Source organism: Triticum aestivum, chromosome 7D (genome assembly GCF_018294505.1).
Source record: "Triticum aestivum cultivar Chinese Spring chromosome 7D, IWGSC CS RefSeq v2.1, whole genome shotgun sequence".
In the NCBI taxonomy this organism is placed as follows: domain Eukaryota; kingdom Viridiplantae; phylum Streptophyta; class Magnoliopsida; order Poales; family Poaceae; genus Triticum; species Triticum aestivum.
In genome coordinates, this window is record NC_057814.1 from 39,203,354 (window position 1) to 39,346,364 (window position 143,011).

The window sequence follows — 143,011 nt, forward strand, 5'->3', positions numbered from 1 at the left end:
TCAACTAAATTTAACCTCTTGACAATAGGGTCGGTTAGAATTTCCGGTTCAACCACCTCCTAGATAAATAAAATCTATGTCACGTTGGTCGGTATATTTGTCATAAACAATAAATGAACCAAATAGTTATAAAAAGATAATATATACCACATCCGAATCATAGACAGGACGAGGGCCGACGGGGGCGGATACCAAAACCATCGCACTATGTAATAAGAAGGAATAATAAAAGTAACAAAATTAGACAAGTAACTATCTAAAGTAAGAATTTTTTCCTTTCAGAAAGAAGATAAGAACAAGAGGCTCACCACGGTGGTGCTGGCGACGAGATCGGCGCGGGCAATCGACGGCGGTGAAGACGGGGACGGGACGTGACGGACCGCTAAACCTAGACAAATCTCGGGGGAAATGGAGCTCGGAGGTCAAGTTTCGAGAGGAGAAAGATTAACTAGTGTGGCTCAGACATTTCATCGAACACCTCATGTGCATAGGAGGTGAGCTAGAGCACCCAAATGCCCTCCCCTCGCCGGCCAGAAAAAACAGAGCACTGTGGAGTGATCTGCTGTGGCGATGGGGTATATATAGGGAACTCTTTGGTCCCGGTTCGTGGCACCAACCGGGACTAAAGGCCTTTGGTCCCGGTTGGTGCCACGAACCGGGACCAATGCCCCCTTTAGTCCCGGTTGGTGGCACCAACCGGGACCAAAGGCCTTGTGCTGCCCCGCGTCAAAAGTTTAGTCCCACCTCGCTAGTTGAGAGGGCTCGAGAGTGGTTTATAAGCGCTGCTGCGCCCACCCTCTCGAGCTCCTCTCAACTGCAGGCTTTCGGGCCTAACCGTTCTCTTTGCCTGTGGGGCCTACTGGGCCTTCTGCGGGCCTGAACCTGGCCCACGGATGGGTTTCAAGTCGTATTCAGGCCGTGGTGGCCCAGTAGGTGGCATAATTTTTTCCCTCTGTTTTTTGTTTTCTCTTTTGCTTTATTTGTTTTGTTTTGTTTCTACTTACAACAAAAAACTTATTTATTTTATTTCTAATTACTTATGTATTTTACTTTAATTATTTTATTTTTATTTATTTTACTGCTGCTATTTTTATTTATTTTACTACTGCTATTTTTATTTAATTTATTAAGGTTTATTTATTTTAGTTACTATAGTTTATTTTATTTTATTTTATTAAGGTTTATTTATTTTTATTTATTTTATTTACTATAAAAAATGAACATAGATGCGCTTATAGAGGAAATTCAACCTAAATTCATAATAAATTTCTATGAAATTTACTGTGAATTTAGGTCAAATTCCCTGTATAAGGGCATCTATTTTCACTTTAAGAGGAGCTCAACAAGGCAGAGAGGGACGGGCTTATAAACTGGTGTGAGCGCCCTTCGGTTGGCGAGGTGGGACTAAACACTGGTCGCAACTAGGACCAGCCCTTTAGTCCCGGTTTGTGGTATGAACCGGGACTAAAGGGTGGTGGGCCAGGAGCGTGGCCCATTTGTCCTGGTTTGTCCCACCAACCGGGACCAAAGGGTCCGAACGAACCGGGACCAATGCCCCCACGAGGCCCGGCAGGCCCCTGGCCGCACGAACCGGGACCAATGCTCACATTAGTCCCGGTTCGTGACTGAACCGGGACTAATGTGAATATTTCCCTGTGACCAAAGCCCAGTTTTCTACTAGTGTTACGTGGCCATGTTAACGTGGTTGTGTAAAAAAAATGTCACTTCCTGCTCGTGATTTGCGTTATATAATTACAAGCAAGATGCTCGTGCATTGCACGGAACATCAATATGCATTTTTTTTACAAAACACATGTTGTGATTTACCCATGCAGGAGTAATCCCATGTGTAAAAACTAATGATATTTCAAGAATTTTATCGGAAAACCGGTATCTCGAGAATGTCATCGAAAAAATGAAAGATGAGAGATAAGGTGAGGAGGAGTGGAGCGTGGTGGTGACTGGTGGTCGGAATGGGCGGAGGCATGGGGATGGACGGCACCGGCAGGCGGCAGCGGCCACCATGCTTGATTGTTCCGGAGACTTTCTTTTTTAATTGCTCAGCAATGAGGTGTGGGAGATAAGGATGTGGACAGAGGTGCAGCTATCTTTTGTAAAATTATCATAGTTTGCTTTCTATCCGTCAGATATAGATCAGACGGTCTATATTACAGGATGGCAGGCACACCATCATCGCCAACTCGGTTTTTTATAAGGGTACAAATGATAAGTTTGCTAACTACTAAAGTAAAGTGGAATTTTTCCATGTTATAAAGTAAATTAAGGTGATTGTTTATCATACGGGTAAGGGTGGATGAAGGGTGGTAGGAACAAATGCTCCGCCTAGAGCATGTGTGTGTGAGATGGAGTCTCAGTGTGTGTGTGGGGGGGGAGAGAGAGAGAGATGGAGTCTTAGTGTGTGTGTGCGTGTGTGTGTGATGGAGTCTTACTGTGTGTGTGTGTGTGGGTGGGTGGGTGGGTGTGTGCGTGCGTGTGTGTGTGTGTGTTTGTTTGTTTGTGTGTGTGTGTCGCGGGGTCCTCGGTGGCGGATGTAATTTAAGTGTGCTTGGCTTCATCATAGAGAGGTGATGTGTATGGCAGAGGCCACCAACGATGGGGTGCGAGAGAGAAAATGCCCGTAGAGAGGGAAGAGAAGGTGTGTGCGCGTGAGAGTAGTCGACATCGAGAGAACGTGTTTGTTCGAGAGACACCAAGGAAGACTACTATATATCGATGGTGCATGTAGGCGGGAATTAAATGAAGGGATGGTCTTATTGGTTTCGGGAATATAGGAGAAGAGTGAGAGGGGGGTAGCTACAAGGAGATTGTTAAGTGTGAGTGTGTGTTTTACCCATCCAGGCGGAAGTTATGTGCACACAAGAAGAGAACGATTCGATGTGGCGTTAGGGTTGAGGGTAATTAACTACGTATGGAGACATAGAGACCTTCAACGTGCATGTGTGAGAGGTATACATGTATACGTGGGATGTGTATGTGTGTGCGCGCGCGCATGATCGAGATAAAAGAAAGAAGGCATAAGTCATAAGCTAAGATCAACGACATGGGAGAGACGGATCGGTATGACAATATGCATGCATGCGAGAATGCAGGGAAGAAGGCCCGACAATTGAGCATGTGTTTTTGTCTTTAAGAGATAGTGGCGTGGGCTGGAGCATGCATCTATGGCGAGCAGAGGGAGTGAGGCACAACGATTGTGCAAAAGAGATCAACCTATAAATGAAAGAAGGTTGATGGAGAAACAGATAAATAGAAAGATAAAGATGCTAGCTAGTGTGCGTTAGAGATAGGAGTCGAGTGGATCAGAAGGCTGAGTTATGGGTGTGGGTGTGAGAGAGATGAAGAAAGGGTGCATGTGACTCACATACAAACAAATATCGGAGAGAAATGAGATCCCGAGAGACGGAGTTTTGTGTCTGCGAGAGAGAAAGATATTTCAAACGAGAGTGATAGCTAGAGAAACATATGAGGGAACGCAAGATATCTCTAGGGAGAGACAGTGTGTGTGAGCGACATACAAGAGAACAGTGGAGAAATATGAGACCCTGGGGGACAGAGTTTGTGTTTGTGTGTGAGAAAGAGATATTTAAGAGGAAGAGTTGTAGGTTCTCATACCTAAGGAGCGAAATACATCTCTGTATGAGGGGTGTGCGAGTGGCACACAGGGGAATAGTAGAGAGAAATGAACCCCGGAAGACAAAGTTTTGTGTTTGCGTGAGAGAAAGAGATTCCACATGGAGAATCATAGTTACAGACACATAGCAGGGAGCGAGATATACTTAGAGAGAGATAGAGTGATGAAGGTCGAGGGAGAGAGTACAGTCAGTGTGTTACGAAGATAAAAGATCATTGTCGACATACAGGTAGCACGAGAGATACCCGAGAGACGATGAACTCGTATAGGTCTAGAGAGATAGTCCTATATAAGCATGAGTGATAGTTATATGAGACGAATATCTGGATTAAATGGGATTCAAATATTTAAACTGGAGATCACGACATCAATAATATCATAACGCAAATTGGTGTATCAAACATGCATATTCATTTGAATTAGGGGACATGTGTAATGTTATCTAGTTTATCAATATTGGTGATCCATAGATTCTTTAATTAGAAACAATGCATGGTTTATATGCAATTAATGTCTAAACGGGATTACACTATATGTTGCGTGTGTGAAACACATTATACATGTTTGAGAAGTAAAAAAACCCGCATGAAACACACATTAATTGGAGACAGTTAGCGAGGAATGCATACATTGGATTTCAACATAAAGTGGTTTCAAATATTTGAAAATCCAAATTGATGGATACAACCTTATGAATCTGAGATCATGCCATTTGTAAACCATATTTATGTATAAAGGGTGTTGTGCTTTTGAAAGTATATATAAAAAATGATGTATATAGAATTTTATTCCAATCGAAAATGGATCCCGCCCGAAAAAATAGAATACAAACGGGATTCGAATTGAGTTGGCACGGTAAACGTGCACTCTGCAAAATTTGAACGAAGCGGGGAAAGTCGCAGTAACCGCCCGAAACCAAAATCTGCGAGATGGAAATTACTACTGCCTATCCCTGCCACGCAAAGCCTATCTGCTCGATTTCTATAGGTTTCGATAGGGGTAGGTTTGTAATTTCACTCAAACGTGACATAACCGCCTCTCACCCGGATTCATACACGGTGGGCGCCAAAACACAGTGTGTCCTCGGCCGAAATCGACTCCCTCCCGATTCATACACGGTGGGCGCCAAAAACAAACTCTCGTCGGCAAATATTCGGTGTATGCGAGATTACCGTCCTATCCCCAACCGACTAATATTGCTGTGATGTAGGAAATTTGAAACGGGGGCTAAGTTTGTAAATTTCCTCGCATTTGAGACAAGCGCGCCCTGAAGACATGGTTCCCCCTTCCTCTCCACCTCCATTTCCCCATTCGTACTCCGTGGGCGCCAAAACACCCTCTCCACCCCAGCCTCCTCCGTCCGCCACCCCATCCACCGCCGTCCTCCTCCACCATGCCGGAGCTGATACCCCGACGCCGCCGTCCATTACAAGAGATCGACCTCTCTCATCCACGGCTTCGGACCGGGATCCTTGCATCCCGTCCTCTCGCTTCATCCCCGCCGTCGTCCACCTTGCCGGCGCCGCTCCTACGACCGTCTCGTCCACCGCGCCCTGCCGCCACCGTCTACCCTCCTAGATCTGCTTCCACGCCGCCGACAGCCATCGCTACCGCAGCACCGTCAAATTCTCAGCAGATGCATACACGACGCCGCACCAGAGGCGGTACTCTTTCGTATCTGCTCAACTTATTTATCGCAGCAAGAAAATAGATCGCCACTGCTTTACTCTGATTTCTTGTCCATCACTTACTTGCTAGTTGAGAGCAAACATTGGTTGAGAAGTTGCCTTTGTCCGGTTTGCACCTTCAGATCCGCCATGGCACGCTCAACACTATACTCCCAATGCTTATGGTTTTCCCCTTTTATATTCCACACTAGTTAAATCATAGTAGACTAAATTTCAAAATTGGGTCAGTCGATTTTCAGAGCTCGCCGGAGTTCGCCGGTGCTAACGAAGGGGCTCGGGTGGGGACTTTGGTTGTGGGGGCGGTGGTGGGGCCTCTCGAACGAAGAAAACTCGACGCGGGTGGGGGCGGGGGTGGGGGTGGGGTGGCGGAGGAACACAGGCGGTGGGGGCCGGTGGTCCGGCCGGCGGCCCGTGCGGTGTTCTGTATGGGAAGAATCAGAGACGAGGAAGAAGAAGGGTTAGGAGACGTAGGATCTTCATCCAACCGCCTGAAATGGTCGACTGACCCAAAAATGCAGACATGCCTTTATATTCAGTACCATCATCGTACCTGCTTAGCACTGCTCCTGAATCCATCAAGCTAAACAACGTGCCACTCATAATTCCAAACTTGTTGCTCAAGTACGAATCTGATATGATGCTGATATTACTAAAACAGATAACATTTAATTGGTCAGCTAATGTTCCTACTTTACTTTCGAAAAAGCACGTGCACCACATATAGAGAGACAGCAGGGAGTTGCTTTCTTAATGCGCTCTGGTTCATCATGTGTGGGCACTGCGCAACGAACATTTTATTATCCAAAATCTGCTTGCTCTTCTTTAGCATGTTCCTCTTCCGTTCTTCTTTAATAAGTACTCTCTCCGTTCCTAAATACAAGTCTTTGTATAGATTCCACCATGGACTACATATGGAGCAAAATGAGTGAATCTACACTCTAAAATGTATCTGGATACATCTGTATGTGATCCATAGTGGAAATCTCTACCAAGACTTATATTTTGGAACGGAGGGAGTATGATAGTAGTACAGTATGTTCCTTGTAGTGAAGATGAGCAGGGACATTTGCAGTGTAGAGGTCTATACGGTCGGTTGTGATGGACACTTTGAACTCTTCGGGCCTCTTTGATTCGTAGGATTTTGTAAACATGGGAATAGGATTTGTAGTGGCCTGCCCACTTGAATCCTATAAGAATAGCAAGGAAATGCGGGGAGCTGTGTCGCCTTTGAGAGTTACACTGATATTAACAGTACCGCACCTTCAGTTGAAGAGAGCTGGTATCCGAAGCCTTTCTAGCCGTACCGGCAATACTAGCACATATATTCCAGCAAGTTCCACTTTGCTGATTTTACTCTGATGCTTACGGTTTTCCCGTTATATCTACACTATGATCTGTGTAGCTGCTTTGTGTCGCACTAGCAGCAGTCCACTCTTGAAGCTAAACACTGCAATGACTTACAAAATTGGCACCAAGGCATTGAGTGCCATTCTGTATGCAATGAAACTCATACGCTCCCCACCTGTTGATTCTTGTTCAGAATATGATCCTAATGACTATTCTAACCTCGAGGAGTCAAAGGCAGATGGCATGTCCTGTTCACCCATCAAGGTGCCTGTTCTAATTTGGCAAGGTTTTATTGATTGCGCGTATCTTGCATATGTTGTCTTGCATTTCTTCTACTTTGTTGCACCGCCATCTGCTTAGTTTACTCATCATATATGTCGAGATGCCATGCCCATCCATTATCAATACATATTCCATCTGTCATCATACCATGTTTTTCCACTCAAATGATGTTCTTGTGCATCAGACATCAAAAAGGAAGAGGGTGATTGCCGAACCTGAAGGAGCACCAGCAAAGTCCTTGAAAAACGTGGTTGTGCCGGAGAAATCAGACAGCACCCCACTTATATTGGCTGTACAACCAGTGACACAAAACGTAGGACCGACTCCAGCAGACTGTACCCATACTTCACTGGCCACACCACTAGCCCCACCACACAGGACCTGCACTCCAGCAAAAGGTATGCCGATTTCAGTTGCCATAGCACCAGCCGTACCACAGAAAAATCCCACTCCAGCAAAAAGTACAGCAAGTCCACCGGCCGAAGACCTATCCCAACTGCAGAGACGGCCAATTCCTGCAGATTGGAACCCCATTCCAGTTATTCCCAGTTTAAAAGACAATGCTTTCAATGTTGTTAGGGACTACGTGCATATATTCCCATCATGGGAAGATTATAGTGAAGACAAACACCATTTTCACATCTTCCTGTCCCACTTACGTGTAAGTGCTATTATTCATGGTGATTATTTTCCTGTTTTCTGCTGATTGAACACATCAATGATTTACATTACATTGTTGTAAGTAGGCGAGGGTCAATCTGGATAGTCATGACGAGCAAAGCTTGCTTGCGCTTTTCAAGGAAGCATTGCAGCAGTATTCGGTGTTACCTGAGGAAATCACACTTTGATGGCAAGTCTATAAACGAATTTCTGGTGAAGTCTCCTGTGCTAAATTTAGAAGACATTGAATGGAAAAACCTTGTTATGCACTGGTCTCGTTCCGAGGATGAGGTACTGTCTATGATATCGCATGACAATTTGAACTTCTACTTTTCCGCATGTGCCTTACGGATCTTTTTTGCAGGAAATCTGCTCGAAAAAGAATTCCGGTTTGAAAAGAACGACAGGATATCGCAAATATGCTGCCCGCTGCTTTGCTCTTGTTAGTACCTGTTGTCCTGTATCACTGTACTTGCATACATACCTGGTTCATTATGTGACAGCAGTATGCATGATAGCTTGCTTATCAATTGTTCGCTCCAAATTATCTGATCTGTATGAATGGTTACATTAGTGTAGAATATATCCAATGCCAATGAATTTTTTAGCTCTGCATTGTTCTTGTAAGTACCTGCTGTCCTTTATCAGTGTACTTATATTGACAGGTAGTTGTTCATGTACCATCACTCTGCAGCTTATTTTCCTTTGCCCTCCATTTTCTACACATCAGATCTATATTTACTCTTACCATAAGGTTGGATAACACCGATGGTACTGAAGAAGTTTAGCTCTGCATTGCTCTTGGCTGTACCTTTTGCCTGTATCGCTGTACTTACATTTATAGCTACTTGGTTATGTAGCATCACTCTTCATCTTATCTTAAATATTCTCCATTTTTTCTTATATTGTCACATCTATATTTACTCTTAACAAAATGTAGAATAAAGGCAATGCTTATGAAGAAGATTCTGTGGTAAACTTCTTGAATTGCCCCCCCCCCATCAGCATGGACAAGGGCTTTATAGAGCCTGCCTTCACCAATAATGTAAGTTTGTCCTTCTCAAGCCTTCAAACTTTGTTGTGTATATTTGGTTAGGCATGACTGCAACAGCTGTTTATTTTTGGTGTTTGCATCAAATTGCATGTTTAAAGTTTATTATGTAGTTCATAAACAAAAGTTTGTCCTTCTCAATTTAAGTTTTCAGTTGTACAACCAAGTTCCTTCTTCATACCATGTAAATTAAACTATACAGAGCAAGTGATCTTCTTTTGCACTGCATGTATGCTTCTGTTCTTGATCCGTAATCCAGTGGTGTGGTGAACCTACCCACTACAGCACAATGTCATATTCTGCAATGTCTTAACTATGAACAATGTCATATCATTCTACTATTATTTAAACCGTCTCTTTATTTGCCAATCTGAAATGGGATAAATTGACAGCACACTAACCATTGATACTTATGAGTTCTTGATCTGTAATCGAGTGGTGTCGTGAAGCTGCCAACTCCTTCACAATGTCATTTCCTGCCATGTCTTGACCTGAACAATACCATATTGTGTTAATGCAATTTTAAACTGTGTCACTTTATTCGTCAGTAAGAAATGTGATGAATTGTCAGCACTGATACTTTTATGTGCAAAACCTGTCATCTGTCTGCTTGTTTATCTTTCAGAGTGAGGAGGATATAAGTGTTAAACAAGCGCAGTCTCATCAGCTTGCTCAGCTGCTTGCGCTGCAGCTCCCCAGCAGGGCTAACCTTTCTTGAACTCTATTGAAGTGTTGTCGGTTTTGTATATTATTTTGTCGGCGTGTTTAGTTGCACCGGTGGCGAACTTTGATGCCCCGTGTATGTAATCTGCTGTCTGCTTGTGCTTTATTATCATAGTGGCAAACTTTGATGCCCAGTGGATGTAATATGCCGTAATTTCTTTATTGTATAGTCTAGGTTTTTTCTTATTCATGATGCTGCAGTTATTTTACTGTATATATATCCTGTCTTCGTAGTAAACCGGCCAAACCGTAAAATTACGGTACATAATCGGGCCGTCATGCAATCACGATGTATGATCCGCATCATGTACCCCGTCATCTTGGTCTTTTAGAAGGCCTAAATGTAAACTGGCCCACTAGTAGAGTCGGGCCTTTAATAGGCCGAGTAAACCGCCGGCCCTCTTTTCGCAAGAAAACCCAATGGGCTTTTAGGAGGCTGAGAAGTAGGTTGGGCCTGAAACATGCCGAACAGCTCACGGGCCGGCAGAAGCCCGAAATGGACCCCGGTCCATGATTGTGCCAATCAAATCACGGGCTTTTAACAGGCCAAAATTGTTCGGTCCTTGTTTGGCCCAATCAGATTATCGGCTGCGAGCAGGCCGGACGATGCAAACCGGGCCGTAGTTAGGCCCAACTATATGACGGGCTTTTAACCAGCCGAAATTAATATAGGGCCGAAATGTTAAACGGGCCCTTAACAGGCCAAACTAATATCAGGCCGAACTACTAAATGGGCCTTTAGCAAGTGGGCCCAAAAGCATAGCGTCCAGTTGACGGGCCGAATCTGATATGGGCCATAATTTAGCCCAAAGCCTCTTAAAGGGCCGGACCTGATCTGGGTCGTAATTTGGCCCAGAACGTGGTAGGCTTTTAACGGGCCGGATCTCATATGGGCCATTGTTAGGCCCGGAACGTGGCAGGCCATTAATGGACCAGATTAAATATGGGCCGGCATTTGGCCCAAAACATGGCAGCCAGTTAATGGGCCGGCCTACTAGGGTCCTCAAAATCTTGTGGGCCTACAGCTGGGCCGGCCCATTAATGTCGGCGAAGTCTCATGGGCCTTTAGCTGGGCCGGCCCATTATGGTCCACAAAATCCTTATGGGCCTTCACCTGGGCCCGCCCATTATGGCCCGCAAAAAATTTTGTGGGCCTTTACCTGGGCCGGCCCATTATGGCCCGCAAAATCTTGTGGGCCTTTAGCTGGGCCGGCCCATTATGGTCCGCAAAATCTTGCGGGTCTTTAGTTGGGCCGGCCCATTTAAACTTTATGGGCCACTTTTGGGCCGGTCCACGTGTCAACATATCATAGGCGCATCTCGCCCATTGGATGAGTGACACTTGTGCCAACGCGGAGCTAACACGTGTTTCCGTCAGCCAATCAGAATTTTACACGTGGAAAATCCCCATTGGTCTGGGCTGTTAATGGGTTATCGGATCCAAAACCGGACCCGATAGCTTAACGGCGTTCCGTTACGGTGGATGCCACGTGTCGGTCACCCTTGACGAAAGAACTTTTGTGACGCGCGATTTATCGTCATGGAAGTGGACACTTCCGTGATGATAATTTTGGTAATGTCATGGAACACTTCTACGACAGCACAGGTATGACTATGTTGATTCTGTCATAAAATTGTCATGGATGTACATGCATGACAAAAAACGCGACCTACTATGACAAACACGTATCATCATGGAAGTGTATTTTTTTTGTAGTGTATTGCCACAAATCCTACACATAGAGTTCAATGAAGACCAACTGGTTGTGATAGTTTGGGAAGCACCATATTTAAGGTGGTAAAAATTCTGTTCACAGAGCGAGGTGGGACTAAACTTTGGTCATAGGAGGGGGCTAAATTTAGCAGTAGCGCTGGTCAGAGGAAAGCGCTATTGCTACGTACAATAGCAGTAGCGCTTTTTGCACACGAGCGCTACTAGTATGCCTGGCCTGCTGGCAACGGTTTGGCAATTATAGTAGTAGCGTGCTTTATAACTACAGCGCTACTGGTAAGTGCATAGTAGCAGCGCTTTCTGCGGCCAAGCGGCCAAGCGCTACTAATAATTAGTAGCAGTGTTGCCTTTTAAAAAGCGCTACTAGTAAGCTCCTGTGTATAAGGTTTTCCCTAGTAGTGTTTGTATTCTTTTTTGGTAGAAAGGCCCATATTGATTAGCATATATGTAATTAAAGGAAAAGAAGAGATAAACAGATGAATTAAATGATTTTGAATTCCCATTGTGATGCCATTTTAGATCCATACAATTTGAATTGGCGTGTTGTTGGTAAGATAGCATGGAACTTGAGTTCCAACGATTCAAGGGATGTACCAATGTTTTGACAACCAAAATTCCCTTTCCCTTCACACAAGAGGAGAGCGGTGGGAAATCTTGACTGAAAAAACTTCGTGAAGTGCCAAATGTTCATCCTATCTATATGGTGCAAGCTAGCACAAAAGGTTAGGGTTTTTATTACATATATATTATTAGATGTACTATGAATTCAGTTTCTCTCTCAGTTTCTAAGATGATTTCTGCATTTGCATTTTGCAGGAAAGGTTATGTATGCGCTGCATGTGAATATAGCTGATAACATAATAATGGAAGACCAGCTAGAGCGAAAGGTAATAATTTGATTGCAAATTTAGTGAATTAAGAGCAAAAGTTTTGTTACTTATAACTTTGTCCTTGTCAATCAAACACATGCAAAAATTTGTGTGGGGCAGTTGCTCAAGTGAAAGACATATATCTTCCAATCTCTTCAAAACTAAATTGTTTTGTCAGAACAGGAAGCATCATATTGCAGCCTTAAACAAGCATCGATCATGAAGTTGGAGCACTGACTTGCAACTGAAAAACCACTGGAAAAACTTTGCAATTGCATGTTTGATTTTCCTTTGCACCGTTACCAAGCATCCACTCATTCAATTGCAAGTAGAGTACAATTATCATGTCATGTGAATTGAAGCTGGTAGGAAGGTGTTTAGCTCACGGTGAGATCATGATATTGATTGTGATGATGTTGTATCCTTGCATATGCATGTCAGAAATGATGCACGTCTGCTTGCCCCTGCTACACCTTCCACACACAAAGAGCTATTTTATAAGTACATTAAATTTGTTTGGTCTGGCCAGTGAGAAGCAAAAATAATAATATTGTGTACATGAAGGGAGAACAATATTCTTTTGGCTTGGTACTTTGCTACATGTCGCTTTTATATATATGCTTCTTTGTCAGTTTACGTTCTTCTGAACATGGCACAGTTGTCTACAGGGCAGTCATTAGAACTTGCAAGCTGCAGTTTGTTCTGACTTCTGATGCTGATTTCTGGAGCGAACAAATTCAAAATTGTGAACTATACTTTTTCAGTTTTGTGGGCTTCAAGAGCATGCAGCAGCTTGACTATGAGACTAAAATATTCGTTTTTCTATTTTGTGTCAACAATGAACTATCATATCAAGTCTTTGAGATTCTTTATATCCACTACATATATTTTGCCTGTTTAGGTTGTAGAGTAAAAAGGAAAAACATAGCAAAATTCGGAGGGTGTCAAGCTCTTGACGTGGCCTTTTCTATTGCTATAAATCCAAAATAACAGTATAGTCGATTGTATACCGGACAAAAATCTGGTAGGACATACTACTGGTATTACATTTGGTTTCTGGCCGGGCATAATGGAAAATTGGATACGGATAGTCCTGGTGAGATCAGTTCCCAAAAAAGCAAAGTTGGCTTGACGAGCGCAGATGAGGAAGCGGGAGCAATAAAACCAAGAATCTCTTTCTTTTCTTTCCAAATACTTTATGAAGTTAAGGGGCAAAGAGAAGCGCTTTCGCTACTGAGAAAGCGAATGGCGAATCTTGGAAGAAAATGAAGGGAGCTCAAAGTTAACGGTGTGAAGAAAAAGACACTAACTCGCAGTTTTCAGTCCAAATAATGTTAAAATTTTGATACGAGGCTGGGCTAAATAGTAGTATTTTTTTTTCAATTTTTGGAGTGGGGGTGGGGGGCACAAAGTTCCCGGGCTTAAATTCACCACTGGGTGAGATGATGCATGCTCGGACAGTTAATTCATTTTAACCACGACAATTCTGAATATTTATATCTACGTCACTTGAAAAAAAAGAGGACCTCTTGACGCTTCCTTGATTCTTTCATACATACATGAAAATAATAATGTACTACTTACTCCATAAACTAATATAAGATGTTTAAATCTTTTAGTGATCTAAAACGTCTTATATATTGGTTTAGAGAGTAGTATACTACTCAGGATATAAAAGCATGGAAGAAATATTCGTGCCGTTAATTCTAGGTAAGGTCACTAGAAGGAAATCGTCATGTCCAAATCCCCTGCGCGGTGGTAGCCAGGATCATGTGCATATGCACAAGATAGGTTATCTACAAGTCTCACTAAACTTAAGAGTAAAATAGGGCATGTATCGTAGGTAATACCTCTCTGATTGCTTTTCAGTTTTCCAACGATCGGCCACCTTTTCCGATTCTGATCCAACAATTCATATCAATCTCTTAGACCGGCCGACGTTGCCCCCAAGTCAGACCGCCACCACCTACTGTCACCAACTTAGCCTTGTTGACCCGAGGGCGATACCGATGATTCCCTTCTGGCGGGCCTTTTTTTCCGCCTTTTCATCGTCCTCAAATCACTGAATCGCCCATCGACACTTAGTACTTTACTGTCCGTGTCTCCTCAAATCACTTCAATTGTTGCCTCCACCACCACCACCACCTCGGCACCGGCACACGTAGATGGCTAGCCCGCTCCACCGTGGCTCACCATCGTTATTCGCCCTCCACCGTCGGGCACAAGGAAGAAGGGCCTCGAAAACGCAACCTTCAATTTTTTATGGGCGTGGCGATGCAAATCCTTGGTTTAGTCATATTGATCCAGCGCGTGCTGCGTGCCCCATTAGTTTACTAACTGCCTATGATCCTGCGACATGCTGATAATATATACAAATGCAAATACTAGTATATATACTAGTACTGTACGAAGAGTATATGTCTACACGCCAGGGTTCCTAAAAAGCTGCGTATATATCCGGCCAGCGAATTGTAGTTAAGCAAGCATTTCCCCTGACCAGGCAGGCTGGCACACAGCTAACCAGTTCCGTTGCAATAATAATAATATACAGCTTGCTTATAGTAGTGCGTTTACTTGATTCATCTCTTGATCCGTCCAGCTAACTAATTATAATTAAGTAAGCAAGTACTCCCACCGTTCCAAAATAGATGACTCAACTTTGTACTAACTTTAAATATAAAGTTAGTACAAAGTTGAGTCATCTATTTTGGAACTGAGGGAGTAGTAACATGTACTCTGAAAAGTGATCTATAAAACGGACTCCAGACGCAAGCAAACTGATCCAGCACACGGCCTCGAAGCAGCATCTCCTCCGCAGCTAGGGGTCTATCTACTAATGGCCGTTGCGACCACGAAGCTGGCGACGGTGACCGGCGCAGCTAAGGCGGTCATGGTGGTGGCAGCGGTGCTGGCGGCAGCGGTGGTCTCAGTGGACGGCCAGACGGACGGCTGCCGCTACATTGACCCGACGGCGGGGAGGACCTGCGAGCTCGCGGCGGGCGGCGCCATCCCGGGGCTCCTAGCGCACTGCTGCGCCATCTTGTCCGCCGACCGGGGCAACTGCCTGCAGTGCCGGCTGCGGGAGCTGCTCGCCGGGAGGGAGCAGCCCCTCGCGGAGATCTTCCCGTGCATCGTCGAGGAGGCCGCCTGCCCGCTCGCGGGTCCAACCGATGATCGACCACCGTTGTTGTCAGCTGGCATTTGATTTCCGCTTGAGGATCAATCTCTCCAGCTCCATACGCTTCATACAGGCGACTCTTGAACTATCGCCCCTGTAAATATACTCTCATGTAAAATTCTCGGTACCGTAAAAAGAGCTATTTAAACCCTTTTTTTTTAAGATCAGATCTATTATAAAGATTCACCCGAAGTACAAAACACCTCAAGCATAATAAAAATTCCATCGAGGTCCATGGACCACCGAACGACCATTGCCGCCACCAGAACGAGCTGCCGACACGCCGCTATCGCCGCTCCCATATTGGAGCCGGTCTGACCTTGTCGATGACAGTCGGAAAGTCTTCGTACACGTGCCCCTAAGGAACCAGCGTCCAGGAGCCGCATTCGTCGCCGTTGAATTTTTGAATCGTTCTGAAGAATTTGACATCAAGTATCGCCATTGCTATGCACGATGAGAAAACCCTAATCTCGCCGTCCCAAAGAGCTGACAGGAATCTATGCCGGAGCTCCGTATAATCCGTCCCAGCGGATGAACTTGAGGATGATCGGAGCCCGGAAGACTGACCCGAAAAAGAAGCGCCGCCCTCCCTCCAAACGCCGCCCTTGCGAGAACTCAACCCCTACTTATCTGCTAGCCGGAGACGGGGCACCAGAAATCCCCTCACCGCCACCGGCCGTCGGAGCGGCAGGCCGGTGTGTGTGGGGGGGGGGGGGGGGGAATCGACAGGCTCGCCATTGGAGATCGAAGAGAGAAAGGCTTTCCATAGTCGCCTTGTGAGAGGGGAAAGAAAAGCAATCTGTAGCTCAAAATTTACCCAGTAGGATATTTTCAAATGTTCCCGTTTAAAAGAAAAAGGAAAACTAGAAATTAGGAAAAGATTGAAAAATATATGAGGAATATTTATCATGAGCTACAGTTGCACATATTGCTGAAACACATATAAGTTCTTTTTCCTCCAAAAAGAAAAAAACGACATATAAGTTTTGCATTGACGGTGACCATTGTGGTGCAGTGGTCGTAGATGATGGGCATCGCGTGGATGTGGCTATATACTGTGACTTTGATTCTTCGAAGATGTTAACCTAGTTGTGTTCGGATGTTTAGTAGTACTAGATAGTTTATTATCACATTCGCAAAAAAGAAAGATACTCCCTCTGTCCACTTTCATAAGGTGTTGTAGACACTTCAGACAGCGTATAAAACAGCTCAATTTTAGTTGTCTGAAACGACTTATAAAAGTGAAGGGAGGAAGTAGTATATTATTGAGTTTGTCGAGATTTTTGTTTATCAAAGCCATGACTAGAGGGCGGCTGGCTTGCTTCGGGAGCAGGGTTTCGTTCCATGTATGGTAGATATGTTGGATAGTGGCAAGTAATCCACATGTGGATTTAGGGCTCTGACAACTGTGGAGATGTTGTAACAAAACCCTGGTCTTTCTTGGTCCTCTTTCTATCTATGATCCCGATACGTTGACCTTTGATGTATCCCTTGAAAAAAAAGCCATAGCGTGTGAGTCACTGACTTGTAAACCGGAATGCGGTGTTTGTATCAAATTATTGTGTTGGGCAAGTCTCCGTGCGTTGGTAGTAGCTCCTAGTATATAAACCAAGGAGAGCGATGAAGAGGTGCAAGGGTTGTGCACCACCAAAATTTCTTGTGGAAACCTCAAGGAAGTTGAGATCATGGAGAAAATTTTCCATTCGAAGATTGACAATTCACGTATATCATCAGCACGCTCGAGCAACTTACCAATACATCAAGAATATATGACCATAACAAAGGTAACTACTCACCTGCAACACCAACATGGGAGGATGAGGCGACCAACTCTTGTACTCGTGTGTTACCTGAGAGACCCCAAGTAGCAAAGGAAGGTGCGACGGTAACGAAAGCTCTAATTAGACGAAGCGCGGTGAATACACTGGCCGCAAGTCGTGGTAAGGACGGTTAATCTAATGCACGAAAATCTCATAACTTTGATCTATCCAAGGTAAAGTGCTTCATCAGATGTGTTACTTTCTGAAGGAATGTTTGTAGCCTAACAAGCCTGAGATCAAGGAAAATTTGGCGAATCAGGAAGACGACGATGATACGTCTCCAACGTATCTATAATTTTTAATTGTTCCATGCTATTATATTATCCATCTAGGATGTTTTATATGCTATTTTATATGATTTTTGGGACTAACCTATTAACCTAGAGCCCAGTACCAGTTTCTGTTTTTTCCTTATTTTTGAGTATCGCAGAAAAGGAAAACCAAATGGAGTCCAATTGACCTGAAAATTGACGGAGATTATTTTTGGACCAGAAGAAGCCCACGGAGCATCGGAGATGAGCCAGAAGAGTCCCGAGGCACCCACGAGGGTGGGGGGTGCGCCCTACCCCCTGGGCGCGCCCCCCTACCTCGTGGCCGCCTCGGAGACCCCCCCTGACTTGTTCCCGACGCCAAAACCTCTTATATATACCCAAACTTCCAGAACATAACCTAGATCGGGAGTTCCGCCGCCGCAAGCCTCTGTAGCCACCGAAAACCAATCTAGACCTGTTCCGGCACCCTGCCGGAGGGGGGGGATCCCTCACTGGTGGCCATCTTCATCATCCCGGCGCTCTCCATGACGAGGAGGGAGTAGTTCACCCTCGGGGCCGAGGGTATGTACCAGTAGCTATGTGTTTGATCTCTCTCTCTCTCTCTCTCTCTCTCTCTCTCTCTCTCTCTCTCTCGTGTTCTTGATTTGGCACGATCTTGATGTATCGCGAGCTTTGCTATTATAGTTGGATCTTATGATGTTTCTCCCCCTCTACTCTCTTGTAATGGATTGAGTTTTTCCTTTGAAGTTATCTTATCGGATTGAGTCTTTAAGGATTTGAGAACACTTGATGTATGTCTTGCATGTGCTTATCTGTGGTGACAATGGGATATTCACGCGATCTACTTGATATATGTTTTGGTGATTAACTTGCGGGTTCCTTAACATTGTGAACTTATGCATAGGGGTTGGCACACGTTTCCGTCTTGACTCTCCGGTAGAAACTTTGGGGCACTCTTTGAAGTTCTTTGTGTTGGTTGAATAGATGAATCTGAGATTGTGTGATGCATATCATATAATCATACCCACGGATACTTGAGGTGACATTGGAGTATCTAGGTGACATTAGGGTTTTGGTTGATTTGTGTCTTAAGGTGTTATTCTAGTACGAACTCTAGGATAGATCGAACGGAAAGAATAGCTTCGTGTTATTTTACTACGGACTCTTAAATAGATCGATCAGAAAGGATAACTTTGAGGTGGTTTTTGTACCCTACAATAATCTCTTCGTTTGTTCTCCGCTATTAGTGACGTTGGAGTGACTCTTTTTGTTGCATGTTGAGGGATAGTTATACGATCCAATTATATTATTATTGTTGAGAGAACTTGCACTAGTGAAAGTATGAACCCTAGGCCTTGTTTCAACATATTGCAATACCGTTTGTGCTCACTTTTATCATTAGTTACCTTGCTGTTTTTATATTTTCAGATTACAAAAACCTATATCTACCATCCATATTGCACTTGTATCACCATCTCTTCGCCGAACTAGTGCACCTATACAATTTACCATTGTATTGGATGTGTTGGGGACACAAGAGACTCTTTGTTATTTGGTTGCAGGGTTGCTTGAGAGAGACCATCTTCATCCTACGCCTCCCACGGATTGATAAACCTTAGGTCATCCACTTGAGGGAAATTTGCTACTGTCCTACAAACCTCTGCACTTGGAGGCCCAATAACGTCTACAAGAAGAAGGTTGTGTAGTAGACATCAGACGACCCAACTCTTCTTATGGTGGAAGGTGCTACTTCACACAAAAAAGGTAAAATCGAAGTTATCCGGGAAACATAACGTGTCATGGTATCTACACACTGTCACACATGTGCATGTAACCACATGAGGGGTGCATGAAGAAATTTCTCGAGCTAGAGCTCTATGTTCAAGATTCGACAATATTTGGTAACAATTCAACAATTGATATTTGCGAGCAAGGGGCCATGTTGTTTGAGTGCTTTACATGCAATATACTCACCAGATCAGAGTATGCTATATTTCACGGCTTTATAACAACAACATCTGTATGGAGCAAATTGACATCATCTACACCATTTGATAACGGTTCAACCGTTGAGATGTTGTTGGAGACGGAGACATGGGTTGGTGTTGTGGACGGAATTGGTGATGATGAAGTGGATGAATATACTCCCAATCAGTCTTTAAGTTCGCGACAATGGCTTTGAACTCCATCGGCCACAGGCAGCATACCCGTAGGATCAACCCCTCTAAGGATGAAAAGTATGGTTCTTTGTTCCGCCCAAGTGGTGAAAAAATACGGGAAAGCCAGGTGTTGTTTTTAGGGCAGTTGATATGATGGTGGCATGTAAAAGGAGGCAACCAGGGGAGCTATGTGGGCATTGCACATCCTACACACGAATCATGGGCCGAGGGAGCATGGGCCCCACATGCCACCATATTGGCCCATCTTGTCTCCGGTGATCTTTTCCTTCAAAAAAGACTGTTGTATTTTATGCTTTATTATTTCTCTCTTCAAAAAATGTTTTTCATGAAACCTTCATTTTTCGGCTTTGATACCTTGCAATAAGAGAGAAAGTAGAGATGAAATTGTAGAATTATAGTTGAGTATGCATATTGAGCAATTTATCTTTATGAAGTTGTCATGCAAAATGCACATATCATGCTTTGACGAAGCTAGTGACCGGCAAGAACTCGGTATGAAGTAATATATGTATGCAAGCCGAATGTGTTACATCGACAGACGTTTGTGTGCGGCTCGTGTAAGGACCATAGAGCCACACTTCTCGAAGCTCCGACGCACCACCAAGATGGTGCTCATGGGATGTGAGAGGAATTTTGGCACCAAGGCATGCTACTTTTATGACACAAACTGGCAATAGGCCAGATTCAGCTCGGGTTGAACGTTATCAAATCCATGAAGACATTCTCTGCCCGCCCAAGGAAAAACTTACGGGCTAAAATTTATGTCCATGACCAAACCCAATGAATGTCCATATCAGGTCCTCTCGACAATGCCACAGGAAAAAAATATAGACTATTTTGAGACTAACAATCCAAACAATATCCAATAATCACAAGTGCACAACACATATTTCACAGTCTAAGAGCAACTCCGACAGCTCACTTATAAGAAACTTATAAATTTAGTGAAAGTTGTCTGAGAGCTACTTTTGCCAGTTCCCGTAAACTTCTTCCCCTAAGTTCATTTTTTAATTAAACGAAAAAAATAAATAATGGCATAGGACCCGCCAATCAGTGGCACATGTGACGCCGCCAGCGAGGCGGTGCGGTGGCCGTTAGAGAGGTTTATATGATCCCCTAAAATAGTTGTAGATGGTTTACGGAACTGTTAGAGAGGTTTGCTCCAACTTCTCGTAAACATCAGTTTTTCTATGGATAGGGGAGCTATTGGAGTTGCTCACAAAATAAGATTGCAAAATATATTAAGTAAGCTCTTAGATCCTCAGAAAATCTCATAGTAGCACGAGTGCACCTTATCAAAGAAGCCTTCGGGTTCTTACAAAATGACAAGCGCAAGTTGTTTCTCATTGAGCGCACATAATTCACTTTTACTTGAAATGCCTATGGTTGTTTGGTTTAAAAGAAAAGATCAACATACAACCCGGATAGTATAGCAAGTTGTTTCTCATCGAGCGCACACAATTCAACATTATGTTTTCTCGTTCATCTAAAAATATATTTTGTGGAGGCAAGAAAAAACCGATGTCCGGCCTAGAAATTGATGCCTAAGCTAACATATTTTCTTTTTCATCCGCAAACAAAAATATTTTTTCTTGTTAGCCTGAAAAATTATTTTGCTCTAAAGAGAGGGGGTGCGCAGGTTATGATTCCAATTATTTCAAAAATGCCCCTAGACTCGAGAGTAAATTACGGAAAGTCTGCCACTGAGCGTATATTCGCACTTTCCTCCCTCGATTTTCCTCTCCTCTCCCGGCTCGTCTCCATCCGCGACGGAGCGGCGGCCTAGGGTTTGCGCCGCGCCGCCTCCCCGCCGACCAGCCCTGCGCGACGCCAACTGCCTCTCCGACCCCCCGAAGAGCGCTGCGCCTCCCGAGGACCAACGGAGCCGGTCCCATCCGTGCCCCCCCTCCCCGGCGAAGCCTAAAGGTGATTTCTTTTTCTGGTCGTGCTGGTATCTCCTGAAAGATCAGAAGTAATTGCGCCCCTCTGTTGGTCCCGTGTCAGAAATTCTATGCCAATTTGTCATACGATTGATGAATTGTCTGAAATTTCATCTTCAACCGAACCTCTGTTCTAGAGTTCGTGTTCTTCTGAACCAGAAATCCTTGGAGCCTCTTGTTTGCATAATTATTCGATGAAGTAAAAAGGACAAATAAACTTTATGGTATATATACTTTCCAGTACCAGAATGTAATTTTTTCTTCTTCTTCTAAAATGCAGTGTCATTGCGGAACAACAGAGGAAGCATGACAGAGGGTGGTATTGTGGTGGCCATCTGCCAGCACGGCGGGGAGTTCACTCCTGGCCCCAATGGGAATCTGGTCTACAAAGGGGGAGAAGCGCACGCCGTTGACGTCTCTCGGGAGATGCCACTGGACAGCTTCAAGGATGAGGTGTCCAAGGTGTTCCATGTCGATGTCACTGACATGTCGTTCAAATACTTCCTGCCAAACAACAACAGAACGCTCATCACAATCTCATGTGATCGGGATTTGCAACGGATGGTTGATTTTACTGCCAGTGCCGCGCAAGTAGACGTTTTTGTCATTAGTACAGGGGAGAACAGGTTTGTCTTGTTCTACTGTTTTGTGTAGCCTTTTTATAGTTCATCTAGAAGAGCTGATATCAAGCATCTCTGATGCGACTGACATTTTTGTTATACTGGGTAACTAGGAGTGTTGTAACTTACACTGGAGCTTCCACTGTTAAAGCTGGATCTAATGCACAGGGTGACAAAAGGAAAAGGCCAGCTTCCAAAAACAAGTAGGTGCTACTGTTCTGATTCTGTTTTTCTAGTGTTATTAGTTATTACTCTTTCACATTATACTCAATGGTCTGTGTGTGTGTGTGTGTGTGTGTCTTCAGGGCATCCAAAAGTAACAAGAAGACCCCAAATGCTACCGGTGCTGCAGTTGAAGCTAATACCCATGATTTCAATCAGCCAAGACCGGTGGAGACTTTAAATGATTACAATGAGTACATTTCTATTGCTACATCTTTGCATTTCTGTTGTGCCTTTGTTGCTACCTTATGACATGTACCTTGGTTACAATCTATTGTGCCCTTCAAAACAGAAACAGGAAATTCAGAATCCCTATTTTTAATGCAGCCTATCTTCAGTCAATTAAATATATGCCTACTTAAAGAGGCGCAGATTGTCAAGTTGTGGTTATCATAGAAAATTAAACCCTACATTATTTGCTGGAGTATTTAGTTCTGCCACCGATACCATCATTTTCATTTATTCATGTTTGGTGAAATCTCTAGTTAAATCTCGCCAGCACCTTGGTTTATAGCATCATTTTGTCTATGAAACAGATCATATCTTCACTAATTTCTGTCTGCCCTCCCTTTCAATTATGGCAACTGTTAATGCATACCTACTAGTATCCCTATAGCCGTTTCTTTTACCTAGTTTCCCGTATGACACTTTCTGTAGTTCACATTGTTATTTGAATGGTTTCATGTTCTGATTGCGTGCCTTAGGTGATTTATTTTGCAGTCTCTGTATTTTGCTGTTACTGCTACTTTTGTTGTTCCTCATTCATTTGAAGGAGTACAGATTTGTTTTTATGAACCCTACTTAGTGTGATCAGTTAATGCTTAGTGAACTGTTAGTTCTTCATAGATAGATGCCCCTCTTGCAGCCACATGATTACGTGTATGTTATCCATTGGTTGGACTGTTATGCACAATTACTTTACTTGTAGATTGTAAGGATCAATCATTTTACTTGTGATATGATGCTGTTTGAAACAAATAATTTGTTTTCCTTGATAAAACTAGGGATTTTCAACTAGAATTTGGACGTGATGTTGCCTTTGCCACCACAGCTGAGGCTGTTTCCTCTGCTCCAGACGTTATGAATCAGGAGAAGCTTGCTCTCGTTGATACCACACAAAGGTAATTATCTAGTCAAGTTATGTCTTGTGCTTTACAAAGTTAGTAAAAATGTAATTTCCAAAGATGCTTGCATGGCTTTTGCAGGGAACTAATTGGGCCTTTTGATGATTCAATCAATGCATATGATGGTTCGGAGATCATAATAGATCCTCCCCAGGAACTTACCAGTAACCCCACTATGTTCTGGGATGACATTATTAAAGGTGTTGGTCAAGAATTTGATAACGTGAAGGATTTCCGAGCTCAGTTGTGCAAGTATTCCATCGCGAAAGGATTTGCGTACCGGTTCATAAAAAATGAAACCACCAGAGTCACTGTGAAGTGTGTTGGGGATGGCTGCACCTGGAGATTGCATGCATCCGAGTCATCTCGTAGCAAGAAGTTTGTTATCAAGAAAATGACTGATGTGCACACATGTGGAGGAGAAGGTGGAGAGGGTCAGCGGCGAGCAACAAGGCAGTGGCTGACTACCATCATTAAGGAGAAACTGCGTGTGAACGCATCACTCAAGCCGAAGGACCTTGTCAAAGAAATATATGAAGAATATGGAGTTCTGCTGACCTATTCACAGGTTTGGCGAGGTAGAGAAGTGGCACAGAAGGAGATGTTTCATGTTATGAGGGAGACATTTGGCCATTTGCCCTGGTACCGTGACAGACTTTTTCAGACTAACCCAGGGAGCTCACTTGAATTGTCTCAGACAGTGGATACACGCCGTGTTTTTATCGCATTCCATGCTTCTTTGCACGGATTTGCAAATGGGTGCAGGCCCCTCCTTTTTCTTGACAAGGTTCCGCTCAAGGCGACAAATGAGTACAAGTTGCTGGTTGCGGCTGCAGTTGATGCAGATGATGGTGTCTTTCCAGTGGCATTTAATGTGGTTGAAGATGAAAGTTATGACAGCTGGGTTTGGTTCTTGATGCAGCTGAGGATTGCTCTCCAATATCACAGCTACCCATTCAATGCTATGGCATTCTTGTCCAATGGACAAAAGGGTCTGGATGCTGCTGTTCCACATGTGTTTGAAGATAGCCACCATGCCTTCTGTTTACATCATATCATGGAGGAATTCAGAGGAGAACTGAGGAAGGGACCATGGTCGCAACAGATAAGAGATGCGATGGTCGAGGATTTTACTCGTGCGGCCGAAGCATGCAGCGTTGATGAGTTTAATGCATCAATTGAGAGCATAAGGAATATATCCACTGAAGCCGCCGACTGGATCATTGCGAGTAAGCCAGAGCATTGGTCAGATGCTGTCTTCACAGGCTGCCGGTATGACCATTTCTCATCAAACATTGTTGATGCATTTAATAACTGGATACCAACAAAGAAGGAGGGGTCCATGGTGCTGATGATAGACTCTCTGAGAATAAAAATAGCGGAGATAATGGAAGCAAGGCGTGAGGCCTGCAAGTCATGGGAAGGGCCTTTAACACCTTCCATGGATTTCAAAGCGCAGGGTGAGATGTCGAAGGCTAGTAAGCTGACCGTGCTGTGCTCTTCCGAGACTGTTTGAAGTGCGGGGCAGCGGTATTTTTGTTGTTAATCTTGCAAATTGGGAATGCACATGTCGGAGGTGGCAACTTTCTGGCCTCCCTTGTATGCATGCTGTTGCTGTGTTTAACAGGATTGGACGATCTTTCTACAACTACTGTTCCAAGTTTTTTAAAATAGAGAGCTACCATATGGCATACTCAGGAACAATCCTCCCAATTCCTGACATGGATACCTTTGATTTTAGTGCTGGGGCAACGATCCCACCTCCCAAGCCACGCACATCAGATAAACCGAGAAGAAAGAGGTTTAATCCCAACAAGGTAACCACTCTTATACGGCTCTGTAGCAGGTGCAAGCAGGCAGGCCACAACAAGGCAACATGTGAAGCCCTTCTGTAGACAAAGCAAAATCTTCATCTGCAGTATGTATAGCAGGTATCTTGTCTTTTGCCGCACATTTTCTCCAATAAAATAACCACTTCCCTTGATCTATCCAGTTAGAAACGTCCTGTTCAAATTGGTCATTTTTTCTTGAAAAGTGACATCTTAAATAGTGGATGGAATTCTTCAGTGATGTTCAGAGTGATTATTGTAATGAAACAAGCCCCACACTGACTCAAACATCAATGTGGATAGTTGAGGGTGTGCACAATTAAATGGTATTGGAGTTCAGGATATGATTTGACTCCGAGAAGCAATATTCCTAGGATTTAAGAGGGGGAACATTGCATGGCGTTTGTCAATTGCACAATCTGTTTTTATTGATATAAAATCGATCTGGTTTTCTTGAATTTTGAGTACTTGCCAACGACCATTGTATCATTGCCTTGCATATTCTCTTTGCTTTCCACTGGTAGCACAGAGGATCACACTGATGACTGGAATTCGGACTGCTGTTGTTTGTCCAATCTGCTTGGCTAACCAAACAATGTTTTTACGGCTGCAGGTTCACTTGGAAGTCTGATGTGGTGAAAGAGAGTTCATGGTAGTCTGTTCACTTGGAAGTCTGATGTGGTGAAAGAGAGTTCATGGTAGTCTGTTCACTTGGAAGTCTGATGTGGTGAAAGATAGTTCATTGTAGTGGCTTCTGTTTTTAGAGGGAAGGGTGGAGATAACACGACATCATTCGATATGATTTTGTTTATATGAAGGGTGTAACTTAAAGTTCTGTAGCGATGGACTACAGATGATGATCCGGTGCTAGCTTCTGGACAGTGTCAACTGAAAACAGAGTAGTCGATGGTTAGCTGTTTAGCTATAGCTGTAGGTTCAGTTATTTTATCCTAGTGTCATAGTATTATTCTCAAATTCTTGTGAATGTCATAGTTCTTGTAGTCAGTTATTGCTCTGCATAGCAGCTGTCTATTCTGGTCAGGATCACTTCTCCTTTGTAGTCCATCAAGCTTTGCTCTCTGTTCTGTTGGGATCATGTATAGTAGATAATAATGATTTTGTGAGCACTTGGGAAGTATATACATTCTCACGATTTGTGTGCAAAGACTAACTGAATCCTAAAACATAGTTTTGCATTGGATTAAGCATTCCATTTTTGTTAAATGACTAAAGGCTCCATGTACTGTTAAGTACTCCATATGTAAAATAGCGATCTAAAAGATCTTATATTTCTTTACAGAGGGAGTATTCAATACTACAAGGAACTCAAGCTCCATGATTTTTGTATGTATGACAGTATAAATCTGTTTTGCGGTAACATAAGAGCGATTCGTTGGATTTGAAGACTGCACCGATTCCCTTCATCAGTGTCTGGAGCAAGCAATCTGAAATGCTTTGCTTCTCTTGCTTTTCAGCATCTCTTGCTTTTCGTTAGTTGTGTGCGAGCTTTAACACTAGCATGAGACAATAGAGAGTGGCACTGTTGTTGTTGGAGATGGTATTGGTGTGGACATCCAATGAGATTAGAGATGAGAAAAGGGATAAAAGGTTCATGGGGACATGAACTGTGTACGCAAAATCATCAAAGGCGATGATTTCCTCCACTGAGTAATAACATTTTTTTATAAGGATCTCTTCCTGCTAATTCTTCTTCGCCTTCTTAATAGGGCATCCACCAAAGGCGATGGCTCCCCTCCGAATTGAACCATGAAGTTCATTCAACCCTCTAGAACATTTCTTTGAACCAAGTTCTGTAGCGCTGGAGATGGTGTCTGGAAACTTTGCTGTAGAACTACTCCCTCGTTACATCATCGGGCAAACGTACTTACTGAAATCTCATGGGCTATTCTTTATTAAGCCCAATGACATCTCTATCAGTACATGGCACCTCTAATGCCTGTGAGTACTTGAGGAGCAAAGCCAATGATGACAAGATATGGCACATTATTGAGGTAGGAAGGAGAGCAAAACGGTAGTTCAATGGCAAGGGTATATGTAAGGATCTCAAATTGTACCATCTCTATTACTAGGCAGTATATAAATATAGGCATTTGGTAGGTATGTCATGACTTCATTGCGAATAACTGTGCCTACTTTCGATATATGTTTATTGAGTTTAATACAATAACACCTAGTTCACACAAGAGTCTACGAAATAGATAGAGAAATCTTAAACTGTATTTCCGGTCTTCTCCTTGCATTTTCTCCAATAAAATAACAACTCTTCTTGATCTATCCAGTTAGAAATATCATGTTCAAATCGTTCAATTTTGCTGGTAAAGTGACATCTTAAATAGTGGACGAAATTCCTCAGTGATGTGTAGAGTGGTTACTGTATATATAACGGGCTCCACATTGACTCAGACATCAATGTCGAATGTCACTGCCTTCCACTAAAAAATTTACTGGAGGACCTCTACTTTTGATAGCTGAGCGTTTTCTCAGTTTAATTTTCACTGCAACTCTAATGCCGTTCAACTTGCGCCTTGAAGAACTAGAATCAGGGCAATGTACCCCCTAGCCCCAACTCGAAGTTGTATTTTCCTACGTGTCATCTTAGATGGCTTCCTCTCCTCCCCCGTCCTTTGTTTTTGTTCCCTCCCATACCGACCCCAAATGTACCCAGAAACATTTTGCTACTCAATACCCCCCGTTGCTTTCAAGCTAGGCACATACTTCAACGTCTGTGGACGAGTATCCGCTGGCCACATCTGTTTCTATTAGTGGGCGGAAGTGCTAGATTTTGACACTCCTTTTATCTTTCAAGTTCACCAAAAGTCTATATTTGGTCCCTTAAGAATTCTGGGGCTTTGTCTTGGAGCTGACTCAGTCACCGGTGCCAGAGGTAGCTTGTTCAGCGTTGCTCCAGAGTGAGATCTATGGACGGCGGCTTGAGGCAGAGGGTACGGATGTGCAGCGGCGACCGTGGATTTATGGCTGGGATGGTAGTCTATGGTACTGTGATGCAGATGACAAATATTCCATTTGCAGGTACGCGTGCGACAGTGTCAGCCTGCTACATCCTGCTACGGCGGATCTCTTCTCGGGCGCGTAGGCAAAGGCTTGGTTCTGCACTGCTTGCGGAATGCCGAGATGGGACTGGGATTGGAATCTTCACATCTGGTGGCGATGACGTGTTTGTTTTGCTGTCTGATTCAGACACCACAGACGAGAACGACCAAACATGTGGACGGTGCCGGAGCGTTCCAAATTGGGATTTGACGGTGTCAGTGAGCTTCCTCCGTCTATCTCGGTTGCAAAGTGCGACGGCGACCTTCACCATTCGGTGTGCTTGTTGGCGACCGGCCTTTTTCGTAGCTTGAGTGTCCGCTTGCGCAAGCATGGTCTTCATTTGCGTGGCACCTCATATCAAGACCATGCTATGTATGTAGCCGCTGGGATCGCGGAAAGTGATGATGACATCACATCTGATGTCAAAAGATGGTTGGTGCTGATATGATTGATGTCATAGCTTGTTGATCATTGTTTTGATCGCTTCAGAGCTTATTTTTCTTTTTACTTCATCAAGGCATAGCTTCGGTCTTGTTTGACTTTGCTAGTTGTCAGTTTGATTTGTGTGTGTGTGTGTGTGTGTTGTTGTTGTTGTTGTTGCATGTGTGCATCTTAGAGCAACTCCACTCGTTCGGCCCCCCAGCGCAGCGGCCGGCGCTATTTCGGACCTTCGTCCGGCGCTTTTTAGGCCCCGGGGGCGATCTAGGTCCCAGCCACGCTCCCAGGCGCCGCCCCTAAGGCGTCGTAAATTCAAACTTGTCCATTTCCGCTACCAAAAAAGCGCCACAAGTCCGGCGATCAGTGCCACAAGTCCGGCGATCAGTTCGGCGATGACCTTACCACAGTTCGGCGATCAATAAAAAGTTCGGCGTTCAAAAGAAAGGACGCGTAGGCAATGCATCAAACGGTGGCGTCGACCTCCGGCATCGGACTGGCGGGAGTCGGCGTGCGCGGGCTGGTCGGCGTCGGCGCGACTTCTGTGCTGGGCGTCGTGGAGGCGTCGCTCGGGCTTGGCGGCGGCGTTGGTGTCGGCGTGGGAGTTGCCGCCGTCGATGACATCTGGTTCAGGATGAGGCCACGCTCCGCCAGGTACCGCTCCTTGACCTGCTCGTCCATCATCGCCATGTCCGCCCCCCCATCAGGAAAGCCAGGTCGTTGTTCCTCTTCTTCGCGGCGATGTTGGTTCGGAGCAGGTCGAGCTTTACGGCGCTGTTCATCATCAACGCCGACCATCGCGCCTCGGTTTTCTCCTCCCTCTGGGCGGCGTGGGTCTTGGCGTCGTCGATGCAATGCTCGATGGACTTTTGCAGACGCGTGGTAGCCGGCGCGACGTCCTTCGCCGACATGGCTCGCTTGTTGCCGTCCGGGCGTCCAACGGTCGCGCCCAGCGTCCGGCTTGTACGTCTCCTTGGCCTTGGCGAGGGTGCGCCGGGGTTTCGCCCACTTCTCACACTTCTCGATCCGGGAGAACACGTGGAGGTACTTGAAATCTTGGTCGGTGCTGCTGTCCTGGCTATACATAGTGAACATCCGGACCATCTGCTCCGAGGAACAATTGTCAGCGACGCACCACGGTGAAAAAAATGAGCGAGAGACCGGCATCATACCTGACCCTCGATGTTGGCGCCGCTCTCCGGGCGAGCCGCGATCTCCTCGACGATCCCATGCCATTTGTTGCATGCCGTTAGGATGAGCGCCCAATGATTCGCCATGGCCTTCGAGCCACGCTGCATGTGGACGCCAGCGAAGTAGGGGTCGACCAGCTTGCATTCGTCGAACTCCGCCTTGATGCGCTCCCAATACGTGTCGACGTTCTGGTTCGTGCCGGTGATCGGGTCGAGGCAGACGATCTTCCATGCTTCGGCGAGGCACTCGTCTTCTTTGGACGCCCACTTGACGCGCGGCTCGTCGGTCCTGGCCGCCCACTTCTTCTTTTTCCTTTTCCTCGCCGGAGCAGGCGCCGGCTCCTCCTCCTCCTCTGGCTCCTCCTCGCCGTAGTCGAGCTCGCCGTCCATGTCGCCGTTGAGGTCCATTGTATCTTCTTGGGCATCGAACCCGGGGAAGGCTGCGGCAGCGGCCGAGCCGGTCGTGATGATGTCGTCCATGTCGGCCTCCATTGCGTCGGGGTTGCCGAGATGCGACGACGAGGCTTGTGAGAAGAGCAGCGCGCCACGACGGAGAGGTGGCGTCGGGGAGGATGCGTAAGCCGGCGGCGAGTAGGTGTACGGGGGGTACTGGACGCCGGCGAATGCGGGTGAGGGTGTGCGCTGGGCGGGGTGGCCATGTGGAAAGGTGATGTTGGGGTTGAACCCGCCGTGCGCGTCACCGTCGGCGTAGCCAGGCGAGGGCGTGCACCCCCAGGGGTGTGGCGACGGCGAGAAGCCGGCCGGCGACCCGATGCTCTGCTGGCTCCAGGGAGCGTGCGGGCCGTGGCCGCCGGGCGGATTCATCATCCCTGCGCGAGACGGCTCTGCTTGTTCCGCCGCGCTGTCTGCCTACTCCGCCGCCGCCCTGTCCCGGGCCTTCTTGGCGTTGGCCCTGTTCCGCCGGTCGGCGGTGACAGCCTCCCGGCGCTGAACCTCCGTCTTCCAGTCGGCGTTTGACATGCCTGGGGGCTTGGACGGCGGCGCCCTCTGCTTCCTCTGGGTGGTGTTGGCATCGGTAGCGGCGCGAGGGGCCTGGTACTTCTCTGGCGGCATGGCGGCCGGATGGAGGGGAGAGGGAGGAGAATGACAGGTGAAACGGGAAATGGAGGGAAACGGAGGGGGAAAAGCAGGGGGATCGGCGGGAAAAGGGCCTTCTCTCGCCGACAGAGTGGACCTACGTGCCTTTTCGCTTCGGCCGGCTACCCCCGGGGGCTTGGGTTTGGCTCGGGTTCGCCGGCTATTATTTCGGCCCAAACCGGCGATAAACGAGATCCTAGGGGCGCGACTGGGGCGATTTTTGGGCGCCGGCGCTAAAAAGTGACCTGAGGGGGGGGGGGGCTGTTGGGGGCGCGGCTGGAGTTGCTCTTAGCTATGTAGAGGCCGAGCGTGTTTTCAATGTGTTTGCATCCCCTTGATGCTTCATTTTGAGATAATAAAATCCACCCCCTGTCGAAAAAAAGAATTTTTAGGCGACATTTGGCCCCTCAAGTCTTAAAACTGGGTATGTTTCATCTAAAACCAGATTTTACCGAAAACCATGAATGGCATGGCGTGGTTTTGACACAAGAACACATGTTGCACTCCACCTTGTCATCTTATTTTTCTTCTCCTCTCTATCGGGAGGCATTTCATCAAACACACAACGTGCAACAGTTGCATCCGTCCTTTCTGTCACATCGCCACGGCCTCACTGCCCAGCTGATCCCCGTCAGCCTGTTCCGCAATGAGCAACCGTTGTCACACTCACTTGGTCTGCATCGAGGAGTGGCTACCGCACGCACCTGCTCGTGTAACGTGACCTGGCAAATGTAACGTCAACACCCTCATGTAACGTGACCTGGCAAATGTACTTGATGAAATCCCATGGGTTCTTCAGTACCAAAATCGACAACATCTCTATGGCTACTTGTCAACGTGCAATTGAGAGTTTCCCAATACCTCCAATTCATGCGAGTAGTCAAGGAGCAAAGCAAATGATGAAACATTGTTTAGGTGGGAACGAGAGTAAACCACTTGTTCAGCTGCACGGCTAAGAGTAAGGATTCAGCTGCATGGCTAAGAGTAAGGATGGTATATATGGAGCTCGGAACTGTACCATCTCCATTACTAGACAATAGTAGGTGAGTCATGATTTCATCAAAAGTAGTTGTGTCCAGTTTCGATATGTGTTTATCAATTTTAATACGACAATTAGTTCACCGAATAGTACTCGTATACAGTTGGTGCCAGCCCATAATTGCTAATTGTACATATGTTAAGCTACCATTATTAGAGCATCTACAGCTGGACTTTACAAATCCGCCCCCTCAAACGCCATGGACGCGACCGGGCGCGTCTGCGGACAGTGACCTGTCACGTCTCAAATTAGCCACTCTGCATCTGAGTCTCTCATATTTCAACCCCCAGATCCATACAAAGAATGCAAAAGAAATCCTATGTACTATATACTATGTACTACCCAAGCTAATCTTCATCTTCGGAGATGTCCACGACGACGGTGCCGGGCGCCGGCTGGACGGACGGGTAGGAGGGCTCCGGCTCATCCTCCTCCTGCTCGACCTCATCCATGTAGGCGAGCATCTCTGCCTCCTTCACGGCCTGCTACGCCTCAATCTCTTGCCGGCGATGGCGTCTGGCCTCCGCAGCCGAGTCTGACCAAAGGGAGTCGAGGATGGCCTGCTGCTCCGCCTGCAGATCCGCTTCGCCAGCGTCCCCCACATCCTCCTCCTCATTCGGATCATCCTCCTCCTCCCCAACCTCCTCCTCCTCGTCCTCGATCTCCTCCACCTCCTCCACATCCTCCTCCGGATCCACTGCATCCGGAGGTATAACGGCGATCCGGGCTTCGTGCCTTGCACGGATCTGCTCAAGGAGCTCGAGCCGGCACTCCGGCGTTAGAAATGGCTTGCTCCTCACCCGGCGGCGTGGGGTCATGGCTACTAGGCGGACGGGGGGAGTGGAAAGTGGCGGCGACGGTGGACTGACGGAGGAAAATGTGGATGGTAGGGTTTCGGTGCCGCTGATCGACTTAAATAGCCGGGCTAGGCACTACGCGGCCCGACGGAGCGGTGCCACGCGGCGACATCGGTCTGACGGAGGAGACGAGCTTTGGACCGCCGGGTTTCCGGGATAATCCGCGTGGGACTCCCTCGTCAGTCCGACGTGGCGGGCGTGTCCGGGCGTGCCCAGGCGCCCACATATCCGCCTCATATTTGGGCTGGATATGAGGGGTGCCGGTCAACCCGGGCGTTTGAGGCCCGTTTGAGGCGCCCTTCTGGGTCAGATTTTCATGACCGGTCAGTGACTGAGCGGGCTGCCCGGGCGTATGAGGAGGGTTTGGGGCGCAGATACGCCTCCAACGTATCTATAATTTTTTATTGTTCCATGCTATATATTATCAATCTTAGATGTTGTATATGCAATCATATATCATTTTTTGGGACTAATCTATTAACTTAGTGCCAAGTGACAGTTGCTGTTTTTTGCTTTCCGGAAATTCTGTACCAAACAAAGTCCAAATGCCATGAAAAATTTTGACGATTTTTTTCTGGACAAGAGAGACCCTAGAAGCTTCAGGGGGAGACCAGACGTGCAACGAGAAGGCCACAGGGCACTATGGCGCGCGGGGGGGGGGGGGGGGGGGGGGTAGGCGCGCCCTTGTACCTTGTGGGCCTCCGTGACTCCGTTTGACCTAATTCCAACTCAATAAATTCTCTAAAATCGGGAAACCAACAAAGAGTAAGCCAAAATACTTTTTCTGCCGCCGCAAGTTTTTGTTCTCGGATATCCCATCTGGAGGCCTTTTCGGGTACTCTGTTGGAGGGGGGGATCGATCATGGAGGGTTTCTACATCAACCTTGCCGCCCTTTCGATGATGTGTGAGAAGTTTACCACAGAACTACGGGTCCATAGCTAGTAGCTAGATGGCTTCTTTTCTCTCTCTCTGATCTTCAATACAATGTTCTCCTCGATGTTCTTGGAGATCTATTCGATGTAATCTTCTTTGCGGTGTGTTTTTTGGGATCCGATGAATTGTGGGTTTATAATCAGATTATCCATGAATATTATTTGAGTATTTTCTAATTATATGCATGATTATTATAGCTTTGTATTTCTCTCCGATCTATCCGTTTGGTTTGGCCAACTAGATTGATTTACTTGCAACGGGAGAGGTGCTTTGTAACGGGTTCAACCTTGCACTACTCTATATCCCAATGACAGAAAGGGACAAGAAACGTATTTGTATTGTTGCCATTAAGGGTAAAACGACAGGGTTTATTCATATGTTGATTGGATTTACTTTGTCTACATCATGTCATCTTGCTTATAAGGCATTACTTCGTTCTTTAAGAACTTAATACTCTAGATGCATGAAAGATAGCGGTTGATGTGTGGAGTAATAGTAGTAGATACAGGCAGGAGTCGGTCTACTTGTCTCGGACGTGATGCCTGTATACATGATCATTACATTCGATATCGTCATAACTATGCGCTTTTCTATCAATTGCCCAACATTAATTTGTTTACCCACCGTATGCTTTTTGTTCGAGAGAGAAGCCTCTAGTGAAAACTATGCCCCGGGTCTATATTTATTATATATAAAATCTAAAAATACCTTGCTGCAATTTATTTACCGTTCTTTTATTTTGAGTTTTTGTTATGTATCTACCATTATCAGACTTGACCCTTGCAATTAACCGTCGAGGGGATTGGCAACCCCTTGACCGCGTTGGGTGCAAGTATTTGTTCTTTTGTGTGTAGGTGCTGTTCACGAGGTCTTGCATGGTTCTCCTACTCGATTGATAACCTTAATTCTTACCTGAGGGAAATACTTATTTCTACTGTACGCATCATCCTCTCCTCTTTGAGAAAATCCCAACGCAACTCACAAGTAGCAAGAAGAATTTATGGCGCCGTTGCAGGGGAGACATCACCAAAACCTATCAAGTACCTTCGCCTAAACTATCATCTACTTGTATTTACTTTTATTTCTCATTTGCCTCTCGTTTTCATCTCCCCCACTTCCAAAATGTTTTCACAAAAAAATATTTTTGTTTGCTTTTCGTGTGTTTGCTTGATTGCTTGCCTTTTGCCTTCATGTGCACACTTGAAAACAGAAAATGAAAGCAAAAAATTAAGATGACTATGGATCCACTTAAAGTTTTCTACTTAGATCATCTTTGATCCATTTGTGCTCGTGCTGAAACCCCAACTAGTTTAGTTGAGGGAAAATCACTAGACGAGTATGCTCATTTTGTGCGCTACCGTTTGTTTCAAAAGGGGAGACTCTTATGGAATCAAATAAATTGTTTGCTATGCTATGCTTGGAATCTATGTGAAACTTATGATTTTACTTGTTGCTCTAAGAACCCTAAAAAACACATTCCCTATCTATGTGAGTTTAATGTTAATGAAATCTTATCTTCTTATGCCAAGGGTGTTTATAGTTACTGTGATCTCAAACAAATTGAAGAATTTGTTGCTTTTAAGGGTGCTTATAAAGTTGCTTCTTTGATTGAAAAGTGTGATGCTACTGTCTACAAATCTAATTTTTTTTGACGTACTTAAATACTGCTATGTAAACTATGCTCCTAATGCCTATGTTAATGAATTTATTGAGAGAATGTCTTATACTTTGGAAGAGAATAATGATATGCATGAATCTATACGTAATTATGATTCCGTTGATTTGTTTGAAATATCCCCTCTCGATGAACATGATGCTTGCTATTCTTATGGACATGATGTCAATATTAATGATGCTTATAGAGATGAACTTGCTACAGTTCCTTATGTTAAAAATGAAATCATTGCCATTGCACCCACACTTAATAGCTCCTTGAATGAAAAACATGTTGCAATGATGTTATTATAAATTCTATGAATGTCAATTATGGTAATGAGATTATGTTACCACAAGCATCTCTCTCCTTGTTAACTCCATCCCACATAAGCAAATTTGTCTTGGGATGTGTTATGTTACTACTTAAGTTACTCCCATTATGACTAGCCTAAATGTGTTTTTCTTGGTTGGGAAACACAATCACGTAGTATCACATAGTTGTTTGAGCCAAAGTCATTTGCAGAGGGTATGTACAAGGCCGATTTCTGGACTGTTATGAGAACTGATATCCACAAGCCATCTATATCTAGGCGGACAACGTTGATCAAACCTTCTAATCATCTATATTAAACCATCACACAACCATCACACCTGGAACAACAGAATACTTGCAGATAGTCATTATCTTGTGAAAATACATAAACAGTACGTGATGCTCCAAAATATGTCGCTCCAAAATAGAGATAGAATAACAATATTCCCAACTTTTTTTTGTAAGGTTTAAGTAGATGAGCTGCAGGAAAGAGCCAATTTTAGATCTACCTTCTGATAAAGTGACCAGTTAAATGTACTCACAGAAATCTCATGGGATCTTGTGTATCAAACTCAATGACGTCTCTGTCACTGCTTGAAAGCATGATGTTGAGAGCTTCCCACCACCTTCGATGCCTATTAGTACTTGCAGAGCAATGCAAAAGATGACAAACATGAAACGTTATCTAGGTGGGAAGGAGAGCAAACCGCTAGTTGAGTGACACAGGTAAGAGCAAGGATGGCATATAAGGAGCTTAGAATTGTACCGTCTTCATTACTAGGTAATATGTTGGTTAGGTATAGTAGGCGAGTCATTGCTTCATTTGAAGTAGTTATGTAAAGTTTTGATATATGTTTATTGATTTTAATGGAATAACTAGTTCACGGTTATTTGTACGTATCTTAAGCTATAATTATTATTTTTATAACACAGCAACAACCATGCTGCCTTGTATTGATAATTATAATAGATCAAGGAGTATGTGTGCTCACCCTACAAAAACAAATTCAGCAAAAGTCATTAGTGTCCTATTAATACAAAGGGAAACCTTTTCCCATTCTTTACTTAGTACTATCTCTGTCCCATATTAAGTGTTGTTCAAACGGATGTATCTAGCACTGAAATACAGCTACATACATCCGTTTGGGCAACAGTTAATATGAGACGAGGGGAGTACCAAACATGACATATGTATATGAATTATTTGGATTATGACCGCCAATACTTGTTCATCAGTTTCATGTGATCATTTAATAGTGAAACCATGAACAATTAATTAATCAGAGAACCCAGCACCATTATTTTTTCAGTGAGGTGACTTGGAGAGACAAACCTTAGAGTTTTTTTTTTGAGAATCAACCTTAGAATTAATGGATCAGCGTCCTAGGAAACCAAGGTCCAATTTATCATTGTCATGCATCTTTGTTTTCTTGCAGTAGAATTCTACTACTGAAATAACTGCTTCCCATTGGTAGCATCGAAAGGAATTCAGACTGATGGTTAAACACGTTTTTACCATTGCAGGTTCAAAAGTATGATGTGCTGAAGAGGGTTTATGGTGGTGGCTGCTGTATGTGGACGGAAGGGCGGAGATAATTAGACATCAATCAAATACCATTTTGTTTATATGAAGGGTGTAACTTGAAAATCTTTAGCAGTGGATTAGAGATGATAATAAGGTGCTAGCTTTTGGATACTGTCAGCTGTTAACAGAGTAGGAGATGGTTAGCTGTTTATCCATAGTTGTAGGTACATTTATTTTATTGTAGTGTCATGGTAATATTCTCAAATTGCTATGTATGTCATAGCTATTGTAGTTCGTTGTCGGTCCTCATTGTATTTGATATATTAGAGTACACAAGTTCTGCTTCCTTGTATGCTCTTGTTTCGCCCTGCGATCTTTGCGTTATATTTTTTATCGCGCAGAAATTTCTCTTCGTCAGTGTCTTGAAGAAGTGTTGACTCTCTTAGTTGTAGTTGGAGAAGGTGAACACTGTCAACATCCAACGAGACAATTGTTAGATCTACAGTGAGCAGAAACTACTTAATCAGAGAACCAATCACAGTAAAAGGATAGGGGGTACAAGGTTCATGGGAGAAATATGAACTATGTATTACTAAACCATCAAGGCAATGGTCTCGTTCACAAGTACTAACATTTACCGAGCACTGGTTTCACATTCCAGTTTGCGAAAAGAGAAGGGTTCTTGAGTTTAGTATAATGTCGAAAACTGAGATTATATTGTATACAAGTGATGCATGGGTATTCATGGTGGCCATAACCTTTTTATTCAAGGCAAATAAGTATCAAGTCTCTTTGGTTGGGAAACACAATCAAATACTACCTCTGTCCCAAAATATAAGACGTTTTTGTAAGGTAGTATTACATAGTTGTTTGAAATAATGTTTTTTGCAAATGGTACATATGTATGCTTCGCTCATGCCTGAGAAGAGCGGGCTCGGGATCTCCTCCCATGGTCTGAGGTCCTCTGCATTATTTCTAGCTTTCTATGAGACTTAGTTGGCTACTTGCCCCCCGCTTGCTTCTTAAGAGTGGGCATAGCCACCCCTACGGATCGAGCCAAGAAGTTGGTTCAGTACAATGAATCTTTTCCTTGAGTTCAACTTCTCCAGTGTGTGGAATTGCATCAAACCTTGGTTAGAAGCGCTTTTGTACAACACTAGAAATGTGCCTGAGAGGCTTACCGTAGAATGACCCCCAAACTACATGATCGGGCACATGGACTTAACGAATTCTCATGGGTTCTTATGTATTAGGCCTAGTGACTTCTCTATCACTAGTTGACAAAGAGTTGCTCATTGTCTCCCGACACCTCCAATGCCTATGAGTACATGAGGAGAAGAGGAAATTATGTCAAGATATGACACTCATTAGGTGGGAATGAGAGTAAACCGCTAGTTCAGTGGCACAGGTAACAACAAGCATGATATATGGAGCACAAATTGTACCATCTCCATTACTAGGCAATATATAAGGTTGTTATGGTAGATGTCACGACTTCATCGAAAATAGTTGTGCATATATTTGTTAAGTTTAATAAAGCAACTAGTTCACCCAAGAGTGTACAATTGGTGCATATGATCATTAATTGCACATATACTATGCGACAGTTCTTCTTCTTATAAATGTCGTGACCAGGTTGCCTAGTTTCATTATTTACAATAGATCATGTCCCAAGTTGTATGTGCTTTCATCCTGGAATAATCTTTCTCCAGAGGTCAACAGTGTCCTATTCATAACACCTAGGGCAGCGTTTTCATATTTTCTTTACGTCATAACAAACATGACTTATATACTCTCTCCGGTCAAATATTCCACCACTGTAAGTTTTCAGTGAGGTGAGTTTGAGGGACAAACCTTAGAAACTAACTAGCATAACCCGCGTGGCGACACGCCGCGCCTATTGATACGTTATGCGAAAAACAATATTGAACTTTATATATAATTATTTGATTAATTATTCACTTTTTGCTTGCTCATTTTATTTTTTTCATGTTAAGGTGTATGTATAAAATCATATTGATATGAATCCTGGAATCTTTATTGAATGAAAAGAGTTGACAAAGGGCAGATTCTTTGGTAGGTCATAGCATCCTTGTTCAACTGCTCGCTGGATGCATGTGTGCTGGTGATGGAATGATACAGAGCTCTATCAATAATTGTTGTTGGAATTACATACGTGGTGAAGACTCGCGGTTTGTTACTTTTACTGTTTGATTGATTGCTAGGTTGGGCATCCTTTCTTTGCTCGGACGTTCGAGGATCATTGATGTATAATTGGGTTGGTCATTTATATGAAATCATAGCTTTGTGTTTCCATTTCTTTTTAACTCCGATGTATTAGTGTTTTGCGGTTGCCAAATGGCACAGAATTGAATTGCTTGTGTATGGACTTCCTAGTTGGCACATTGGTGAATATGGGTCGAATGTTTCGAAAGTGGTGGCACTCCTTCCGGATGTCGTTGCGATTAGGGAGCATGTATTTAGTGGTGACCATTTTTCAATGAGTGCATGTAGTGTTCTTATTTCTAGTTTTATTTGGAAAGGTAAGTACGACGGTTGTATCCAAGCATGTGCTTAAAATTTACAAATGTATATCTACAATGTTCCACATAGAACCATTAATACTCAATAATTTTTATTAATATGATTATTTTTTTTTGACAGCAAATATGATTAGTTAGTTGATCAGAAGTTATGATTGGAGCCGTAATCGAATTAAATAAGTGCCATTGGACTGCGACACTAACTCACGACATGTCAGTATTACTAATATTCTATATTTGTGTAAAATGAATGAAGGGAAAAATCTTTAGCATCACGTGCATAAAAAAATGTGCAAGCTAATCAACCAAAAAATAAAGCTTGGAAAATCTCCGTGCTGCCACATGGCCGTTTTACATGAAGTTTCACGAATGTAGTCACATCGTTTATTAATCCCATACATACAGTTGCACCTACGTGGGGGTCTGGGACCAACCAATGATCTACTATCCGCATCCAATACGTGTACACGCAGTTTTTAAGAGGGCTAAATTTTGAAAATAAATGTGATTTCGGTGGTTTTTTCATGAGAATACTTATTTCTTTCCTCAATAAAAGATGATGGCAAAATTGAGTGGGCTAATTTGCACATCTAGAGTGCAGTCTAATTCCCATTGAAGGAAAAGATAGTACCAAAATGAAAATGACAGAGCCAGGTCGTACCAATGAATAGCACAACTGTACACGCTTGAAATATATATATAGTCTAGATTCTCATTTTGATAGCCAAGGGCCAAAACTTGATCCTTCATCTTGGTATTTACTGAAACATCTTTTTACCTTACCTTTCCCTGACCTTAGATTTCCCTTCCTGGGCAGAAGTTTGTCTTCGTTTGTTGCTTCGGTCAGCAGGATAACTTGTAAGAAAACATGTGAACTTTTATCTCTGAAAAAATGTATTATATTTCTAGGTGTCCACTCGTGTGAATAGGTCTTCTATTGGCATATAGGAGTGCCAACGTTGAAAGAGCTGGAATCATCGCTTGTCGATGGTAGCAGTTCTGCGTTGCAGCAAACCACGGCGCCCGGGCACGCACATATAATTAAGCTGTTGATTTCATCCACCAGCCCGCCAAGAAAAACAACGCGCAACCGCGCTGCTGATACTCGTTACGCGATGCACTCCACATTCGGTGTGCTGTATATACATGCGCTGTATATGCACAGGATACTCTAACACCGCTGCCGCAGGACGCAGCCGCCTGCGATCGCTCGCCGACGCGGACGACTCGTCCGAGCTCGAGCGGAGTGCCGCCGAGCTGCGGGCCGGCGTCCGGCTTGGGGAAAGACCATGGTCCTCGGCTCCCCGCGTTGCTCCTGGCACGCAGGCACGCCTCGAGAGTCGAGACACGCTATGCTGGTCGGAAGGACGGGCGAGGGCCTGCGCCACCGCAACATCGTCAGCAGCAGCCGAACCAGCTGCTGCTCCAATCGCTCCTGCGCCCGGGCCCGTCGCAAGCAAATTAAGATAGATGGATGGGTTGATATTCACAACCGTGAGCATGCCGGCGGCAGAGGAAGCCGTCTACCACGACGACGAAGATGACGACTACTACGACGACCTGGGCCCGGAGGAGCTCCGCCTGCTGGGGCGTCGAATGTCCTGCGACGGCGCCCACCGTTGCCAGCAACCTTCACCATGGCCGGCCTGGTGTTGAGCTGCGTGGGCGTCCTCGGAGTCACGTCCGGCGCCTTCGTCGTCAGCTGGGTCGGCTAGGCCGTGTTGATCGCCAGCGCTGTCACTCTGGCAAGAAGCAGCCGCCGACGCCTCCTCGTCGTGCTCTTCATGCCCAGGCAAAAGCAGGAGCAACCATCGCCGGGCCAAGAGATGGCAGCACTAGTTGGAAAGGAAAGAGCAGAAATGGGAGCAGCTGGAATGGAAGACGGACGCACAGCGCAGCCGGTATTTATAGCAAGCAGCAGAGAGGCAAAGCACAAATTGAAAGCAAATACCGCACATGCTGCAGAAACACCGAGAAGACTGTAAAAAAGCGGCAGCCGACAGTGTAGAAGAACCAGAAGGTGCGGGCGGCAGCCGACTCCAGCACGGCGGACGTGGCGCCAACAAGGAAAGAGTTGGCAGGAAAAAGCAAGCAGCCATGCAGAATCAGCCAAAAGAGAGAATGGCAGTCGTGGCCAACTCAATCTCTCCACATGCAACCAATCGGGAACTGAAGAGAAACCAGGACATGCAACCAATGGAGAATGGAGCCCTCAATTTATTATGTTTTTCCGCACCAATCGCTATGCGCACCCGGACGTGTACCTGGCCACATCCCCCACTAAAGCACGTGTCACCCACCCCCACCTATTGGTCCGATTTTGAATGATAAGAAAAGTAAAAAAAAATATTGGCCAGGTTTAGTATATTTAGAATGGACCAACGTGCTAAGAAACAAAGGTCAAAACAAGAAGATTTCTTTGAACTTGCTCGGAACAAAAATAATTTGACTAGGAAGAAAGTGCATCTTGCCACCTCCTTCAGGTTCTTCATGTCTTCTCCATGGGTATCAACATCTATAGCCTGCCAAATTTCATACAACATCTGCAAGTAAATACATAGATTATCTTCCTCCAACTGATCTAAAGAACCAACCAATCAATATTTTAGAAGTATGCATTTTTTAGAGAAAAGGCAGAGTCCCGACTTTATGAATAAAGCCATAAAAGCAATGTACAACAAGTCCACAACCACATATGCGTAAGTTTAGTAACCACTATAACAATAGAAAACAACAATGAAATAAAATATGTCCAGAGAGGCATGCAGGCTGGCGCAAATTGCGCAAACAAGAGTAAAACACTTCACAAACAAAAACTTGGTTACGACAAGGTCCGGGCGGCATCGGTTTAGATGAAAGAAATGAAATGGCGGTGGCGTGAACCTTGGCGATCATCTAATCAACAACATCAATGTCGCGGGCCTTAATGAGAGGCTTCTGGCTCTATAATAGGGCGATCATTTTAAATGAGCAACCCGAAGGTTTGTCAGGAAAAACATCCTCAACGGTAAACTTCTTACTATCTAAAGATCCCAGATTGAGCAATGAAAGCAAACTAAAAAAACGCGATGGACTTGGTCCGAGAGATCAACAATATTACCAAAAAGGTCAGACAAGCTATTCGGGTTCAAGTTGACGTTCAACCATGATCAACACAACTCCAATTTTTTTGGCAAACACACATTGAAAAGAATATGTCTCGTATCCACGTTCTCCCCACAAAAGGAACACACCACAATTGCAATACCATGCCTTTTAATTATTTGGTTGCTATCCGGAAGACGAGCACATATAGCTCACCACATAAAACTTATTATCTTAAGGGGAATACGAGCTTGCCACACACCCTTAAACCACCTTTAACAAAGGCACCAACCCTAGGCCCTCCATTCGATTTCCCTTTGAGTAAATAACACACAAAGCAAAATGCTGCCTCGTATTTGACACTATATTCTAGCCATCTGTAGTTCTCAAACCAAACAAAAGTTGAAGTGTCAATTTTTACCGTAGATTTTCTCGACTTCGAAGTTGTGTGCAGATGGTTGAATTGCAGACTTTGCAATGCATCGTCTTCGAACTACATCTTGATCATCGACACCGTACGTACTCTGAAATAGGAATCCTTTCCCGTGGATTAGGTGGTTGCCTTTGAATATTATATGACGTTGCACGTGTATATTGGGGTGATGGCAACCGTGTTGCTTCATATTCAATATCAACTTCAATCTCTGCATCAGAATGGACAGGAGGTGGGGAATCAGAACAATGTATTCTAGTATCTTCAGGTTTAGGTTGCTCTTTGGTTGCAACCTCCCTTGTTTTAGCCTCACAATTCTGAAAAAAAATGAGTTAATATCACCATTCCTCTTCATCTTCAGTTCCACAATTACAAAACAAAAATAAGCATGAATACACAATAGTTGAGGAAGCATAAATGGATCAACTATATAGAGGTAGCTAGGCAAGCAAGCAACAAATCATTAAAAAAAACTAGTCGAATGCCCGTGCGTTGCCACGGAGTGACAAAAATAATGTACTAACACATTGATTAAAATTTTGTTTTATTATTGTGTATCAAACATGGCAAGTTGTGGTTTTCCATTCACGCAGCGATAAATAGCAATTCTCTCTCACACTATTTTACTCGTAAGTCATTGTGTCTCCATAACCAACCTCTCCTTGCATAAAACAAAACAAAACAAAGTGGCGTCTTTCTCCCCGCCCCCTCTACTCCCATGCTATTCGTCTGCACATAATCCCTCTGTAGAGCGAGTATTTACGTATAAAGAAGATATGTATTAGCATCTATGTACAAGTAGCATGCGTCTCATCACAGACTACAAGGAAGAACAAATAATCTTGCATCCTTGAGGCTGCGCTCATGTCAATTGTCAAGGGATACTGGAAGAGAATTAAAAGCTACTCTATTCACTGAAAGAAAGATTGTCATCTGCTTGTGAGTTGTGAGTAACAGCAAACTGAAGCCTATTTTTTGTACCTTTTGCAGTAGATGACTGTTTGAGCAGTGGAAAAGGGCGAGACAATACATAGGCCTCGCAGCACTGCGATGGTAAGACCCATATTGGACCAATATTGCCTGACGAGCCAAAGCCATGCCGCGGCACACGGACCGCGAGTTGTCCGTCGCGATGCCGTACAAGTCCGCCACCTAAGAATAACAAAATATGAGTCTGAACCAGGATATGGATTCAGCAACAATAACCATCGTCAACAAGCACACTTCCTTTCATGTAGGTTTAAAATATGAAACAAACTCATGATTCAGTTATATGATATAAAAGAACACATGGTTCAGTTATAGTCATACCACCTATACAACAAAAAATGTATTTTAACCTGAGGACCAGCATGTCTGCCTCAGCAACTATCTAAAATTATCAAATATGCCAACAATTATTTATTGATGCTTTCCACTAAGCTTCATTAGCTACAGGTGAAATGATGAGAGGTCCAGGAAGAGCTAACACCTCATATAATCAACACACAATGATAATAATTAAAATGAGAGAACCTATCAGATAAAGCACGCAATTTCATCTCAATCCGTTTGTGAAAAGGATTGTTCAAGTCTTCAGAGTTCTTATTCTGATTTTTTTAAATCGACCCTCTGAATTTGGATAGGACAACTTGATGGGTCCTGATAAAAATGAACATATGGGATATATAACAGTTTACTTTTGCATATCATATACACATTAATCAAGAAAGGAAGAAACTGACAATCACTTAGAAGGAACATATGGTTCATAGATGCATGTAAGTCATATATGAGTACATTGTATTACAGAATTCTAGTTTCTGAACCAGTTTAAATATCAAGGTTTCTTCGTAAAAAAAGGTTTGACAATGTTTGTGTTGACCTTTGAACCAATCACTCTCAACAGTTTGTGGGCATCTGAAGCAGATCAAGATTTATTTTAATTTTAGCATAATCAATGTTCTATTAGTTCTGAAACCTAAGTTCTTAGTTCTGTAATTGCAGCAAATCCTTAACTATCAGTATAACATAGATGAGTAATGCCTAATCAATCAGCAACAGAATTGGAAACGAAAACTGTAACTTATTACCCAGTTCCTTGCGCCGAGTGAAGTAGCAGGTTATGTTTCCAAGGGTCGAATCACTCCAAGAGATTGATGGGCAAACCATGTTCCTGCAGTAGCAACCTCGAGCGACTTGTACCCAAGTGGAGAATTAGCAGAGAGATAAATGGATGGGTTAAGTGTGTGTGAGATAGAGAAAGAGAGATAAATGGATGGGTTAAGTGTGTGTGAGAAATATGACAAATTATTCAGATAAGATTATAAGCTCAATGTGCACGCAACATGATACTAATTTATGCACGCACTTGGTATGAGCATTGCAGGTGCCATCTGAAAATAAAGTAATCATTCTTGATATACGCACACACTTGCCTTGCACAAACTGAGCATGCATGCACCTGCAATCATGCATCAAACTTGCACGCATGAAGTACATCTATATTTACTGAAGGTTAATAATTTTCCAATTTGGTAGCCATCTGCAATCATGCATCATCTCTCATAATCATATCATGATCGGAAAATTTGCAATATGGTAGTCTGCACATTAATATAACAAGAAACAATTTGAGGGTGGGCACATTGCTAATATGATTCACTTTTTAGTTTTACAATGCAGTTTTACCCACAAGATGGCAGAGGGCCTCTGGGTTTGACACTTTACTGGCCATCTGCCAATTTTTAATGATTCCTTTTAAGACTTATGAAAACAAAAGATGCTGAACTATTGGCATAGAGTAAAAACCAGTCAAGAGATTATCTAATTAGCACCATGATACTACAGCCAAGTGATATAATTTGGAATACCGATGAATAAGTGTTCGCTTCGTCCCAAGTGGAAATCCAAGCATCGTAGTTATCGGAATACAAATGGTGGAAATTGGTTCAGAAATCAGCGTAAACAATATATTCTTAGTACCATGATTCTATAATCAAGTATTCAAGTGTTTAATGAGATGTATCATCCATGTAGTTCTCTTACATTACGAATTTATAATACATAGTGCAACAATAGCAATAAAGGAAAAACATTACCACATTGCATAAAGTAGTATGATCGGTCTCCTTGGCATGTTCATATGAGTTGTCTCCTCCAACCATGATGACACCACGACGTCTCTACTTAGATCATGATAATCCAATCGAGCTGGCAAATAAAATTCTAATTAGATAATGTGAGCACAAAGAAACACCTTCCGATTTTATCAACTGGCATGGTTGATAATTTTACATGGTTCTCCCATGCATCACACAGGGTTTTAAAAATGAATCAAAGAGGGAATGCATATGATTGAGATGTGCATGCTACTCAGCAAAAATATTCTGAAGGGTGGGGTGGAAAAAAATTTCGTTTTCTATACTTCCCTGTTTCTTCTCAATACCAAATAAAGCTATCAAACTTCGCCTTATATTTTGAAGATTAGAATGGTTAGCAAGTCCATTGTTCAGTGATGGTGGCTGTGCAATGTGGGATTACTCCGCTGGAAATATTAGACCGTGCTAGAACTGAAGACCTAGATGACCAATCATTATTTTTCTTCACACATTGACATGTCAAGATAACTTCACAATTTTTTGAGGATACCTGAGTACAACCACTCAGATAGTTTGAATACATTAGCCTGAGGATATCCAAAACGTCAGCAATCAAAGTTTGGTCACCTTGGGATCTGGTGGGAGATGCCAATTCATGTGCTAAACTGTTGCAGGCCCTTCCCACCGAGCAGATCTGATGGGACTAAAAGTTGGACGGGGCAGCTTTGACAGGGAGAGAGGAAGCACAATGGGAGAGGAGTACAAGGGGGTGGAGGAGTACAGGCTACGGGGAGAAGAAGAGGTGGAGCGAGGGTAGGGAGATGGTGCTACCTGGGGCGTCGTCCATCGTTGTCGCCACCGCGCCGCTCCTGCTCGTCGCCCTCCCCACGTCTAGCTCTTCCTTTCGCTGCAGTATACTGCCAGTTGAGGTCGCCCGTCGTTGTCGCCACTGCGCCGCTTCGTCCTCGGCCCTCCCCGCGTCGAGCTCCTCCTTGGCTGCCGCTTGAGGTCGCCGTAGACAAGAATAAGTCGGCGGCGGCGACGACTCATAGGCATGGGATCTGTAGCGAGGGATTTGGGGAAGGGAAGTGGGGGTGGGACGTGCGTACGTGGGTTGTTTTTTTTGATGTTTTTTCTTTAGCGTGCGGGAGGGAAGAGGGTGGGAAGGAGGTCTGATTTTTCTCACGTACGTGCAAAGGAGGTCGAACCATCACGACGTTCGATTTTCCTTTAATAGTAGAGATTACTACTGGACTACACAATACCAAATTGCACTGACCACAATAGATATGATTCTTGGCCAAATTGCACTGACTATAGTCTATAGGTGATATGACTATTGGACAACACAATGCCAAATAGATTGTCTACAATATATATAATTCTTGGCCAAATTGCAGTGACTACTATCTACTAGAGTATGCAACAATGCCAAACTCCACTGATAGAAGAATTCACCCAACAATATTGAGGGCGTTGGGAACTCGAGACGGATCAGGGATTTAGAGGTGGGACTGGGCAGTGGCTAGGGGGAACTTGGGATGGGAGGTTGCTGGTAGCAAGAGCTCCTTGCCTCCTTCGGGATCCAAAGCGGTGGCCGGCGGCTCCGCGGTGGGCGTATGGTCCGGGACTCCGGGTTGGCATGTGCTTGCCACCTTGCTCAAGACGTCCGGCGGCTCATGGTGGAAGGAGATCTGGCAACCAGGCAACGCTCCTTCGAAGGAGAGCAAAGCGGCGGTTCGTCCTGGTGGAAGGAGCGGAGGGCGGCCGTGGCGGCAGTAGTCACCGAGGGCCTGTTCTTTTGCTGGTTTCTAGAATAAACTGAAATAAGCTGCCCCCTACCTAGCTTATTCTAGAATCCCAATCAATTTTTTTAGAAGCCTAGTAGTTAAGACTTGACTATTAAGCTTCTAGAATTTTTGGTTGGGCTTCTAGAATAAGCGGGTATGGGGCAGCTTATTCTGGAAGCCCAAAAAGCCAGCAAAAAAAACTGGCCTTGAGCGACAGCCGAGCGGCAATTCCTATTTAGCGCTGCAGGCGCCGGTTTGTACTGTTTTGCTAACCGGCGCCTGCAGCAGGATCTCGTGGGCCGGCCCATCTTTTTCTTCCGCTTTCTAAACTCTATGGAAAGCTGCAAAAACACAACATGAGCTAGGATTCAATCCCAGCGTCGCTGGTTATAAGTGATCGTGGGGTGACCAACCCGACTACCTCACTAACTGTGATAACCAATACGTTTTTCGTCCATTTATATCTTCCCTTGTTCCATTTTTCTTTCTTTTTCTTTTTTCTCTGTTCTTTTCTTCTCTCTTTTTCCAAATTCGTAATTGTTTTCTTCAAATAGATGAACTTGTTTTCAAAATCCATGAACTTTTTTTTGAAACTCTTGAACCTTTTTCAAAATCGATGAACTTATTTTTCAAATTTGATGAACTTTTTCATTTTTTTTTGAAATTTTTCTCAAAATCGATGAACTTTTTTTACATTGATGAACTTTTTTTGAAAATTGATGAACTTTCTCCAAACCCAATGAATTTTTTTCAAATTGATGAACTTCTTTTCAAATTCAATGAACTTTTTTTTATTCAAATCGATGAACTACTTTCATTGTTCGATGAACATCTTTTAAAATCGATGAACTCTTTTGAATCTGTGAACTTGTTTGTGAATACATGAACTTTTTTCAATTTAGATGAACTTTTTCGAAATTCGATGAACTTTTTTCAAATTCGATGAACTTTTTTTATTCAAATCGATGAACCCTTTTTATTCAAATTGATGAACTAATTTTATTGTTCGATGGACATTTTTTGAAAATCGATGATCTCTTTTGAATCTGTGAACTTTATTTTGAATACATGAACTTTTTTTATTTGGTGAACTATTTTTTGAATACGCGAACTATTTTGCATGCGCATGAACTTCATTTGTAATATGTGCACATGTTTTTAAATAATCGAAAAATCTAAATGCTACAGTGTAATGCGAAATTAATAGTGCATCTATGTTTCTATTCTTTAAAACTTCACGCTTTAAATAATCACTTCAGCTTTGCTGGTCAAGTGGTTAGCCTCGCTCTTTTGAAGCGTGAGGGCGCGAGATCGATCCCGATCCAGAGCAGTTTTTTCGGCCGCCTCTTTTCGCGCCGCGCCATTGTGGGCCGGCCCATCCAACCGCGGCTGCAGGCGCCGGTTAGCTTGTGCGGCGCTGAAGGCGCTAACTAGGAGTTCCCCAGCCGAGCGGGATGGGGATTGCTGTATTAGGTCGCTTTGCGGGTTTCGTCTGTGCCTTTGCTAGCTAGCCTACCCTGCTCGCTCGCTCAGGAGAAGATGGGCTGGGCTAATGTCGATTTGGGCCAAAAAATCATATATGGTAAAAAACGTTTCGCAAATTTCTTCTGGCACACCGGGCACACCCACTAGGTGCGTCACAGTCAGTATGCATGCGCCATCCATTAGCTTATTTGTATTTTCCTCATCGCTTAGATTAGTTTCATCATTAGCAAGGTGAGGCCGAAAAAGATGCTAGAGATTTTCACCTTCGTCAACATCACGCTTGGGGCAGCGCTAAGACAACATGGGACCTTCATGGCGTTGCAATACACCACGCCAACCTTCTCCATCATGGCCTCATGCTGATTGGCGCGACTCATGGGATTTTGGTGGTGCGGGGTCCTTCCTCCCCGACAAATACTTCGTCATGACTTGTCAGCCCGCCATCACGACCGTGCATGTATATACATTTTTGGGATTATGGCAAGTGGAAGAGACAACATAGGATCACTTTGATTGGGTTGTCTCGACGTTCGAGGCGAAAGCCCTAGGTCTGACCCTTTGGTTATACCTGACAATGACGACATTCTCTGCATCATTATACCGATGAAGGCATTGCTCAGAGTTTCCTCGGACTTGATCTTCAAGGTGAAAATCCACGATCTAACCTTTGATGGTCGGATCGGGCGACGACGACGCTTGTATGTCATTCTTTTCCTGAAGGCGTCGCTTTTGGAGAACCTTCCTCATAGTCCTTTTGTTGTTAAGAGATGATTGATGCCAATGGTCACAGTTGTATGTCAACAAATTGTTTTCATCGTTTTTATAACTTCTTTCCCTCCTTTTGTGGCTTAGTTTCGGTCTTGAATGACTTTCCTATTTACGACGTGATACTTTTGTGCATGTGCTAGTGTTGCATGTGTGCATCCTAAATCTGAGAAAAGAGTTCATTGATCTTGACAAAATCGCGAGTTTTAAAAAGTTTCATCGATTTTTAGAAAATATATTCACGTATTAATTTTTTTTGATATGAAAAAAGTTCACGTATTTGAGGGAAAATGTTCACAAATTTGCAACAACTTCACCTATTCAAAGGAAAAATGTTCACAAAAATCCAATAAAAGTCATGGATTTGAGAAAAAAATATTTGAAAAAGTTCACATATTTAAAAAATTAGGAAAGAAAACTCAACAAAATCAGTCAAAATAAACAAAAAATTGAAAAAACAATTGGTTGGAAGCTTCCAAAAGTTTCCAAAAACCGGCTTGGAAGCGTCTGAAAGCTTCCCAAAACCAGCGACCGAACTTCACTTGAATACTTTTACTTTTTAAAGGCCGGCCCAAAGTGAATCGATCGAGGGCGGTGGAGGAAGGGGGCCTAGGTTGCATAACTCCTATTTAGTACATATTCTCCTTGTAGAGAGGAACTGGCCTGGCCAAAACAATGCTATCAGTCATACAAAGTTTTGGGCTTCTTTAATTCACTACATCAAGTACTGTGACTTATTCACGGATGGGCTAATGAAGGGACCTCCTATAGGGCAGTTTGTGGGCCAGCCTAAGAAGACGTTGCGTTTTGAAAAGAACAGAAAAAATAGAAAAACATAAAAAAGTGAATTCAAAGATGTCCATGGATTTGAAAATAAAATGTTCACAAACTTCAAAAAAGTTCGCAAATTTGAAAAGAAGTTCATCGGTTTTGAAAAAAGTTCATTGAATTTGAATTTTATTTATCCAATTTGAAAAAAAGTTCATCAAATTTGAAGAAGTTCATCAAATCTGAAAAAAAAACTCACCAAAACTGATTTTTTATTGATTTTGAAAAAAATCATCAATTTTTTTAAAAAATCATTGATTTTGAAAAAGTTTACGCATTTGATTAAAGAAAAAAGAAACAGGGAAAAAAAGAAAACAGAAGAGGCATTTCCTATACGTAGAAATGTAGAAAAAGAAGTAGGCATGCAAAGCGTCAAGATTGCCTAGTGGTCACTGCAGTTCCCTAAAATGTAAGTGGGCCGGCCCAGGGCTGGGGGGGGGGGGGGGTGCGTGTGCTCCAATTTGCAGAATGAACTGCAACCGACGCCATATAGTATTTGGCCTAATGAAGTACCCCTCCGTCCCATATTAAGTGTCGCTCAAACGAATGTATCTACATCTAGATATATTCTTTTGAGTGACACTTAATATGAAAGTAGTAATTAATTGCTTGTTCTAAAGAAAAGGAATTAGTTGCTACCACTAGAGCATTTACGTTATCCTACGTGCTAAAAATCGTTGAGGTGAGCCATTGGTAGGGGTCTAGCTCATGTCAACCTCCTGTCCTCATACCCTCCTAAAACGTCTGGGCGGACAGTCCAGTTACTGTCCGAAAATGAGAGAAAAAATCACCCAATTGGACTCCTTGTTTTTTATGGGAGTGTCCGAGCTGTCCACAAATCCTCATATAAAACCAATATACGGGGATGTCTGGGTGTGTTTGGGCAGTCCGCCATGTAGGATAAGGCCCACCGAAGACTACCTTTTCTCATTCTTTATTTTTTATTCTCTGTCTCTCTCTCTCTATCTCTCTTTCTCTCTCTCTTCGTTTATAGCAATCACATTCATGTGACCGGACAATATGAGGGGTCTGGTTGTTTTGCAAAGAAAGTGGCGTCAAAGTGGACACGCCTAGACACTAACCGGGGGAGTCCACAGACATTTGAGGGGTCAGATTTGTGCATCGTGGTTGTATATGCTCTATCTCGGTGATGTATAAAATTTGAATATGTCACATATGACTCAGGCCCTGTTTGTTTGGGCTTATACTTGAGCTTTTGCAGCTTTTCCACTTTGACTTAAAAAACAAAAAAAGCTCATAAATAGGGGCTTTTGGCTTATACCATCATATAACAATATTGATTCATAAGCCAAAAGCCAAAGCCAAAAGCCCCTATGTAGGAGCTTTTTTGGCTTTTCAACCAAAGTGGAAAAGCTGCAAAAGCAGAAGTATAAGCCCAAACAAACAGGACCTTAATTGGTCGGATTCGAGATGAGAACACTTGGGCTATCACGCTTCAAACCTATCACAGTTTGGTTCAGATGTGATGTGACGCAGATGCTGATTTAAGGTGAGGAACTCAATTTTTTTTTGCAACGTTTTTACATCATGCATGATGAGTTTGCCAAAGTCAAGTAATCTATATCAAATCAATTTACTGACAAACAGACGCTGCCTGTCATCTCCAATGGAGGAAATACGCCAGGATATTTGATCGACAGATGATGTTTTCTTTTGCTCACAACATATGCATATGCACAGAGCTAAAAAATGCAAATGCGTAGAACTTCAGCTGGACTTTCTTTGATGGGTTTGACATGACAAGCAAATCTAGTTGATGTGTACATTAAAGCCTAGCTAACACCGTGCACTCGTCTGTTCCTTTTCATCACACGAGATAATTAAAGCAGATGATGGCTCGTAATCTGACATAATGAGCAGTGTATACAATTCTTCTCCATTAAGTTTCTATTTAGATTAAGCATCTCAGCACCCTTGCGAGTACCACATCATGGTCTCTTCACACTAGTTTTCTTGATTTTGCGCAAGAAGACAAACCTGTGATATATATATTCTTGATACCTCTCATTCCGAGATACCACGTGTCGTAACAGATTGTACAACAAACGACCATAGGAGATTTCCATACAAGAGATATCCCAGATTTTATTTTCTAACTAGATGTCTACTTGCATGCGAGAGCAGATGGTAGAGGAAGACAAACTGATGGGGAGATGAGAGTTCTACGAAGATATATATTGTTCCATATCAACAGAGTGGTTGAGGTATGATGTTGCCGACTCATCAATGAAAGGTAGACATGTGATTGATGAGACAATTCTAACATCTATAGTAGGTAGGAACTGCCAAATCAACGAGCCCAATATATATTAAAAAAGAAAAGAAAAATAAGGGGCAAAGTTCATGGGAGACATACAAATGAGAAACTGATCTTTTGCCCACCTTTCCCGGAACACTGATAATTTGCGCTCGTTTTCATTGCAGTCGGCCTGACACTATCATTTGCTCTTTTGAAAAAGCTTTACACAATTTTTCAGATTACACGATAAATCTGGTGGCTAAAATACCCCTATGAATTAAACCTGCTGAAATTAGTTGAATTAAATCAAGTCCCTTCCCTTGAATTGTATCTCCCACGCAGGTGCTCCAGTCCCATTGATGTCGGGCCACAACGGCTACACCAGAGAGGGAGGGTGAGGTGCTCTAGAGATACAAGTACATTTGAGTTAGAGATAAAGAGAGATACAAATACGTTTGAGTTCGAGATAAAGTGATATAATAGTTTCAACAAACATACCATTGTACATCTATATATACCCCCACGAGGGTGTCAGATCAATCCACAAGAAAAACATCTTGGCTTCCTAATCTTTCCACATGGTATCAGAATGATTATTCCGATGACGGGGATATTAGGTTCTCCACCACTTCCACAACATGCTGCCCTAGGAAGATTAATCTCCTCTATCTGGAGGCACGGCACCTAATTATAGTAGACTAGTTTTTCTTTAGATACCAAATAAATCGGATGACTCAAATCCTTGTGAATAAACCCACAACAGATTAGTGCAGAGATACGTTCTGAAGATCAATGTTAAAATCGAGCGCACCACACCCGACCAACACGGCAAACTAATCTGCCTCAGCGCCCGATCCACGCTACCTACCACAAGTCTTCGATGACACTTTCACATCTCCACGCACCCAGACCATGGTGCAATGATGCCGGAGGGCAAAAAGGGGGCCCTACTTTAGGATCTGATCTACATCAGCACATACATCGCCTACCATCTTCATGGGATGTACCTGGACGAAAGCAGCGCAGCTGGTATATCTTGTCTTTTTCCCTGTATTTTCTCCAATAAAATAACCACTTCCCTCGATCTATTCAGTTAGGAATGTCAAGTTCAAATTGGTCAATTTTGTTGGAAAAGTCACATCTTAAATAGTGGATGGAATTCCTCGGTGATGTTCAGAGTGATTACTGTATATGAAAAGTGCTCCACATTGCCTCAGGCATCAATGTCGAATGTCACTGCCTCCACTAAAACATTGACAGGAGAACGTCTACTTTTGATAGCTGAACGCTTTTCTCAGTTTAGCTTTCACTACAACTCTAATGCCATTTAACTTGCGCCTTGAAGAACTAGAATCAGAGAAATGTACCCCCTGACCCCAACTCAAAGTTGTATTGTCCGGCTATGTTGGGATGTGGAAGGACGCATCATCGTCGCTGGCATGGATGGAAAGGTGGCAGTGAAGTGTTGGGTGGATGAGATTGTTTTATTTTTCTTCCCATGTCTCAGTGCCTGACATGTTAGTATACTCTCTTGTAGTGGTTGAGGTGGCAAAAGTGATGATTCGGCAGTCATGTCACATTTTTTATAGTTGTAAATGGTGTTGGAGTTCAGGATATGATTTAATTGAAAGAAATGCCCTAGGATGGAATGAAGGATTGGTAGTATTTATCAATTGTACGCGAAGTTTTTCACTTTTTCTTTGATTGAATTGGTCTGGTTCTCTTGAATTTTGAGTAACTGCCAATGACTACTGTATCATTGGCTTGCATATTTTCTTCCTTGGTAGAATCTTACTGCGGAACTAACCGCTTTCCACTGGTAGCACTGAATATCATACTGATGAAAGGAATTCGGACTTCTGTATGCTGTTCTTTGTCCAACCTTCTTGGCTAACCAAACATGTACTCACTCCATCCCATACTAGTGTCAAAAACACTCTTATATTTTCTAGAGGTCTGATGTGGTGAAAGAGAGTTTACGGTGGTCGTTACTGTATCTAGACGGAAGGGCGGGTATAACGCAACATCAGTTGACATCATTTTGTTTATATGAAGGGTGTAACTTGAAGTTCTTTTGCGGTGTGGACCACAAATGATGAGAAGGTACATTTATTTTTGACAGTGTCAACTGAAACAGAGCAGATGACGGTTAGCACTTTATTCGTCGATGTAGGTACATTTATTTTTGAGCGTTTTTATGCTACCCTGTACTGTCATAGATGGGAGGTAATATTCTCAAGTTGTTGTTCATGTCGTAGTTATTGTAGTAAAGTGTTGGTCTGCGTCGTATTTGATCTTTTGGATTATGCAAGCTGTGTTGCCTTTGTTCTGCCCTTGCGATTTCCGTGTTAAATATTTTCCATGAAGTATTAAATTCTCTTCACCTGTGCCTGGAGCAAGTGTCGGTTCTCTTAGTTGTGCCTACTAGCTAGGTTTTTGCTCCATCCCAAGACAATGGAGAATGGCGCTGTTGTCATTGGAGGCGGTGACGGTGGCAATGTGTATATGACTCGCTAAATTCTACTAGACATTCAGTGACCATGTTCCTTGGCTACTTCGATAATGATTGGTTTATCTCTTGCAAAGGAGTGCCGGGGGAAATGTTGCTCACATAGTCTACTTAGACCAGATATCTATCGAGAGCTGAATTGTATCACCTCTACCTGCACAGAATTAAGAATCTTTGGAAGCCGCTAGCTAGGGAGACAACATAGATCCGATTTCCTAATCATCACCGTTGAACAATAGAGGACCACACATGTTTTCACTATCTCGTAAAAAAAATAAACAATGCATGCCATCACAAGAAAATCCGTTGCCGCTGAAAATATAGACATAGGAGCAACCATATCCCTAACTTATTTGAAAACAGAGGTAGGAGCAACAATATCCCTAACTTATTCAAGGAGATCCGCAGAGCACTCTCGTACAACCACCCTCATGTAACATGACCTGGCAAATGTACTTGATGAAATCCCATGGGTTCTACAACGTCTCTATTGCTACTTGTCAATCTGTTGTTGAGTGCTTCCCAATGCTTCCAATTCCTACGAGTACTCGAGGAGTTAAGAAAATAATGACACATTTTTTTGGTGGGAAGGAGAGTAAATCGCTTGTTCAGCTACACAAGTAAGAGTAAGGATGGTATGTAAGGAGCCTGGAATTGTACCATGTCCATTACTATCCAATAGTAGGTGAGTCATGACTTCATCAGAAGCAGTTGTGTCTAGTTTTGATATGTTTTCCCAGCTCTTAGACATCGTTTGATCTTGTCTTTCAGTCTTCCGCTGTGATGATGTATGTTGGACCATGTGGTCTCTCTGTGTAATAATTTTGGATCTTCGCACTTGTATGCCCTATTCATGTGTGTGTGTGTGTGTGTGTGTGTGTGTGTGTGTGTGTGTGTGTGTGTGTGAATATATATTTGAGATATCTCTTTGGTAGTGGAATTGTTGTGATATTCGATTTGTAAAATCTGTGGCATATGATAGTGCGTGGATGATATGAAGTCATATGCTTATGACGGCTTTGTATGTTGTTGTGGTGGGCGCACGGCAGATGCCAAGGGATGGCTAAAGAGAGGAGGAGGCTCGAGGGCGCTGGTGGACTCCAGAGGCGAGGTTGGCATGAGCGGGCGCGGGACGCCGGACATACCCAGGTTCGGGGCTCTCCGGAGAGATAATACCCCTAGTCCTGCCGAGTGTAGTTGGATGATCGATAGTACAATGTTGCTCCTGGAGCTGTATGGAGGAGGAAGGAAGCTGGCCAAGGCTTGGGTTGCTCCTTCTCTCCGGTGTTGCTGTTTTGTGGCTAGTCCTATGCTTACTTGCTTTTCTCTCGTATGTCTTTTCTGCTTTCCCTCTCGCTCTCCCCCCGATTGATCGTGGGCTCCCGGGGGGTTTTATAGTCCAACCCTCCGGGGTACAATGGTAATGTTACAAGTCGGTGGGTCCGTATTGTCGGTGACCGGGGACCCGGGCTGGGTCCCGCTGAGGGCTTGTGGTTCGCCGGGTTCCCCTAGGTGCGGGCCCCGCAAGCCTAGGGGGACTGTGCGCCGTCTTGTCGATCGTCAGGGCGTGGCCGAGTCGAGTCGCGTACAGTGCTCTTCGTCAGGTTGCCGCTTGCTGTCGTCAGCGGTGAGGGCGGGGGCACTGTAGCCACGCCGGCCCTGGTCAGCGGGTAGGTGAGGGGCACTGTTGCCACGTTCCTGCTGACCAGAGGCATGGGCAGGGCACTGTTGCCTTGGTCATCGTTGATTGAAGTCTCGTCCCCATCATACGGCCTGGATGGGACGGGAGTTGACCCGCGGCTGGATTGCGTAGCACGCCATGGGTGGCGCTGGCTTGTGGAAGAGGCTTTGGCCGTGCCGGGTTCGGCTGTCTTGCGCTAGTTGTTGAGGCCGAGTCGACGTGTCTTGCCGGGTCGGCTAGTCTGGCCGGCTTACGGGGCTTGGCGGGGTCGAGTGACCCGGCCAAGCGCGTGCCGGTATTGAGGGGCGGTGCCAACCCCATTGTGTTTTAAAGAGGATCCGGGTTCCGTTGCCTGCCCAGGGTCCATCCCCGACATATGTGTTTCTATTCCGGAAATGGATCCTATAGTTTATGTTTAGAATAGCACCGCATATGGGGCCTTACTCAAGATGGCAGCAGGGATGAAACCCACTAGGTTTTGCATGGCCATTCCCGTCCCTGTGAGGAAACTGTAAGCCCGTCCCCGTTCAGGGTGGACACAGTCCGGGCCTTGACCGAGCCGCCAGTTGGACCGGCCGGCGGCGGACCGAGCCGGACCGGACCGACCAGCCTCGCGGTCCTGTTTTCAGGGATCGGACCGGCGGCGACGAAGCCCGAGCCGGACCGACAGGACCGGGAGGACCGGCCATGGAGAGGTCGCGGTGACCACGGCGTCGGCAACGACAGCAAGAGACGGATGTGGTGACCATGGCGGGGGCGTCAGGATGTGGATGTGGTGGTCGTGAGCTTCTGCACACGGCGACCATGGACGCCGGAAGGCACAGGAGCGAGCCGTCGCGGCCACGAACAGCACACCGGCGGCAGCAGCAACGCGCGCGTCGGGATCCTCCACTGTGTGGCCGGTGAAGTGCTGGTGCACTAGCAGCAACGCACGCGCGCTGGGGTCCTCCGGGAGAAAGCCGAGGGCTATGTGTCCGGTGCCAGATCTTGTTAGCATATCTTGTGAACGTCTTTGTTGTTTTTTCTTAGCATTTTCTTAGCCGCATGCAAATAAGGTAGCACGTGCATGAGCCCACAAATTTGTGTGTGCTAGTCCTCCGTGATTAGTGGATCAGACCTAACGTGGAGCTGACTCCTAGTCGTGGGCGTAGTGGACGCAGAAGCCGGAAAACGTTTTACGCTGAATGAAAGGAAAGGGAAACGGCCGTATCAGATCGATCCCGTCTTTCTCGTTCTTTCTGTTCCTTCTACGCTGAATGAATGGAAAGGGAAACGGCAGAGAAACTCCATCCTTTTACGCTAAGATTACGCTGCTGAAAATACTGAAGATTCTGAAAATACTGACGAAACTGAAAATACTGAAGATTCTGACGAAACTGAACCGTGATTGCAGATACAGATTTGGTAAGCCTCTTACGTGGGAATAGGAGTTTCCTTGTGTTTTCTGTTTGATTGAATAAAAGGAAACAACATTGTGGAATAAAGGGAAGCGGCAGCGTGGAGTTAGTCGTGGGATGGTGCCGTGATTATCGGATCTAATCCCGTTTCTCTTGTCCTTTCTCTTTTCTGTTGGACTGAATAATAGGAAAGAAACTTCCGCGCGTGACCAGAGTCTTCTACATCTTGCCCCTATCTCTTCAATCGACGGAATTACACTTATCTGATGAACAACGACGGGGCGGGGCATGGCCAGTGCGTCGCCGGCGGCTGCGACGTCGCCGAACGATCTGCAGCTTCGGTCCGCTCGGTCGGACCGGTTAAAGACCGGACCGGACCGAGCAAATTTCGGGCTGAAATTTAAGGACCGGACTGGCCAATTTCTTCAGCGGGCCAGGACCGATCGGTCCGGTCTACAACGGGCCATGAGCGGGCCGAAAAGCCCGCTCGCTCCGTCCAGCCTGAGTCCCCGTCACCATCCTTGTGCATGGGGCCTATATTTTTACCATCCCCTAAACCCGTCTGGTTTTCTGTACCCGTGCGGAACCCGTCCCTGCGAGCGGTCAAGATCCATTTACAGAAAATTCTATACAAAATTCCATACTAGACACCAGTGTTGTCAATATGCATACAAACTTAGATTCAACATCTCAGATCGTGCAAGACTGGGCTTCTCACCTAGTCTTTGACTTCTTGCGGATGTTGGAGTTGGATGGAGGCTTGGGGATAGAATTGGAATGCCCTCGGCCTCCTCTTCCACGAAGACCACGACCAGCTCTGCCTCCACCACGTATAGAAAGGAGGACGACGGGCTACTGCAGCCAGCGGCGGCGGCACCCTTTCTCCTGACTTGGGACGTGAGGATGCCACCATGGTGACTTGGTTAGTTTGCCACCCGTTCGGATCCTAGGGGAGAGGCACGAACCGAGGCCGCTCGGCGGAGGGAACGACGCCGGTGTAGAAGGTGGACGACAGGAGGCCTAGAGGGAGCAGCTACGAGATGGACCACAGGTCGGGTGGTGGCGGCGGGAGGAGAAGCACTAGGGTTATGTGCGGTGCGGGAGCGAGGGGGTGTGGATTTGGGGCTGGGGCGCTGGACGCCTAGGCTGGTCATGTGGAAGTGGCAGCTGGAGGCGCGGGATGAACTGAAAAACGTGGGCAGATAAGCGGGATGCTAGGTTTTGGCCAGTTCATGTCTATTCCAAGGCCCATACATTACTAGTTTCACTGGTATGGCGGGTTCCGGGTTTGGGTACTGCTGGAACGGTTTTGAACCCGCTAAACGAGCCGGGTTTTATATTCTACCCAGCAGCAGCCTCGTGGGGATAGAAAACGCTCACCCCCTCCCTTAATAGGGTAAAAACCCACGGACGCGGGTTTCGGAGCCCCATTGCCATCCCGAGGCCTTACAATACACTTGGCTTATCGGCAACACCGTCCCTGAGCTGTCAACCACCTCCATGATGGCCATGTGGCACGAACCTTTATCAGGGTGGGTATGTAAGTCATGCTCTTTTTATGGTATAGGTCGAGCGTTTCCTATATGCCGAGCATAATTTCTGTCATGCTCGGCTTATGGCCTTACAAGCCGAGGTCATCTTTGTTGCGCCGTGTTTTCGCCTTTTTATACTTGGCGTATCGGCTTATAAGCCGGGTACCCACGAATTTACACTCGGCTTACATCTAGATACACGGTAACTTTTGATTTTCCTGTAGTGGCGTGTGTATTGGGGAAGACCGACAAGAGGGTCGATGGAAAAATAAGAGCATCCTGGGAAGCTAGCTAGATGGAAATTGTTTTATGCGAGTGTTTTAGCTTGATTACTAGTATGGATTTCTGAGCAAGACCTCGCTTTGTGAATGGGTATGGGTGGGGGGGTGTTGAACTTCTGAGTCAACACTCCAAATGGAAGAAGTTGGTAAGTTGGTTGAGACATTGTCTGATACTCTCTCTGAATTTCTCTACCTGTTGCTTTTGGATACATGATTATATATTTATATAATTGATTTGACAGGTTAGGAACTCCCAGCTTGAATCACTAAAGTAGTTTCCATGGTATGCGTTTGTCAAATCATGAGACACGAATCATTTTATACGCCCCCAGAATCATTCGCAAGACACCGGAAACGGAGTAGTCGAACTCAGGAACTGGACTACGCGGATGCGCGGAAAGCCGATATGAAGTTAAAAAAAAAAAAAGGTTCGGTGAAAAATCCTAGGCAGAGCTTATCTTTGAAGAAGTACGTGTGGAAAGCTTCTCACCTTCTCAGAAGGTTAGAACACATGAATCTTAATTTTACAAGAAATCTTTTGTTCCAACCAAGCTGTGGTCAACTCTTTTCTTCTGTTTATCATTTAGCACGAGCATTAGTCCATACAAGCTAGCTCAGTTTTGTCACACACATGACATACTGTGATACTGATAATCCAGTAAAGTACCGGGATGAGATTGCGCCATCTAACCACTGGGATTGCGATAAGTTTCTGACTTTTAACCGCTCAATGAATCACGCGGCTCATTCCACCCGCCATTGGATGATGCACATTATATATCCACACATTAGGTGTTGGAGTTCTCGTGCCTTCTCAAGCTAACTACTCCTGAAGCAGAGAAAGAGCGACCTTGGAGATCAACGACAATGGCGACGACACCACCAGTTGCCTCTCCGCTCTTGGCGTCTCCTGCTGCTCAAAGCACACCTGACCCTGGCCATTCCAGTGTTGTCGGCCACGCTCAAGGCATGCCCTCCCCTGGGGCTTCCAGTGGCAGTGGTGCTGCTGCTGCTCAAAGCAACCTTCAAGGCAGTGGCCCTACTTTTGGTAGCCGTGAGTACATATAATTTTGCTTTTCTTACTCAGTTCACATCGAATTTGCTTCAGGAGACAAATACGAACTATATGTCACTTCTCTTGTGTTATTTGTCCATTATAGTGTTATATTAATTGTTACTCAAGCGGTTCGACTGTGGTCGACACCTTGCAAGAATCAACTACAAAAGAATTCTTGTGTTATTTGTTCTACTGTACAAGTGTTATAACAGTCGATTTGCTGGATGCTTGTGGTTGCAGACAATCCGTTTGGTGGTGGACCTCCCGTCAACCGCTCATAGCAAAGCTCTTGCTCTGCTCTCCCGTCAAAAAAAAAACAAACAAAGCACTTGCTCTGCTCCTTAGGGACCACCTGATCATGTGCTAGTTAAAATGTGTGGATGGTATATGGGACAACATTTGATCCTAGTATGGTTAAGGGTTTGTTGCACTCTTATTTATCAGAGATTGTAAAGTCAAGAATGTATCAGCACAATTTATTATTTACTGTGTTCGTTTGTATAACTTGTGGGAGTACGGATATATGTCTCGTATATACACATCCGGCCAATACACCTTATTTTAAAGGAGGTTGAACACCCAGCGTATTTCTTCATTGTGATGCACACATTAACTTTTATTATTAATAATTGAGAAAAGTCCACATTTCAACCCTCAACTAACCACGGTGTTTGATTTTCAACCCTCAACTCTAAAACCGGTCGAATTTCAACCCTGAACTTGTCAAACTGTCCATTTTACCCCCCTTGACTCGGTTTGAGGCTAGTCAAGTGGTTTTGACCCGGTCAAAGCTGACTGGGCAGCCCAGTCAACATGCCACGCACACAGGATCGCATCTTATCCCCATCTCTCTCTCTTGTTGTTCAGTCTCACCCCGACCCAAATCCACCCTGCCGCCGCCTGGGACGCCGCCGCCCGCGGCCACCACCTCTTCGCCGGCGACCGGTAACCGGGCGCGCCGCCGCCTGGGACGCAAGGGCCGCCGCCGCCGCCGCCTGGGACGCCGCCGCCCGGGGCCATCACCTCCACCGCCGCCTGGGACGCCGCCGCACAGGGCCACCACCTCCACCGCTGCCTGGGACGCCGCCGCCCGCGGTCACCACCTCCACCTCCACCGCAGGTTTGCCCTCTCTTCCCTCCCTTCCTCCCTCTGTTTCCCTTAGGTTTTTGTTGCTGCTGCTAACCCTAGCCGCCGGCGAGCTGCTACTGCTAGCTTGGGCGAGTTGTTGGTGCTGCCACCGCCGGCAAGCTGCTAGCCGCTGCTGCTGCTGGTCCTGCCCTTGCACCCCTTGTTAATAGTGATTTTCCCCCTCTCTCTGTTGCTGAAACCCTAGTAATGATTTCTTATTTTGTTTTTTCATCTCTTGTAGATTGAATGGATGCTCTGGATTTCTTTGTTGTGCGATTCCATTTCAATGGTGCATTTGTGCGTGAGGGTCAAAATTTGGAATATGTTGGAGGCAGCGAGGAAATTGCTCATGTTGAGCGGCGCAGTTTGTCCTTACGCACTCTCATTCTAAATCTGAAAGTGCATTACAGTGTTGCTCGACGAGGAGTAATTATGATGCTGCATTGGTTATATCCTGGAAAACAATTGTCTGATGGATTGATGGCATTAGTTGATGAAAATTCTGTGAAGTACATGCTCTCATATGAAACAGATGGAGGCGTAGTGGACATATATGTTGAGGACATCAGTAGTAATGAGCCAGAACAACAAAGTTATAGGGATGATGAAGTACCCGCAGGCGGTGATGAGAATTCAAAGCAAAGTTTTGGGGATGATGAAGTACCTGCTGGTGGTAAAGAGGAATCAAATCAAAATGATGTTGTTGATGGCAATGGTACCGATTCTTCATCCGATAGTGACTTTGTGTTATCGGATTGCTCAACATCCGATGATGAGGTGGAGGAGATTAGGCAGAAGTACAAGGATTTCAAGAGCAAGAGCAAGGGCAAGGACATCACTGCTATAGAGAAGGCCATTGCACCTTCGACAAAAAAAAAGATAGTAGCTGACTCAAGTGATGAAGATGATGAATCATATGACGAAGATAGTGATGGTCAGCTTGTTGTTCATGAGTCCGAGTTCCCAAAGTATTCGAGTCAGGCTGAGGTGAAGAAATTCAGTTTGGGAATGAAGTTTAGTGGAAAGAAACAGTTCAAAGAGGCAATAGTGGACTATGGTCTTAGGAAGAGGAAGGAAATAAAATTCATTAAGGATGAGGGTGACAGGGTGAGAGCAAAGTGCACTTGGCCAACTTGCAAATGGGTTTGTTTAGCGAGGAAGACTAGCAAGTTTGAAAGCTGGCAGATTACTTCTTTCATTGATGAGCACACATGCCCAAAGAGGAGAGACAACAAGTTGGTGACATGCACCAGAATAGCCAACAAGTTTGAGAATTTGATCAAGTCAAACACTGACTGGTCAGTTCAAAATTTGAAGGCCACGGTGCAGGAGGAGATGTTTGCTAATGTACACATATCGAAGATCAAGAGAGCTAAGGCAATTGTCTCAAAAAGGATTCAAGAGTCAAAATTGGGTGAATATAGCCATGTCTTCGATTATCAGCTAGAGCTTCTTAGAAGCAATCCTGGTTCTACTTGCATAGTGAAGCTAAACCCTGACAATGAAGTTCCAACCTTTGACAAATTCTATATATGTTTTGATGCTTGTAAGAAAGGTTTTCTGGCTGGATGCAGAAAATTCATAGGTTTGGATGGATGTTTCTTGAAGGGGAGAGGAGGAGAGGTGTTGAGTGCAATTGGAAGAGATGCAAACCATCAGATGTATCCGATAGCGTGGGCACTTGTAGACAAAGAGACCAATGAAACCTGGGATTGGTTTGTTAGCCTGTTGTGCTCAGACTTAAAAGTTGGAGATGGATCGAACTATGTTATTATTTCTGATCAGCAGAAAGTAATTCTCTTTTAATCACATTTTATCATATTACATTGTGTTGTATGTTGTATGTTCTGACTCATGTTGTCGTTTCTTGCAGGGTATTCTCAAGGCTGTTGAAAATTGGCTACCAAGAGCAGAGCATAGGAATTGCGCAAGGCACTTGTATGCAAACTGGAGGAAGAGCTATAGAGAGAAGGAATGGCAGAAGCTATTTTGGGCATGTGCAAAAGCTAGTTCTCCAATGCTTTTCAATCTTGCAAGAGCGAAGTTGGCACAAGAGACTGTTGAAGGGGCAAGGTATGTGATGAAAACTGACCCACACCATTGGAGCAGGGCTTGGTTCAGGTTGGGCTCTAATTGTGACTCGGTAGACAGCAACATTTGCGAGTCTTTTAATAAGTGGATTGTGGAGCCTCGCTGTTTGCCAGCAATCAGCATGTTTGAAGCCATTAGGGTGAAGATAATGGCTAGGATAGAATATCAAAGAACCGAGTCGGACAAGTGGACTGGCACCATTTGTCCCACGGTACTTAGAAAACTGAAGAAAAGCATAAATGCCTCTGCCTATTGTCATGCTGCTTGGAATGGTGAAGATTTATATGAGGTGACTCATAGAGAACATAGGTTCCAAGTGAATCTAGAAGAGTGGACATGTAGTTGCAGATATTGGCAACTATCTGGTCTTCCATGCCCTCATGCTATATCATGCATTTTTTTCAAAACCAACAACATAGATGATTACATTGACAAGTGCTATAGCATAGAAGCATTCAAGAAAACTTATGCTTTTTGCCTTCAACCTGTGGAAGGCAGACCTGCATGGCCTGTGTCTGAGAGGCCAAGACCTAATCCACCAGGGGAGATTATGATGCCCGGTAGGAAGAAAAAGCAAAGGACTAGAGAGCAACAAGAGAAGCCAAGGTGTGCCACTAGGGTTTCTAAGAGAGGTACAAAGATAAGATGCAGCATGTGCAGGCTACATGGGCACAACAGGACATCATGCAAAGCAAGAAATGGCACAGGGAGTTCAAATAGACCAATGCAGCAGCCTCCTGAGCAAGGCCAAGGTCCTACTAGAAGCAAAGCACCATCAGCTGCTTCCAAACAGCCTGCTGCAAGCCAAACTGCAACAAGTAGCCAACCACCATGTGCTAGTCAAGGGCCAGATATGGTACACTACCCAGGAAATATGTATGAACAAACCTGATTACACTATCATGTATATATAACTAACATTTGTCATGTTTCTTGTAGCCTTCACGCCAGAGCAGCACTAGGCAGAGCAAAAGGAAGGCCACTAAGGAAGTGGCTGCACCTAACCCAAAGAGAAGGGCGCCAACTGGAAGCAGCAGCAGGTCCAACAATTTCTCCGGAAATACAATTAGTGTGCAAAGAAGCTCCAATGTCAATGTTAATGTATCTACCGGCAATTCTAGCGCTAGAGCTAGCAGCAGAGTTGTAAAGCACACAAAGAAGTATGCGGGGTTTCGAAGGCTGCTTGGATTTCAATCATGAATCAGCTAGCAACATCGCTGCTTGCCAGAAATGAATTATGTATTGTGTGAGACATCTATGTGTTGTGTGTGAGACCTCATCTATGTATTGTGTGTGAGACATCTATGTGTTCTGTTTGAGACATCTATATATTTTGTTTCAGATCACTTCTTTGTGTGTTTGCAATCATTTTTTCCATATGATGACCAAATGCTACCAAATGGTACCAAAATGCTGCCCAAATGCTATCAAAATGCTGCCCAAATTTTCAAATTCAGCCACTATTCGGTCAAATTTTTGAACCGAAAAAAAGTGCCCAGAAAATTCTGAAATTTTTACACAACAACACTCATATGATGTTTAGATAGCTGGGAAATTTTCAACTTAAATGGATTTACAGATTGAGAGAACCATCAATTTTTCAAATTCAGCCACTATTCGGTCAAAATTTTGAACAAAAAAAAAAGTGCCCAGAAAATTCTGAAATTTTTACACAACAACACTCATATGATGTTTAGATAGCTGGGAAATTTTCAACTTAAATGGATTTACAGATTGAGAGAATCATCCATTTTACAGATTTACATGTGGCATGCTGACTGGGCTGCCCAGTCAGCTTTGACCGGATCAAAACCACTTGACTAGCCTCAAACCGAGCCAAGGGGGGTAAAATGGACAGTGTGACAAGTTCAGGGTTGAAATTCGACCGGTTTTAAAGTTGAGGGTTGAAAATCAAACACCGTGGTTAGTTGAGGGTTGAAATGTGGACTTTTCTCTTAATAATTTGACTAAGTGGACTTCTTCCGTAACAATGCCTTCAAGAAGGAATAAACGTCATCACGCCATCGCACGTCCGGCAACAGATGATCTAGACAAGGAATTTCATCCGTTGCCGAGACAAGCCAGTGAAGACCGGTAGCACAACAAAATGATAACGCCTTCAACAAGCTAATCATCCTAATCGGAGGAGATGCTGTGCACGACCAGCCTTCCGTCTGATGAAACAAATGGTGAAATCATATAATATTCTGTACGAGACAACATTTTATTAAAGAGAATAAGTATACCTTGTTCTGTATCAGAAAACATAATGAAGTCTTAAATCCAGTCAAATTGACTATCTTTATTCTCATGAAAAAATGGAATCTATCAGGCACATTCGGGACATGCCACTACTTTAAAATCACTTAGTCATACTTTTTTCTTCCTGTTGGTATTCGAGTCGAAGAAGTACTAGAATTCTATAACTAACAAAAACTTTCAATCAACACGGTTCCGGAGCTAGATGTCTCACCATGGGTGCCCCTGGGCTTCCTCACCGGCTCTTCTTCGTTGTCATCACTATCACCGAGGTTTGGAACAATCGGAGTCACTCGACGGAGAGTTGCGCTTCAATGGTGAGGTTTACCTCCACCACATGCGGGTCGGCGAGTAGGGTGGGGATAGCCGCAACATGGGCATTCTCGGCGGCAAGTTGCGCCTGGTGGCGAGGTGCTCCTCCTTCTCTAACGGTCGGAGGGGCACTACCTTGACGTCATGCCGGCGTGGGGCTGCTCCCCCTCTACCAGTGGCAGATAGTGAATAGAATCTAAGGGGCGGCTAAACAGTAGCACGCGCCAAAAAGGGCTAGGAAGATTAGATAGAATGACTACTTAGAAGTGAGTTTAGCAGTAGGATTAGCTTCTCTTTGCATCAAATTCTTTTTTTGGGGGGGGGGGGGGGGCAGGACCCGCGATGGTCCCGCTGATGCTCCACCCTGCCCTCTGCCTCCTCCTTCTCCCCAAGGAGCTCAACTCCCAAACCTCCTCATTGTCCGAGCTCAAGGAATCATTAGCATGACAATGATTGAGAGGTGATGGAACAAGTAGGCGAAATGGTGGATCATGAGGACCGTCACCATGGTGAATTTGGGCCTGATTCTAGCACAATTTGGAGAAGATGGGTGGCGGTGGGCAAGAGCTCGGGTTTGTGGAGGGTGATGATGGGAATTTATAAAGACAGGGAGGTGAATCGGCATCGCACGAGCCGGTGAGCCACTTTGTCGAGGGAGAGGAGCCGAAGCGGTGATCCGAGGAATTTGGAACGCCTCTAAGTCCGTAGTGGTACGCAATAAAGAACACACATGATTGACTATCCACTAAAAACTAGTTACTGATAAAAAAATATCAGAGTCGAGCTACTACTTAACACCCAGTATGTGATAAGTTAGGGACATATATAACCCATCAATCTTTGACTGGCCTTAAAATGGCCAGTCAGTGATGAGTTTCCAGGATAGCCCGTAGACACTCATCACTAACGCGTCCCCACTAGCCGATCGGGGACTACCCTCATCAGTGACGCGTGTTCAGTGGCTAGTAAGTGGTGAGGGGCCGGGAGTGTTATGATATGTAGTAGTGATAGTGGCAGAGTAGAAATAGTGTGGTACCAGGAATAATAGGACAATGGCAAGAAAATATTTGAAGGCGAACTCATCGTTTCTTCATAATTTGACCTTAAAACTTTTTCTACATTCAGCATACACCATAATATCATTCTTGTTAAAATTTGGCATTACTCCGAGTACATTTGTAATTTATAAGGCATTAAATGGATTTTCAGGTTTGATTCTTCATGAGAGATGATTCAGTTTCTAAGGACCTCCATGACAGCTTTCCTGCAACTCTCTCAAATTTTTACCACAACCTCCATAGGTCATATCATGACAGTATGCCAAGTTTTATATTTTTCAGAACTGATTTACACTTTTTTTATTTCAAAAAAATTAACCTTCATTAAATACTACAAAACTTTTACATGGAACTTCTAATGATCTAACCAGTGTAGAATTTTTTCTGGACCATACCTAAAACTCTAAAAAATAGCATTACAAAGAATACCAATGGCGGGGCAGCCAAAAGAGACAACCGTTGGTATTTGCCACCCATGGGTAAGTCGGACCCTAGTGGCACCAATTCACGACTTCCACTAGTACTTGAGATGTGGCGGGCAAACATATATGCCCCCCACAGATATTTGTGACCCACTACTAGTTTGGACCAAAATACTAATGCTGGTCTCTTTTTTTTTTTTTTTTTTTTTTGTGAATACGCAAGGTTGCGTATCAGGTCTCTTATTTCTTTCCCGTCACTTTACTGATAACTCGTGCACTAGTGACATGCGCGATTTTGATCCACGGCTAATATGGGGCAATTTTACAAGTGACCTGCGCAAAGTGAAGCCATCACTCGTAAATGGCCAGATTACCAGTGGCAGTGGCGGGTGTCACGCGTGCCCGCCACTAATGTTACCCCACCAGTAAGCAGTTCCTAATAATGTCACCGAAAGAATATTCCACCTTGAAGCTTGGGATATACAACTTTTTGGATCCACAAGCAGCTCCCTCCCGACCCTCGAGTCGCCCGACCGGGCGACACGGGGGAATCCCTGCCGCCACCGGCCGGCCCCCCACTTCTCGCCCACCTCCGCGTCGCCGCCGCCGGAGGGCCGGCCGGCGAAGCCTCGCCTGGCCCTGGGATGGTGGCGGCGGGGCTGTTTTTTCCGACCCCATGGCCTCGTCCGCCCCTCCCCCGAGATCCGGTCGCCGGCGGCGTCTGCGGCTTCCACCGGCGGTGGCGGCGGCCTCCCCCCGGTGGTGTCTTCCCCCTGGATGACGCTGGCGCAGGTGGCCTCCCCGGCTGCGGCTCCCACGCCGGTGGCCTCTGCCGGCCCAGATGGGATCTGAGATCTCGCCCGGCTGGATGTGGCGCTCTCCATCCGGCCTCCGCAGCGGCCGGCGTGCCTTCTCCGCTGCGTCCACCCCCTCCCACCGACCCCCACTACCCTCACCCCCTGCTCGGCTCCGGGTCTGCCTCTTGCTATGGCGGCCGTGGAGGCGTGGGGTTGTGCCCGGTGGCGGCTACTTCCTGCAGTGCGCGGGCCGGGAGGTTTGGCTGCGCGTGAACTTCACCACCCGCCCACCCCCGGCAGGGGCGGCTACGGACCTGCGCCCCTTCCTGCGTCCATGGCTGGCCGGCGCAACTTCGGATCCACCACATCATGGAAGCTGCGCTCTTTCCAGTTTCCTTGGCTAGTTGGCTCCTCAGCGTCGCCACACCATCACCCTGCCGGTGCCCTTGGTTGGCCGTCCATTCCGGCGCATCTCTGTTTCCGACTCACTCCGGAGCTGCGTCCCCTTTCAGCTCCTGGGCTTGCCGGCGCTCTGCTGCTCCAGTCCCGGTGGCCTTGATCTGCGCTTTCCAGATCTTGGTTCGTCCGGGCCTCCGGCCACCGTCACATCTCGTTGCCTCCCATCTCGCTCAGCCACGCAACCACGCCCTCTAACGGAGCTCGCAAGTCCGGCGGCGCCCGGTGCCTCCTTCGGCGTCGGGCGTGGCTCCCCTTCCTCCAGTCGCAGTTTCGGCCTATACTCGACTTCCTCTTCTCTGATTTGTTCTCCGACGGCTTGGGATTGTTTGGAATTTGGCCAGGGAGAAATCCCCGCATTCTATGCTGGCACTGGCGACACTTGCGGGTGTCGTTCCCTTCTTGGAGGCACTGCCATGGCCACTATCTAGGCCCCTCTTCGAGCAACAGGGGAAACCCTAGGTCTGGCTTCCCCGGATCGGACGACGGCGGCGTCTCGCATCATTCTCCTTTTTGAAGGCGTTGTCTTGTTTGCTCGCGGCGTCCTCGGTGCTGACTTCGGTGATGTCGGTTGTCTAGGTATTTGTCGGATTGTGTCTCTGGTTGGCGAGTTCAGTTGTGTTTTCTTTGGGTCGAGTGTCTCATGTCTCTTGCACCATGTTCACGCCGTTTGCGTCCGTGCCATGTGTTGTATCACCTCATGTACTCTTTCAACTTCTTCTATCAATGCAATGATACGCAAGCTTTGCGTTTTCTCCAAAAAAAAAGAATATTCCACCTTTATAAGAAAACAAGTGTCAAATTTGGGCCTTCTTATATATATTTACTAATTGGAGGCACCGTACGAGGCACCACGTTAATCCTTAGAATTAAAGAATTTTGACCGTTGGATTAATATGTAATGTATCTGTAGCCATAAGATGAAATATAAGACATGTTGTCTTAAACTACCACGTATGGAAGTCTTGATCCCTTCGGACTCTCTCTATTTCCTAGAAGAAGAAAAATCTATATATATATTTACTAATTGGAGGCACCGTACGAGGCACCACATTAATCCTTAGAATTAAAGAATTTTGACCGTTGGATTAATATATAATGTATCTGTAGCCATCGGATGAAATATAAGACATGTTGTCTTAAACTACCACGTATGGAAGTCTTGATCCCTTCGGACTCTCTCTATTTCCTAGAAGAAGAAAAATCTGAGCGGCCATATCAATTAGATGAAACGTTAGATTTGTAGTCCTTCTTCCTCGGATCCAGCTTGCCTGCTCCCTCTCCATGCTCCCATCCGTGCTCCCACTTCATCCTACGGCTATTCTTTTCTTTTTTTTTTAATCTAATCATCTCCCCCCTGATTTTCAGGGGGTGGGGCCGGGCCTTATTTTCTTCCAATCAAATCAAGCCACGTATGCGGGAGCACGGATGGGAGCATGGGAAGGGAGCAGGCAAGTCTCGCCCATGTTGAACGTGAGGAAGAAGGACGAGACTTGCCTGCTCCCTTCCCATGCTCCCATCCGTGCTCCCGCATACGTGGCTTGATTTGATTGGAAGAAAATAAGGCCCGGCCCCACCCCCTGAAAATCGGGGGAGGGGGGGGGATGATTAGATTAGAAAAGAAAAAGAGAAAAGAACAGCCGTAGGATGAAGTGGGAGCACGGATGGGAGCATGGAGAGGGAGCAGGCAAGCCGGATCCGTTCAACATTGGTTGAAAGAAAAAAAATCAGCCACGGTTCCATAAAAAAGGATAGCTCCCTTCCATAAAAGTTGGGCGCTGAAAAAGAAAAAAAACAGATCACATCCAGAAAAAAAAACAAATCACATCTGACACGTTATAATTTGGTGAAACAAAACTAGGAAAGAATCCACGGTTCCCTCAAAAAAGAATAATATCCTTCTATAAAAACTCCACCGATGAAAACAAAAAAAATCAGATCTAATCTCCTTGACCAAAAAACTCGAGGGATGAAAAATACAGTTATGTTTAACTAACCAATCTTTTTTTCCCAATTGAAAAGGAAAAAAACAGCCACACAAGACTTCCATACGTGGGTGAAAGTTATACGTAACATATAGATGGCCCGGCCAAAAAACAAGCATCTACACGTAAGGTTGGTGAAAGGAAAGTAGGAAATCATCCTCATATAGATGGTTCCTTATATGAAAAAGGATAGCTTCTTTGCATAAAAACTCCACCGATGGAAAGAAAAAGAAACAAATCAAACGTAAGAAAGGAACGACATCTCATCATCAAAAAAAAGAGAGAGGAAAATATCCCCCTCGACTCCTGTACATGGCCACTTAATGATGTATAAAAAGTATTAACAAGATTCTTTGGAGGTGTAGATTGTCATATATAGTATGTATTGAAGGAAATATGCCCTAGAGGCAATAATAAAGTTATTATTTATTTCCTTGTTTCATGATAAATGTTTATTATTCATGCTAGAATTGTATTAACCGAAAACTTAGTACATGTGTGAATACATAGACAAACAAAGTGTCACTAGTATGCCTCTACTTGACTAGCTCGTTGAATCAAAGATGGTTAAGTTTCCTAGCCATAGACACGAGTTGTCATTTGATTAACGGGATCACATCATTAGGAGAATGATGTGATTGACTTGACCCATTCCGTTAGCTTAGCACTCGATCGTTTAGTATGTTGCTATTGCTTTCTTCATGACTTATACATGTTCCTATGACTATGAGATTATGCAACTCCCATTTACCGGAGGAACACTTTGTGTGCTACCAAACGTCACAACGTAACTGGGTGATTATAAAGGTGCTCTACAGGTGTCTCCGAAGGTACTTGTTGGGTTGGCGTATTTCGAGATTAGGATTTGTCACTCCGATTGTCGGAGAGGTATCTCTGGGCCCTCTCGGTAATGCACATCACTTAAGCCTTGCAAGCATTGCAACTAATGAGTTAGTTGTGGGATGATGTATTACGGAACGAGTAAAGAGACTTGCCGGTAACGAGATTGAACTAGGTATTGAGATACCGACGATTGAATCTCGGGCAAGTAACATACCGATGACAAAGGGAACACCGTATGTTGTTATGCGGTCTGACCGATAAAGATCTTCGTAGAATATGTGGGAGCCAATATGAGCATCCAGGTTCCGCTATTGGTTGTTGACCGGAGACGTGTCTCGGTCATGTCTACATAGTTCTCGAACCCGTAGGGTTCGCACGCTTAACGTTTCGATGTACCGAAGGTTGTTCGGAGTCCCGGATGTGATCACGGACATGACGAGGAGTCTCGAAATGGCCGAGACATGAAGATTGATATATTGGAAGCCTATATTTGGATATCAGAAGTGTTCCGAGTGAAATCGGAATTTTACCGGAGTACCGTGGGGTTACCGGAACCCCCCGGGGGCTTAATGGGCCATAGTGGGCCTTTGTGGAGAAGAGGAGAGGCGGCCAGGGCAGGGTCGCGCGCCCCTCCCCCCTAGTCCGAATAGGACAAGGAGAGGGGGGCGGCGCCCCCTTTCCTTCCTCTCTCCCTTCTCTTTCCCCTTACTTCTAATCCAACTAGGAAAAGGGAGGGAGTCCTACTCCCGGTGGGAGTAGGACTCGACCTGGCGCGCCCCTCCTAGCCGGCCGCACCTCCCCCTTGCTCCTTTATATACGGGGGCAAGTGGGCACCCTAGAGACACAACAATTGATCGTTTGATCTTTTAGCCGTGTGCGGTGCCCCCTCCACCATAGTCCACCTCGATAATACTGTAGCGGTCTTAGGCGAAGCCCTGCGTCGGTAGAACATCATCATCGTCACCACGCCGTCGTGCTGACGAAACTCTCCCTCAACACTTGGCTGGATCGGAGTTCGAGGGACGTCATCGGGCTGAACGTGTGCAGAACTCGGAGGTGTCGTGCGTTCGGTACTTGATCGGTCGGATCGTGAAGACGTACGACTACATCAACCGCGTTGTGCTAACGCTTCCGCTTTCGGTCTACGAGGGTACGTGGACAACACTCTCCCCTCTCGTTGCTATGCATCACCATGATCCTGCGTGTGCGTAGGTAAATTTTTGAAATTACTGCGTTCCCCAACAGTGGCATCCGAGCCTGGTTTTATGAGTAGATGTTATATGCACGAGTAGAACACAAGTGAGTTGTGGGCGATACAAGTCATACTGCTTACCAGCATGTCATACTTTGGTTCGGCGGTATTGGTGGATGAAGCGGCCCGGACCGACATTATGCGTACGCTTACACGAGACTGGTTCTACCGACGTGCTTTGCACACAGGTGGCTAGCGGGTGTCAGTTTCTCCAACTTTAGTTGAACCAAGTGTGGCTACGCCCGGTCCTTGAGAAGGTTAAAACAGCACTAACTTGACGAACTATCGTTGTGGTTTTGATGCGTAGGTAAGAACGGTTCTTGCTCAGCCCGTAGCAGCCACGTAAAACTTGCAACAACAAAGTAGAGGACGTCTAACTTGTTTTTGCAGGGCATGTTGTGATGTGATATGGTCAAGATGTGATGAGATATAAGTTGTTGTATGAGATGATCATGTTTTTGTTGAAGTTTTATGGTTGTCTCTTTATTGCATAAGATGCAAGCGCCAAATAATTGCTTTACTTTATCGCTATGCGATAGCAATAGTTGCAAGAGCAATAGTTGGCGAGACGACCATGTGACGACACACTGATGTAGATCAAGATGATGGAGATCATGGTGTCATGCCGGTGACGATGGAGATCATGACGATGCTTTGGAGATGGAGATCAAAGGCACAAGATGATGATGGCCATATCATGTGACATATTATGATTGCATGTGGTTTTTATCTTTTATACATCTTATCTTGCTTTGATTGACAGTAGCATTATAAGATGATCTCTCACTAAATTATCAAGGTATAAGTGTTCTCCCTGAGTATGCACCGTTGCGAAAGTTCTTCGTGCCGAGACACCACGTGATGATCGGGTGTGATAGGCTCTACGTTCAAATACAACGGGTGCAAAACAGTGGCACACGTGGAATACTCAGGTTAAACTTGACGAACCTAGCATATAACAGATATGGCCTCGGAACACTGAGACCGAAAGGTCGAGCATGAATCATATAGTAGATATGATCAACATAAATGATGTTCACCATTGAAACTACTCCATCTCACGTGATGATCGGACATGGTTTAGTTGATATGGATCACGTGATCACTTAGATGATTAGAGGGATGTCTATCTAAGTGGGAGTTCTTAAGTAATATGATTAATTGAACTTAAATTTATCATGAACTTAGTCCTGGTAGTATTAGCATAGCTATGTTGTAGATCAATAGCTCGCGATGTTGCTCCCCGTTTATTGTGTTCCTAGAGAAAAACTATGTTGAAAGATGTTAGTAGCAATGATGCGGATTGGATCCGTGATATGAAGTTTATCCTCATTGCTGCACAGAAGAATTATGCCCTTTGATTAACTGCTAGGTGACAGACCTATTGCAGGGGGAGATGCAGACGTTATGAACGTTTGGCTAGCTCAATATGATGACTACTTGATAGTTTAGTGCGCCATGCTTAACGGCTTAGAATCGGTACTTCAAAGATGTTTTGAACATCATGGACCATATGAGATGTTCCAGGAGTTGAAGTTAATATTTCAAGCAAATACCCGAGTTGAGAGATATGAAGTCTCCAACAAGTTCTATAGCTAAAAGATGGAGGAGAATAGCTCAAGCAGTGAGCATGTGCTTAGATTGTCTGGGTATTACAATCGCTTGAATCAAGTGGGAGTTAATCTTCCAGATAAGATAGTGACTGACAGAATTCTCTAGTCACTATCACCAAGTTAGTAGAACTTCGTGATGAACTATAGTATGCAAGGGATAACGTAAATGATTCCCGAGCTTTTCATGATGATGAAATCAGAAATCAAGAAAGAGCATCAAGTGTTGATGGTTAACAAGACCACTAGTTTCAAGAAAAGGGCAAAGGGAAAGAAAGGGAACTTCATGTAGAACGGCAAGCAAGTTGCTACTCAAGTGAAGAAGCCCAAGTCTGGACCTAAGCCTGAGACTAAGTGCTTCTACTGCAAAGGGACTGGTCACTGGAAGCGGAACTGCCCCAAATATTTGGTGGATAAGAAGGATGGCAAAGTGAACAAAGCTATATTTGATATACATGTTATTGATGTGTACTTTACTAGTGTTTATAGCAACCCCTCGGTATTTGATACTGGTTCAGTTGCTAAGAGTAGTAACTCGAAACGGGAGTTGAAGAATGAACAGAGACTAGTTAAGGGTGAAGTGATGATGTGTGTTGGAACTGGTTCCAAGATTGATATGATCATCATCGCACACTCCCTATACTTTCGGGATTAGTGTTGAACCTAAAATAAATGTTATTTAGTGTTTGCGTTGAGCATGAATATGATTGGATCATGTTTATTGCAATACAGTTATTCATGTAAGTTAGAGAATAATTGTTGTTCTGTTTACATGAATAAAATCTTCTATGGTCATACACCCAATGAAAATGGTTTGTTGGATCTCGATCGTGGTGATACACATTTTCATAATATTGAAGCCAAAATATGCAAAGTTAATAATGATAGTGCAACTTATTTGTGGCACTGCCATTTAGGTCATATTGGTGTAAATCGCATGAAGAAACTCCATGCTGATGGACTTTTGGAATCACTTGATGCTTGCAAACCATGCCTCATGGGCAAGATGACTAAGACTCCCTTCTCCGGAACAATGGAGCGAGCAACTGACTTATTGGAAATAATACATACTGATGTATGCGGTCCGATGAGTGTTAAGGCTCACGGCAAGTATCATTATTTTCTGACCTTCACAGATGATTTGAGCAGATATGGGTATATCTACTTGATGAAACACAAGTCTGAAACATTTGAAAAGTTCAAAGAATTTCAGAGTGAAGTGGAGAATCATCGTAACAAGAAAATTAAAGTTTCTACGATATGATCGCAGAGGTAAAATATTTGAGTTACGAGTTTGGCCTTCAGTTAAAACAATGTGAAATAGTTTCACTACTCACGCCACCTGGAACACCATAGTGTAATGGTGTGTCCAAACGTCATAACCGTACTTTATTAGATATGGTGCGATCTATGATGTCTCTTACCGATCTACCACTATCGTTTTGGGGTTATAGATTAGAGACAGCTGGATTCACGTTAAATAGGGCACCGTCTTAATCCATTGAGACGACACCGTATGAACTATGGTTTGGCAAGAAACCTAAGCCGTCATTTCTTAAAGTTTGAGGTTGTAATGCTTATGTGAAAAAGTTTCAACCTGATAAGCTCAAACCCAAATCGGAGAAGTGCATCTTCATAGGATACCCAAAAGAAAATGTTGGGTACACCTTCTATCACAGATCCGAAGGCAAGATATTCGTTGCTGAGAATGGATCCTTTCTAGAGAAGGAGTTTCTCTCGAAAGAAGTGAGTGGGAGGAAAGTAGAACTTGATGAGGTAACTGTACCTGCTCCCTTATTGGAAAGTATTTCATCACAGAAATCTGTTCCTGTGACTACTACACCAATTAGTGAGGAAGCTAATGATGATGATCATGTAACTTTAGATCAAGTTACTACCGAACCTCGTAGGTAAACCGGAGTGAGATCCGCACCAGAGTGGTACGGTAATCCTGTTCTGGAGGTCATGTTACTTGACCATGACGAACCTACCAACTATGAGGAAGCGATGATGAGCCCAGATTCCGCGAAATGGCTTGAGGCCATGAAATCTGAGATGAGATCCATGTATGAGAACAAAGTATGGACTTTGATTGACTTGCCCAATGATTGGCGAGCCATTGAGATTAAATGGATCTTCAAGAGGAAGACGGACACTGATAGTAGTGTTACTATATACAAAGCTAGAATTGTCGCAAAAGGTTTTTGACAAGTTCAAGGTGTTGACTACGATGAGAGTTTCTCACTCGTATCTATGCTTAAGTCTGTCCGAATCATGTTAGCAATTGCCGCATTTTATGAAATCTGGCAAATGGATAAACAAAACTGCATTCCTTAATGGATTTATTAAAGAAGAGTTGTATATGATGCAACCAGAAGGTTTTGTCAATCCTAAAGGTGCTAACAAAATATGGAACCTCCAGCGATCCATCTATGGACTGGTGCAAGCATCTCGGAGTTGGAATATATGCTTTGATAAGTTGATCAAAGGATATAGTTTTATAAAGACTTGTGGTGAAGCCTGTATTTACAAGAAAGTGAGTGAGAGCACTACAACATTTCTGATAAGTATATGTGAATGACATATTGTTGATCGGAAATAATATAGAATTATTCTGCAAAGCATAAAGGAGTGTTTGGAAGGAGTTTTTCAAAGAAAGACCTCGGAGAAGCTGCTTACATATCGAGCATCAAGATCTATAGAGATAGATCAAGACGCTTGATAAGTTTTTCAATGAGTACATACCTTGACAAGATTTTGAAGTAGTTCAAAATGGAACAGTCAAAGAAAGAGTTCTTGCCTGTGTTACAAGGTGTGAAATTGAGTAAGACTCAAAGCCCGACCACGGCAGAAGATAAAAAGAGAATGAAAGTCATTCCCTATGCCTTGGTCATAGGTTCTATAAAATATGCCTTGCTGTGTACCAGATCTATTGTATACCCTACACTGATTTTAGCAAGGGAGTACAATAGGGATCTAGGAGTAGATCACTCGACAGCGGTTAAAATTATCCTTAGTGGAATAAGGATATGTTTCTCAATTATGGAGGTAAAAAGGTTCGTCGTAAAGGGTTACGTCGATGCAAATTTTGACACTGATCCAGATGACTCTTAAGTCTCAATCTGGATACATATTGAAAGTGGGAGCAATTAGCTAGAGTAGCTCCGTGCAGAGCATTGTTGACATAGAAATTTGCAAAATACATACGGATCTGAATATGGCAGACCCGTTGACTAAACTTCTCTCACAAGCAAAACATGATCACACCTTAGTACTCTTTGGGTGTTAATCACATAGCGATGTGAACTGGATTATTGACTCTAGTAAACCCTTTGGGTGTTGGTCACATGACGATGTGAACTATGGGTGTTAATCACATGGTGATGTGAACTATTGGTGTTAAATCACATGGCGATGTGAACTAGATTATTGACTCTAATGCAAGTGGAAGACTGAAGGAAATATGCCCTAGACGCAATAATAAAGTTATTATTTATATCCTTATTTCATGATAATTTTTTATTATCCATGCTATAATTGTATTAACCGGAAACTTAGTACATGTGTGAATACATAGACAAACAAAGTGTCACTAGTATGCCTCTACTTGACTAGCTCGTTGAATCAAAGATGGTTAAGTTTCCTAGCCATAGACACGAGTTGTCATTTGATTAACGGGATCACATCATTAGGAGAATGATGTGATTGACTTGACCCATTCCGTTAGCTTAGCACTCGATCGTTTAGTATGTTGCTATTGCTTTCTTCATGACTTATACATGTTCCTATGAATATGAGATTATGCAACTCCCGTTTACCGGAGGAATACTTTGTGTGCTACCAAAAGTCACAACGTAACTGGGTGATTATAAAGGTGCTCTACAGGTGTCTCCGAAGGTACTTGTTGGGTTGGCGTATTTCGAGATTAGGATTTGTCACTCCGATTGTCGGAGAGGTATCTCTGGGCCCTCTCGGTAATGCACATCACTTAAGCCTTGCAAGCATTGCAACTAATGAGTTAGTTGTGGGATGATGTATTACGGAACGAGTAAAGAGACTTGCCGGGCACGAGATTGAACTAGGTATTGAGATACCGGCGATCGAATCTCAGCCAAGTAACATACTGATGACAAAGGGAACAACGTATGTTGTTATGCGGTCTGACCGATAAAGATCTTCGTAGAATATGTGGGAGCCAATATGAGCATCCAGGTTCCGCTATTGGTTATTGACCGGAGACGTGTCTCGGTCATGTCTACATAGTTCTCGAACCCGTAGGGTCCGCACGCTTAACGTTTCGATGCCAGTTATATTATGAGTTTATATGTTTTGATGTACCGAAGGTTGTTCGGAGTCCCGGATGTGATCACGGACATGACGAGGAGTCTCGAAATGGTCGAGACATGAAGATTGATATATTGGAAGCCTATATTTGTGTAAGGGAACGCAGCAGAAAACAAAATTTTCCGACCTACGCACCAGCCCAGGACCACTATGGAGACTGCATACATGGTTTGATCTTTTTCGTTACCGACTCGTAGCGCAGCGGGAAGTAGAGTCGATGACGATCGGCGGTGCAGATCCCCGCAGCTAGGATTTACAACCTCCCAACCACGAGGATGTATACCCTCATCTGCTCCTCAGACAGCCCTCCAGGAGGCGGTCGAACAGCCCCCCGGACGGTGTCGCGGACAGCCCTTCGGGAGGACCTTCGAAACTCGAATGGTCACTCGGACAGCCCTTCGGGAGGACCTTCGAAACTCGGACGGTCACACGGACAGCCCTTCGGGAGGCACTCATGAACTAAGACCGAAACTACGATCTCTCTACAGAGTTGCACACATACGGTGTCATCTATCCGGCAGGGCTTCGCCGTCCAGAACTAGTTCCTGCCGGAACCCAGACAGCCTTACGGCTCTACGAAACTCTTTTCGTGGGAGGGAGAGAAGAAGCCAGATAATGCATGGCATGTGTATGAGAGCAAGGGATGAGTGTGGAGGGCTGCCCCTCCACCTCTATTTATAGGAAATCCCAAGGGGGTAGGGTAGTTTCACAAAAAACCCAAAATGCACATGAATGAAGTCCTTCCACAAGGACCTAGGAGTGAAACCAAGGAACAAGAGGGTCCCCAAGGGGGGATACCCCATGTGGCCGGCCACACCCCCATGAGGGGCCCAAAAAATGGCTCCTATCCATCCATGTCATCCCCAAGATCTTTTGGAGCAAAGCCCCAAAAGGTGGCTTTCCATAAAGTAACCATAAAGCTGATTTTCACTATTCACGACGACATTTTTCAGCGTCTGATCGAACTAAAAATATTTATGTGGGCTAAGAACATTTCCAGTACCCACTAAAATGATTTTCAACGCGTTCCGAAACAATTCCGGTTTTAGTGATTTTCATCTGCGAAACGCATCTGAAGTGGCTCCGGCAGCTCCGGAACATTTCCGGTTTTTATCTCAGAAAATTCCAAAAAGCTTCCAGAATGATTCTGGCATCCTCCAAGAATTATCAGGCATGTGCCGAAACCAATTTGACTTAATGGTGTATCCCGAAACAACTTTTCGGTATCATCGAAACTTATCCGATGACCTCTCTCTGCGGTACGATTCCGCTGTCCGAAACTTTTCGGTGTCCGAAACTTTTTCGGTGATTTTCTCTCAGACTCCCTGTCTAGTATTCAGCAGATAGATGACCCTTAAGCGTGTGACCCTATAGGTTCGGTGAAGTATAGACATGACCCGGAACCCCTTCCGATCAATGATCAACATCGGAGCCGTGGACACCCATATTGACCCCTATACCCACACGAATAAATATTCGAGTGAACCTCCAGTTGCCGTGTGCTATTCCTGTTGCTTCGCGATATGTTACAAATACCCGAGGTGAGACATGTTGGCATTCCCGTGGATCAACAACTTGTCCACTATGCTAGTTACCTCGTTACCGGTATTGTTCTCTTTTCTCGTTATCGTGTTCCGGCATCCCCGTGATCAAATCACAAAGTGTCTGGCCAGACGATGATGGATACCGTAACACCGAGAGGGCCCAGAGATATCTCTCCATCGTCGGAGGAGCAAATCCCAATCTTGAGCTATCAAGTTACTTGACACACTTTTCCATGAACCCGTAAGCCGCCGTAATAGCCACCCATTTACGGATGACGTTTAACAAACCCCAAAGTTCATGAAGCAAGCATGAAGAAACTCGATACTCTCATGGTCTAAGGAATCATGCAAACGTTAACCATCTCTGTGTTATGTACCAATAAACTTGTGACGAATGAATCTCATAGCATAACATCATGCCGGGTCGATTCAACACAAATGTTCTCTTAACATTATGCCCTCAAGGTTGCTGACATAGACATGCCCATGATCAGGAAAACATAACCATCATGCAACACTTGAGCTAGTCTTAGAGGCCAGACTAGGAATACATTTTACCGTTTATTATTCCACACGTGCATATGAGTCTTCCTCCGAGCCTCGTGGTTATTGCAGACTCGAGAACCATAGCAGTTATAGCATGGAACATAAACATAATTATGAACTCGGAGATAAATAATATCATTTATTATTGCCTCTAGGGCATATCTCCTACAGACTCCCACTTGCACTAGAGTCAATAATCTAGTTAATGCTAATGCACTTTACACCTGTGGCACACTGGTGTAAATATGCTTCGCTTGTGGTATAGCCTGATGTCCAACGGATCTGACGACTTCAGTTCCGTGTGTATCTTTGCATGTCCTCGCGTTTTCACGTTTTCACGTTTTCACAAAATTCATTTTTTGTGTGGACTTGGCTTTGTATGTATGTGAATCACAGGTCGAACCTGGATTCCTCAGACTGAGTTCTGGAGCAACTACCTGCAGTAGTGTCCCATTGTCAAAAGCCATCTTGGAACTATACTAAGTTCATGAATGAACTATATGATTCAACATCTTCTTTGTCGCTTCTAAAGCGTCAACATACTTAGCCCTTGTTATAGAATTCTCCACAGTAACTAGTTTGAACAAATTCCAACTAACTGTGCCACCACATTGTGTGTTACACAAAACCCTTAACTTAAATCGAAAATCGCACGGTGAAAAGATGAAGACTATCAATGTAACATTTTACAACGAACTCTTCATGATCTCCGCTTGCAAGAAAACATATCATCAGTACTTACTCTAGTACTCAATGACATCTTTCACTGTTGTCCCACGATCAGTACTTTGATCACTTTAGTATCCATACTCGCAACACCTTGGGAGTATCGGACATATCTGGTTGTTTTACATACCATGGAATACATGATTAATCCAAACACAAAAGTGTGTGGAATCTGCATCATGTATTTTACTCATCAGTGTTTTGGGACACCGAGTCTTGCAAAAACTCCTTCCATGTGACTTTGGCAAGAATCACTCCTTGGCGTTTTAAATGCTAAAAGGTTTTAGCATCTTGTCAATATGTATTCATTGCTTAGCCCCATTAGGTAAATCTATCTCCATAGATCATCATGCCTAATATTGAGGCTATTTAGCCTAAGCACTTCATCGAAAAACTATTTTCAAATGAAGTCCTAATTCGTGTCAAGAAATTTATTTCCAATTACCAATGTGCCAAGCACATAAGGTTTTTAGAAATATTATTACGCTCCCACTTACTTTCTTGAATTACAAGCATCTTCGTTACCCATTGATGAAGTCAAAACCCCTTTGACCATTTCATCAAAACACGAAGATTCCAACTCCATTTTGCTCTCTTCTGTCCATTGCTGGAACTCTGAAGTTTGCATACCTACTAGCATCCTCTGGATCGACAAATTACTTTGGACTGTATCATATACAAGTCCTAGCTTTCATTTCCATCAGATGGAAATCCTTTTATCATCCATGTTTCATATCTCATGATTGAAATATGTATTAATTGCTAGTTCAACCCGAACCGACTTTAAGCATCGCTACGATGAAAACAACCTCATCGTAGTCAACTCTTGAACTTGTTATTTCAACAAGTCGAGCTTTATGGATAAAACATTTTATCCGTATCAGTTTTAAGTTCCATAAATATTCGTTAGACTCTAAGTCTTCCGAAAGGTGTATCAAGGTTTTAATCTTGAATCACTTATATGGAAACTAACTTGGGTTGTATTGGCATTTAGCCAATTCCGGAGTCAGGGCCCATCAACGCTTCCTTGTGTATCGTAGGTATAATGTTGTCTAACAACAATATCTCGTTTGCGCACCTGAGAGGTTTGCACGAGCCTTGCCTACGTGGTTCAGCTGCAAGTTCGACCGAAGTTCATACATTTTATTGTAGAGACTTCCGTATCAGTCGCAGTAGGAAACTCTGGAATTACTTCCAAGGTCTCTTTCCTTTGATCTGATGACGTAGATACTGTTTATCTTGTCGAGTTGCACTATTCTCCCACTCACCTTTTTGAAAGAACCATTCTCTTTAAAAGCACACCGTTTCGCGGCAAAACTATTTGCCTCGGTATAGTGAGGGAGGAATACCCAACATTTTGGTATAACCTACAAAGTAGCACTTGTCTGATTTGGAATAGGTTTGTAACCTTTTACACAAGCCCCATATTCCAAATGTTAAGAAAAGATATAACATGGTTGGGCGTACCATACCATGGCTTCATTTCAACAGACCCGATGTAGCTCTTTTCAGTGTAAAAGCCGCAGTCTCTAAAGCATCACTTTAAAAAGGATAATGGCAAATTTATTTATGTCATCTTTGACCTTACCATGTCATAAATGGTTAGATTACATCTCCACGGACTTTTCACTTGCAGTGGTGTTCCGGGAGGTGCAAGTTATGAAACCCCTTTCACAACTCATCAGACATTCGCTAAACATGTAACTCAAATATTCCTTTGTGCAATCAAATTGCAGAAACATAATTTTCTTGTTACAATAACTTCTACTTCATTTTTGAAAACCTTTCGAATGATTTCAAAAGATCCAGACTTACGTCTCATCAAGTAAATATCCATATATCTACTTGAGTCATTTCTGAAGATAAATAAATCCACCACTAACAACACTTATCGGACTACACACATCAAATGTATGATCACTAATAAGTTTGTTGTTCGTTCCTTATGGCCTGTGAACGGTATTTTAGTCACTTCACTTTTCGGAGGAAAGTTGCAAGTGTCAGATGATTCAAAATCAAAAGACTTCAAAATCCATCATAATGGAATTTTCCATGCGGGTTTCTCCAATGTGACCAAATGTAGTGCCACACTTGTGTGGTATTCTTTTAGTCTTGCGACATTTAGCGTCAGTGTTATGGATGTATCATATTACCCTCAATATTCATAACATACATCCCATCTTGGATGGAAGCATGGCCCTTCATGTTATTCATAATACTTAACAACAATTGTTGTTTTTATGAACAACTCTTTTGCAACAAACATTGTGCAATGGGCTAGAGTGTATGAAACTCTAAAATGAATTATGAAAGTAAACCCAGAGGTATTGTATTATTATCAATATTCATAACATACATCTCATTCATAATGAAAGTATGGCCCTTGTGTTATTCATAACATCGAACATAAAAAGTTCTCTTATGAACAACCTTCTTGCAAGATACCTTATGCAATGGGATAGAGTTTGTAAAACTCTAAATGAATTATGAAAATAAATACAGACGGCAATACACCGATGGAAGGTATAGTAACATTTACTATGTTCCCTGTGTATACCTTAACCTCATTTCTAGCTAGTCTTTCAGGCCATAGTAGTTCTTACATCGAGTTGCAACAGAATGCAATCGAGCGGGCATTTTGTGATGAACTCACAATACCCAAGAATTAGTGATTAACATGTTTAACCATAATTCGCAAGAACTATATCTTTGACCAGCCTTCTATACATCAAAAACTTGTATGACATTCATACATGAGCTGGATATTCCAGTCTTCTTTCCTTTTGCCTTTATACTTCTAACAGTTTAACTTTTAGTATTTCTCCTACTCTCAGAAGAAGCACCCAACTTAAGAGTGGCATTAGCCCCGGACTTCCTAGGCGTGTAAGTCATACTAACACCCTTTGGACACTTCCTTTCTCTTTAAGTTGTTGTTTTATTCACCTTTCATTATATGACAGGCGTTCTTCTGGATCCCTTTCCCAACAGTCAAATGCATAGTAAACACTTTTACTAATACTTGCAAACAAACATTGCTTTGTTTGTATCTGAAAATAATTTTCAGTTCCATGAATATCATATAACTATCCCAACTTTCGAAGTTTGGGTTTCATGGAAGCAAACATATTCCACTTGACCATAACAAAATTCTAGCTTTTGGATCGAAGGACGAGAGTCACATGATCCATAGCATTAGCGGGAGGATACGGAAAGCATGCGATAGGACAAAGTCCTTCTCGGCACTTTTGAGGACAATCCTCATATTACGTTACCAATCGTAAAGTTTTAACCAGATATTTAATAGTTATTCAATTTTAATAGGGAAGGTGGAAACGCGAGCCATTATTCTACAACTATTTTTCAAGAAACACTTAGACAGTGTTCATAATTAATTGCACTGAGAATTAAACATGTTAATTCAACAGTGCGCTCCCACTCAAATCAATATCTCTCACAATTAATTTTGAGTGATACAAGATCCAGACTTCAATTCATCGCCATAGAATCATCATCTCATAACGGGAATTTTAATCCGTAGGCCAACTTGCCGATCACATCTCTATGTGACTCTTGCTCATCTTTCGATGCGTGTGTTCCGAGCTCAGGACGATCCTGCCATGAACGTCAAGACAACCAAGTGATCTTGCTGCGAGGTCTGACCTCACCCGCCTCACACTTCTCTAATCGTTCGTACCCATGCATCCATGGCGCACCCCGAAAAGATAGGTGCCGTGACGGTGCTACACTTGGGAGAACACTAACTACTTGATATTTTAAGTGAGAGATCACCCTAATAAAAGCGACTACCGCGCAATCAAGAAGGGTGCATCATAAGGGATAAACATCTCAGGCAATTCATAATAGCATGATATGGTATAGCCCTTTCTGACGGAGAAGTATTTCATTTCTTCGTCTTCGGCATTCGCGTCGGTGGTCACCTTCACGAAGATTGCCACCACCTTGTCGATGCACCAGATAATATTGCTATCTCTATAGCTAACAAAATAATGCATTACAACAAGGTTGACACGCAGGTCATTAAAATGCAATCATATGGCTCCAGCCATCATGCCGAATCATGACACGCAGGTCATGTTAATCAAATTACATCATATAGTCATCTCATACATAATCGAATTAGTATGAGCACTGCTATACCACATCACATGCACATCCTGCAAAACCAAGTTAGACGCCTCTAATAGGTTTATGCAAAATTTTATTTTACGTGGCTTCTAAGGTTTTGACTTAAACCGCAGCTACCAACGTTTTATCATCAAGTATGATTATTCAGGTTGCTAGATTAACATCTCGGGGTGTATGAAACACGGGATAATTAAATCTCGAGCCCCATACTAAACTTCGTCATACGCATGACCCCCGTGCAGATCATATCTGCAATGCCCTTTCATCTGCGAATTTCATCTTTCTTTTGACTACGGCAGAACCCAAAGAACTGATAGCACTTCCATGATCAATCAGGATCACGGATTGCCAGAACTTTGTCAAATTCCACCATGCTGTCTCGAGATTGAGCAAACGCAAATTCTAGGGAAGCAACAAGAACCTCGGGTAACAGATTTCATCTGTCACCCGCATAAATAATTTTCAGCAATAGATCTCATCTACTACCTAATTATATTATGCAATACCCATACATCTCCATGTATTCTAGATCGAAACCTGCATCTACGCATAGCACGGCTCTTGATGCCACTGTAAGGGAACGCAGCAGAAAACAAAATTTTCCGACCTACGCACCAGCCCAGGACCACTATGGAGACTGCATACATGGTTTGATCTTTTTCGTTACCGACTCGTAGCGGAGCGGGAAGTAGAGTCGATGACGATCGGCGGTGCAAATCCCCGCAGCTAGGATTTACAACCTCCCAACCGCGAGGATGTATACCCTCATCTGCTCCTCAGACAGCCCTCCAGGAGGCGGTCGAACAGCCCCCCGGACGGTGTCGTGGACAGCCCTTCGGGAGGACCTTCGAAACTCGAATGGTCACTCGGACAGCCCTTCGGGAGGACCTTCGAAACTGGGACGGTCACACGGACAGCCCTTCGGGAGGCACTCATGAACTAAGACCGAAACTACGATCTCTCTACAGAGTTGCACACATACGGTGTCATCTATCCGGCAGGGCTTCGCCGTCCAGAACTAGTTCCTGTCGGAACCCAGACAGCCTTACGGCTCTACGAAACTCTTTTCGTGGGAGGGAGAGAAGAAGCCAGATAATGCATGGCATGTGTATGAGAGCAAGGGATGAGTGTGGAGGGCTGCCCCTCCACCTCTATTTATAGGAAATCCCAAGGGGGTAGGGTAGTTTCACAAAAAACCCAAAATGCACATGAATGAAGTCCTTCCACAAGGACCTAGGAGTGAAACCAAGGAACAAGAGGGTCCCCAAGGGGGGATACCCCATGTGGCCGGCCACACCCCCATGAGGGGCCCAAAAAATGGCTCCTATCCATCCATGTCATCCCCAAGATCTTTTGGAGCAAAGCCCCAAAAGGTGGCTTTCCATAAAGTAACCATAAAGCTGATTTTCACTATTCACGACGACATTTTTCAGCGTCTGATCGAACTGAAAATATTTATGTGGGCTAAGAACATTTCCAGTACCCACTAAAATGATTTTCAACGCGTTCCGAAACAATTCCGGTTTTAGTGATTTTCATCTGCGAAACGCATCTGAAGTGGCTCCGGCAGCTCCGGAACATTTCCGGTTTTTATCTCAAAAATTCCAAAAAGCTTCCAGAATGATTCTGGCATCCTCCAAGAATTATCAGGCATGTGCCGAAACCAATTTGACTTAATGGTGTATCCCGAAACAACTTTTCGGTGTCATCGAAACTTATCCGATGACCTCTCTCTGCGGTACGATTCCGCTGTCCGAAACTTTTCGGTGTCCGAAACTTTTTCGGTGATTTTCTCTCAGACTCCCTGTCTAGTATTCAGCAGATAGATGACCCTTAAGCGTGTGACCCTATAGGTTCGGTGAAGTATAGACATGACCCGGAACCCCTTCCGATCAATGATCAACATCGGAGCCGTGGACACCCATATTGACCCCTATACCCACACGAATAAATATTCGAGTGAACCTCCAGTTGCCGTGTGCTATTCCTGTTGCTTCGCGATATGTTACAAATACCCGAGGTGAGACATGTTGGCATTCCCGTGGATCAACAACTTGTCCACTATGCTAGTTACCTCGTCACCGGTATTGTTCTCTTTTCTCGTTATCGTGTTCCGGCATCCCCGTGATCAAATCACAAAGTGTCTGGCCAGACGATGATGGATACCGTAACACCGAGAGGGCCCAGAGATATCTCTCCATCGTCGGAGGAGCAAATCCCAATCTTGAGCTATCAAGTTACTTGACACACTTTTCCATGAACCCGTAAGCCGCCGTAATAGCCACCCATTTACGGATGACGTTTAACAAACCCCAAAGTTCATGAAGCAAGCATGAAGAAATCGATACTCTCATGGTCTAAGGAATCATGCAAACGTTAACCATCTCTGTGTTATGTACCAATAAACTTGTGACGAATGAATCTCATAGCATAACATCATGCCGGGTCGATTCAACACAAATGTTCTCTTAACATTATGCCCTCAAGGTTGCTGACATAGACATGCCCATGATCAGGAAAACATAACCATCATGCAACACTTGAGCTAGTCTTAGAGACCAGACTAGGAATACATTTTACCGTTTATTATTCCACACGTGCATATGAGTCTTCCTCCGAGCCTCGTGGTTATTGCAGACTCGAGAACCATAGCAGTTATAGCATGGAACATAAACATAATTATGAACTCGGAGATAAATAATATCATTTATTATTGCCTCTAGGGCATATCTCCTACAATTTGGATATCGGAAGTGTTCCGGGTGAAATCGGGATTTTACCGGAGTACCGAGGGGTTACCGGAACCCCCCGAGGGCTTAATGGGCCATAGTGGGCCTTTGTGGAGAAGAGGAGAGGCGGCCAGGGCAGGGCCGCGCGCCCCTCCCCCTAGTCCGAATAGGACAAGGAGAGGGGGGCGCGCCCCCCTTTCCTTCCTCTCTCCCTCCTCTTTCCCCTTCATTCCTAATCCAACTAGGAAAAGGGAGGGACTCCACCTGGCGCGCCCCTCCTGGCCGGCCGCACCTCCCCCCTTGCTCCTTTATATACGGGGGCAGGGGGCACCCTAGAGACACAACAATTGATCGTTTGATCTTTTAGCTGTGTGCGGTGCCCCCCTCACCATAGTCCACCTCGATAATACTATAGCGGTGCTTAGGCGAAGCCCTGCGTCGGTAGAACATCTTCATCGTCACCACGCCATCGTGCTGACGAAACTCTCCCTCAACACTTGGCTGGATCGGAGTTCGAGGGACGTCATCGGGCTGAACCTGTGCAGAACTCGGAGGTGCCGTGCATTCGGTACTTGATCGGTCGGATCGTGAAGACGTACGACTACATCAACCGCGTTGTGCTAACGCTTCCGCTTTCGGTCTATGAGGGTACGTGGACAACACTCTCCCCTCTCGTTGCTATGCATCACCATGATCCTGCGTGTGCGTAGGATTTTTTTTGAAATTACTGCGTTCCCCAACATGTATGTACATGTATTTTTTATCCTAATAAAAAGAGAAAAATAATTGCTACTAAAACATCATTATATACATATAAATCGCTGAATTATTAAAAGAGAATTTGATTGTTTCATGCGCCACAAAGATCTCATATAAACAGTACAGTTTTTCTACAACCACTACTGTCCCTCTCATATAAACATGATTGTCTATGTGATATACATATGTAAGTATGGATAGAAAATATTAAAATTTTCCCATACATGTTAATCATAAGAGAAACTCTTTAAAAAACATTTGGTACAGACAAGATCTTATAATCAGAATAATCTATGGTGCTTATAGTATAATGAGAATATACAACTGCCTCTTTTTTAAATATGTATATTATTCGCTGCGACGTGGCGTACATTGATAAAAAGTCGTTCATGTATGTATCCATTAGTCTATATACAAACCAAGTTTTTCTAATTATACCTTGCTTCTGTGGCAAAAAAGAAGATGTCTGTCATTTTTTGGCTTAATAAGAAAGTAATATATATGCTGCAATTGGGCACTTTATCTTTATACCTTCTAGAAACTTTTAGATCACGTGTACATGATACATGCAACAACTTCTAGGTTTGTAACCATGTTTTCTACCAACATAACACATATACCCTTACGTAACCCTTTTTTACAGAAAACTTTCAATCTATTCATCTTCAATCATGGTAGTACAACGAACACTACAAATAATAAAAATTACATCCAGATCCGTAGACCACCTAGCGACGACTACAAACACTGAAGCGAGCCGAAGGCGCGCCACTGTCATCGCCCCTCCCTCACCGGAGCCGGGCAAACCTTGTTGTAGTAGACAGTCGGGAAGTCGTCGTGCTAAGGTCCCATAGAACCAACGCACCAGAACAACAACCGCCGCTGATGAAGAGTGTAGATCAAAAGGATCCAACCTGTAGACACACGAACGAAGACGAATGACGAATAGATCCGAGCAAATCCACCAAAGACAGATTCACCGGAGACACACCTCCACACGCCCTCTGATGATGCTACACGCATCACCAGAACGGGGACTAGACGGGGAAACCCTTACATAACCTTGATAAGTAGGACATCCATATGTCCACATATCGGCCATAAACCTGACGTGGATTGCTGTGACATAATTGGATGCAAACAATCTAATCACAAAACTGTCAAAGCAATGTAACTTCATTGCAACCTATATGCATGTGTGATAATAATAACCTATATCAACATATGCAAATTGTTGTTTGACATTTCGAATCTCTCAAAACTTTCTTATATCTAATATTAAAATTGCTAGCCCGTGCACGGCTTGACGACTAGTGATCCCTAATTAGGGGTATCATTGTCTCTAAACTATTCAACCACATGTTGGTTCTAAAAAAAGTAATTAGTTGCTACCACTAGCGCATATAGTGTGCTACCTTCTATAATTAATTGAGGAGACGAGCCATTGTTAGGAGTCTCGCCCCTACTCACCCGTCTCCACTTCTGTTAACTCCGTGATCTATAAATTTTAAATATGTCATAACTTACATGTTTTTTAACACAGTAAAGATACAAACGCTCATATATTGACACATACATTCACCCCTATGAACGCACATACGCACGCCTTAACCCGATGAGCACCTCCGAGAGACCGAGCCGGCATATCATCTTGAGATTTTAGGAAGTCACCGTAGGCGCCTCATAGTCGAAAGTACCAGAACTTGAACCCTAGTGGGTTCGGAATACCACTGTCCACCTAAACATCCAACCACAGGTTGGTTCGCTCATAACTTTAATGGTTGGAACCAGATGATAAGAGCATCTACAGCTGAACCTCTCAAACCCGGTCACTGACCGGTAACGTTTTTCCGACCCAGACGGACGCCTCAAACGGGTCTCAAACGCCCGGGCTGACCGTCACCCCCCATATCCAGCCCAAATATGGGGCAGATATGAGGGCGCCCGGGCACGCCCGCCACGTCGGACTGACGAAGGGGGCCCAGCCGGAAGCGCCCTCAAACCTGGCGGTCCGAAGATCGTCTCCTCCGTCGGACCGGTGGCGCCACGTAGTGCATTGCCCGGCTATTGAAGTCGACCGGCAGCACCGAAACCCTACCATCCATCCACATTTTCCTCCTCCCGTACGCCGCCGCCGCCACATTCCAGTCCACCCGTCCACCTAGTAGCCATGCCCCCACACCGCCGGGTGAGGAGCGAGCCATTTCTGACGCCAGAGCGCCGGCTCGAGCTCCTCGACTAGATCCGGGCTAGGCGCAAAGTCTGGATCGCCGTGGGGCTACCTTCGGATGCAGTGGATCCAGAGGAGGAGTTGGAGGAGGAGGAGGAGAGGGAGGAGGAGGAGGAGGTGGAGGAGGAGGAGGACGAGGAGGAGGAGGAGGAGTTTGAGGAGGAGGGGGATGAGCTGGAGGAGGAGGATGTGGGGGACGCTAGCGACGGGGATCTGCAGGCCGAGCAGCAGGCCATCCTCGATTCTCTCCGACCAGAGTTGGCTGCGGAGGCAAGACGCCGTCGCCGGTAGGAGATGGAGGCGCAAGAGGCCGCGGAGGAGGCGGAGATGCTCGCCTACATGGATGAGGTCGAGCAGGAGGAGGAGGAGCCGGAGCCCTCCTACCCGCCCGTCCAGCCGGCGCCCGACACCATCGTCCTGGACAATTCCGACGACGATGAGTAGCTAGGGTAGTACATAGATGTAGTACGTATGATTTTTTTGCATGCTTTGTATGGATTTAGGGGATGAAATATGAGAGAGGTGGATACAAAGTGTCTAATTTGAGGTGTGCCCCGTCAGTACCCACGGACGCGCCCGATGGGCATTTGAGGGGTCGGATTTGCCATGTCGGCTGTAGATGCTCTAACACTTGGACTATGACCTCACAACCCATTAAAAGTTTGGTCCAAATGTGATGCATGCGCATATTTATGGTGAGAAACTTGATTTTTTTTCAATAACGTTTTTACAACATGCATCATGTGTTTGCCAAAGTCAAACATCTACCTCGAATCAATTTACTCATTCCCCACGACATGTATGCATCCACGCATATGCAGATAATTAATACTACTCCTGTTACAAACAGAGGTTGTTTGTGATCTCCAATGGAGATAAGAGCAAGTACAATACGATGATGTAAGCGGGCTGTAAGACTTTAAATAATATATTTTTTCTGAGTTGGATGAGAGAGGAGGAGAGAGAAGAGAAGCGGGCAACAAACTTACAATCAGCGATAGCACTAGCTCCAAGACCCTTTATGAGAGAAATATGCACTAGTAGAAAACTGGGCTTTGGTCACAGGGCAATATTCACATTAGTCCCGGTTCAGTCACGAACCGGGACTAATGTGAGCATTGGTCCCGGTTCGTGCGGCCAGGGGCCTGCCGGGCCTCGTGGGGGCATTGGTCCCGATTCGTCCGGACCCTTTGGTCCCAGTTGGTGGGACAAACCGGGACCAATGGGCCACGCTCCTGGCCCACCACCCTTTAGTCCCGGTTCATACCACAAACCGGGACTAAAGGGCTGGTCCTAGTTGCGGCCAGTGTTTAGTCCCACCTCGCCAACCGAAGGGCGCTCACACCAGTTTATAAGCCCGTCCCTCTCTGCCTTGTTGAGCTCCTCTCAAAGTGAAAATAAATGCCCTTATACAGGAAATTTGACCTAAATTCACAGTAAATTTCTTTGAATTTCATAGAAATTTATTATGAATTTAGGTTGAATTTTCTCTATAGGCGTATCTATGTTCATTTTTTAATAGTAAATAAAAATAAATAAACCTTAATAAAGTAAAATTAAATAAACTATAGCAACTAAAATAAATAAACCTTAATAAATTAAATAAAAATAGCAGCAGTAAAATAAATAAAAATAGCAGCAGTAAAATAAATAAAATTAAAATAATTAAAGTAAAATACATAAGTAATTAGAAATAAAATAAATAAGTTTTTTGTTGTAAGTAGAAACAAAACAAAACAAATAAAGCAAAAGAGAAACAAAAAACAGAGAACAAAAATTATGCCACCTACTGAGCCACCGCGGCCTAAATACGACTTGAAACCCATCCGTGGGCCAGGATTCAGGCCCGCAGAAGGCCCAGTAGGCCCCACAGGCAAAGAGAACGGTTAGGCCCAAAAGCCTGCAGTTGAGTGGAGCTCGGGAGGGTGGGCGCAGCAGCGCTTATAAACCACTCTCGAGCCCTCTCAACTAGCGAGGTGGGACTAAACTTTTGACGCGGGGCAGCACAAGGCCTTTGGTCCCGGTTGGTGCCACCAACCAGGACGAAAGGGGGCATTGGTCCCGGTTCGTGGCACCAACCGGGACCAAAGGCCTTTAGTCCCGGTTGGTGCCACGAACCGGGCCCAAATAGTTCCCTATATATACCCCATCACCACAGCAGAGCACTCCACAGTGCTCTGTTTTTTCTGGCCGGCGAGGGGAGGGCATTTGGGTGCTCTAGCTCACCTCCTATGCACATGAGGTGTTCGATGAAATGTCTGAGCCACACTAGTTAATCTTTCTCCTCTCGAAACTCGACCTCCGAGCTCCATTTCCCCCGAGATTTGTCTAGGTTTAGCGGTCCGTCACGTCCCGTCCCCGTCTGCACCGCCGTCGATCGCCCACGCCGATCTCGTCGCCAGCACCACCGTGGTGAGCCTAGTGTTCTTATCTTCTTTCTGAAAGGAAAAAATTCTTACTTTAGATAGTTACTTGTCTAATTTTGTTACTTTTATTATTCCTTCTTATTACATAGTGCGATGGTTTTGGTATCTGCCCCCGTCGGCCCTCGTCCTGTCTATGATTCGGATGTGGTATATATTATCTTTTTATAACTATTTGGTTCATTTATTGTTTATGAAAAATATACCGAGCAACGTGACATAGATTTTATTTATCTAGGAGGTGGTTGAACCGGAAATTCTAACCGACCCTATTGTCGAGAGGTTAAATTTAGTTGAAGAAAAAAACAATTACTTGAAGGAAAAAATAAAAAAAATTGAGGAGGAGAAGATGATATTGGAGTTGCATGTTGCGGATGTCGTCGATGATCATAAGATCAAGATGGATGCAATGCGCTTGAACATTAGAAAGATTAGAAAATATGCCATTCATACCGAGGCTTGGTATCATTATGCCGTTGGATCAATTGTTACCTTGGTTGCGATTATGATCACATTTGTTTTCGCATTGAAATGTTTTACATAGTTTCAATGTATGGTTTAATTAATTAGATGCTCTGGAGAGCTATATATATGTTGTTAGATGAGAACTATGTATGTACTTTGGTTTTAATGTGATGATGAACTTCTATTAATTTGGTCACTTAATTATCTATTCATGATGTTCTGTAATGGTTTTTGACACACTTAATTATATATAATGCACGCAGATGAACCGGCAATGGATGTACGGTGACACACACACCTCCGAGTACATTAAGGGCGTGCATGATTTTCTCAGAGTGGCTGTGGCAAACAAGCAGAATGGTTTTATGTGTTGTCCATGCCCTATATGTGGGAATACGAAGTCTTACTCTGACCGGAAAATCCTTCACACCACCTGCTTTACAAGGGTTTCATGCCACACTATAATGTTTGGACGAGGCACGGAGAAATAGGGGTTATGATGGAAGACGGCGAAGAAGAAGAGGACGATGACAACTATGTGCCCCCTGAATACGGTGCTGCTGCAACGGGGGAAGCTGCTGAAGATCAAGAGGAACCAGACGATGTGCCCAATGATGCTGCAAGGGGGGAAGCTGCTGAAGATCAAGAGGAACCAGTGCCCGATGATGATGATCTCCGCCGGGTCATTGTCGATGCAAGGACGCAATGCGAAAGTCAAAAGGAGAAGCTGAAGTTCGATTGCATGTTAGAGGATCACAAAAAAGGGTTGTACCCCAATTGCGAAGATGGCAACACAAAGCTCGGTACCGTACTGGAATTGCTGCAGTGGAAGGCAGAGAACGCTGTGCCTGACAAAGGATTTGAGAAGCAATTGAAAATATTGAAGAAGAAGCTTCCAAAGGATAACGAATTGCCCGACAGTACATACACATCAAAGAAGGTCGTATGCCCTCTAGGATTGGAGGTGCAGAAGATACATGCATGCCCTAATGAATGCATCCTCTACCGCGGTGCGTACAAGGATCTGAACGCATGCACGGTATGCGGTGCATTGCGGTATAAGATCAGACGAGATGACCCTGGTGATGTTGACGGCCAGCCCCCCAGGAAGAGGGTTCCTGCGAAAGTGATGTGGTATGCTCCTATAATACCACGGTTGAAACGTCTGTTCAGAAAGAAGAGCATGCCAAGTTGATGCGATGGCACAGTGAGGACCGTAAGAAAGACGGGAAGTTGAGAGCACCCGCTGACGGGTCGCAGTGGAGAAAAATCGAGAGAAAGTACTGGGCCGAGTTTGCAGCTGACCCAAGGAACGTATGGTTTGGTTTAAGCGCGGATGGCATTAATCCTTTCGGGGAGCAGAGCAGCAATCACAGCACCTGGCCCGTGACTCTATGTATGTATAACCTTCCTCCTTGGATGTGCATGAAGCGGAAGTTCATTATGATGCCAGTTCTCATCCAAGGCCCTAAGCAACCCGGCAACGACATTGATGTGTACCTAAGGCCATTAGTTGAAGAACTTTTACAGCTGTGGAATGGAAACGGTGTACGTACATGGGATGAGCACAAACAGGAGGAATATAACCTGCACGCGTTGCTGTTTGTAACCATCAACGATTGGCCCACTCTCAGTAACCTTTCAGGACAGACAAACAAGGGATACCACGCATGCACGCACTGTTTAGATGACACTGAAAGTATATACCTGGACAAATGCAGGAAGAATGTGTACCTGGGCCATCGTCGATTTCTTCCGACCAACCATCAATGTCGAAAGAAAGGCAGGCATTTCAAAGGCGAGGCAGATCACCGGAAGAAGCCCGCCATGCGTACCGGTGATCACGTACTTTCTATGGTCAATGATTTACACGTAATCTTTGGAAAGGGTCCCGGCGGACTAGCTGTTCCGAATGACGCTGAGGGACACGCACCCATGTGGAAGAAGAAATCTATATTTTGGGACCTACCCTACTGGAAAGAGCTAGAGGTCCGCTCTTCAATCAACGTGATGCACGTGACAAAGAACCTTTGCGTGAACCTGCTAGGCTTCTTGGGCATGTATGGGAAGACAAAAGATACACTTGAGGCATGGGAGGACCTGCAACGTTTACACGAAAAAGATGGCATGCCTCCGAAGCAGTATGAAGGTCCTGCCAGCTACGCTCTTATGAAAGAAGAGAAAGAAATCTTCTTTGAATGCCTGCTCAGTATGAAGGTCCCGACTAGCTTCTCGTCGAATATAAAGGGAATAATAAATATGCGAGAGAAAAAGTTCGAGAACCTAAAGTCTCATGACTGCCACGTGATTATGACGCAACTGCTTCCGGTTGCATTGATGGGGCTTCTACCGGAAAACGTCCGATTAGCCATTGTGAAGCTATGTGCATTCCTCAATGCAATCTCTCAGAAGGTGATCGATCCAGAAATCATACCAAGGCTAAGAAGTGATGTGGCGCAATGTCTTGTCAGTTTCGAGCTGGTGTTCCCACCATCCTTCTTCAATATCATGACGCACGTCCTAGTTCATCTAGTCGACGAGATTGTCATTCTGGGGCCCGTATTTCTACACAATATGTTCCCCTTTGAGAGGTTCATGGGAGTCCTAAAGAAATATGTCCGTAACCGCGCTAGGCCAGAAGGAAGCATCTCCATGGGCCATCAAACAGAGGATGTCATTGGGTTTTGTGTTGACTTCATTCCTGGCCTTAAGAAGATAGGTCTCCCTAAATCGCGGTATGAGGGGAGACTGACTGGAAAAGGCACGCTTGGAGGGGACTCAAGAATATGCAGGGACGGATATTCTTGGTCTCAAGCACACTACACAGTTCTACAGAACTCTACCTTGGTGACCCCGTATGTCGATGAACACAAGAACAGCCTGCGCTCCAAACACCCGGAGCAGTGTGACGACTGGATTACATCTGAACACATCAGGACTTTCAGCAGTTGGTTGGAAACACGTCTCAGAGGTGACACCACTGTTTGTGATGAGTTGTACTCGTTGTCCAGGGGACCATCTTCGACTGTATTGACTTACAAAGGATACGAGATAAATGGGAATACATTTTACATGATCGCCCAAGCTCAAAAGAGCACCAACCAAAACTGCGGTGTCCGCTTTGATGCAGCAACCGAGAGGGGAAAGGACAGATATTATGGTTACATAATGGACATATGGGAACTTGACTTCGGACATGATTTTAAGGTCCCTTTGTTTAAGTGCAAATGGGTCAATCTGTCAGGAGGCGGGGTACATGTAGACCCACAGTACGGAATGACAACAGTGGATCTGAACAATCTTGGGTACACTGACGAACCGTTCGTCCTAGCCAATGATGTGGCACAGGTTATCTATGTGAAGGACATGTCTACCAGACCGAGAAAAAGAAAAGATAAGGAAGCGAATACATCATACGATGAGCCAAAGCGCCACATAGTTCTTTCAGGAAAAAGGGACATTGTGGGAATGGAGGGCAAGACAGACATCTATGAAGATTATGAAAAGTTTCATGAAATTCCTCCCTTCAAAGTCAAGGCTGACCCAAGCATCCTGATAAATGATGAAGATTATCCATGGTTACGGCGCAATAAGCAAATGACACAAGCGAAGAAAAAGTGAAGACTTTCTCCCGCAACTATTATGATGATACCATGCCAACTTGTAACAGACGAGTATGATACCATTGTCCGTTTTGTACACGAAGTGCATCTAGTTTTTGCCGTAACCCTCTCAACTTTCTTGCACATGCTATGTGGATGAAATGATGATACCATGCCAACTTTCAACCTTTTCAGAGTTCATTTGAAATGCTTTTCAATTTTAGGGTCTTATAGCTCAAAATAATTAGTAAATGCATGAAAAATAACAGGCCAAAAATTAAAAATTATGCCACCTACTGGGCCACCACGGCCTGAATACGATTAGAAACCCATCGATGGGCCAAGATTCAGGCCCGCAGAAGGCCCAGTAGGCCCACAGGCATGTATTGAGAGGTTAGGCCCGTAAGCCTGCTTTAGAGAGGAGCTCGACAGCTCTGGCACACCGCACCTTATAAACAGGTGCGGCTCTCTCTCAGCTAACGAGGTGGGACTAAACTCCCACCACCACGCCGCTGTGCAAGGCCATTGGTCCCGGTTGGTGGCACGAACCGGGACCAATTCCACCCTTTGGTCCCGGTTGGTGCCACGAACCGGTACTAATGAGGCTGTGGCCCCACGAGCACCTTTAGTACCGGTTTGTGGCACGAACCGGTACTAGAGTTTCTTACTAACCAGTTTTTTAGTCCCACCTCGCTAACTGAGAGGCACTAGGAGCGGTTTATAAGCCCTGAGTGCAGAGACGATGAAGAAGAGGCGCAATGCTCACGTTGCTTAGCTTCAAGCCTTGAGGAATAAGGTAGACTGCATGGAGCTATGTGCAGTGCAGTCTACACTATTTCGAAAGGCTTGAAGCAAATCAACGAGCATTGCGCCTCTTTTTTATTTTTAATAACTTATTACAACTCCGGACTTCTTGTGTTACGACAAAATAAAATAAACTTTAATAAAATTTATGAAACTAAAATTAACAAAGTATTTTCTGTTCAAAACATTATAAGAAACCTCTAGTATTATTGAAACTAAAATCATATAAAATTGATGCAACTAAAATTATCGAAGTATTTTATGTTCAAAATCATTAAAAGAAAAAAGAATTTTCATGAAGAACTTTTTTGATAGAAACTTTAATAGCAAAAAGAATTATCATAAAGTAAAATAAATAAGTAATTAGAAACAAAATAAAATAAAATAAATAAGTTTTTTGTTGTAAGTAGAAACAAAACAAAATAAATAAAGCAAATAAGAAAACAAAAACAGGCAAAAAAAAAATTATGCCACCTACTGGGCCACCACGGCCTGAATACGACTAGAAACCCATCCATGGGCCAGGATTCAGGCCCGCAGAAGGCCCAATAGGCCCACAGGCATGTACAGAGAGGTTAGGCCCGTAAGCATGCTTTAGAGAGGAGCTCGACAGCTCAGGCGCACCGCACCTTATAAACAGGTGCGGCTCTCTCTCAGCTAGCGAGGTGGGACTAAACTCCCACCACCACGCCGCTGTGCAAGGCTTTCCGTCCCGGTTGGTGGCCACCAACCGGGACTAAAGGGGGGCATTGGTCCCGGTTGGTGGCACCAACCGGACCAATGCCCCCCTTTAGTCCCGGTTGGTGCCACCAACCGGTCCAAAGGCCGCCGCTTCCCGCCCTTTGGGCTGCTGAAAAGAGGGTTTTGGTCCCGGTTGGTGCCACGAACCGGGCCTAAAGACTTTGCTATATAAGCAAACACTTAGGAAATTTTCCAGAGTTCATCTGCAGTTTGCCCCGACGACGCCGACGCCGCCAGGCTGCCCCGACGCCGCCCGCCGCCCCCGTCGCCGTCGCCCGTGCCCGTCGTCGCCGTCGCCGTTGCCCGCGCCCTCGCTGTCAGCCGCGCCCCTGCCCCGACGCGCACCGCCCCGGGCCGTCCCCGTCGTCGCCGTCGCCCTGCCAAGCCCTTCGCCGCCGACGCCTCTGCCCCTGCCCCGACCACGCCGCCGTCGCCTCTACCCCTGCCCCGACGCGCCGCCGTCGCCTTGGTCAGGGCCGGCACTGCCCCCTTCCTCCCTGTCTTTTTATTGCATTTTTATAAAAATGTATATATGTATGTTCATGTATATATGTTCTCTGTGTATGTATATGTATGTTCATGTATCTCTCCCTAATAATAAAGCATGGATTGACTTTGTCGGGTTCACCGTCACAATACGCTTCTCCTCGTAAGTTTACGCTTTCACTTTGTATTTCGTAAGAAGGAAGTTGCAAACCAAAACTGTTGGTTTTTTTTTAGATTCTGAACTTCAGGGGTGGGGGTGTCTTTAGCCATGCTTATTGGATAAGGTTAGGACCATGGGCTATTTTTTAAAACTCCCGCTGCAACGCACGGGCATGTTTTCTATGCTATAAAAAACACTAATCTGCTTAACCTTATTATCGATGTTTATTAAAATTGGATATATAAAATGGTGCATAATGGAACATGAAGCCAGTTGTGCCCCTTTTCGCCCGGTGCAACGCACGGGCATTTGTGCTAGTAATAATAAAGCACGGATTGACTTTGTCGGGTTCACCGTCACAATACGCTTCTTCCCGTGAATTTACGCTTTCAGTTCGAATTTAAAACATATACCCGAGGTGGTACTAATTCGGGTGCCCGTGATATTGAAAAAACGTTTTGTTTAAGAAGGATCTGTATGTATTCAACCCGCGATTCATCTGTTTCATCTTATCCAGACTCCCCGTCCTCGCGGCACTTTACCTCGCGGCGCTCCGCTCCGCCCCGCCCCGCCCACCTCCTGCTACGCCCCTCGCGCCGCCGGCCGCCTCCTGCCCCGCTCCGCCCCTCACCACGCGCCGCCGGCCTTCTCCTGCCTCCCAATCCCATCTCGCGGCTTTCTCCGCCGTTCACCGCTCCCCTCCACCTACTGGTCGCGACCTCGTGGGAGGCAGAGGATGGGAGGGTGCGGCGCTGGCGTCCGACTCCAGGAGCTCGAGAGGGCCGATCTGCGTGTCGGCGACCTCGCGGGAGGCATGGCGTGGCGTGTTGCGCTCGAGACGAGCGGGCTCGAGTAAGGGGATTGGAGGGTGGCGCCGGCGGGATCGTGGACGGGGATGGAGTGGGCGGGTGCCGGCAAGATCGAGGCCGGGGATGGAGAGGGCGGTCGGCGAGCTGGCGGCTGAGTATGGAAGAGGCGACACTAATTCGCTGCTACCCGCACCGCACCACGTCCCTAGCTTCCTCCTCTCTGATCGAACCGAGTCCGTTTTACAAAGGGATCCAGCGACTAGAGGGGAGCTGCCACAGGTGACGCTGCCGGAGAAGCTGGCGAGGTTCCTCCAGAAGTGCGCCGAAGGAGTTCCAGAACGAGCCCCGGTATAGCGGCGACCGGTGGTACCTTCGCGGCTGGGTTCCAGATGGTGAGCTGCCTGTTGCTACTACCATATTATAGTACTGGCTGACTACGTGAGGGTTTCAGTTTATCCATAAATGGCACAAGCTGTTCATTCAGCCGGTACTATAATTTGCTGCTTCTACCAAATCACAAGATCAGTTTATCCATGCTCATGGAATTTCGTGTGTAGGGCTACGATTACAAACTCCGTTGATTATTCACGCTCTGGTCGATGCTCTGTCGGCAGCCCACTAACGAGGCAACTCTATCGTTGAGGACCGTGTGTACCGCAGGAGGATCCCTGATGCTTTGTTGCTCCTGTGACCTTCAATTTGTTGTGTGGCTGTCTACAAACATACAGTAGCTTCATTCAAATTCTTTTTAGAAATTGCTAGACGAATTTTTTTGTAGAGCTGAGAGAAAAGATGCATAGACAATAGAATTATGTTCAGGTTTGCAATAATTCGTTCTATTTGCTTGCAAACAAATTGCACAAGCCGTTCATTTGTTGGATGATGTTTGCATGTATTTCTAGCAAGTTATAAAAACTGATGGAAGATGCTTTGTGTATTCTTTGTGTGTCTATCAGAACAGGCATGGTGGGAGGGCGATGCTCTGTTGACTGCTTTTCTTATAATATTACAGAGGGAGGATCGAAGTGGAGATTGGTACTTTCCCTTTCAGTGGCCAAAGAAAAGCAACACTTTTTCATGTGATTTCAGATGAAACGACCAGAGTGTGTAAAATCTGGATCGCTACAAACAGGTCAAGGTTAGTTATGTTTTTCCTTTTGATATTCTCTAGATAATGCTATCAAGCAAGATCAACTTAGGACAATATAATCTACTATTTAATTTCTTTGTGTTTCAGTACGTTCAAACTATTTACATGTGTGCAAATGGGCATATTTTGATTATGCGACTTGGTGTCTTACTTGTTCTGCCTAACTGTTGGATCCTAGCTCTTATGTTATCTACCTATAGCCAGTGCATGCCAAAAAATAAAAATAAAACCTATGGCCAGTGATATGTTTATGTCTGGATGTCTACTGCTTCTGTCAATGCCATAGTAGATTCAATCGAAACCGATATATCTGAACAACAATTGTTTCATTTCGATCACATAACATTATTTTTGCTGAAAAATCACAACGTTTTATTCAAGTTTGTGGGTGTTTTCCCTGATCTGTTTGCAACTTGGCATGAGAGTCCGTTTATGCATGTAGTTATTTTGGTCCAGAAATCGACCATAGATGATGCTTCTTATTTTGAAGAGACTAAGTTCTTCCGAGCCTCCGATAAAATAAATAAAGAGGACTTTAATGAGATGATGCTTCTTATTTAATGTTGTTAGATCTCCTAAAATAATTTGAAGGCGTGGGGCTTGCTGGTCAAGTAGGTTGCGCCGCTCCATCAGGATGTCCTCCCCCACTGTAGTGTTAACTGATTAATCATGCACATCCATTAAAGCAAAGATTCAGAAAAATGTTTAGTTCACTAATTAATCAGTCAGTAAAGGACCAATTGTTTAATCCTACTATTTAGACACTCCATCCATCCAATCCAGTGAGTTTAAATTGATTAATCATGCACATTCTTAAATTATGAAGAGTAAAAAAAGATTTTGGTGTTGGAGGAGGAGCCAGCAAGTGTAGTTTGCAAACCAAATGCAGTTTCTATAGTGAACACTGATTTGCGACCTCAGCTCAGCCATATTGAACGGATTGATTGCTCTGTGAAATAGGAGTTAGCCCATAATAGAAATGCCACTCCAATATTGGAGGAAGTGTTGATTGAGCTGAGAAATTTACTTGACGATGAAACGAACGATTTGCTTCAAAATTTGCAGAATAAATTCTCCAAGCTCTCAGAAGAGAAGCAATAATGTGACTCCCAGGTGCCTCTCTGAGAGAAAAGCTGGAGATGATTTGCCAGTGGCAAAACAAAGGGAAGTAATTGCCGCGGACGCCAGCCAGGTGTTCATGCTATTGGATTAATGTTTTCTGCTCTTAATAATGCTTCCTTTTTCTTCTTTTAGAACCCTTCTTTTGTACTCTTACAAATAGCAGATGAAAGGAGAAGGATGAAGAAGTCAAGCTATTGGAGAGATCAATTGAGGAGCTCAAAAGAACTTTAGTGTTCTCAAAAGTAACTTGATTTAGTTTGAGTGAATTTTGTGGCCTAAGTGTTGTAGCTATTCATTTTGCCACGCATTCTGAATGTTAGTACACACCCATGTTGGTACATAACTCCTATTGTTATGCCTGTTATGACAACAACTTTCCCAGATTTTTGTGCATAAACATACATATGTGGACTAAATTCTTTTGTTACTTGCTCAGCCAATACATATGTATGCTTTTTTTTTGCGGGTGAATACATATGTATGCTAATATAGTTATTGGTGTTATGATATTGGTTGAGTCAATTATACCATTTACAATATTCAAATAGGCTTTGAGTTTGGTATATGCAAAATGTTTACCAACTATTAACGTCTAAGTGATAACTAATAAAAAAATATGCATCGTGCATTCATCCATCTATGGTAACTATGCAAGCATGCATGACTAACATTTGTTTTTCAAATTTTCAATCATTTTTCTCAAGAATATTCCTTCTTATCTCGGATGAGATATATTGATGCATTCCTATATTTTCATATACTTCTAATCCCTAAAAACACAAGACAAATCCTAAAAGAAGTTACTTTTTGTAATTAAAATTGCTAGCAATGACCTTTTTGTTTTACGCTATTAAATATCTTATGATCTGAACATCATGCACCTGCCTGGAAGCACATATTAGCATTGACCAGTGAATTTTCACTAAGAAAAGAGAGCCTGATTTTTGGAGATATTTTTCTCCCGTTGCAACGCACGGGCCCTTTTGCAAAACATACTAGCAAAAGTGCCCGTGCGTTGCAACAGGAGAAACAAATTATCACCCCTAGTGCTTCCCTCCTTGTTGCCACTTCTTTTCTTTATTATCATGTCAGTCACGATGTTCACTACACAGCGAACGTTCCACCTGAGCTTGGAACCAATACAAAATTTCATCGCCTGCATGGAAAGACCAGCGAACGGTCGCGTTTGAGATCCCGGCCACATCTGCACAATCTAATGCTTGCGCCTTGTGTTTGTGTTATCCGGATTTACATGGTAATAGTTAAGTACCAATCCGCGAAGGACACAAACAACCACCAAATTTAACTTTAGTTTAAAACGATCAACACCTTTTTTTGCGGGCTAACACGATCAACACAAAAAACTGTGCAGGTTGCAAGTTAGAGGTCAACGATTTTTGCCTCATATCCTCATATCCTAGACGGGATGGCGGGTTTGATTTGTTGGGCCGGATTTACATGGTAATAGTGAAGTACCAGTCCGCGAAGGACACAAACAACCACCAAATTTAACTTTAGTTTAAAACGATCAACACCTTTTTTTGCGGGCTAACACGATCAACACAAAAAACTGTGCAGGTTGCAAGTTAGAGGTCAACGATTTTTGCCTCATATCCTCATATCCTAGACGGGATGGCGGGTTTGATTTGTTGGGCCGGGTTGCACGGATAGGTTGGCAGGGCACTATGTTTTCTATTGGTGGAATGCTACACGGACCAACGAGGCAGAGGCCAAGTGGCCCAGGACAGATGATCGGTAGAATAGCCTAGCTCAATATGAAAAATGCCATGGACATAAGAAATGGGAGGACCAATAAGATTATACCTCCATTTATATAAATATAAAAAATAGTACAGATGCCCGTGGGTTACAACAGTTGAAACAATTGACATAAATTTAGCGGGGATTGTATGCGCAAATATAACGTTCAATGTGTTATAAATTTGGCGCAAATTTAGTAAGGATTATAAGTGTAAGGAAAACATGTCACACTCTGTTGCAACGAAAGAAAAAATGGCATGAATTTAGTGAGTATCAAGCACGAAAAAGACGCCACATCGTTTTATTCATCAGATATGAATGGGGCACTACACGCCTGCCATTGATATCCGCACCTCCTTAAAAAAATCTGCAATTGCCATTTATTTACTTCCTTTCTCTTTTCTTCTTTATTTATCATGCAATTAGTGTCTATTTTATTTATCTTTGTTTCCTTATATCATGCATGTGAGGAATCCAAATTGCCGGCCTATTAATTACTCATGCGATTAATATGGCGCTCACAATAATTACAGTCTATTTCCTTTCTCCTTCCTTTTTTATTTCTCATGCAAAAATATCTATTTCCTTTCTTGCCGACTCTACATAATTACCGTCTATTTCCTTCCTCTCTCTCTTTTCTTTCTTCTTCCTTCTTTATTTCTCATGTAATTAGCAATTAATGTCTATTTCCTTTCTTGCTGGCCTAATTATGCATAATAGGTATTGCTCTCCCCTTCATTTGTTTCGTTAAGGACAATTCTTATTCATGCCATATTCTTTGCTTAATTTCCGAAGCAGTAGCCTGCTTCCCAATGTCTGTACCGTCGGCCACAGCAGTCGGCCGGTCTAGCACGCCCGGGCCCATTGTTTTGGCCCGAGTACGCGTGGTCTTCTATTCTTGAAAGGCCAGATGCCACCAGACGCCAACGTTAGCACACTCACGAGTCTAGCCTGTTCGGTATGATGCGTTCGCACACACCCAGCAGCCCAAGGATTGAATCCCCGCGTTGGCCAATTGTTTTATCGTTTTTTTTATATTCAAACACACGCACACACAGGATCCGGGTGGGCCAGATCTAAAAAAACGACGCCCAACAAAAGAACTGTTAACTACACATACGAAAAGGTTTATAAATAGTACCACCTCGGATAGCGAATATAATATAGGTGAAAAACTGAAAGCGTATATTCACAGGAAGAAAGCGTATTGTGACGGTGAACCCGACAAAGTCAATCCGTGCTTTATTATTAATTATTATATATAGATATATATATATATATATATATATATATATATATATATATATATATATATATATATATATATATATATATATAATAGGGAGAGATAAGCGAGGTGGTACTAATGTTGCCATGGGTTTAGATTTGACAAATACGTTTGCTAGATATAGAAAAAAACGGTTCAACATCCCACCGACAAATAAAAACGAGGCCCACGGGTCGTCCCGTCTCGCCCTTGTCTCGGGTTCGTAGTGGAGGCATATCGCATCTTCCTTCGGCGGCGGTGGCGGAGAGCCATCCTTCGATGCCCTAGGCAGACTCACGACCCTCCGCGTGCTTGCAACGGCGACATGCCGCACCAGCCCTAGCGCTCGATACGCCCAAGAGTCGCGGCTGCTCCTCACCTGATGACCCTCGCGATCTAGATTTGGAGGAGGAGTGCCTCCTGTTCCGTCCCGTGCACCGGATGTGGAAGACGGATAGAGGAGCGAGGGAGGGGGCAAGCATAGAGGATTCTGGCGGTGGTGCTGCTCAGAACGGTGGCAAAGGAGGATGCTACTTTGGTTCTGACCTGCAGCGGCCGGTGTGGCAGGAGATGGGGTTGGCTGCTAAAGCGGTGAAACATGGATTGTTGAAGGTACGTGTGATATAGATGTTTGGGTAATCTGTCGTCAGTCCTAACGGATGCTAATATGTGAATTTTGTAATATATCCTTATATTCTGGGCCATGATATATAAGCACTCAATAAAGCTATTCCGACATACTTTGATCGCCACCTTGCTTGGGTCATCATATAGACATGAGTATTTAATTGTTTAATTTTATCTAATTTATTCTGACAATTTTCAAATTTAATTTGATTGAGGACCTAAAACATCACCGCACTTTGACAACAAAATTGGAGTGGTCTCTTATGTGTAATTTGATGTCATAACTTCTTAAATAGGACATTGCAGACGGACAATGCTTTACTAGACATATTGGAGTTGGCTTTGCTAATCAACAAAGGAAGTGGCATGGGTTAAGGACTAAAGTTGCTAATCTGGTGAATTGTATTACCATTGTATGCTTCTCAATATAAGTCTACAAGGCGTTCGTTGATCCTCTTGCCTAATATCACGAATTCTACATCTGAAAAAAAGGATCAACTCGAGGGTCTGAAAATTAGGGTAACTCTTTCATATCTTCTGATAAGCTTTGTTGATTTTTCAATTCTTAATCCTATTTCTCAGCATCTCAATTTTGGTAATGTAGATCGGTGCTACAAAACATAGCAACCCACCTGACATCCGTGTCATGTTGCTGATCTTCATTTTTTTCATATTCATCATACTATTCTGAACTCTGTATCTCCTTTAAATAGAAAGTGATTATTCATTTAACATTTAAATGGGTGAAACTTCATATGTTGTTAGCATTGTGTGACATCCTGATTTCTAGGTGATTCAGTTTGTTATTAAAGCCGTGACCCATTTTTTAAATCAAAAAGTTGAACCTCAGAACATATGGATGTTGCACATAGCAAAGCTTTATTTCTTAAATTTCACCCCTCCGCCCTCCTTCCCTTTTGTTTCCTTCCTGCATAGGCAGCCGATTTGAAAGAAAATAGTGAAGCACCGAGTTGATGTGTTTGCTGTTGTGGCATTCTTCAGTTCGAGGAGCTTCGTGTAGGAATCGCTCCAAAATAAACCAGAATCTGCCATGTCTACCTGTCTCTGATTCAAAAGGAAGCTCCTGGAGGTACAGAACCTCTGAGAATTCTTTTTTACAGGAAGCACTTTCGATTGTCAATATGTATATCTAAGTTGTATAGTGCAAATGATTGAGTGGACTTCAACTTTGCTGTAGAACTGAATGTTGTTCTTGCTGTAACATCATGTTGTTTCTGATGCTTCGTAGTTTAATTTGGGTCAGTGGGCTTGGTGCTGCAGGAGCGGGTGTACATGATGCTGAGCTTACAGGGCAAGGAGTACGCGGTACTAACTAACAACGAGGACGAGGAGGTGGGCGAGCGGAGGGCACCGAAGTGGACCCGAGTCCGGTCAACGTTTAAGGAGGCACATACCAACCTATCAAACACTAACAGTCATGTTGCACTTTAAGGTACGTGTTTAGTAACATTGATACTATCTTAGGTTGATGGTGCCTACAGTTTTCTTTGATGTTTTTTGGCCCGTCCCGCGAGAAACATTACTACTAGCATTTGACTGATTATTACTATGTGAATGAATGTTCCAACACATTAATGGTTATCTGCTACTGCTACGCTCCATCACTTCTAATTTTTTGATATGTTTTTCCAAGACAATTAACTGGTTCTCCTCACTACTATTCTATTCGTGCAGATTGGGTCAAGTTAATTTCCAATTTAATTCTCCATCCCTTTTGAATTGCCTTGTCATCTACACTAGATATTTATGAATAACAGTGTCTTGGCTTGATAGAATTTGAATATGGCGGTTCATGTTTCATTTTCTTTTTTGCTTACACACATTTTTAGCAATATCATGATTTGTGATAGAACAGGCTACCATTAAACCATTTTTTGACTAATTTTAACATAGAAAATTTACCATTCTGCTGGTAATAATATCTGACTATGATTGCATTAACATTCAGCATATACTCATCTTCCTCTCCATCCACATACCTTCAACTACTTGAAGCTACATATGGCTTCCAGAGAGGAGAATTGTAAGTTCCTTCGCGCGCCCAGCAGCAGGAAGCCTCGGAAGCCTTTGAACTGGCACGTCATGAATCCTAAAGGCTTTTTGTATAGCGGCAAAGAGGAAGGCTTTTTAATTCAGACTCGGTTGCTGCTAGCTCCATTCTGCTTCCCATTACATTTAATTTAAGTACACACATTTTTTCTCTCCCGGTGCAATGCACGGGCATATGTGCTAGTATATGCAAAAGATAGATTTTTAGAAAAGTTAGGATTTTTTTTTCTGTTCATAGATTTTTTTGGTGATATTAATTATTGTAGAATATGCAAATGTTTGTATATTCATATGAACAATGCATTAGGCAAAACCTTTACTTTTTTCGAAATTTTCTATTTTTTTATGAATGAGAGGAAAAAGGAAAATAAGAAGAGGAAGAAAGGAGAAGAAGAGGAGAGGAAGAAGAGGAGAAATAAATAAGAAGAGGAAAAAAGAAGAAAAAGAAGAGGAGAAGAAGAAAGGAATAGAGGAGAGAAGAAGAAAAAATAGAAGAAAGGAATAGAAGAGAAGAAGAAAAAATAGAAAAAATTCTATTTTTTCTTCTTCTCTCCTCTATTCCTTTCTTCTTCTCCTCTTTTTTTCTTCGATCTTCTCCTCTATTCCTTTTCTTCTTCTCCTCTTTTTGTTTCTTCTTCGTTTTCTTATGTTTTATCGGGTTTGTCGTCGTCGATATACCCCTCTCCCGATAACTTCAACACGAGGGGGGTCGATATACCCCCTCCCCGATAATATTATTTTCCCATGTACGTTCATAGTCGTTGTCGATATAACCCCCTCCCGATAACTTCAACACGTGGGGGGGGGGGGTCGATATACCCCCTCCCCGATAACATTATTTTCCCATGTATGTATGTAGTCGTTTCGATATATATAACTCCCTCCCAGATAACTTCGACATGATGGACGGTCGATATTTATACCCCCTCTCGACCGTGATAACTTATACCACGGGAGCACCCCCCGGCCCTCTCGCTCGACCAAAACTCTCGAGGACACCCAAACCGTAGAAAAAAACGATGTCGGTCTCCTACCCCCTCCCGCCGCGCCCCTACCCTTGAAGCATTGCTGAGGCCACCCCAAACCCGGAATAAGCTAGGTCTACGTTTGCACTAACCACCTGCTGTCATGTTTGTGTAATAATTGCCATGTTCTAATATTTGCAGAAACAATGGAGCACGGACGAGACGAGCAAGCAGAAGAGGTGTTGGGGGACATAATCTTAGCCGGAGGTGATATCTTGTCGTATCTTAACGACAATGATGGTCTGGAAGAACAGGGTGAAGAAGCAGGCTACGGTGATCGAAGAGTGGAGGAGGAAAGACATGATTATGATGGCTCCGGTGACCCAATGCTGGTGCAAGAAGGAGCCCGTGGTGACGGCTCCGGTGACCGAACAGAGTCCGGCCAGGTAAATATATTAGTTAAGCCTGTGCTGACTAGCTAATTGATGCATTCATTGTTTTGGTATGTACACATATTAATTAACACTCGTCTTTCTTCTTTTTTCTAGCCCTCCGGATCGAGCACAACTGCGGTAAAGAGACGAGGCCCGAAGAGAAAGTTGCGCTCGGATGAAAGGTTTGAGATCACAGCAATCGCGCGCGACGGCCAACCGATTGAACCCATCCGGACAAAGGATGCATTTGCTGCTCAGTGCGGGGTTCTAGTTAGGGACAAGATCCCGATCAGCATCCACCAATGGTATAAGCCTAAGAAGGAAGACCCTGAGGTGTCTTATGTCAATGATATGCAGAAAGATGATCTTTGGACTGAGCTGAAGGCAAATTTCACCCTACCGCCAGAGGAGGATCCGGAGAAGCCAGTTAAAGAGCAATTAATCAAGTCTCATGCTCTTAAGAAGATGGCAGACCTATTCAGGAGGTGGAAGAATGAGCTGAAAACGTTTGTCGACAAAGAAGAGACACCAGAATTCATCGGCCGGTATGAGAAGATCAGAGATCACTGGCCCGCATTTGTGGCCCACAAGACATCGGAAAAGAGTAAGAAGATGTCAGCGACAAACAAGAAGAATGCTGCGAAGAAGAAGCTTCACCATCGCACGGGGTCAGGTGGCTACCTCAAAGCCCGGCCTAAGTGGGCCAAGGCTGAGAATGATCTGCTTGAAAAAGGGATCGAACCACAGACAATGAACTGGACAGACCGTTGCCGGACTTGGTTCTTCGGGGCTGGCGGAACCTTGGACCCTGTATCAGGGAGGTGCGTTTGGACGAACGAGCTTTTGAGAATACCAGTCAAGAAGATTCAGCAATATATCGATGCAGCGCAGGAAGGGACGTTCGTTCCAGACAGAGAGAACGACGAGCTCACAATGGCCCTCGGGAATCCTGAGCACCCTGGACGGACACGAGGCACGCCAGGCTCCGTTCCGTGGAAGGCTGGTTTTCCGGACGCAGGCGGTTACAAAAGCCAGGAGAGGAGGAAAAAATGGAGCAGACCCAAATTCAGAAGCTGCACGAAAGGGTTCAAGCGCTAGAGGAACGAGACAGCAATCGACATGCCGAAACTACCCCCGAAGCTACCCCGCCATCTCAGCGGAGAAGCAGCGTGGCTTCCACCGAGCTGCTTCAGCTGGAGCATGTCTTGACGGCTCCTGCTAGCTACCCCGTGGATGCTATCACGGAGTCTCAACATTGCCACCTTATGGCGCAATGGCAGAACTTCAAAGTCAAGGCGGCTGTTGGCTCTGTTTTACCTCCTGAACCCGGCGCAACCTACCACTGCCGGCCGATTCCAGAAGGATATGCTAGGGTGATGGTGGATGAAATAACGGAGGGATTTGAGGACCTCCAGCTTGACCACCCTACCGGTGAAGGGGAGACTCGGCTGGGTTTAGCTCTGAAGACTCCGTGCCTATGGTGGAAGGAGCTCATCAACCTTCCGAACTGGACGGCTCCGGCGAGTAAGGGCAGTCCGCCTCCTCCTCCGCCTCCTCCTCCGGTGAGTGACCAGGGCACTCAGCCTCCTTCTCCGGCGCGTGGCGGCACTCCGCCTCCTCCTCCGCCTCCTCCTCCGGCGAGTGATCAGGGCACTCAGCCTCCTTCTCCGGCGCGTGGCGGCACTCCGCCTCCTTCTCCGCCTGCGCCGGCGCGCCAGAGCAGCCAGCCTCCTCCTTCTCCGCCTCGTCAGCAAGGGCGGAAGAGACCCGCCGCCGCTCCGGCTGCTCTGGCGCGTCATAGTCCTTCTCCTCCGCCTCGTAAGCAAGGAAAGAAGACAGCCGCAGCCGCTCCGTCTTCTCTGCCGGCGTCTAGCAGTACATCCAGAGGCGGGAGGCAATACAGATTCGGTCCTTCTCTGAAGACTCCAGAGAAGTTACCATACGAGAGGACCGAGGAGGAAACCAGGAAGATCGTGCGAGCCGAAGTGACAAACTTCTTTGAAGGGGTGAAAGCAAAGAAACATCCACCTCCGGAGGAGAAGGTAGATCCGGTGAAAGCAAAGCGCACTCTGGCTGCCCTGACAAAACCACCAAAGTCTCCGCCGAGAGGCAACTATGAGCGCATTCTTGCAAAGACATATGCCGAAGCGGAGCGGTCGGGAAGTACTGTCAGTGATCAAAGGTTAAAAGAACGACGAGCTGGGAAAAAAATTGCCCAGCTCGGCGAACAAGCGAACCAATCGTGCCCCCCGCTCAAGGTGTCAAAAGACATCGTCGCTAATGATCCGAGGATGGTGGCCGGTTATAGCAATCTTGGAGATTACCTGCCCGACGATGTACATTATGAAATCATGGAGGTGGACGAACACAAATACCATTACGGGAAGCCTCTCGTCAAAGATGAAAGATCTCTAACAACGATGATGCGAAGATTACATGATTGGTACATGAAAACCTGCAGAGAGTCTGATGGGATGAGTACTTTGACGCTGAGAGTTAAACCGGAGCATGACCTCGTTGGAATTGAACTGCTGAATGTTCCATTTGAGGATTTCTTCCAGTTTTACAATCAAAAGGCCCTCGATAAAACAACGATCACTTGCTACTGTCTGTAAGTAGTACTACTTCTGTCATTAAGTCTCTCTATATAGGTCAGCTCTTTCATTGCATGTATTTATAATTATCCTCACTATATTATGCAGATTGAAGATCGCCGAATTGAAGAAAAGACAAATCGGTGATATTGGGTTCATTAACACAAATCTCATAGATGCATATACGGTTGAAAAACATCCCAAAGAAGCCGAGGCCAACTTGCTACGATCGTTGGTATTAAATCAAAACAAAGATATAATACTCTTTCCTTACAACTTCAAGTGAGTGTTACTGTCTTGTGCATATTCGGTTTCCCTTATTAGTCCAGGTTATGGTAATGTAATTGATGACTTATGCATGCATGCGCAGCTTCCACTATATTCTCCTAGAGATTAAGCTTGAGCAGGGAGTAGTAACCGTCTTAGACTCGAGACGAAAAGATCCCCAGGACTATGCGAACATGACTCAAATGCTCGAGAAGTAAGTTAAATCGATCATTATCCACCATATCAGCAACTTTGTTCATTTCCTGATATCAAGTAATTGTTTTCTTTGTCTGGCAGGGTTTGGAGAAAATTCACCACAAAAGCTCCGGGACTGCCGAAGAAGCTGCAATTTAAACACCCGAAAGTAAGTACTATAGTAGCATGTTCCGCGCATCTCCTAGTGATTCAAGCGCTAGTTTCATCAATACCATTTAGCATGCTTGCTTATCAGTTTGATTGACCTCTATTTCTTGTAAAGTGGTTGTGGCAGGAACCCGGGAATAATTACTGTGGATACTACGTTTGCGAGTCCATCCGCTACACGACCTGTGAGCGGGGCTACTCTGACGAACAATATGAAGTGCGTAAGCAATAATATTCACAATTTTATTTTATTACCATCATTTGTGTTGAGTTTCATTTATTCATATATATATGTATTGACCCCCTTCTTCAAATTAGATGTTTCGGAAGCGGGATGAACTCCTAGCACCAGATCGTATGCGAGCAATTCAAGAGGAATTGGCGGCATTCTTCCTTGACCACGTGATCGCTGAAAACGGAGAATACTATGTGGACCCTGTGTTCTTACAATTTAATTAGGAGATTGTATTGTAAGAGATAATTATTGTATATATGTAGCCGGTAGTGTCGGATAGATATACGAGAACTTGTTGTTCGACCAATCTCTCGGAGAAGGAGAGGTGGTCGATATCACTTCTCTCTGTATGCATATGTTCATGACGATCTTCTGTTTCCTTCATTTGATTACTAGCTAGCGTGTCTAGTCCTCTCCATACGTATATAGTACGTAGCGTCGACCAAGCACGGAGATAAGAGAGGACACTTCTCTCTATTAATTAGCTAGCTAACACAATATATGAAACACCTAAATTAACCCCCCAACCCCCCCCCCCTTCAAAAAAAACAAAAACCCCAGCCCCTGAAATGCTGACGCGTGGATGCCTATTGGTCCCGGTTGGTGACACCAACCGGGACAAAAGGCCCTGCCTATTGGTCCCGGTTGGTGGCACCAACCGGGACCAAAGGCCCCCCTGCCTGGGCTGGCAGCAGCGGCCACGTGGAGGTCCTTCTATCCCGGTTCGTGTAAGAACCGGGACTAAAGGGTTAGGGCTTTAGTAACGACCCTTTAGTCCCGGTTCGAAAACTGAGACAAAATGCCCTTACAAACCGGGGTAAAAGCCCGTTTTCCTACTAGTGATGTGAGCCATATATTAATGTAGTATACTACTATGACTAACTATTGTATGAGTGGGCTATAAGATTGGCTATAAGTGTAATGAAAAATTCATATAGCCGGCTGTTGGCTATGCTATTAACCATGCTCTAATATGCAATGGTGGGCATGGTCTGGGGCTCTGGGCCGTCTGGTGCCTGACCGAGCTGACGTTTGGACTACTCGCCGGCGGACCGGGCCGGACCGGGGCAGCCAGCGGTCCCCTTTTCCTGCACCGAAACGGCAACGGAAAAGCTCGATTAGGATCAAGGGACCGACCAACAACCACCGGCGCCTGAGGTGGTGGCCATGACGTGAGCGACAAATAGCTCTGAGCGCTAATTAGAGGATAGAACAGTGGGGAAGGGAGGATGGCTCATGAAGAACTCGATGGCGGGGTCGGAGAGGACGGGGAAGCAGCGACGACGATGAACTACGGTGGCTAGAATCGGGGAAGGAGGATGATGGCGACCGTGTAGGGGCGAATCCGGTCCATTCCTTGCATGGAGAAGTAGATCGCAAGGTGGCGGACCTCATCGACAAGCTTGTTTATCATGGGAAGGCCGGTAGCCATGCGTGCTGTGCACCGGTGGCCTACATGCTCTGCGCTGGTGGCCTGCGTGCTCAACATTGAAATGGATGTGACGGCGACCGAAGGAAAGGGGCTACCATGCATGGGGATGAGAGGAAGGACGAAGATAGGAAGTTCGGTGATGAGCACTACATGTATTCGACGGTTCGAGCTTCTTTTGATCTGCGTGGCATGGTCTCCGAAGGAGAGCACTGCAGGTATCCAACGGCTTGCCTGGCTTGGTTCGGCAGGGTGGCAGCCCGTCCTCCCAGCTCCGGTGGTGGTGCGCCAACCGCATTGGCCAGTGGAGCACATGTCAGGGTGGTTTTCAGATTGGGATGGTTTTTTCTAGATCTGGCCCTCCGTTCTTGAACGCGAGGATGGTAGTGGCTCTGGTGTGCCTTTCGTGTTGTCGTTGTGCTGATATCGGACAACGCAGCGGGTTGGCAGGCCGGCGATTTTTTGGCTACATGCACTACAAAAAAAAGACACATCCGTGACATTTTGGGCCGAACGGAATTTTTTCTGTCATACTTATGACACTTCTATGACGATAATTGTGACAAAACCCGGTATCATCATAGATGTGGTGGGGTCCTACTTCTATGACAGAAAATGGGCTTTTCGTCCTGGGCGGGCCGGAGACGCAGCTGCATAACATTCTTTGGGCCGTCCATGACGGAAAAAACCGTGGTAGAAGCGAGGGCGCGGAAAATATCGGGGAGTCCCCGGTTACGGTGGTTGGTCGGGGGCCGAGTGATGCACGTTTCTTGTACGTACGCGCGTGTGTGCGAGGCGTTGGGCTCTAACTGAACCCGAGCGAGGCGGTGGGCTCTAACTGACCCCAGCGATTGCACTGCATGCTACGCGTTACTGAACCCGAGCGATTGATCGATGGCTGTTAACTGAACCCGATCGAGCGATTCCTTCGCTACTGCTGCTAACTGAAGCCGATCGATGCTGCCTCTGGATGAACAATGAGCGTTGTGGGAGGGGGGGGGGGTTGGATGAACAGTTCCCGGTGGGGGTGGATGAACAGGACCCCGATCGATCGAGCTGGTTGGGGCTGGATGAACAGGACCCCGTGGAGGGCTGGATGAACAGGACCGCCCCATGGAGGGCAGGATGAACAGTAGTCGGTGGAGGGCAGGATGAACAGTAGCCCATGGAGGGGTGGTTGAACAGGAGCCCGTGGAGAGGGCTGGTTGAACAGTAGCCGGTGGAGTAGCGCGCGGTGGAGGCTGGATGAACAGAAGTCCGTGGATGAACAGTCGCAGGTGGAGGCGGGAGGAGGTCGACGGTGGATGAACAGTAGCCCGTGGAGGCTGGAGGGGGTCGACGGTGGAGATGAACAGTATCCCGTGGAGTCCCGTTTTGCGGTACGCCACATCCCTCCCGATGAACAGGACCCCCGTTTCGACCGTAGCGCTCCAACACAAGTCCGTTTCCTCCGTTTTGCGGTAGCCACACCCCTCCCGATCAACAGGACCCCAGTTTCGACCGTAGGAGGTCCGTTTCCTCCGTTTTGCGGTACGCCAGACCCTTCCGATGAACAGGATCCCGCTTCAAACGTGGCCGGTCGAACACAAGGCCGTTTCCTCCGTTCTGCGGTACGTGATGACCCACAAGTATAGGGGATCTATCGTAGTCCCTTCGATAAGTAAGAGTGTCGAACCCAACGAGGAGCAGAAGGAAATGATAAGCGGTTTTCAGCAAGGTATTCTCTGCAAGCACTGAAATTATAGGTAACAGATAGTTTTGTGATAGGATAATTTGTAACGAGCAACAAGTAACAAAAGTAAATAAATTGCAGCAAGGTGGCCCAATCCTTTTTGTAGCAAAGGACAAGCCTAGACAAACTCTTATATAGAGAAAAGCGCTCCCGAGGACACATGGGAATTATCGTCAAGCTAGTTTTCATCACATTCATATGATTCGCGTTCGGTACTTTGATAATTTGATATGTGGGTGGACCGGTGCTTGGGTGCTGCCCTTACTTGGATAAGAATCCCACTTATGATTAACCTCTATTGCAAGCATCCGCAACTACAACAAAAGTATTAAGGTAAATCTAACCATAGCATGAAACATATGGATCCAAATCAGCCCCTTACGAAGCAATGCATAAACTAGGGTTTAAGCTTCTGTCACTCTAGCAACCCATCATCTACTTATTACTTCCCTATTCCTTCTTCTAGGCCCAAATAATGGTGAAGTGTTATGTAGTCAACGTTCACATAACACCACTAGAGGATAGACAACATACTTCTCATCAAAATATCGAACGAATACCAAATTCACATGACTACTAATAGCAAGACTTCTCCCATGTCCTCAGGAACAAACGTAACTACTCACAAAGCATATTCATGTTCATAATCAGAGGGGTATTAATATGCATAAAGGATCTGAACATATGATCTTCCACCAAATAAACCAACTAGCATCAACTACAAGGAGTAATCAACACTACTAGCAACCTGCATGTTCCAATCCCGGACTTAGAGATAAGAATTGGATACAAGAGATGAACTAGGGTTTGAGAGGAGATGGTGCTGGTAAAGATGTTGATGGAGATTGCCCTCTCCCGATGAGAGGAGCGTTGGTTATGACGATGGCGATGATTTCCCCCTCCCGGAGGGAAGTGTCCCCGGCAGAACAGCTCTGCCGGAGCCCTAGATTGGTTCCGCCAAGGTTCCGCCTCGTGGCGGCGGAGTCTCGTCCCGAAAGCTTGCTTATGATTTTTCTTCGGACGAAAGACTTCATATAGCAGAAGATGGGCACCGGAGGGCCAACAGGGGGCCCACGAGGCAGGGGGCGCGCCCAGGGGAGTAGGGCGCGCCCCCACCCTCGTGGACAGGTGGAGGCCCCCCTGATGTAGATTCTTCTTCCAGTATTTTTTATTATTTCCAAAAATAACTTTCGTGGAGTTTCAAGACTTTTGGAGTTGTGCAGAATAGGTCTCTAATATTTGCTCATTTTCCAGCCCAGAATTCCAGCTGCCGGCATTCTCCCTCCTTATGTAAACCTTGTAAAATAAGAGAGAATAGGCATAAGTATTGTGACATAATATGTAATAACAACCCATAATGCAATAAATATCGATATAAAAGCATGATGCAAAATGGACGTATCAACTCCCCCAGGCTTAGACCTCGCTTGTCCTCAAGCGGAAGCTGATAACGATAAATATGTCCACATGTTTAGAGGTAGAGGTGTCGATAAAATAAAATACGGACATGAGGGCATCATGATTATTCTCATAACAGCAACATATATGGATATTGTCATATGATTTCTTTCCTCAAGTAATAATCTATTCACAATGCAAAGTATGAATCAGAAACTTTATTGAGAACTAACAAACTATAATCTCAGTCATTGAAGCAATTTCAATTTATCATAACATCAGAAATAGTCTATGTCAGAGCGTTCTAGCAAGTCCACATACTCAACTATCATTTAGTCTTTCATAATTGCTAACACTCACGCAATACTTGTGGTTACGGAGTTTTAATCGGACACAGAGAAAGATAGGGGCTTATAGTTTCGCCTCCCAACCTTTTACCTCAAGGGTAATGTCAACAATAATAGTTCATGCTAACTTACATCCAATTAGATATATCTATCAGGATCTTTCCAACACCCTGTACTTGCCAAAGGATAAAATGTAAAAAGGAAAGGTGAAGATCACCATGACTCTTGCATAAGATAAAAGACAATAATAAAAGATAGGCCCTTCGCAGAGGGAAGCAGAGGTTGCCATGCACTTTCAAGGTTGGATGCACAAAATCTTAATGCGAAAGAACGTCACTTTATATTGCCACTTGTGATATGGACCTTTATTATGCAGTCCGTCACTTTTATTTCTACCACATCACAAGATCGTATAAAGCTTATTTCCTCCACACCAATCAATCATACATACTTAGAGAGCAATTTTTATTGCTTGCACCGATAACAACTTACTTGAAGGATCTTACTCAATCCATAGGTAGGTATGGTGGACTCTCATGGCAAAACTGGTTTAAGGGTATTTGGAAGCACAAGTAGTATCTCTACTTGGTGCAAAGAATTTGGCCAACATGAGGGGGAAAGGCAAGCTCAACATGTTCGATGATCCATGACAATATACTTTATCTCAGATATGAGAAAACATAACCCATTACGTTGTCTTCCTTGTCCAACGTCAACTCTTTAGCATATCATATTTTAATGAGTGCTCCCAATCATAAAAGATGTCCAAGATAGTATATTTATATGTGAAACCTATCTTTCTTTATTACTTCCTATTAATTGCAACGATGACCAAAGCTATGTTTGTCAACTCTCAACAACTTTTAATCATCATACTCTTCCTATGTGAAGTCATTACTCTTCATAAGATCAATATGATCTCTTTGTTTCTTTTTATTCTTTTCTCTTTTCTTTTATTCACTCAAGATCATAGCAAGATAATCAAGCCCTTGACTTAACACTAATCTTTATTATATATAGCTCACGGACTCGATTACATAGAGGGATCATAAAGAAAAACTCAAAACTAGATCATACTAAAACTTTATTTTACTAGATCAAGATACTAATAAAAGGATCGAACTAAGAAAAATAGTAAAGAATGGAGATGTGGTTGTGATACGATACCGGGGCATCTCCCCCAAGCTTGGCAGTTGCCAAGGGGAGTGCCCATACCCATGTAATTATGTCTCCTTCTTCGGAGATGGTGATGTGATATTCTTGGCGATAATGCCCCTCAGGATACGATTCTCTTCCTCGAGCTTATTGAGTTGTTGCTTGAGATCCATTGTCTCCTTACGAAGCTTCCCTGTAACAGCTAAAGCTCCTTGCACCCAAGGGTGTTGCATAGCTGCGGGAGAACAAGTGACACTCTTCTTCATATTTTCATAAGAAAAAAAATCTAACATTGGAAGGGATAACCGAGTTTGGAATAGCTGAGCTCTGTAGTTCCCCCATCGTGAATCCAGCCCGGAAGCGAGAAGTGACTTCTTGATCCTCCTCCATGACATCTATCCTCATCAAATCAGCCTCCATCTCTTCCTCCGTTGCTGGCCCAAAGTGGTCAGCATGGCTGTTTGTCCTTGGTCTCGATGCCGGATGAGACACCCGGCTCTCCCCGACTGACTCTTGAGAAGACATCTTTCTCTAATCTGCAGCAGCAACAACTCGAAACAAGAACAGAAGACAATTGCGTGATACGGGAGTCAAAACCTTCGGGAGATTATATAATGAATTTTTACCGACACAAATACGTATCATGCAAGAAAACGGAGTCCGGAGAGCGCACGAGGTGCCCACGAGGCAGCGGGCGCGCCCAGGGGGGTAGGGCGCGCCCTCCACCCTCGTGGAGGCCTCGTGTCCCTCCCAGACTGCTTATTTTTCTATTTTTCTAAATATTCCAAAATGGAGAGAAATTGCCATTAGAACTGTTTTGGAGTCGGTTTACTTACCGTACCACATACCTATTCCTTTTCGGAGTCCGAAACGTTCCGGAAAGTGTCCCTTATGTATTCCTCCGGGGTTACGGTTTCAATAACATTGGTTTCAACATTTATAGGATTACCTGAGATATAATGTTTGATTCTTTGACCGTTCACCACCTTCAGATTTGTGCCTTCGAAGTTGTTGATTTTTATGGCACCGGAACGATAGACCTCCTCAATAACGTAAGGGCCTTCCCATTTAGAGATAAGTTTTCCTGCAAAAAATCTTAAACGAGAGTTGTATAGCAATACATAATCTCCTACATTAAACTCACGCTTTTGTATTCTTTTGTCATGCTATCTTTTAACTTTTTCTTTAAACAATTTGGCATTCTCATAAGCTTGGGTTCTCCATTCATCAAGTGAGCTAATGTCAAATAACCTCTTCTCACCGGCAAGTTTGAAATCATAATTGAGCTCTTTAATAGCCCAATATGCCTTATGTTCTAGTTCGAGAGGTAAGTGACATGCTTTTCCATAAACCATTTTATACGGAGACATACCCATAGGATTTTTATATGCAGTTCTATAGGCCCATAATGCATTATCCAGTTTCTTGGACCAATTCTTTCTAGATCTATTAACAGTCTTTTGCAAAATTAATTTGAGCTCTCTGTTGCTCAATTCTACTTGGCCACTAGACTGTGGGTGATAAGGAGATGCAATTATATGATTAACATCATATTTAGCAAGCATTTACGGAAAGAACCATGAATAAAATGTGAACCACCGTCAGTCATTAAATATCTAGGGACTCCAAACCTCGGAAAAATAACTTCTTTAAGCATCTTAATAGAAGTGTTATGATCAGCACTACTAGTTGGAATAGCTTCTACCCACTTAGTAACGTAATCAACAGCAACTAAAATATGTGTGTATCCATTAGAGGCAGGAAAAGGTCCCATGTAATCAAAGCCCCAAACGTCAAATGGTTCAATAACAAGTGAATAATTCATAGGCATTTCTTGACGTCTACTAATATTACCAATTCTTTGACATTCATCACAAGATAAAACAAAGTTACGGGCATCCTTGAAGAGAGTAGGCCAATAAAAACCGGATTGCAATACCTTATGTGCAGTTCTGTCTCTAGCGTGGTGTCCTCCATAAGCCTCGGAGTGACACTTGCGTAGGATCTGTTTCTGTTCATGCTCAGGTACACAACGTCTAATAACACCATCTACTCCTTCTTTATAAAGATGTGGGTCATCCCAAAAGTAATGTCTCAAATCATAGAAAACTTTTTCTTTTGCTGGTATGTGAAACTAGGTGGTATAAATTTAGCAATGATGTAATTAGGATAATCAGCATACCATGGAGCATTACGAGAAGTATTTATGACATTTAATTGCTCATCAGGAAAGCTATCATCAATAGGTAGTGGGTCATCAAGAACATTCTCTAACCTAGACAAGTTGTCTGCAACGGGGTTCTCAGCTCCCTTTCTATCAATAATATGCAAATCAAATTCTTGTAGCAAGAGAACCCATCTAATAAGTCTAGGTTTAGCATCTTTCTTTTCCATAATATATTTAATAGCAGCATGATCAGTGTGAATAGTTACTTTAGAATCAACAATATAAGGCCTGAACTTATCACAAGCAAATACAACTGCTAAGAATTCTTTTTCAGTAGTAGCATAATTTCTCTGAGCATTGTCTAGAGTTTTACTAGCATATTGAATAACATTTAATTTCTTATCAACTCTTTGCCCTAGAACAGCACCTACAGCATAATCACTGGCATCACACATAATTTCAAAGTGTAAATTCCAATCAGGTGGCTGAACAATAGGTGCAGAGATCAATGCTTTCTTAAGTATTTCAAATGCTTCTACACAATCATCATCAAAGACAAATGGTATATCTTTTTATAACAAATTAGTCAGAGGCCGAGAAATTTTTGAGAAGTCCTTAATGAACCTCCTATAATAACCGGCATGACCAAGGAAACTTCTTATACCTTTGATGTCCTTGGGACACGGCATCTTTTCAATAGCATCAACCTTGGCTTTATCAACTTAAATACCTCTTTCAGAAATTTTATGCCCCAAGACAATACCTTCATTAACCATAAAGTGGCACTTTTCCCAATTCAAGACAAGATTAGTTTCTTCACATCTCTACAAAACTCGATCTAGGTTGCTCAAGCAATCATCAAAAGAGGAGCCATAAACGGAGAAATCGTCCATGAAAACCTCACAAATCTTTTCACAAAAGTCAGAGAATATAACCATCATGCATCTTTGAAAGGTAGCAGGTGCATTACATAAACCAAAAGGCATACGTCTATAAGCAAAAGTACCGAAAGGGCAAGTAAAAGTGGTCTTTGATTGATCATCGGCTAACACAGGTATTTGAGAGAAACCAGAATAACCATCTAGAAAGCAAAAATGTGTATGTTTGGCTAATCTTTCTAGCATTTGATCAATAAAAGGTAAGGGGTAATGATCCTTTTAGTAGCTTTATTTAATTTGCGGAAATCAATTACCATCCTATAACCTGTAATAATTCTTTGCAGAATCAATTCATCTTTATCATTAGGAACGATAGTAATACCTCCCTTCTTAGGGACACAATGGACAGGACTTACCCACTGACTATCAGCAACGGGATAAATTATACCTGCCTCAAGGAGCTTTAGTATTTCCTTTCTTACCACTTCTTTCATCTTAGGATTCAGCCGTCGTTGATGATCACGAACTGGTTTGGCATCTTTCTCCAAATTTATTTTATGTTGACATAGAGTTGGACTAATGCCCTTAAGATCATCAAGAGTATATCCAATAGCAGCACGGTGCTTCTTCAGAGTTTTCAATAACCTCTCTTCTTCATGCTCTGAAAGGTTAGCACTAATAATAACATGATATATCTTCTTTTCATCAAGATAAGCATATTTAAGAGTATCAGCTGGTAACGGTTTAAGCTCAAACACGGGATCACCCTTGGGTGGAGGACGATCCCCTAGGATTTCAACAGGCAAATTGTGTATCAGGATAGGTTCCTGTTTAAAGAATACTTCATCTATTTCCCTTCTTTCATTCATAAACATATCATTTTCATGGTCTAGCAAATATTGTTCTAAAGGATCACTAGGAGGTACGGCAATAGAAGCAAGACCAATAATTTCATCCTTACTAGGCAATTCTTCTTCACGGTGTTGTCTACTAAATTTGGAGAAATTAAACTCATGAGACATATCACCCAAACCAATAGTAACAACATCCTTTTCGCAGTCTATCTTAGCATTAATAGTGTTCAAGAAGGGTCTACCAAATATAATGGGACAAAAGCTATCTTGGGGGGAACCAAGAACGAGAAAATCAGCAGGATATTTAGTTTTCCCACACAAGACTTCAACATCTCTAACAATTCCCATGGGTGAAATAGTATCCCTATTGGCAAGTTTAATTGTGACATCAATATCTTCTAACTCAGTAGGTGCAATATCATGCATAATTTCTTTGTATAAGTCAATAGGTATTGCACTAGTACTAGCACCCATGTCACATAAGCCATGATAGCAATGATCTCCTATTTTAACAGAAATAACAGGCATGCCTACCACAGGTCTATGTTTATCTTTAACACAAGGTTTGACAATTCTAGCAGTCTCTTCACGGAAATAAATAACATGCCCATCAATATTATCAGCCAAGAGATCTTTAACAATAGCAATATTAGGTTCAACTTTAACTTTCTCAGGAGGTGTATAGGTTCTAATATTGCTCTTACGAACCACAGTTGAAGCTTTAACATGATCCTTTATTCTAACAGGGAAAGGTGGTTTCTCAACATAAGCAGTAGGAACAATAGGATCATTATAAGTGATAGTCTTTTCTTCAACTTTAATAGGTGCAGCTACTTTTACTTCTATGGGAGGATGATATTTAAACCACTTCTCCTTAGGGAGATCAACGTGAGCAGCAAAAGATTCACAGAAAGAAGCTACTATCTCAGAGTCAAATCCATATTTAGTGCTAAATTTACGGAAAACATCGGTATCCATAAAAGATTTAACACAATCAAACTTAGGTGTCATACCTGACTCCTTACCTTCATCGAGATCTCAATCTTCAGAGTTGCATTTAATTCTTTCCAATAAGTTCCATTTGTATTCAATAGTCTTCATCATAAAAGCGCTAGCACAAGAAGTATCGAGCATGGTGCGATTGTTATGAGAAAGCCGAGCATAAAAACTTTGAATAATTATTTCTCTTGGGAGCTCATGATTGGGGCATGAATATAACATTGATTGAAGCCTCCCCCAAGCTTGAGCGATGCTTTCTCCTTCGCGAGGCCAAAAATTATATATATAATTGCGATCACGATGAACAAGATGCATAGGATAAAACTTCTGATGAAATTCCAATTTCAATCGTTTGTAGTTCCATGACCCCGTATCATCACATAGCCTATACCATGTCAATGCATCCCATTCAAAGATAAAGGGAAGACCTTCTTCTTAATAACATAATCGGGTATACCTGCAAGCTTAAATAATCCACAAACTTCATCCACATAGATTAGGTGCTCATCAGGATGCATTGTTCCATCTCATGCAAAAGGATTAGCTAGCAGTTTTTCTAACATACCAGAAGGAATTTCAAAGTAGACATTTTCATTTTCAGTAGGTTCAGTAGGTTGAGGAGCAACTCTTTGCTCTACTGGTCAGGATGAAGATAACCCGAACAAGCCCCTCAGAGGATTACTTTCCATAGTAACAAGTGACAGTAAATTTCAGCACACTATATAAATTTTTCCTTACCAAATTCCACCTACCAAATGCGCTTCACTCCCCGGCAACGGTGCCAGAAAAGAGTCTTGATGACCCACAAGTATAGGGGATCTATCATAGTCCTTTCGATAAGTAAGAGTGTCGAACCCAACGAGGAGCAGAAGCAAATGATAAGCTGTTTTCAGCAAGGTATTCTCTGCAAGCACTGAAATTATAGGTAACAGATAGTTTTGTGATAGGATAATTTGTAACGAGCAACAAGTAACAAAAGTAAATAAAGTGCAGCAAGGTGGCCCAATCCTTTTTGTAGCAAAGGACAAGCCTGGACAAACTCTTATATAGAGAAAAGCGCTCCCGAGGACACATGGGAATTATCGTCAAGCTAGTTTTCATCACGTTCATATGATTCGCGTTCAGTACTTTGATAATTTGATATGTGGGTGGACCGATGCTTGGGTGCCGCCCTTACTTGGATAAGCATCCCACTTATGATTAACCTCTATTGCAAGCATCCGCAACTACAACAAAAGTATTAAGGTAAATCTAACCATAGCATGAAACATATGGATCCAAATCAGCCCCTTACGAAGCAACGCATAAACTACGGTTTAAGCTTCTGTCACTCTAGCAACCCATCATCTACTTATTACTTCCCAATGTCTTCCTCTAGGCCCAAATAATGGTGAAATGTTATGTAGTCGACATTCACATGCGACTCACCAGCAAACGGCTTTGGTGTGTTGTGATTGATTTCTAGCTGAACAAATTATTGTGCCTGACTAACCCTCGTTTGCCTGCGGAACCAAAGGCAACTCACAGGCTTGAGATCGATGGTTTATATATCACTCCATGAACGGTCGCCAATATATCTATTCTAGATGGCAGCTATCAATCTATGCATGTACACATGGTTCATCTCTCCTCTCTATGTGGCCTCCTTAATTAGTTCTAGATGTACTTGGCTGATTCTTGTCATTATTATTCACATAGAGACGTTGGGTCAATCGTTCGCCTAAATGCAGGGTACCTTCATGCCATGGATTACTATCTTGTAACTGCCCGGCTGCCCTCCCATGGCTGTGGAAGACCTCTGTCGCGAGCAGTAGCTCTTCTAGCCACCGGTGTCATCACTCCCGCTTCTCATCGTGGAGGCCTCAATCATGCTTCATCACCTTGCAATTGGCCAGATGAGCAAAGCCATAAGAAGTTAGATACTCCCTCCGTTTCATAATGTAGTGTGTATATTTTTTTTGAAAACTCAAACTAAGCAAACTTTGATTAAATTCACAAAGAAAACTATTTATATTTAATATCAACCATATACAATACGAAAATATAACTGATTATGTATCCAATGATATGCATTTGATCCCCGCAAAAAAAATGATACGCATTTGACATTTTAACGCTTTTGCTTCGGTACACCCTCCTAAATACATTAAGTGCTGAGATTAGCCCATACCTCGTCACAGTCAGGGTTGACTGCGGTGTGGCATGTCGATGGGCGGTTCCCACATGTGAGACGCCACTCGCCAGCTCCCGAGGCCCCATCAATGGTGGCTGGTCTCACCCGCTCCCGAGATGTTTTTATGGCATTAAATACCGCCGCCTACCGGCCTACCCCTTCCACTCCCCGCCTGCTCGGCTATAAAAGCCGTCTCCCCGCCACGTTGCTGCCGCATAGTGACTGCCCACCCCGATCCAACCCCCTACCTCGCCCCGTTTTCTTCTCCCAGGCGACGATGTAGTGCGGCGGCGGCAGCAGACGGGGTCCTAGCTGTTGTCCCAGAAGGAGGACCAGGCCGAGGACCTAGCGCGCTATGGCGTCCTCCTCCCCCTCCCCCCCCCCCGGCCGCCCGCCTGCCATCGGGGTGGCACATGGAGGCGCCGGCTACACCATCGACATGCCCACCGTCCCTGCCACCCAACAGTGAGCTGGCCGTGGCTGCCGGTTGGCGCAGCCACCGCGATTTTTGGGAGGGGCGCGACTTCGAGGAGATAATCGATGAGGTGCAGCGTCGCCACCTCACCGCGCGGCGCACACTGCCGTTCCACCCCTGCCTCCCCTCCACCGACGCCGGCAGCCACACACGTCGCCCCACCCCCACCTCCAGAGGTCGTCGATGCCATTGTCCCTGAGGACATGTCCGGCCTCTTTTGGGCCATACGGGAGTCGGCAACGGTGCAAGGGTGGGTTCCGCCACGGGTGTCCGACGACAACTCGAGGCTGAGCGAGACGTTGCACCTCTCCGCGGGGACCACGGGCTTCGGCGACGGCTTCACCGGCGTTGCAGGCGCGTGCGGCGACGATGGCGACGGCGCGGGGCTCCGTGACGTGGACGATGAGTAGTTAGGTTTTTTCTGTTTTGTTTCAAATTACATTTGAACCGGTGTAGAAATCCTAAAATATGAATGAAATTTCAATCGTTTGCGTGGATAAATTTCCATTCGAAAAAACCCGTCTCGAGACGACTGATATCGCATTGTATTCGCAAAAACCCGCCCGAACCGCCGTTTCCTATAATTTAGTATGTTAAGCACAATTATCGGTGTTCTGTGTCCTGAATTTTTTTAATCCTTTTGCATGAGACATTTCAAACACAACTAAATTTTTCGTATTTTTTGTTTTTTAAGAAAATGTAAATGGGGAGTGATAAATAATAGTTCCCGTGTTTAATTTATAATTTCATGGTGTTACACAAAAGTTTTAGTTACCGAAATGTACAAGTGCAAGACCGAGTGAAAATAGATCTATGAATGAAAATGTGGGGACAAAAAGTAGAGAGAGAGAGAGAGAGAGAGAGGGGTGAATATCAGAATGAAATGTGAGATAGAGCAAGAAGAGAGGAGGAAGAAAAGAAGGGATAGTCAATTATGGGGCACAACAGTTAACAGCGTTTACCAACAGTCAAACACTACTAGTTTTACAAGTAAGCAACGATCCATGCCAGGGACACACCGTTAGTGTTTAAGACCCACATGCCTGTCAATACACAGCGGTGTCAGACATGGAGGACGTATCGTGCGCAACGAGCCAACTCGTGCGCCCAGTACACCGAGCGATTCTGGGCCACTGGATGGGGAATAGATGGACCGGATGTTATCATAAGCTGGCCGCGGGTACATTTTACGCAATGGACCTTGTCAAGTCACTAAATTGTGGAAAGTCCTTCCGAAATTCCATCGTCTCCTTCCTTTTGCTCTGCCCGGTTCTGTACCCATCTCTCTGAGATCCCCTCTCTATACCAGGCGACCTATAACGGCACGAGCTCTCTTCAGCACAACTCCCACCCCGATGGCTGCAATCCCTCTTCCTTCTATCTCCATAGTCTATCCATCTCCACGACGGTGCTGGCTATGGCTTGGCACGACCAACACACACTCCTGGTTTGGCACCGCCGCAGCTGTTGCAAGCTCAGATTCAACAACTCCGCTCGCGTGTCAGAGTTAATGCATGAAAGTACAACTATTGATGGCGACAAAGAGTTGCAGAAGACACTAGTGTTCCGTTTGGACCATATTTCTCAACAGACAAGCATTTTCAATGATGGCATTGCTTTTGTAGAAGTGCTTCCTTCACTGACGATAAGTGTCCGCTGACCTTTGAGGCGGTGATCCCTTGCATAGCAGACAGTGTCCACAGTTGTGTCATCCGTGCCTTTTAGAGATGTCGGCTGTCTACAGTCTACGCCTTAGTTTGAATAATCAACAAAGAGAAGAACTCGCATTCGCAGGGATCATAGTGGAGGGCGATGAACCCGGATGTCGGTCCTCATTTGAAATAGTGCAAGGTATCCAAATCCTTGGTACCATCTGGCATATTCTGTCGGACATAAGGGTCGTTGAATTTATGTTCTTCGTATTTAAGGGTACATGTTGGTAATTTTGATATATTGGTAATGCTTGTGTTTGCTTCATTTCAGGGTTGGATTCTTAGTTCGAAAACTTCGCTTGCTGGCTTGCATGATAATGGGCCGTCATGCTGCAAATTTTTTCAGTTGTGTGCATGCTCAAGCTCAACGTCTCTTTTATGTAGCCTTGTTGCATATTTTGGATGTTCTGTAGCCTTTCATAGGAAAATGAAATGGACGCTTATAACCAAATCCATTAATGGCCTCCAATAGCAATCCATGGTCATTCAACTCACAACTTATAAAGAATATACTCCACCAACCATCTGTTACATTTGTTTGAATAATGAAGTTCACCTCTCCACTATACATATGATCCATCTTCACGGAAGCAAGTAACAAGTCATCTTCGCCGAAGTGAGTAGATAGCTACAGTGTTCATTCATATGGGCTGACACATTAAGCTCTTATTTTCTAGACATATATATTAGCACACAGATAGGTGACAACCACATATTCAGAGAGGAAGATGAGAAAAGAGAGATGAGATGTATATGGGAGTTGGAGACATAGGAAGATTAGGAAACTGTCTAAAATCAGTCTTGATCACCTCTGTCCGTGTTGTGAGGCGCCTCCTGCACTACGAGACGACAGCAAACACCCTCAAGACTGCCTAGCTGTACAAACTGTGGTCCCTCGGCGGCAAAAAGGCTGCATTTGTCTCTTTCATCCGGTGCAGCTGTGTTCCCCTTTGCTCGTCAAATTCTTCAGTTGGCTGCTTGCTCAAGCTCGCGCACACACCTGATTTCTGCTGCTCTGTAAGAGAATCGTTGACGCCTAGGATAGGAGGCAGGGCGCCCTCTCTGCCCTTGGAACAAGCAATCAGCTAGCCTTCACAAGCCCCTTCGCCACTCGCTTCTAGCACATTGTTGGGGGTGTCAACAATAGACACCTTACAGTTCTTGAACTGCCGCTCCTCTAGATTGTGAAGATGATACAGTTCTTGATATAGTCGCCGAGCCACACTAAACACCACACAAACACATGCATAACACACGCGCGCGTACAGTAATAGACAGGCCAATTGTACTATGGGAGGACCAGAACTATAGGGCGCTCTGGCAGCAGCCATGATAGCAAACCACAAGAAGCCCTGATGCCAACTTAGTCAGTAATGCATTGCCGACAGATGGCATACGGGGCCTGGTCATCCACACGACAGAAGTTCTCACGTCTGCTACGCAACAATAAACATTTTTGAGGCCGCATCACTGACATCCCTCTAGTAAAGAGGTTCATTACTGAAATAACTTAAATTAACAAACACTTGCTGGTTTTGAGGGACAACAAACCATCGTGTGCACTTGCATTAGGTCTTTGTACCAAAAAATAAGACACTTACTTTAACAGACCACTGTAATTCGTAGGAGTGCTATTGTTCTGTACAGTTGCAATAGAAAGTTTAATATGTTGCAGTACTAAAGCATGAACCTTTTGCTATTGCTAGAAACGATGTTTAGATGTTCAATTTATTTGTTGAGCCTTGGAACCTAAAGTAGCTGGTCAGTAAGTTAAATATATTTTATCTGAGAACTTCCTTACATGAAATTAATCTTCAAGGTTGTGAAGAAATGGCTGATTGTTGAGTGATGTTATTCTCGGCCGATTATGAGTATTGCTGCTAAATTTACTATATTGCTCTGTATTGTTTTGTACCATTGTGTGTTTTGCATATTACTCCTGCATTGAACGCGACCAAAATTTGGCCATGTGCAATGTTTGTGTGTGTTGGGGGGGAGTACGAGAAACTAAACTCCTTCTTCCAAACTCTTGGCATCTCACACCATGTGTCATGCCCTTACGCTCACCAACAAAACGGCTCGGCCGAGCGCGAGCATCGCCACATTGTTGAGGTTGGACTTGCTCTCTTAGCAGGAGCCTCCATGTCGCTCAAGTTTTGGGACGAAGCGTTCCTCAGTGTTGTGCATATTATTAATATATTTCCTAGTCGTGTCATTAACAATCAAACGCCACTGGAACGCTTTCTTCACACCAAATCGACTATAAGTCTCTCCGTGTGTTCGGATGTGCCTGCTGGCCTAATCTCCGTCCATACAATAATCGCAAACTTATGTTTCGCTCCACGCAATGCGTGTTCATTGGATATAGTGCCCAACACAAAGGAGTCAAATTCCTTGACGTCTCTACGGGCCGTGTCTATATTTCTCGTGACGTTGTCTTTGACGAAACTAAGTTTCCCTTCGCTGATCTCCATCCTAATGTCGGTGCTCTCCTTCGCAAAGAAATTCTTCTTTTACCCTCACATCTCACCGGTCTTGATCAAGGGGGAAACAATATTGATGATCAACTATTGACTAATCCTATTGATAGTGTGCATGAGCATTGTGATGATACAGGAGCAAACAACGAAGAAAATGATGAAAATGCAGCTCAAAATGATGAAAATGGTGCAAAGTTTGGGCCTCATTTTATGTGTCCCGAACCAGGAAGCAGATCCTCCTCGGGATCAGTTTCGGGGCAGAGAATCCGATCCCCCTCGGGATCTGTTGCCGCAAACGGACCAGGCGGACCAGGCACAGGCGCACGCGCTGCTGCCTCCGATCCCGCTGGCGAAACGCGGCGGCCTCCCACTAGCCGCGATGCGGCCCTAGCCTCGCGCCAATCATCGCCTGTCACGTGGCAGCATGCAGCTGGCGCAGGCGACCCTCGATTCGGCAGCCAACCCGTGTGCTACAAGAGGCATCTCAATTCATCCACGTCCTGCGTTGCGTACGTACGTGGGTCATGATGCATGCATCAACCTTGTTGCTAATTCATTACATGCTAAAAAAATATTAGGTACTCCTCATGTGCCTTTGATGCTAATTCATTACATGCTAAAAAAATATTAGGTACTCCTCATGTGCCTTGTCTCTAAATGTTATTTATAGAGATAATGTCATGCCTAAACTTGTCATTGATGTTCATTTTACAACCTAAACTTGGAAAATACGTTGAACTGGTTATAGAACACACGGTATGGGACCCACTAAATTTAAGCACCGAGGACTTGAACTTGGGACGTCGCTATAGCGAACAACCTGCCGTATCCATAGCGCCATTCGTATTTTCATGTCCAGGAATGATAACGAACTTTAATATTTTGTTTAGGAACACGTTCGTGGGTTTTACATGGTGTGCAGTCCGTGCAGCCCATTTGCACATGTTAGCTTCTTTTTTAGAAATTTGTAAGAAGTTTGTAAATTATAAACACAGTAATGAAAGTAAATTTGAAATAGTCGTGTGTTATAAACACGATACGTACAAATAAAATAACTTATTTAAAAATCATTCATGTAATTTTTAAAGATATTCACTAATTTAGGTGTGGATTACATTTAAAACATTTAGTAATACAAAACTATTAATTGTAGTAAATGTAAAAAATATAACTCATGGATTATATTTCAATTATACAAAATTATAAATACAAACTTTTTAATAAATATTCACTTGTTATAACTTTCACTCGTGACATATATTCTTAATTTCAATATAATTAAAATATAACCAGATGTATATATTTATAAAATAAATATTTTTAGTTATAAATATTTTTAAATTATACAATTTCCTAAAAATAAAACTTAGGAACTATAAAAATGTGCATATAAATATTAGAATGTTTGTATAATTAAAATAATATTTATAAATGATAATTTAGAAGAATATTTGTACTTTTCTAACTTATATAAATATTTTAAAATCATAAATACTATTTTATTTATATGATTTTTATCAAAAATAATACATTAATACTTTTTAAAAGTACTCCATGTATATATAAGAGGTACTAACTGCAGTGGCGCGTCTAGGTGTGTAAGTCACCTTACGAAAACCAAATAATCCCAAAACACTTAGGCACTTAGTCACATTAAGTCCATCCTCGTTTTTTGTTTCGTGACATATCAACCAATAAGAGCATCTATCCGGGGTTGGGTGCGACATATGCCAAAGGATGGCTTATCATGGTGGGAGCGAGTAGAACGTCTCCGGTGCGTGGAAGCGGGATGAGGCGTAGACACGTACGCCGGCAAACTTTACCCAGGTTCGGGGCTCTCCGTGGAGATAACACCCTAGTCCTGCTCTACGGGGTCTCTGCATGATCACTAAGGCACTAGTGGTACAATGATGCTCCTTGAGCTGTTTGCTAGAGGTGGAAGAAAGCAAGGCTAGCTCTCTCCTTTCTCTATGGGTGAGTCTAGTTCTAATAAGTTTGGAACCCTTTGCATGGGTGCCCTGGGGGGTTTATATAGGCCTACCCTCCAGGGGTACAATAGTAAATTAGTAATCCGGCCGGGTGTAGGTTCCGGCTGTCAGTCTCTCTAGTGGACGGCTTCTCCGCCGGCTGCTGGGGCCCGCCGCCTGGTGGGCCCCGCCGACTGTTCTGGTACGGAGCCGACAAGCCGCCCCCGCCGCTCGCGGGTCTTGTCTGCTGCTGATCACTGTAGCAGTGATGCTAATGACACAGGCTCGGTCAGGGGAGCGTGGCTACAGCCCCGCCGCCTGGCGGGCGATTGCTGTAGCCACTCTGTGTCTCGTCTGGTTAATGGCATGTGGGCCCCGAGGAAGGGGCGAGCCGACTGCTGGGGGCCGTCCTCCCTCGGGTCCGACCGGCGGGGTTCTAGCCGTCTTCCGGGCTCTCGCTGATCGGTGGGGCCCGTCGTCCTTGGGCCGTACCGATAGGCCGTCGTGGGAGCAGGGCTCCGCCTGCTTGTGGTGACGTCAGGGGTGAAGTGGCAACAGTGCCGCGCCGGGCGGAGATCTCCGCCTGTACGGTGCACTGTCCACGCCCATCCCTGGATTTGGGAGGGATGGGCTACACTGTAGCCACTCCATGTCCTGTCTTTCTTGATGAGGGCTCAGGCTTCGCGGGCACCACGGGCCGACTGCTAGGGGCCGGCTTCTCTGGAAGCCGCCCACTAGGAGTCGGCTTGTCTTGATGCCGGCTTCTGGAACTCGGCCGTAGACAGGCAACCGGCTATTCCTCCAGCCGGCCACCAGAAGGCGGCACCTCGTCTTGATGCCTTGAGGGGCGCAGCCAGCCCGTTGTCTTGAAAGGTTCAGGGACTCGGGTTAGCCTACCTGTGGCCCATTACTCCGACATCATCTTTAGCAGACCCCGCAAAAGCGGTCAAATCCGTAAAAATCCGCGTTTTTAGTTTTGTGGTGTAAAAAAACGTCCCGAATAGACCCCGCAAAAGCGGTCAAACCCGTAAAAATTTTGCAGGCCTCTGAGAATCCATCCCATGACTCTTAATTTTGCAGATTTGGAGGCAAAATATAAGGGGAACTGCAAACCGGTCAATGCTACGCGACAAGGAAATTCCGCCGTGTGCACACGTGCTCCGGTGACCTTCCGCCACGGAACTCACCGGAATCTCGTCGTTTACCGCTGCTGCGACGTCGGCTTGTGAAGTAGATCGCAGGAGCAGTGGCTGGAGACTCGAGCAGCTACCCGGCCACGAACGAGCTAGCTAGCAAGCTCCTGATCCATCCGGCCACGAACGAGCTAGCTAGTTAGCTAGCTAGCAAGGTCCTCGATCCATCCGGCCACGAACGTTGAGGGAGTAGCTAGCAAGCTCCTCGATCCAGCCGGCCATGGAATAGCTAGCTAGCTCCCGGATCCATCCTGCAACAGAGGAGCCGGCTCCTGGATCAATTCGGCGACTACCATGGACGACGGGAGCTGACTATGAACACAGGCGAGAGGAAGAAGAAGACACGGGAAAGAATATACGCGAATATTCTTTTTTACGGGTCCGTGATGCGGGGTCTGCATCTGCGGCCATCCGCGCCAGCCCGCAAAGCCGTTTTTTCGCGAACTGCAAACGCGTTTTGCGGGCCGGCGGGATGCGGGGTCTGCTAGAGATGCTCTAAGAGATGTGGGTCGTGCCTGCTTTCAATGACTTGAGACTACCAAACAGGACATGCAGTGGTTAGTTCATTGCATGCAATGCTATTAATTAGCAAAAAGACATTAAGTTCTCTCGTTTTCTCCTCCGCCTTGGTCACGGTGCATAACCTAAGATGACTTATACACATAGACGGAGGGAGTAATAATGATTAACCGGTCTATACACACTCTCACCCGCCACAATTCTCATAGAACTTTGCTACAGCTATGGAAAGTGCTTACGGGGATGAGAAAGAAGACCCGGGGGCCTATATATATTTTTCTGAGAAATTCCTTACATGAATTTAATCCTAAAATGTGGGGGTCATAATATGCAGATGTTTATAAGGCAGAAAATTAATATCAAATGTGACGTGCGTCACAATGCAGACAGTTGGCAGAGTATGCTAGCGTTCACTGTGACCACCACACGGCATTTAGTCTTACCAACAAAACGCATGCGATACGCACATCAGATACGCGCGGGTTGCTGCCGCTGTGCGATGTGGCTGCCACGACAGCTACCTGCATGCACACGACGAGCCCTTGCAAACATGTCCAATATACTAAAGCTCTGCAATAATAGTGATACGAGCGTTGTGAAATCTAAAATATTAAAGATAAAAGAAAAATATATTTTTCATCCCTTAACTTTTGGCAGAGTTTAGGTTTGGTCCCTTAACTCCGAAACCGAACAAGTTGCACCCGCCCGCCCAGACATGCACATACATGCTATATCGTTTCGATCGTTCTGGCGAGAAGAAACGTATAGCACACATGCGCATGTCATGAGTTGCTGCATGCGCACAAAAACGTGTCGTGTATGTTCATAAGGGAGTGGCTATTGAGCCGCGCGCAAGCTCCATGGCGCCTCGTTATTGTCCGTTCCCGTGGCCTGGCCAGAGTAGCGCGTGTGGTGCACTCAGCCAGAACTGTCGACGTAGCTACCGGTGCATGTGTGTGGTATCCGGTACGACTAGCACCGTCCGAACCGAGCCCGAGATGAGCATGACTGTTGTGGGGACCATGGCACCACGGTGATCCGCTCGCCCCGGCGATTCGCGTGAAGTTGGCAGTGAAGACCCGCACCGCCCATTAGCATGGAGGTGTTCCGGAGGTCAAATCCGCCACAGGTACCTCGTGCTGCTGCCGAAGACTAAGAGCTCCACTCCAGCCGCCCTGCAAGTATGCCGGTTGCTCGTGGCGCTCTGCGCCGCTGCTACCCTGCAGGTACGCCTCCGTGTTGTCTCTAGTGCCCGTGGCGCCACATGCACACACCAATTGCTCGACGAAATGTTCACCAGAGTTGGGGTGAGAGGGGGAAAGATTGTCACATAGGGCGCTGACCGGTCAAAACCACGTTGAGTTACCACGAAAACTGCTTTTGCTGAGTCAAGGGATGAAACTTGTCCGGTTTGAAGAGTTAAGGGTGCAACTCGTCCGGTTTCAGAGTTGAGAGACCAAATCTAGGCTTTGCCAACGGTTAAGGGACGGAAAGTATACTTTTCTCTAAAGATAAATAATGACTTCCCATGCCACACCATTGTATGAGAACATATGGATAACACTTTCTAAGAAAATATAGGACGATGATGATAATAATAATAATAATAATAATAATAACAATAATAATAATAATAATACATGTCTCTTCTCGCCTCTGCATGTACTCAACTAATACCACAGTGTGGTACAACAGAGCCGCCTTACTCGCTGAATCTAGTGCCACAAACTACCAGCATACTTAATTAACAATCTGCTATGAGTGGCCATCTGAGCAAATGAATTTGCAGCAACGTCTCAAATCAAATCTTGCATGTCATGCGCCTCATGATTGGCCAAAGAGATGGTGAAGGACGCGCCAACGTATGAGTTTATTACCCGATCCCTCCCAATCCTATGCGACTCACCAACACACGAGTTTTCGTATGTTGTGATCAATTTCTGGGTGAAGAAACTATGGTGCTTGATTAACCCTCATTTTCCAGTGGAACCAAAGGTAACTAACAGGCCGAGGGATCGATGGTTTATATATCACTCCATGCATGGTTGCCTATATATCTACTCCATTTGGTGGCTATCAATGTAGGTATGTTCAGGGTTCATCTCTCCTCTGTCTGGGCCCCCATAGTTAGTTGGCTAATTAAGTTTTAGATGCATTTGGCTAATTGTTTGTTGTCATTATTATTCACATAGAGACGTTCGCTGGATCCTGGTTTGCCCTGATCAGTACTACTGGCAAATGGGCAACACATACAAAAAAGTGGTTAATGATTGATTAGACACAAGAATTTCGTAGATCTATCTTTCTCCATTGGAGGGAGTAACTGAATTACTGAAAGAATTAGAGACTATAATTGAACTGAATATCCATATTCAAGTATGTATGGACATGACAATATGGGGAAAATCCTACACCTTTGTCCGGCTTCACCGCATCAGTAGATTTTCTTGACTATATTCCATTACCTCTCACATGCAAAAGCAAAGTGTTACAAGCATCATGCAGGTATTATGGGCCTTTTTGATTCTCGCGTGATTCTGCAATTGCAAGAACAGGGGAAACATTGGATTGCAGTGTCGTGCACATTTGATTCTTATAGGATTTTTTTTCGAAACGGAGGCAAAAGATATTCCTCATCAATTAAGAAGAGAGAATAGAGTTTGTTACAACCAACCACGAAATACCACATGGTGACTACTCGCGTTCAATGATGTTGAGTAGAATCGTCAGCGGAGCACTCTTGTCACGGAAGACTCGGGAGTTTCGTTCATTCAAAATTGCCCAAGAGACGAGCATGGTGAGGGAGGCCGTGGCCTTCCGGTTTCGGATGGACATCTCGGTCCGATGATCCCACCAAGACACAACGCAGTCCTCCAAGTGCCATGAAGATGTGTCCATGTAGTGTAGCCCAATCTTCTTGATGACCAAATTCCATAGCGTAATGGTAATACGACACTTGTAGAATAGATGAACACCCGTTTCTTGCTCTCTCTTGCATAGCGTGCAATGGCTACAATTTGGCCATCCTCGTTAGGACAATCTATTGGATGTCCAAATACGGTCTTGAATTCCTTGTTTGCTTCCATCACACAAAACATAAATGATTCATATGGAATGTGATAAAAGAAACCATAGGAAAAAATCCTACCCGATCCAATCTTACAAATGAACCCACCAGAGGAAAAATCCTCAAGGATTCCAATCATTCAGAATTTGCATGAAAATCGGTTGAATCAAAAAGGCTGTAAACAATTAGTGTTTCATTTCCTCGGGATATTTCTAGAAATCAGTATGAACATCGATTTCCATAATGCAATCAGCGACGGACGTTATCACAAAAGGTCAGATTCAGAGAATAACCAGTGTTGCTAATGTATATGCCCTAGACATATTCATGTGACCTAGGGAGAACTTAAGGATCTGATCCCCGCGTCGCTCACACGAGAGGCACGGGAGGTGACCAGTTCCTGTGCCGCCGGTCCTGTCTATCCTTCCTCCCACTCGCCGTCACTGGAAGAAGCCGCCCATCGAAGATGGTGCAGTCTGTGCATGGAGGCGGCTGCAGCATGGGCATGGCGGCGTGGTGGCTTCTGGTGGCGCTTGGAGTCTGGCGTGCTTCCGGTGCTCTTCCTCGCGTAGGAAGTTGTGTTATTTTGCTGTATTCGTTGTGGGCCCTGTAAGGTGTGTGTAACGTTCGGCATGGGTTAACATTTTAATCTCTCAATGGGTTAACATTTGACCGTTGGACCAACGTAGTTCTCTTCTATTGAACCAATCAAGCTAGATCATCATTGTCAAAAGAAAGAAAAGATCCAGCTATATATATCTTACATCGAGATTATGAGACAACTGAACGGCCACTACCGACATCGGAATGAGCTGCCAACGCGTCACTGTTGCCGCTCCCCTGTCGGAGCCAAGTTGACCTTGTCAATGATAACCAGGATGTCTTCATGCACGTGCTCCTAAGGACCAGCGCCCTGAAGCCACAGTCGTCGCCAATGAACCCATAAATAGATATGAAGCACCTGACACGAAATCTTGCCACAAGACGAAAACTCCTAACCTCACCGCCACAAGGAGATGGTAGGAATCTACACCGGAGCTCCGTCAACCATGTCCAGATGGACAAACTCCGTGAGGATCGAAGGCCGGAAGATAAAGCCGAAGAAGAAGTGTCACCATCCACCCGAGAGCCGCACCTACGAGGACCAAAAACATTAAACTAAACTACTAGCCTGAGCGGAGGCACCGGGATTCCCCTCCCCGCCACCGGCCGTCGGGGCGACAGACAGAGGGGATGAGAATCCATGGACTTGTCGGCGAAGCCTGTAAGGAAAAACTAAAGATTAATAAGATCAATGGTCATGTTTTCTGGATTTTGGATTCAACATATAAAAAACAAAAAATATTATATTTCCCATTATAGATTCTTAGTATCACTTCATGTGATTGACACAACCCTACCTTTCTTTGTACAGTTATACATATTTCACCTTACGACATTTTAGCTTGTGACCTGAAGCACGGCTATGTGCACAAGGCGACTAATTTAGTTCTAGACGTGACTCAATATATTATCACTAAGAAAAAATTGTGTTCACTGATATAGTATCAGGTAACCACCGGTCATTTGATTATCAAAATAACTTATATTCCACGTATAATGACATATGCAACTGTCACTCTAAAAGAATGGCATCTCATAAAGAAAAGTTTGGCCAGAATGTCAATTACTCTATATACGCAATCATTATTACTAGCTCATGTTCTACAAAACAGGATTTCAATGACAAATATGTACAATTTATATATGTATAGTTTTTTCTGAAGTGTTGCACAAAAACCTTTCACAAGCGTATATGTGCAAATGCACTAAAATTGGTTGATTCCTGTATTTTCTAAGTATATTTTAACTCTTCATAGTTTTATTACATTTTATGGATATATTTATAATAGAATTAGTGGTCGAAATGATATTATGATGATAGTTTGAATGTCAAAAATGGTATAATTTGTCAACTAGATGTAAAAAAATTGTAGTAAAACACATCACGTCCCCAGATCATCTTACTATAAGTTACAGAAGATGCTACTTTCCCACACGATTGCACAAGAGGACAGTGGTAACTTTTTCTCAATGAGAAAATCTAGGCCGATAATAGTAACCAAAATACATCAAAATTTTTTTTGAAACGGAGGCAAAAGCTTTGACACATCCATTAATTAAGATAGAAAAGAGTTTGTTACAAGACACCCAACAAACACGGCATGCGGATTACTCGCGTGAAATAAAAGACCCTAACTTCTTTGCGCCGGCGATGACCCAAAGGTTGGCCTCGGTAGAGATGGAGGAGAGCAAGATTGGCGGTGGAGCACTCTTATGCTTGAACACTCTTGCGTTATGCTCGTTCCAAATCGTCCATGAGACGAGCATAGTGAGGGAGGCCTTGGCTTGGCGGTTCGGCATACCATCGGCGCAGGTGCTTGCCCACCACTCGTCCACCGAGTCGAACAGGGGCCAAGTGGAAGTGTCAAGCCCGTGCAGGAGGAATTTCTCAATGACCAAAGATCAAAGACGCCGGGTGTAGCGGCACTTGTAGAAGAGGTGATGTCCGCATTCTTGCACCATCCTGCAAAGAGGGTAGAGATTGCAATTTGGCCACCCACGCTTTGCCAATCTATCCGCCGTCCAAACTCTGTCTTGAAGGGCCAACCAAGCAAAAATTTGACTTTGGGGGGCACCCAAACCTTCCAAACCATTTCGTCCAAGGGAAAAAGACCGTCCCTAGGAATTGCGCCCTATACGCGGAGGCCGCTGAGTATTGCCCACAAGTCGTGTGTTTCCAAAGGATATCATCTTCGTTGAGCTCGTCAAGATGGACCTCATTTAGTATCATCCATAGAGCGAAAAATT

General features: G+C 44.5%; 3 protein-coding genes and 1 long non-coding RNA gene across 5 annotated transcripts; 3 read left to right on the forward strand and 1 right to left on the reverse strand.

Annotated features, from left to right (window-relative positions):
* Positions 1-21,162: 21,162 nt before the first annotated feature.
* LOC123164460 (uncharacterized) lies at positions 21,163-26,354 on the forward strand. The gene is made up of 7 exons (XM_044581967.1): positions 21,163-21,380; positions 21,675-22,020; positions 22,128-22,217; positions 22,320-22,430; positions 23,241-23,357; positions 23,442-25,291; positions 25,803-26,354. The coding sequence occupies exons 2-6, from the start codon at positions 21,701-21,703 to the stop codon at positions 24,874-24,876; spliced, it is 2,073 nt and encodes a 690-aa protein (XP_044437902.1). The 5' UTR covers positions 21,163-21,380; positions 21,675-21,700; the 3' UTR covers positions 24,877-25,291; positions 25,803-26,354.
* A 15,855-nt stretch (positions 26,355-42,209) lies between these two features.
* Positions 42,210-45,628, reverse strand: LOC123170369 (uncharacterized). Of its 2 annotated transcripts, XR_006485197.1 has the most exons (4): positions 45,441-45,628; positions 44,350-44,520; positions 43,357-43,579; positions 42,210-42,373 (listed from the first exon to the last, which is right to left on the reverse strand). XR_006485197.1 is itself a non-coding variant. In XM_044588230.1 (3 exons), the coding sequence occupies exons 1-3, from the start codon at positions 44,430-44,432 to the stop codon at positions 42,360-42,362; spliced, it is 426 nt and encodes a 141-aa protein (XP_044444165.1). In that variant the 5' UTR covers positions 44,433-44,599; the 3' UTR covers positions 42,210-42,359. The 2 variants fall into 2 exon arrangements, 1 of the variants encoding a protein (XP_044444165.1); XM_044588230.1 differs by lacking the exon at positions 45,441-45,628 and having other exon boundaries at positions 43,357-43,685; positions 44,350-44,599.
* Positions 45,629-61,804: 16,176 nt separating this feature from the next.
* Positions 61,805-62,537, forward strand: LOC123165429 (uncharacterized). The gene is made up of 2 exons (XR_006482998.1): positions 61,805-62,030; positions 62,274-62,537. It is a non-coding gene; the product is annotated as an uncharacterized lncRNA (long non-coding RNA).
* Positions 62,538-70,291: 7,754 nt separating this feature from the next.
* LOC123170720 (uncharacterized) lies at positions 70,292-103,698 on the forward strand. The gene is made up of 3 exons (XM_044588512.1): positions 70,292-70,504; positions 102,420-103,153; positions 103,319-103,698. The coding sequence occupies exons 1-2, from the start codon at positions 70,292-70,294 to the stop codon at positions 103,113-103,115; spliced, it is 909 nt and encodes a 302-aa protein (XP_044444447.1). The 3' UTR covers positions 103,116-103,153; positions 103,319-103,698.
* Positions 103,699-143,011: the final 39,313 nt, after the last annotated feature.

Excerpts from the sequence above, each read along its gene's own strand:
- LOC123164460 (XM_044581967.1), top strand. The coding sequence starts at position 21,701 with ATGACAGAGGGTGGTATTGTGGTGGCCATCTGCCAGCACGGCGGGGAG. Across the intron at positions 22,021-22,127 it reads ATTAGTACAGGGGAGAACAG|GAGTGTTGTAACTTACACTG; the intron begins GTTTGTCTTGTT and ends CTGGGTAACTAG. Across the intron at positions 22,431-23,240 it reads ACTTTAAATGATTACAATGA|GGATTTTCAACTAGAATTTG; the intron begins GTACATTTCTAT and ends TGATAAAACTAG.
- LOC123170720 (XM_044588512.1), top strand. The coding sequence starts at position 70,292 with ATGGCGGCCGTGGAGGCGTGGGGTTGTGCCCGGTGGCGGCTACTTCCT. Across the intron at positions 70,505-102,419 it reads CTTTCCAGTTTCCTTGGCTA|AAGGATCTGTATGTATTCAA; the intron begins GTTGGCTCCTCA and ends GTTTTGTTTAAG.
- LOC123170369 (XM_044588230.1), bottom strand. The coding sequence starts at position 44,432 with ATGGGTCTTACCATCGCAGTGCTGCGAGGCCTATGTATTGTCTCGCCC. Across the intron at positions 43,686-44,349 it reads ACAGTCATCTACTGCAAAAG|AATTGTGAGGCTAAAACAAG; the intron begins GTACAAAAAATA and ends ATTTTTTTTCAG.